The sequence below is a fragment of the Podarcis erhardii genome, assembly GCF_964252035.2.
Source record: "Podarcis erhardii genome assembly, chromosome: 9".
Lineage (NCBI taxonomy): Eukaryota > Metazoa > Chordata > Lepidosauria > Squamata > Lacertidae > Podarcis > Podarcis erhardii.
Window position 1 is genome coordinate 5291827 of NC_138512.1, and position 121896 is coordinate 5413722.

At 45.4% G+C, this 121896-nt stretch overlaps 4 protein-coding genes and 2 long non-coding RNA genes across 9 annotated transcripts in view; 3 read left to right on the forward strand and 3 right to left on the reverse strand.

The window, feature by feature from the left end:
- The window catches only part of CC2D2A (coiled-coil and C2 domain containing 2A), a 51844-nt gene extending 45267 nt beyond the window's left edge, over positions 1 to 6577 (forward strand). Inside the window, exons 32-37 of one of the 2 annotated variants that reach the window (XM_081876190.1) lie at positions 533 to 667; positions 897 to 1019; positions 2241 to 2299; positions 3504 to 3681; positions 4710 to 4894; positions 6170 to 6577. In XM_081876190.1, coding sequence (XP_081732316.1) covers positions 533 to 667; positions 897 to 1019; positions 2241 to 2299; positions 3504 to 3681; positions 4710 to 4894; positions 6170 to 6197 — 708 coding nt within the window. In that variant the 3' untranslated portion in view covers positions 6198 to 6577. Of the gene's footprint in view, positions 1 to 532; positions 668 to 896; positions 1020 to 2240; positions 2300 to 3503; positions 3682 to 4709; positions 5012 to 6169 lie in introns of those variants that run through there. The other variant, XM_081876191.1, reaches the window with a different exon arrangement.
- FBXL5 (F-box and leucine rich repeat protein 5) lies at positions 6366 to 32653 on the reverse strand. 2 transcript variants are annotated; one of them, XM_081876266.1, is made up of 11 exons: positions 32453 to 32653; positions 27541 to 27756; positions 25797 to 25892; positions 23396 to 23591; positions 22115 to 22297; positions 21439 to 21564; positions 19949 to 20097; positions 19672 to 19754; positions 16335 to 17060; positions 14157 to 14305; positions 6366 to 7173 (listed from the first exon to the last, which is right to left on the reverse strand). In XM_081876266.1, exons 1-11 carry the CDS (start codon positions 32534 to 32536, stop codon positions 7097 to 7099), a joined length of 2085 nt encoding a protein of 694 aa, XP_081732392.1. In that variant the 5' UTR covers positions 32537 to 32653; the 3' UTR covers positions 6366 to 7096. The 2 variants fall into 2 exon arrangements, with proteins under 2 accessions (XP_081732392.1, XP_081732393.1); XM_081876267.1 differs by having other exon boundaries at positions 23402 to 23591; positions 32453 to 32651.
- On the reverse strand, positions 10071 to 14094 carry LOC309350008. Its single transcript, XR_014160249.1, has 2 exons — positions 11813 to 14094; positions 10071 to 11555 (listed from the first exon to the last, which is right to left on the reverse strand). It is a non-coding gene; the product is annotated as an uncharacterized lncRNA (long non-coding RNA).
- Positions 32654 to 43520: 10867 nt separating the features above from the next.
- On the forward strand, positions 43521 to 78107 carry LOC309349960 (ADP-ribosyl cyclase/cyclic ADP-ribose hydrolase 1-like). 2 transcript variants are annotated; one of them, XR_014160233.1, is made up of 9 exons: positions 43521 to 43849; positions 64216 to 64345; positions 67419 to 67554; positions 68948 to 69030; positions 69452 to 69528; positions 70066 to 70158; positions 73654 to 74144; positions 75163 to 75233; positions 76973 to 78107. XR_014160233.1 is itself a non-coding variant. In XM_081876446.1 (9 exons), exons 1-8 carry the CDS (start codon positions 43611 to 43613, stop codon positions 75224 to 75226), a joined length of 909 nt encoding a protein of 302 aa, XP_081732572.1. In that variant the 5' UTR covers positions 43523 to 43610; the 3' UTR covers positions 75227 to 75233; positions 76973 to 78107. The 2 variants fall into 2 exon arrangements, 1 of the variants encoding a protein (XP_081732572.1); XM_081876446.1 differs by having other exon boundaries at positions 43523 to 43849; positions 73654 to 73740.
- Positions 78108 to 89458: 11351 nt separating this feature from the next.
- HTRA3 (HtrA serine peptidase 3) lies at positions 89459 to 121211 on the forward strand (the record flags this gene model as incomplete). The annotated part of the gene is made up of 9 exons (XM_081877535.1): positions 89459 to 89864; positions 102951 to 103050; positions 105494 to 105716; positions 107410 to 107604; positions 109069 to 109101; positions 110252 to 110366; positions 116339 to 116387; positions 120043 to 120138; positions 120637 to 121211. The coding sequence occupies 9 exons, from the start codon at positions 89459 to 89461 to the stop codon at positions 120800 to 120802; spliced, it is 1383 nt and encodes a 460-aa protein (XP_081733661.1). The 3' UTR covers positions 120803 to 121211.
- LOC309349790 lies at positions 110478 to 116327 on the reverse strand. Its single transcript, XR_014160191.1, has 2 exons — positions 116054 to 116327; positions 110478 to 115119 (listed from the first exon to the last, which is right to left on the reverse strand). It is a non-coding gene; the product is annotated as an uncharacterized lncRNA (long non-coding RNA).
- Positions 121212 to 121896: the final 685 nt, after the last annotated feature.

The following is a 121896-nucleotide window of genomic DNA, read 5'->3' on the forward strand; positions in this document are numbered from 1 at the left end:
CTTGGAAGTTTGGTGCATACAACCTGTTACAGAAATCCTTACATTGTAGAATCTCCTAGATTTTACTCTGTGCAACATTTAGCAGCCCTGCCAAGGCAGCGTGAAACTGCAAGCCTGTGAGTAATTGGAAAGTCCTGATCTTGCATTGGACAGAATTCATTAATACCAAAGGACTGGATACAAAATATGTAAAATAGTATTGTTTCATTGGACAAACTTCTGTTGGCAGTGGAGTAGACAGGTTTCCAGTTACATGGAATTCTTCACTGTGCAAAATGGGAAAATAGTTCATCCTGTTTAGCAGCTTAGCAAAAATAATATTTTTTCAGCGTATGAATTGCAGATATAATCCCCAAAGTGTGTGCTTGGTAGCCTTCACAGAGGCTACTGCAGAGAAAATGAGGTGAAACTTATATCACCTACATCAGCTGCACCCACTACTAAGTTCTGAGGGGGAGGGCATGCATGTAAAATGTAAATATATCCTGCATTGGAAAAGCAAGGCTTGAAGGAACTTGACAATTATTTCCAGGGACCAACAGCATATGTACTAACTTGGGAGCAGAATCAGTATGTGATCTGGAATCCAAGTTGTGGCCGTTTTTATGGACAGTATGATGCTTTCTGCCCCTTGCAGAGTGTGGGCTGCCTCATTTCCTGTGACAATGTAAGTAATTCACATCTCTCTATCTGCCATCCTTATAGTGAGTCAGACCATTCGATTCATTTAGGCCAGGATTGTTGACTGATGGCAGGTGCTCTGGTCAGCTGTTCAAAGAGCGTGGGGGGAAATTCCACTGGCTCTTCCATGAATCAAAGTTAACTCAAACAGAGGGCAGAAGTAGTACTGATTTGTGCTTAAGATGAAGAAAGTAACTAAAAAAGTTCTCTTTCAGGTTTGGTTCAATATTCAACAATATGATTCTCCACTAAGAATAAACTTTGATGTCAGCAAACCAAAATTCTGGAAACCCTTTTTTTCAAGAAGTTTACCATTTCCTGGTCTCTCCAGTGTGCAGGTATTAGGATTTTTAATTTTATAGGGCTGCATAGAAATAATATCTGCATCCTTTCATCTGTATCTGAAATTGTTTTGACCTTAAGGGAGAGATTACAGGACAGATACGTTAAAGAACTGTAACAAAATGAGAGGTAAAACTTATTTTACTATTTTAGGAAGTGCAATAATGAATTTTGCTTGCTGAAAACATTTGCATGTGGTTTGTTCCACAAACTGGATACCAATTAAGACTGCATTCCTACCTTATTCATAAGCATGGAAAATCAGAATGTTTCAAATAGCATTGCAAAATGCTTATTATAGTATGAAGATGCTTAAGCCTAGGATAACACTGAGATGATTTTGCAACAAGGAGATGAGGTAATATTTTGTAGTGTGGGAATCTTTCTTCTTAAGTATCCAGAGAATAAAACATTAGTTGCTGTATTTGCATTGCCCACTTCTTACTATATACAGATTATTCCAGATAATCAGGGAGTTGGGAATCTCTCTCCTAAGTTTGGAGTCTAATGTCCATCAGAATTTGGGAACATTATCCAGCTAATGGGAGGGAGTAGAGAAACAATCTGAAGTTCAGCTTTTAGCAGAGTACTGAGAATCGGAGAACTGCAAGTTGGATGAAGACAAAAAACTCTGGCTACAGGGACTCTCTGGGGTTCCTGTTTAGGTTTGTAGATTCCCTGCTTGCTGCAAGAGTGCCCACTTTAAGGTGCCTACCACAGGTACAATTCTCCAGTATAAACAGCCTCGGTCCAGTATATCTGAAGGAGTGACTCCACCCCCATTGTTCTACCTGGACACTGAGGTCCAGCACCGAGGGCCTTCTGGCAGTTCCCTCGCTGCGAGAAGCCAAGTTACAGGGAACCAGGCAGAGGGCCTTCTCGGTAGTGGCACCCGCCCTGTGAAATGCCCTCCCACCAGATGTCAACGAGAACAACTACTACCAGACTTTTAGAAGACATCTGAAGCTTTTAATGTTGGATGTATTGCAGTATTTTAATATTTTTTTGGAAGCCGCCCAGAGTGGCTGGGGAAGCCCAGCCAGATGGGCAGGGTATAAATAATAAATTCTTCTTCTCCTTCTCCTTCTCCTCCTCCTCCTCCTGGCAGAGTAGGTGGGTTGAAGTATCAGTATATCCCAGTACATCTTAAAAGCAAGATTGCATATTTCACATTATGTAAATACCGAATTATACCTTACCCCTTCATATTTTGCTAGCCTGACGAACTAGTCTATCAACGGGTGGACAAGACAGCTGCCCTAGAACTGCAGAACAGGTACCCATGTCTATTGAATGTGTTTTGTAACCGCATTTAACCATGGCATGCATCAGATGTCAGGTGTATGGGGTTTTAAGAGGAGAGGCAGTACCTCTGGTCCCTTCTGGGGTAGTTTGTCCACCTTTGGACCACATCAGCGAGGCCGAGGGTGGGGGTCCTTGTTATCTGGGCAGCCCAGCACCTCCATACACACACTCTGAAGAAAAATGAATGCCAGCAATATCAAATGTCAGTTCCAATTGGATATGAAATGCTTGGTAGTTCCGACTGTGAAATTGTTTGATTCATAGCTCTTTTAAGTTCAATACTTTATAAAGGGATCTGGAAAATTCTAGTGACTTGGACTACCGTATTTTTCGCTCTATAATACGCACTATTTCCCTCCTAAAAAGTAGGGGGAAATGTGACTTGGACTACTGTATTTTTCGCTCTATAAGACGCACTATTTTCCTCCTAAAAAGTAGGGGGAAATGTGTGTGCGTCTTATGGAGTGAATGCAGGCTGTGCAGCTATCCCAGCTATCCCAGAAGCCAGAACAGTAAGAGGGATCTGTTCTAGCTTCTGGCTTAGCCACACGACGCCTCTTCAGGGCACGGAGAGCCTTCATCCCGCTGCCCTGAAGAGGCTGCGCAGCTACCCCAGAAGCCAGAACAACGATCCTTCTCACTGTTCTGGCTTCTGAGATTCAGAATATTTTTTTATCTTGTTTTCCTCCTCCAAAAACTAGGTGCGTCTTATGGTCTGGTGCGTCTTATGGAGCGAAAAAATACAGCACTTTATTATGCAGCCATTTTGGTTGCCTTGCAATATATTTAGCTTGGCCCTCTCCAAGTTTGACATTCCATAACATCCTGACTTTGTTCTAACAAATAGCAGAAGAAAACCAGTAAATCAGACGAGCTTAAAACTTTTATCCCAAGAATCTAGTTTTTTAGATATAGGTTATTTTACCAGAGGAGCATTCAATAATGTAAGGCTTGGTCCTCCTCCAGTCTGAAATGCTGCTTGAGAATTAGGTTTGCCACCTCGGTTTCTTACGTAAGCATGTTGTGGAGAAGTCATTGAAATACAGAGTGCCTGTGGCATTTCAAATCTGGCTGTAATTGTGGAATTCTAAAGATCTCTAGTGTGCTTGTGAAGCCACAGTTGCACTGGAGCAGCAAAATTTCAAATGCAACTTTTAAAACATTTTAAAATGCAGACTTGAGAAGATACTGAAAGAAAAGATCATGGGTTGGAGGCCAAGACACTTGACACGTTGGAACAGATACTGTACCTCTACCCTTCGACACTTCTTACCTCTGCTGGAAAAAAATCAGGGCAAAGATGTAGAGGATGACCATCAGGCGGAATTACAGAAGCAACTAGGAGATTACAGGGTAATGTATAGAATAACGGCCCCTAGGGAACTGGGAGTTTAGTAACATTACTGGGATTATAGGATAGTGCTTCCCGTCCTCCCCCCAGGGTGATGTTTGTATTGGGGCTTAGCAGTAATTCACTCCACGTGAATGATGAAATCTCTCCATTCTAGCTTGTGATACAGTGAAAGCATTTTGCTGACTAGTCTAGAAATGTGTCTCTTACGGTAAGTTTTCCAAAGCTGAAAAGTGTTTCTTGCTGGTGAAGAAGGGCATCAACTGGCCAGCAGCATGGGTGGTCCACCTGGGCAGGGGGGAAGTGTGCTACCTGCTATTGTACTACGATGAGAAGCACAGAAGTGTAATGGTGAACAATGCTTCAATCTAAGAGAAAGCTAGCTGTCAAGATACCCCAGTCAACAGAGGTCTTCCCTAGGGCAGGGGAGGGTGGTCGGGAGGAAGGCATGCAGTTGATCTGTTGTTCTCCCAGTCATCTTGAGCCAAGAGATTCAATTTACCTTAAGTCAGACATGGCCAAACTTGGCCCTCCAGATGTTTTTTTTGGGACTACAATTCCCATCATCCCTGACCACTGGTCCTGTTAGCTAGGGATGATGGGAGTTGTAGTCCCAAAACATCTGGAGGGCCAAGTTTGGCCATGCCTGCCTTAAGTGGAAGGGCTGGCCCATAATTGCAGAATGTATATGGCATCATTGCATTCATCATAACATCTACAGTGGAACCTCGGGAGAAAAACAGCTCTAAACTTGAACATTTTGGCTCCCAAGTGATTGTTCCAGTTTTTGAATGGTTTTTGGAAGCTGAACGTCCAGTGCAGCTTCCGATTTGCTGCAGGATGCTCCTGCAACCAATCAGAAGCCACGCCTTGGAAGTCGAACGTTTTGGAAGTTGAACGGACTTCCGGAATGGATTCCATTCGACTTCCAAGGTACGACTGTATTTCATTTTCTTGGTGGCCAACAGAGTCCAGAGGTGGTATTGTGAGTAAATTGACATTTTTTTACATTTTCCCCTCTTACTTGCAGGTGTCAGGATTTCCTATCCACATGGCATTTTCAGAAGTTACACCTTTAGTGGAGGCAGTGTATAGTACTGGAGTTCATAGCATTGATGTTCCAAACATAGAGTTTGCATTAGCTGTGTATGTTCATGCATACCCTAAAAACATTCTTTCAGTGTGGATTTATGTTGCTTCACTGGTTCGTAATAGGTAAGAGTTACTCAGACTTACTTTTTACTTGTAGTATTTAAATTCATTAGTATCATCTTATGATTTTGTATTAAACTCTAGATCATTAAAATGTGCAGATTAAAATGCTGGAAAGAGTCTCTTAATTTGATCAGTTTTCTGCAATGCCCCATTAAAGCTGTATAAAACCTTTCAGCTCCAGCCACACTGGAATCATGTGCTCAAAACCCCTGAAGCCATGCTGTGCTATGTATTCACAATTAGGCCGAGCAGCGTAGCAGGTTATTTTCCATAGCAAAGCCAGGCTGCAGAAAACACTTGCTTACCTCTGCTGAAAGGAAATATGTAAGATATTTAAATTCCTCCTGACTTACTGCCATGTCTGTATGGGTTACTCACTCATCAAGTTGACATGTGAAATGCTCTATGAAGTCAAGGTAGCTATTATGTGGCTCTGGCACCTTATTTTCACTGCTCCCATATGGCAGTATCAGCACAGAAAAGATATTTGCCTAGTCCTGGCAGCAGTCTGAAGTAAAACAAATTCCTGCCCCCTCCCCCATATCATCTTCATATTTTCTACCCAGGGCCTCTGATGCACAAAGTGAATGCTGCTTTTGCTGGAACACAGCTAAAATGTAACAGAGCAGGCATATGATTTCTACATGCAGAATGGTTGATAATAAGGACCATTTAAAGATGCTACACAAGAGGTGGGACCAATCTGTCTATTGGTTTAACACTGTCTGTACTGCAGATACCTTTCCTGTTTATAGGCTAACAATTAAAACTCAGGGTCAAGATACAAAATTAAAGAGATGGGATGAAACGTCTGTTATTGTCCCTAAATTTCATTCCAGTTGTGGCAGAAAGTTTTGTGCAAATTCATCTTTAGCTTAATGCCATACACAGTTGGAGAGCTCTAGTTCACTTGATGTGCAAACACAGCAGTTACTCATACTGCAGCAGTACAGTCTGACCGTGTCTTGTGCGGACGTTCCATTCCTGGGGTAAAACGTCTAGGGGAAAGCATGTATACTCAAACCACTCCCCTGGAATCATTGTGCAAGCATGCTTACCTTTCCGGAGCCATGCACTGAGTAGGCCTTGCCCACCTACCCCCCAAATGCAGGGGACAACTTGGATTGGCCACACACACTGGTTTGTTTTGCTCTTCTCCTGGGATGCTCTCGTGAGAGCACTGCAGAGCCTGATAAGCAAAGCAGAGAGCTTAAAAGCTTTCTGCACCCAAAAAAACTCTGTGCTAAAAGAACTTTGAAGCTGACTTCCTTCCAGGCATTTATGTGATTTTAACCAACCTTGAACTGTGTTAAAGCTGAAACTGCACACATTAAACACATGTAAGTTGTGGCCGTACTGCATTAAAAAGTTTACCAACACATTTAGCTTTCAAGTTGCTGGAACAATATTGTTATTTTGCGATGCAACTGAACTTCCCCTCCATTCAAATGAGCAGATTACCACCAGCAAGTTCCTTAAAGCTGAAAATTTATTTATTTCAGTTGCTCTTACAGCAGAGAAATCACTTCTTGGAAAGTCCCTTTCAGAATTCAGCGTCTTTAATGAATTTCTATAGACAATACAGGGGTCCTGGTTGCTATGCAACTACAGTTAAGCAAATACTTTGTGAAGCCCACAAAAAGATGTGGCAAACAGTCATTGGCTTGCTAACTTATCCAGACTCTAACAAATTCAGATGCTGATGGGAATGTTCCATGTGCTGTTCTTTAAGCTTATAACATACGAAGTCAGTGCTAAGACAAAGTATCTGTAATTCTGCAGTAAGAGAATTCTGGGATCAGAAGTTATGGGAGAAATCACTACTGAACAATATATATTGTTATCCAGATGTATTTAATATTTATATTGAAGCATGAGCTTAAAAAATAATAAGGGCTTAGCACAAAACACAAAATAAAAATATTAAGTGCCAAACGTTAGGGGGAAAGTGTCAAAAACAATCTGAGTAAGTTTCACGGCACAAAGAATTAAACCTCTCACCTTCCGAAATCAAAGTGAAACATTGTGAGAATGGTGTGACCCTACACAGTTTGCTTATAAGATTCTGAATTATGGGGCAGAAAGGACCTACAATTTGCACTTCAGAAGGGAACTGTTAACACAAGATGCGGACTGTAAGTAAAGTGCATGAAAGGAAGTCTGCTGAGCTAATGAAGTAGACTGAAAAGGAAAGTAGTCAGGTCATTCACCAGAGCGGCAGCAGGCTCTGAAACCACACTGCAAGTTCTGGCATCCACTGGCGGTTTCGGCGTGAGGACCTGTGTAAAGACAGAACAAATGTGAAAGGAAGAAAAAGGGATGGTGTTCATCTTGTGCAGTAGCCCTTCATAGCCTTTTTCATCAAGGGATATTTCATATTCATTCAGAGTCTCACATTGCAATTGTAATATCTTACTGGTATACAACTGATTATACCACATTTAAATATATTATTTGCCCAACGGACTTCACAGCAGCGCTGTGGCCTTCCAGGTGCTAGACTACAAAACCCATCATCCTTGGCTGGGGATGATAAGTGCTGGAGTCCAGCAGCATCTGGAGGGTCCAGGTTAGCTTCCTTGGGCTTAACAAATGTAGCTCCTATATGAGCTACCTATTTTACTTGGAAGAAATGATAAAGCACCTAATTTTTTAAAAACCCTCCAGAATAGATGATCTGTTTCCCAAAGGTATACTCTGATGAGTTCTGGCTCGAAGATTATAATTTATTTTTTTAAAGTCCCATACCAAAGTTTTACCAAGTTTCAGCAACCATCACTTACCTTCATTTGCAAGTAATTTTAATAAACAGTGAAATTACTGCACTATTGGCAAAAGCCACATATGCATTTAAAAACAGGTGCCCTACATTATTTCAGGCACAGGACATTCATCTTAATGAGTCATTAATATTCAGGGTATTTTATATAATCAAAACTGGACAGAAAGTATGTGAGGGTGTGTTAACAAATAATAACATGCCTGAAAACAGTTAAGGGGGAAATGAACCTCTTTCATTACTGAAACCAACATTTGTTAGTACAATTCAATATTCTGGAAATACACCGAACACACACTTCTGGCTATTCATCTTGTAGGAGTCATGTGAAGGGCACCTTGACAGCAGAATACTATTATTAATTAATTAACGGCTTATATGTCAAAATGGCTTCTAAGCAGATTACAGCTATAAAATAAATCCATAATTAAAATGCACATTTGTAATTAAAATGCACAACAATTTAAACAGCAACAGTTAAAATAACCAGGTCATAAGATCAGGGAAAGGCTTGCCTAAACAGATGTGTTTTTAGGATCATATGAAGCGATCAGCAGTGCTTTGCCTCCTATAAGGCTGCAAGTAAAATCATTTATTTCATGTACCTGGGTTAAATAGACCAAATTTCATAAAGATATGTTTCTTTCTTTCTTTCTTTCTTTCTTTCTTTCTTTCTTTCTTTTCTTTTCTTTTCTTTTCTTTCTGCATGCCCTATCATAAGGCCAAACTACAGTTTTTATATTGAAGGCAAAGTGTCCTGTTCCAGCGTCACACTTGTTTCCTGCCAAAATTTGATCTCCCAACCTGCTATTTGCTCCTTGTGCTTGTAATAAACAGCATCTCTTTGGGCAAAAGGAGCTGGAGAGGGAGGTATTCTTGGCAAGAAATGAAGGCATCGTCTCATTTCAGACTGGGAGAGTGCAACTGGTTTTCCTCGAAAAGCAAAGCTGAGTATGCTTTTTAAAAGTGTGAGTGACATTAATCAACATACAGTTTGGTTCTTAGATGGATACTCAGTTCCTTAATTTAAGAAGTTTGAAGGTGAAATTTACTGAGACAAAACTAGAGAAATAGCAATTCTGAATTAGGATTTTAAGAAATACATTCAAGTTAGGCTATGTATCATCATCTAATCATGACCATACCTTTCTATGTGTAAGACTAGGGTTTTTTTTTTTACTAAAAAATAATGTTAAAAAGGGGAGATAGTCTTCTACACGGGGGCAATCTCCCTCCATTTTCTTAATCTTGAGTCCCCAAAAATAGGGTGTGTCTTATACACAAAAAAATACAGTATATGCTGGAACTTCAGAAAAACTGTGGTTTTTGCGCCCCAAACTCAGAATTAGAGAATTTCCATGATCAAGAAGAAAACCAGCTAGCTTCTGGAAGGGTTGAATGATTTTATTTTTCTCTGAGAGTCCAACACTAAATATGTATCTTCCCCCACCCCAAAACACAAATCTTAACTAAAAAACCTTTGGTCATGGATGAAAGCCTAGTTGACTGAAGCATTTTTTAAGACCAACCACAAATGCTTTCCCTTTTACCCAACAAATCATATTCAATGTGTTTTATTTGCTAGTTTTCAAAGTACTCTGACAGTGCATTTCTATACATGCCAACTCAGAATTAAGTTTAATTAAATGCAGTAGGATCGTTTTCCAGGTAAGTAATCCCAAATCTTATATTCAAGCTACAAGTTTAGGAAAATATGGTCAGGCAGAATTTAATTATTTACTGCTGCAAAACAATAAACAGGGGAAAACTGAATGATCTCTTTCACCCAATCGATACCAATTCACAAGTGATAAAATGAAATGAAAAAACTAAACAGATGTTTCAAGAAATATGATCTGGAAAAACAGCAAAAAAAACTTGAGTAAGAAGGATCCCTTAGAGGTATAAAATGTTTGGCTTTTAAAAAGCACTTTAAATAGGGAAATAAACTTTTAACAAGAAAGTGACAGAAAAAAATAAGTCTCCCCATTTAAACATAATGGCAATTTAGCTAAAGGAATGAAGTTAAGGGTTGTTTTGTGAAGCTGTTACAATTCAGAGGTCAAAAGATGGAAGTATGCTTTACAGAATATTTTCTATTAAGGAATGGTTTTATCACCACTTTAGTAATAAACGGGAAATTTTAGAATGAATAAATTAAAATAAAGAAGAAATCTCCTGCACCAAACACTTTGTTGAAGTATATTATAAAAACTTTCTAGGAGATACTGGTTCCTGTTTTTGATTCATGTAATTAAGAGTAGCATCCAATTAGTCACTCTCAACTTACAGAACACATCCATTAGGAGAGGGATTTTTTTTGGCACTTACACCTTGTCAGCAAGAATATAGGCAGGTAAGAAGGTAGTGTTACAGATATATATATATATATATATATATATATATATATATATATATTTGGAATGTATCTTTATCTCAATATTTCAAAAAAGAAAAAAGCCATTTAGCAAGCCATTTACTTTGGGAGGGGGAAATGTTAACACTTCACAGAAAAGGATGACATCTGTTTGCCAGTACCTAATTTAAAGGGTGTATTATGAAGCTCATCAGTTCGGCTAGTTAGCTTCACATTTTCACTAATGAGAATGCAAAAGCCCTACACTATAGAGCTGGAATTGTTTTATTTATTTGCAAATGTTTAAACTGCTTTTCAGGCACATTGCCGTCACAAGGCAGCACACAAAGATCCACAACAGTGCACTATATAAGACCATCAGATTAAAACCATATCACATCTCTCTTCAAGTGAGCTGTAATAATAAAACACAGCAAAATTGGTTAACTCAGGTCAAACTATAAATAACAAAAGCTTGTTTAAAAGTCAACAATGACAGCGCGTATTGTACTATCTGGGGGTAGGGCATTCAAAAAATGTGTGGCCAATGAAGACCTGTTCCTGTCACCCGTCAAGTCTAACATCTTTCACTAAAGGGCCAGAGAACAGTAGGGCACTAGCAGTTGGTGTTATTATGGCTTTACAGAAATTTAAGAACTTGGAATAAGTATAGAAAAATTCTTTCTGAAGGTACTGTCACCATTAGTACTGAAACTAGGGTAAAGAGAAAGGAAGGGAAAGGACCCCTGACCGTTAAGTCCAGTCACAGACGACTCTGGGGTTGCAGCACTCATCTCGCTTTACTGGCCGAGGGAGCCAGCATTTGTCCTCAGTTTTCTCGGGTCATGTGGCCAGCAGGACTAAGCCACTTCTGACGAAACCAGAGCAGCACACAGAAACGCCGTTTACCTTCCCGCCGGAGTGCTACCTATTTATCTACTTGCACTTGACGTGCTTTCGAACCGCTAGGGGGGCAGGAGCTGGGATTGAACAACGGGAGCTCACCCCATTGCGGGGATTCGAACCACCGACCTTCCGACCGGCAAGCCCAAGGATCAGTGATTTACACCACAGTGCCACCCATTTAACTTGAATTAATCTGTTAATTATATTTCAACTTTCTGCGCACTACCACATTCACTAGCTAACTTCCTGTTGTATCCAACAACTTGGAGCTCGTTTATGAACTTACTTTCTAATAATGAAACAGATTTCCCAGAAGATCAAGTACATATGATGACCTCTGGTTCCAACACACAGCTAAGAGAGCCCTCCCCCCATTTTGCCATCACCTTGTTCTGCACTCTTGAGAAGAGCATCACACCCACAGCACAGCCTTATTCGTCCTTATCAAAGCAAATTTGGATATCATAGCATTATTTCTTCCCCAGCAGAATCTGCTTTTTCTTGTCTTTCCTTGCCGTAAGTGCAGCATGAGCACACACCGTCAGAGAAAATAAGGAAGGTATGCAGTCAGCGTGGTGCTTTATTTATTTATACAGCAAGAAAAGCAGGTAGGTGAGAAGCTGCAGCGCCCAGTGGCGTAGTGTGGGTTGTCAGCACCCGGGGCAAGGCAAGTAATTTGTTCCCCCTAACCCGCACGCCTGGCACCCCCCCTCCACAGTGAGCGGCGACCTGGCGGCTCGGATCGGATTCGCACAGCCAGCACAGCAGTGAGAGAGAGTGAACCAGGTAGGGGCAGAGAGCTGCGAGTGCGAGCGCCGCCCCCCAGATGTTGCGCCCGGTGCAGCCGGCCCCCCCTGCACCCCCCACGCTACGCCACTGGCAGCATATATGGGCTTTCCAAAAATGAAGGGCAAGGCATAGCTAGAATTGAATACCATAGTTGCCTGGCCTAAAGGCACTGAAGGGCTTTAGCACTTACGACCCCTCCTTAAAAGTGAACAAACCCATATACCCATCCCAAAGGGAAACAACATCCAAACAAGGAAATGTTTGTTAAGGCATGAACCATCCAGTACTTACATTTTGAGAAGAGATATTATGTTAAGAGCTATCCATTATAGCAGTTCTTCACAATCTACTCTTAAAGATGATGCCAGCAAAATAGTTACAGTTTATTCAAACATTAGCCAAGGTGAAATATTTTTCAGTGGCTGACATTTGGTCACTTACACACGTTAAATTAGACTTGTCAGCAAGGCAAAATGCGCTGTTGTACCATGCAAGAGGAACAAAATAAAACAAAACCTGGGCAAGCCCCTCTCAATAGCAGATAAGCCCCAGGATGTTTCCAACTGAGCCAGCTAGGACAAATTAGTCTTATTTTCCTGAAACAGCCAAACAGCATAATCTTTTGGGAGGTAATAAACTGTGCAATGAGGATTTTTTGTTGTTCTTACTGAAAGGGTTGGTGTAAGTCTGCTGCTTAGGCTAATTTCAACTGGCCCCAAACTCCTTTTATTCATTAATTAATTGATTAATTAATAATTTTATTTATACCCCGCCCTCCCCAACCAAGACTGGGCTCAGGGCAGCTAACATCAGGTATAAAAACAGGATTAAAATACAACCTAAAATGCAGCCTCCAATAGCTACCTTAAGACAAACCATTCATGCATCCACTGTTCACTAAGGACAAATTATTAAAAAAAAGAGAACTCTCCATTTATGCTGTGAGAAACTTCAAAGAGGAGCACAAAGCTAACCCTACTGGAAGAGATACGGATACAGACTTGTGAAACGTTCAGAAGTAATAGGATGATTCAGAGTTTGTTCCAATAATCTTATCTGAGGCAGACCTGGGGGGGAGGGATTACGTTGCGGTCTACTAGCTTGAGAGTTGTCTCGTGTCAATAACTAATCCAGTATCACAGCTCCTCTTCTGTGAAACAAACCAGTCAAAGTACCTGTGCCAACAAGATTCCCACAGAACACGGAGGTCTAGGCTAGGCTTAATAGGATTTCAACCTTGTACACTACCATGACTTTTGTCATATTAAAACAAAGGCATTTCAATAGTTAGGAAGTTAGCAGCAAATGTTAAACGGAATCAATCCATTTTCAAGAGCTCAAGATCAGTGTTAGAAACTGAGATATGAAAGATAGGAGCTAAATGGCACCTTAATCCAAGTTACGGGTGCAACAACAGAATGTCTAGGTGTGCTTTTTTCTAACAAGAATCCAAAGCTGAAAATGAATGAAATGCAGCTGAAATACTATGTTCATTTTTCACAAGGTCTGGTCATTCCCCTGCCCACTCCCCTAATATTCTTAAGAGGGTCTCTTCTCCAGTCTTCAGGGAGTAGCTGGAAGTGGGGAGGCAGAAAAAGGTCCTCCTTGCCTTCCACTCTGCAGTTTTAATCTGAAATCTTAGGCGCAGTGCTGTGCCCAGAGCTTGGAAACTGCTCACACTAATGATATTCCCTGTCACAAAATGCGCCTAGAACAATGGGAATTTTGAACACTGCTCAAGATACACAACACTCCATATTAACATTATTCTTTCAACTGATTCAAACTTTTTCAATCCTAATGTAATCACTTTATATCAAAATGAGAGCTATCAAGAGGTGGAGCCAGTTACTTCACTGAAATGGGATTTTAAATGATCCACCACAAGCATGCTTCTCTGTTCTATGTCTAGAATGGTATCAAATCAATCAAGCTTTATTGCAGTCAAAGATCAGACAGCAAAGTTAACAACAGCAACATATGCCACAACTGCATAAAGAAGCAGATGTAATTAAGAATTCCCTATAAACTTATTTACATTAAAAATAACACTCCTTCAGCTAAAACCTGTATTCCAGAGATCATAATCAGTACTCATTCCCCGGCTAACAATGTCACCACTGCCTGTCTTGTCCTATAAAACAGAATTTCGCAACAAGCCTGATGATATCCAAATCTTCATCGGCAAAAGGGTATTTAACGTAAGTTTCCTCTGAACTGCCAGATAAATTCCTCAATAACAGTAAAATTAGCTCTCTTCAGCTAACATGGTACAAAGGGCAGTATAGAAGAACTTGTAATATTTAAATCTATGCCTTTATAGACACATTAAACTTTTAACAATGAAAGGCTAATGTAACTCAGAGGACCTACAACATTCCAAGGGTTAAATATAAATGCTTTTAAAAGGTACTTTATTCAAAAGACATTACCGTTAATGTTATCACAGTAGTAAAAGTGTTCATGATTCAGAGAAGGGCATACAGACACCAAATCCTGCAGGCCTGCACCGGTTACAGTCAGACAACCGGAGAGATTGAGGTGTTCTAGATGAGGGAGCCCACCTCCCAGAGTCAGCATCCTAATGTGGAAAATAAAGGCACATTAAGACCATGCCAGGAACCAAACAGGTAGCAGGAGAATTCTGCTTCTTTAGCAAGATGATATATACATTTAAACCACTCGGGACTTTTGATATTTGAGCATTTCTTTCCTTGACCTTCATTATAGCAGCCATAAAGTTCATTAAACACTACCCTGCTTCATGCAAAATGAATTCAAGACTGCCACTATTAATGTAGAGCCCTGCTGGAATACAGTGGTGCCTCGCAAGACGAAAAGAATCTGTTCCGCGATTCTCTTCGTCTAGCGGGTTTTTTGTCTTGCGAAGCAAGCCCATTGACAACTTAGCGGATTAGCGCTATTAGCGGTCTAGCGGCTTTTAGCGATCAGCTGTTAAGCGGCTCATCAGCGGAACAGCTGATAAGCGGCTTAGCGGCTTAGGAAAGGGGGGGAGCAGAAAAAACCTGCAGGAACTCGCAATATTTTTTCGTCTTGCGAAGCAACCCCATAGAGAAATTCGTTTAGCGAAGCGCCTCCAAAACGGAAAACCCTTTCGTCTAGCGGGTTTTCCGTCTTGCGAGGCGTTCGTCTTGCGGGGCACCACTGTATATGGTTTGTTCAGACTTAAACTAAACTTTCTAAGAATTAGACACCTACTTTGCTCACCCAGCCCTACCATAGATAATACAGTGGATGAAATGCAAGGAACAGAGATGGGCAATGGAGTAAAGTAGGGATACTACAGTCATATAGGATCCCGTTTGACTTTTGTCTGTAACCAAGCTTAAAGTAGAGATTCCATAGTACTGATAGGTAAATAAGCAAACAAATCAGAGTTATATCACACAAAAAATTGACCATGGTAATAACAAAAAAGGAGTAACCTGGCATCAAGAAACTTGATGAGGCTTGAAGTGCATGAGAGTAGACAGCAGTTATTAAGAGTCAGGGGTAAGGCAGCGGATGTCTTCCTATGCCAATCTAGAAAGCCTATTCAAGGTAAATGAACCAATGCTCCCTTCTCAAGTTAGCTTTTGCACATGGATGTCTCCCATGCTATGTCACATCTAACAGTGAATCCCAGCAGAACGAATGTAGCTCTCTAAACTGGTGGCAAGATGTTCTAGAACAGGGGTAGGCAAACTAAGGCCTAGGGGCCGGATGCGGCCCAATCGCCTTCTAAATCCAGCCTGCGGACGGTCTGGGAATCAGCATGTTTTTACATGAATAGAATGCGTCCTTTTATTTTAAATGCATCTCTGGGTTATTTGTGGGGTACAAGAATTCATTCATATCTTTTTTTTTCAAAATATAGTCCGGCCCACCACATGGTCTGAGAGACAGTGGAAAAGGTTGCTGACCCCTGTTCTAGAAAACCCTTCTTTTGAAGACCGCTTGAGTTTGTGTGTGTAGTTCTAACTTGTAATGTCTGGTGAATGTTGACGCACACATCCATCCCAAAGGCTATTTCAATTTCCAAGCCAGAAACTGGTTTCATGTATTATAGAAGATGGTAGTCATGTGGGAGTCTAGTGGGAGCACATATCAGCAACATGATAATGCCCAGATCCAGTTGAGATGGAAGAGCAGTTAAAGTCATCCTGAGTTGTAGGGAGAGATTAGCATCCAGTGTTTGGTTGGGTGCTTTCTTCCCAATGACAAACATGTTTTCTTTTGTTGTCTTCAGATAGACCTACGGGGGGGGGGGGGGCAAGGAGACACCAGAAGGGGGAAAGTGTATGGTTGGGGTTTTTTTTTAAGAAAATAAAGCTCTGCTCCCCACCCCGGATTCTGGAAGAGAAAACTTTACAGAGGATTGTAGTCTAAGAGAAAGAAAAATTCAGAAAAGAGGAATGTGAACTCAAAGGCAGGGAGGAAAGGAATAATCATATCTGCTTTGGGCAAAGCACTTCTCCACCTCCAATCGTCAATGCATTACCACCAGATTCAGTGGCTAAGTAATGATGAGATAACAATATGATTTTGTGCTGTTTGTTTTTTAAATGGCATTAATGGATTTTGGCAGGGGTTTTAAAGAGGCTACATACCTGAGGCCGTGGTCTGTTATCTGGTAACATCCTGACAGACTGAGGAACTGAAGAACTCGCGCTGTCTCATGGTCTGATTTTGCACTCCTGAAGTATGCAAAGTCTTTCCCCTCTGACTGTTTACTAGTCCTTGGTGCATGTTTAGATAGTGCAGAGGATCCTGGGAGTGCCTGAATAGTTCTTAAAGCTGTCCCAGCACAACAGAAAGAGTGACCGCAGTAGGTCAAGGCAGTAGGAGCACAGTGCTGCTGCCAGCAAATACTAGTCCTTAGTCCAAAAATGTCTTTGCTGCAGCATGTTGCAGAACAAGTGAAATTTGATGAAGGTTCTACCACACAAACTCCTTCAATATTTCTGTGTTTCCACTCAGCAGCATCTTCAATATCTGCCAGATCTTCCGCATCTAACATCCAGATATAGGCAGAGTTAAAGCTCTCTGATCTGACAGGTGCAATCCAATGGCTTTCATTTCCTTCTCCTTTAATCAAATTTTCATTTGCAATATCATGCAAACTACAATTCATTTTGCTGGCCTGCATGGCAATGTCTTTGTTTTTCCACACAGTTTTTCCATTCCTGTTTTGACAACTTTTCAGAGATCCTGCTTCATTGGGTGACAAAACTCCCAAGGCTCTGGAAATCTTTTTTACAGCCACATCTGTGATTCTCTCACATCCAGAGAGATCAAGATGCCGGAGATTCTGGCAGCAACCAACCCAAGACCAACTGAAACAAATATTAACATATTTGTTAACCAATATTTTGTTATTGTCCCAACCAGCATATTCAAGCTATTGCAGATAAAGTAGTCATATTCGGATCAATGAATGTTCAACCCTAAATGCATAAAATACTAAAAGAAATCAGTTAAGGATTAATAGCAACTATGCCATGCATACCCAACAAACTAGCTTTTCCCTTCTGAAAAGGGCATATAACTCTCCCTTGTAATGTCATAGATTCTACGACATGCATTCCCCTACTACTGCCCCTCAACATAGTTCAGGTGACCTTCCAGATGTTGCTGAACCACAACTCCCATGATCATTCCTTGCCATTGGGTATGCTAGCCAAGAGCAATAATATTTAAGTCCAACAATACTTGGAGGGGCAGAAGTTGCTTTAAATTATCTGACTGCTGTATTGTAGGACAGGTCAAAGGGTATGAAAACAAGGTTGTAACTCCTGGCACTGTGTGTTGCCACTGTTGTGTTGACTATCTGGCTGCACTGAGAATAAGCAATATAATGCTCCCTTCAACCCTTCCCCCTCCTTTCATGCACAAGAAAGGAAGATTGTGTCCAGTTCTGGATACCGCAGTTTAAGAGGAAAATTGACGAGTGGGATATGTACAGAGGAGGGTGACCAAGAAGATAAAGGATCTGGAAGCCAAGCCTTAGGTGGAACAGTTGAGGGAGTTGGGAATGTTTAGTCTGGATAAAGAGCCCGAGAGGAGATATGGTAGCCATCTTCAAATATCTCAAGGGCTGTCAGATGGAAGAGTTTGCTTTCTCCTACTCTGGAGGATAGGATCCGAACCAATGGCTTTAAGTTACAAGAAAGCAGATTCTGACTCAACATCAGGAAAAACTTTCTAATGTTAAAATCTGTTTGACAGTGGAATCAACTCCCTCGGGAGATTATGGACTCTCCTTTATTAGAGATTTTAAAGCAGATTGACTGAGCAGACATGGACTTGCAACGCTCTGCACTGTCAATAGTTTGTACAGATAATAAAGCCTGGAAAAGACAGGTTGGAGTCTTGCCTGTTTGCTCCTGAGCAACCACATCAGCACCTGACACAGATGTTGGATGGTCCTCTGGCCCTGGTGCTTCAAGTTGAGATTCCTGCATTGCTGGGGGTTGGACTAGATGGCCCTCAGGCCATGGTCCCTTCCAATTCTACAATAAGCTTCCATTACTGGTTTGTTGTCTGCTTCCAGCAAAATAGCAAACCACAAACAGGAGCCTCTGATCTCCTCCCCTCATGAATAGAGACAAAAAGGAAGAGTGTGCATATATCCATGGCTTGTGTCTGTTCATTACCATGCCAAACCATGAGTTAGTGTTGCATTTGAATAGGATCTCTCTCTTTCTAAGACAGACAGGCAGGAAACCCAGCTCAGTCAAAGCTTTGCTACCAACAGAATGTCAGCTGCTGCTTGTGTGTGCATGCTACACTAAACCTTCTTTAAGAATCAAAGCACTGATAGCTAAACGAACCAAATAGTGTGGCCACACAATCATTCTCCATCATTTGCCAGGTCAAATGCAAAGGAAAAGACTGAAGGGGGTACCTCCCTACAGAAACAGAGTGAACAGTCTGCTTTTAGCAAGGAAAATATGTCCCAGCCTATCACCCATGCCAGAAACACTGGAGGGAAATAACAGGGAAGCCCTATTCTGTTTATATAAGCCTGGTACAGACCTGGACAATGCAGAAAACAAAACATTTTAACTAAGTTTTCCACATTCATGGATCACTATGGTTTAATAAGCATTATTATTAGCTAAGAGTGTCAGACTAGATCCTGGGAGACCAAAGTTCACATCCCCACTCAGCAATGAAGCAGACAGGGTGGCCTTGGGCTGGTCACTATTACTCAGCCCAACCTACTTACAGGCTTATGTGAAGATAAAATGGGGAGAGGAAGACCCATGAGTGCCACCTTCAGCTTCTATCTAATAGCAAACTGCAGTTCTTGCAGAACTGGGATTTCTGTTTTAAACCGTTTTGCTGTGTGCAGTTTTAGACTATGTGGACAGTTTTTTCTTTTACCTACTCCTCCCATTTGCCAGGATGCAAGATACATTATCTTTCCCACACAGACAGTATAACAAAGTCATCCATCAAAATGAATTTATGCATCTTGTCCTGCTAAAAAGCACATTTGCTTTTATTCTCTCAGTTTCAGCTTTAACACACATATTTGTGGTTATTATCAGAAGGTTGTAGCATTCTCGATAGGTGCTCCCACACCTTTCCAGTGCAATGTAAATCCCATATGATTATAGAAAATCAATTATTATTAATAATGTGTTGGGTATGCCTAAGTATTGCTGGTCTGTTCTGCAGAAACAATGTGCCGCAGAAGCAAAAGACTTACACTTTATCAGAGACAGGAGCAATGGAATGTAGAGTCTTAGACTGAATAATAACCCTTGTCTAACTCTTTTTCCTCATTCTGCAGGTAGCGTATGATACGTAACAACTTCCAAAACTAACATTTCTCCCTGCCAAAAACAGTTCACATAATCAAGGCTCTAGGAATTACTATACTGTTGGTAATTTACCAATGGCAAAGTAAACAACAGACACCCCCAAAGGATTACCAACCTTTCAAATGCAGAATCAGAAATATCAGTTTGCGTGAGATCAAGATGCTCCAAGTTAGGACAGAGTTCTAAGATCTGTCTGACCTAGGTTTAAAAGAAAATGGAGTATCAGTTTATGGTTGCAATAAAAATTGTGTCAGAGATTATACTGTTAATCCACCTTGAGTACAGAGCAGGCAGAAAAGCAACAAAGAGATTATTTTATTGAAAAACACCCACTTAAGCACCCTTATTATTCTTTACAGATTCCCCAGATGTATTCATTATGTATACTGTACCATTTTGTTAGATATGGCTGAGCTGTATGCGAGCACAATTGTTTTCACTGAGGTGCCTACACGTGGGAGAACATTATGAATTAAGCCCTGAAGAAAGTCCTTTTCTTTTTGAATAATGCTGATAGCCAAGGATTCTTCTGAATTTTCTTCTATAAAAGGGATCAAAGGACAAATTTAAGAATAAAAAACGGACATATATACAAAGTATGCAAATATATTAATTTTTAAAACATCTATATATCAAATGCTAATTAGTATAATAAAAGCTGCAGCCTAAGTACTTTAGTCAAAAAGACAAATTCCAGATGCAGAGCATCTCACTGCATGTTTTGCCAACCACCACAAGAGGTCAGCCTTCAGAGCAATGAAAGTTACCGTCCTTCTCTACGGTGTCAACAGTCTTAATCTGACACTGAGCAAAAGTAGTTTTCTACCCTGAAGCTAACTTACCATATACAGGTGAAACTCGAAAAATTAGAATATCGTGGAAAAGTTCGTTTATTTCAGTAATTCAACTTAAAAGGTGAAACTAATATATGAGATAAGACTCATGACATGCAAAGCGAAATATGTCATGCCTTTATTTGTTATAATTGTGATGATTATGTCGTACAGCTGATGAAAACGCAAAATTAACAATCTCAGAAAATTAGAATATTAAATGAAATCAGCAAAGCAAGGATTGCAAATAGAGCAATATTGGACCTCTGAGAAGTAGAAGCAGGCACATGTACTCAGTACTTGGTTTGGGCCCCTTTTGCATCAATTACTGCCTCAATGTGGCCTGGCATGGATGCTATCAGCCGGTGGCACTGCTGAGGTATTATGGAAGACCAGGATGCTTCAATAGCAGCCTTCAGCTCTTCTGCATTGCTCGGTCTCATGTCTCTCATCTTTCTCTTGGCAATGCCCCATGGATTCTCTATAGGGTTCAGGTCAGGCAAGTTTGCCGGCCAATCAAGCACAGTAATCCCATGGGCACTGAACCAGGTTTTGGTACTTTTGGCAGTGTGGGCAGGTGCCAAGTCCTGCTGGAAAATGAAGTCACTCCTTCCCTGCAGACCTGGCAGCCTCTCACCCTTTTCCGAACACCCTCCCTTGTGGAGTGTTCCCTTAGCCTCCTCTCCCCTCTTGGGAGTCTTCTGGGCAGCCACAGCTGCCACCCCTGGTTTCTGAGCTGCCTCCTCCCACTGCCCCTCAGGGACCTGGGAAGCCCCGCCCCTGACCAGTCCCAGAGACACCATTTGCCTGCGGAGCTTGCAGCCAGGGCTGCTGCAACAGCTGTGCAATCCTTTAGGAGGCAGGGATGCAAGAGGGCATCAGAGGAGAGAGGGAAGAAAAGAGGGACAGAGGCCAGTGTCGCCCATGGCACCTGTGACCATCATTCAAGGCACCCCAGGGTTCCATAGCACACTGGTTGGAAAGCACTGCTCTAGACCACCCAAGACAAAACTGTAAAGGGAAGATATACAGTTCACCCCTTAACTTACCAGACTCATCTATATCAGCATCTTCATCCCATTCCTGAAAAGCACAGCTTTCATCTTTTCTGTTTTTTACCCATTCTTCATCAGGATCTGTATCAAGATCACCAGGTGGGCCACTGGACCAGTCTCCTAAGTAGCCAACAAGAAAGCATTTAATTATGTTACAGCAAACTTTGAATTACCCACGCAGATCAGAAAGAAGTAGGCTTTTTAAGAAGTGTCAGCCAGCAGAAAACACAGACACAAAGATCATGCAAGTTGCTCTCCTTGTCCTTAATCCTTGGAGACTGGGAAAGTAGCACATGTAGAATTTGTATCTCCCCTCTCCTGTTCTGAAAAGGGCCCTCCCTTTTCAGAACATACCAGCGGTTCAGTGCTCGGATGTCGTTCCTGTAATCAGACGTTTATTGCTACAGCTTAGTCACCGAGGTGTCAAAATCAGTTGTAAGAGAATTGCACTGTCTGTCTTGTATGTAGTATATCAGCAGTAACGGGTCAATGTAGGGCTATTCACAAGTGTACACTAGCCAAATAATATAGATATGCCATAAAAAGAGTAATTTACGTTTACAGTGCTTGATCTCAGAAATTATATACCTTCTTCCTTAATGGCTTTTATTTTACACATAAATGGATGGTAATCTAAGCTTCTAAAGAGCTGGGAATTTCAGCCACTTACCTCTGGCCCAGTGCACGGGGTAAAGATGTTTCCAAAGAGATCCAGTTTTAGCCAACTGAGACCATTTGCTATTTACTTGACTGCATCGACACAACTCCTGAGGGCTAAGGTAACTAAAAATAGTCAGCACAACCTCAGAAGGAAGATCAACAATATTGGTGGTTTGCCCTTTTTCTTCGGTTTCTGAAATATATGGGAATACATTCAGTATTTTGGCAGTGGCTTGAAGAGTATTATTCTGTTTAGAATGCAACAATAAAAAAATCATCACTGAAGCTGTGGCAGAAAAGCAAAGCTGACAGCATGTACAGTATAAATGGGGAGAGGAGGCAGAGCCCATCAACTTTTACATCTCTCCCTCAGAGCCATAGCACTGAGTGTTGACATCCTTTCCCAAAAGAATAACAAACATAAATACCCCAAACTCAACTGCTACTAAATTGCATGAACATTAAGCAATTAAACAAGTATAACTAGTGAAAAACCAACAAACATAAGCACACTCAGCTGTCCTGGATTGAAGCCTAAATGTTATTTCCCAAGCTCTCTGGTGTCAATTCAGCCATCACTTTTTAAAGTCTTGATTTCTTTGTTGCCATTTATCTAATGGGCTTTCATATTAGCCACTTCATCCAAAAACAAAGCAGCATGCAGGACAAAATCATTGTGTTTTTATTTATTTTTATTATTTTCTTAAATTTATATACAGCCCTATACCTGCAGGTCTCAGGGCGGTTCACAGGATAAAATCAGAATATTAAACCACCATAGACATAATTCAAAAGAAAAACATAACCAACCCATTTTAGAATATTTCCCAACTTTTTCTTACCATCCTGCAGGTGTTCCTTATTAATCTCTATACCACAAAGTAAAAGATGTACTTGGAAATAAATGCTGCTATTTTCAAGAAAGCTCATCAAAGCACTGCTGCTACTTGTTTTGGCAACCCAGATATTTTCCTGCAGGACTCTACTCTGCAGCATTATTATTATTATTATTATTATTATTCAGCACTACCTTCAATCAGAAAACGAAAGCTAGTCTGGGGTGAAAATGCGCAGTCTAGGATACGAAAAATGTTTCAGTGAGTAAGACTGACCAGACCTGAGCTGAGTATAACAGAGATAAGATCACTAAAGAGACCAAAAGTAACTGTAACCTACATCAAAAGCTCTACAAGTTGCAAGAACATAATTTTAAGTGCCATGGAGTTATGTGACATTATTTTCTAGAAAACCAGCTGAGAAATTCAGAAGATTGCTACAAATAAAAGGTTACCTTCACCTTGATCTGCTTTTTCATCCACAGAATATTTAAAAGCTTTCTGCAGTTCCTCGGCTTGATTCCAGAGACTAATACCTTTACGTATTTCTGCTGCAGCTTCCTTCTGGGAGCAGTGTTGCGCAATTACTTTCTTTTTTATGTCCTTCAATTCCTCATAAGTAAAATATTCCATCAACATTGGCTGGAAAACCTAAGATACACAACAAACGTCACTTTTTGAATAACCCAATTGTTCCAACAGGTCTCTTGTTTTGGAAATACTACATTTAACTTTCTCAGTCCAAGATCATCAAATACATATGATACACATACAAGGATGAGAAACAACATACACATAGGATTAGCTGCAGTAGGGCTGGGCGATATCTGGTTTTTAACATGAAATATCACCAGCAAACCATCGCAATACAGCAATATATCACAATGTCTGAAAGAGGGATGGGTGAGACTGGACTGAGGAGGGAGGGAGCAAGCAGGAAGCACAACCAGGAGAAAGGAGGCAGCCCGCTTGCCCCAGCGAAGGTGTAGGCAGGCAGGTGCCCAGGTTCTTGGGCGCCCTCTGCCACTTTCAACAACTGGACTACAGAGGGAGCGAGCGAGCACTGGGCGCCCAGGGGTGAAATATGCTTTCCTGGTAGCAGCTAGTGAGCAAATGGAGATGTGCAATATATTGCTAGCTCAAAAATTCTGAAGCCATTATCACAATCTGAACTTCCAACCAGTTTCAGACGATGTATTGATATATCACCAAGCTCTGCAGGTTCTTTTGCAGATTAGAACCTGGACAGACAATAACTCATAAAAATTGAGACATAGAATCATAGAATTGTGGAGTTGGAAGGCACCCAAGGGTCATTTGGTCCAACCCCCTACAATGTGTGAAGGCCCTGCCACAGGTCACTGCTAACTCGGCAACCCCCAGTGAGGACACCACCAACAGAGCCTCCCCCTGCTCGTTGTATGGCCTGGGGAAGGTGCTCTTTTAGGTAATTGGGTTCCAAGCCATTTAGGGCACTGTATGCTCAAACTGGAAGTAAAAGCTGGACCATAAATAAGGCTGATTGCCGAAGAATTGGTGCTTTTGAATTATGGCGCTGGAGGAGACTCTTGAGAGCCCCATGGACTGAAAGAAGATCAAACCTCTTAAGGAAATCAGCCCTGAGTGCTCACTGGAAGGACAGATCATGAAGCTGAGGCTCCAATACTTTGGCCACCTCATGAGAAGACTCCCTGGAAAAGACCCTGATGCTGGGAAAGATAGAGGGCACAAGGAGAAGGGGACGACAGAGGATGAGACGGTTGGATAGTGTTCTCGAAGCTACCAGCATGAGTTTGACCAAACTGCAGGAGGCAGTGGAAGACAGAAGTGCCTGGCGTGCTCTGGTCCATGGGGTCACAAAGAGTCGGACACGACTAAACAACTAAACAACAACAAATGCTCAAACTATTCTTGAACTGGGTCTGGCTGCTCAATGACAGTCGTGTAGTGATCCAGGTACTGGTCACATTGGGCTGTCATACTTACCAATCTAACAACTGCATTCTGCACTAGTTGCAGTTTCCAAGGGCAGCTATACATAGAGCATATAACAGTAGCCCAGGTGTGAGGTCACCAGAGCACGAACAACTGAGGCCAGGCAGGCTATCCTGATTCAGGAAAAGCTGATGAAGAAGCCTAGGCTGGGCATAAGAACTCCCAGCCATGGAAGCCATTTGAGACTCCAGTGACAAATTGGAACCCAAGAGTACTACCAGACTATGAACCTATTCATTCACTGGGGTATAACCCTACTGAAAACAGGTTGTACATCTAATTCCTAGACCCGGGAACTACTGGTCCACAACACCTCCATCTTATCAGAATTCCGCCTTAGTTTATTAGTCCCTCTCTATCCCATCACGGCTTCCAGACACTGGTCCACCTTCACAGCCTTTCCCGAAAAAAGTGACAGAATGGAGAGAGAGAGCTGTGTGTCCTCAACATACTGATGGCACTGTGCTCCAAATATCCTTGCAGAAAATGGAAAAGAAGAGAAGTAGACGTGAGCTTGCCATTTTTGGCAGCAGACCAGTTTTGTCTTTTGAGGAGGACACTCAAATCTAAGACTAAAGGCTCTTGACTACTACAGTCAGAATCGAAAGAGTTACTTAGGATAATACAATGAGGCTCCCCCCTTTTTTTTATTTGCTTTGAATAGCAAAATCCGCATACCACCAACTGCTCTTAAAGCTTCAAGCATTTGCCACAAAGTAAATATGCCTCCTGTTCAAAAAGCACATCTAAAGCCTGCTTGGACACATGGCATTCTGAAGCTTAATTAACCATCCAATTCCCATCCATTCACTGGGTACAGTCGAATGTAATGGCCAGAAACCATTTCCTAGTACAGCTCACCTCCTCCTCTTCTTTCATGTGAGGAAGAAAATCCCTGGTAAAAGCTTCAAGCCTCTCCTTTAGCTGTTTCGCATAGTTTAGTTGTTCATATTCATTCTGAGAATGATAAAAAATACCATTACTAAGCATTTGTGCCATTTGAACACTTACGATCAATTGTTAGAAATTGTTAAGTTCTAAATTCCTTAAAATTAAATATGAAGCAATATTGAAATACCAATTGGTTTGTGTCAGTTTCCACAGTAAGTTCAAGCCATCAAAAACAACACACCTCTTCATTAGATGTCTTAAATACCCAGATACCCAGAGACCAACTTATATAAAATATGTTAGCATTTCATTTCTAAAATGCTATTATTTTAGTGCAAATGTAAACACTTGTTGTCAGGATGTCTAATTACAGTAAGGTAGATTTTGAAATAATTCCCCAGACGATGCTTCAGATTAATTTTAAAGAACTTGTAGGTGACCAGATTTTGTGAGTATTTCATTATATCGTTTAAGTACTTAACAGGCATTGAAAACTAGCAGTGGTACCAGTAGAATTCAACAAATGAAAAGATTAAAAGGATTACCGTCCGACATGTCACAAGCATGGAAAAGTAACTACATATGCCACTTTGTAAAGATAACATACAGTGAGTCAGAAGCCTATAAACTCATGGGTCTCTCTGATATACCTATACATTTAAAGGGGTCAGAAACTGGCAGTCCAGGGCCAGATGCAGCCCCTCCTTCTCCTCCCAGACAAGTTTCAGGTTTTTTTTTTAAAAAAAAAACCTTGGTTGGCTTTTCAAGTCTAATTTTGGGAGGGAAGAATCAGGCAGGGATTGCATCTGGGGAGGGAAGTGCTTACCCTCTTTGTGCTGTGAATCCCTCATGCCAGAATAAGGGGGGAAAGCCTTCTACTTGGGGGAAAGCTTGGGGGGGGGAGCCTTCTACTGGTGCTAATGGAGGGCTGTTTTCAATGCTAACTGCCACTTGGGAAAATTGGCTATCTTTAAAGAAAGTACAGCTAGCAAAGGAAGGCTTAAACTTCCCCTTCCTAACTAATACCTATGAAGATCACACACACCCCTCCATGCAGCTATTTTTCCACCCTAGTGTGGTGGAGGGAAGAAAGAGTAAGAATCTGCATACATACATGTGTGAGGAGTGTGCTATATGTGCATTCTGGTGGTGCAGAGGAGAAAGAGCATGGTGTGCCCATGGAAACTTTAATCACATACTCCAGAATTAGCCTCTCCTGCCAATGGCATATGACCCCCAAAAGGGGTGGTCAAGATGGAACATAGCCCTCCAACTGAAAGATTCCCCACCCATCAAATCTTAAAGCTATGATGTTCTTATTCATCCACATCCCATGTGACACCTGTTTTATAAGGTGTGTTATTCAGGCATGTCATACTGCCAGAAGTGTCAGCTGCTGACATCGCCCAAACTGCTCTCAACAAAAAGCAGCTGCTTGCTAGGAAGTAAACCATATTTTTAGAGACCTTCCCTTCTACCTGGAGGAGTCAAGGATGCACAAGAAAGTTATGACTAAGCTGGAAATTCTAAAGCACACTTGCAAGAAATAAGCCTCACTAAGCGTAGCATGGCTTCTTTCTAAGCAAGCATATATACAACCAGCCTTGTGGCACCAGAACTACGCTGAGATTGCACAAATTCACACATGATCTCAGAAATGTGATTTTGCATTGTACCACCCAGAAACCAAACACTCTTCTTTCTGAAAGCTCACCTTCACATTCTTCAACCCTTTCTCAAAGAGGCTAAGCATTTCTGAGAGTTTATTGTCTGAGTGTACATTATACACAGTCCGGCTGCGTTGCTGAAGTAATCCAATTATGTATTCATTTTCAATTTGTTCATGCATTTTGAATTCCTTAAAAGTAGCATATAGGGATTGGAGGAGAGCCCGGAAGTCATTGTTGTTGGAGAAGTTGGTCTTAGAAAGCTGATGGGAAGAAACAAAAAATGATCAGTTTTTTCTGGGCTAATACTCAGTAAATCATGTTATCCTCTAAAAGGGTATTTGACACCATCCCACTTTCCTGGTCAAATGTGTTTCCCCTCCCCACTACAGGTGTTCCTAACTCTGATTAAGAACAAAACAAAACCTGCCTGACAACACATTATTACTACAGGTAAAAAGTCCTGGAAAGTTATTTTAACATATGGCAAATATAGCAAAACCTCATTTTTAACTTCAGTAGTAAATGTAAAGGGCTTTCTCGGTAGTGGCACCCGCCCTGTGGAACGCCCTCCCACCAGATGTCAAAGAGAAAAACAACTACCAGACTTTTAGAAGACATCTGAAGGCAGTCTTGTTTAGGCAAGCTTTTAATGTTTAAGAGACTATTGTATTTTAATATTTTGTTGGAAGCCGCCCAGAGTGGCTGGGGAAACCCAGCCAGAGCAGCGGGGTATAAATAAAATAATTATTATTATTATTATTATTATTATTATTATTATTATTATTATTAACATTATTTTTGTTGTAATTATAGAAAAAAAGGTTTTGCTCATAAATCTGGTAAGAGCACAAGCTTTTAAAGTGCTTTTAGGGTTGTGCTGTCGTTCAGTGCTGAGGTTCAGAGACTCTTCATACATACACACACACTGCTCCCACTAGGCTGAAGTGACCCTCAGCTATGGACTGCAAATTCATTTTGTCACAGACACTCTCCACAACAGATGAAGTGTCTTGGGATACATTGGTGCCTCGCAAGACGAAATTAATCCGTTCCGTGAGTCTCTTCGTCTAGCGGTTTTTTCGTCTTGCGAAGCAAGCCCATTGACAGCTTAGCAGATTAGCGCTATTAGCGGTCTAGCGGCTTTTAGCGATCAGCTGAGAAGCGGCTTATCAGCGGAACAGCTGATAAGCGGCTTAGCGCTTAGGGAAAGGGCGGAAAAAAGCGGGGGGGGGAGTGGGAACTCGCAAGATTTTTTCGTCTTGCGAAGCAACCCCATAGAGAAATTCGTTTAGCGAAGCGTCTCCAAAAACGGAAAACCCTTTCGTCTAGCGGGTTTTTCGTCTTGCGAGGCGTTCGTCTTGCGGGGCACCACTGTATCTAGTTTCTGGCATCCTTTGACTCTCAACAGAGGTCATCCCACAATACAAGGACAGAATACTGGAACAGATGAGGCTGGATGCTTCATCCCTCTCTAGGCATCGCCACACATCCAGGACAGACTCAAATCATTAGCTTAGGAAAGATACCACATTCAGCTCACTCTCTAAGATGTGCCAGTGAGGCTATAATGTTAGCACCAATGAAGGCAGAAAATGAAACGTCTTGAAAAAGAAGTTCAAGGAATTCAGTTCCTACACTCAGGAGTATAGCCCAGGATGATGCTCTTTTACAATAAGTTGGCAACCATCCTTCTACACTAGAAATATGTGACTATGGTCTATTCTGAGGTATCAGTGTTCCCAGCCAGAGTCAAAGGACAAGCCCCAGAACAACCACAGATGCAACATCCAGGCAAACCTCATCACCCAGACCAGGACCATCTGGCCAGACAACAAAGACTTCTTCCCGCCTTGGGACCCCCAAAGTAGGGATCAATGCCAGCTCTGCCACTAGTATCTAGCACTCTTGTTTCTCAAATGGCACCCACACTGGGTGAGGGAGAAAAAGAAGAGAGAGAAATCCTTTCGCAAATTGCAAACAACACAATTAAGGTCAAAGGTTTATTTCAGAGATTATGTAGCATGTTCTGACATAACTGTGTAAGCCCTGCAAAGGCACTAATTAAAGACCAAGAATTTCAGAGGACCTCCTCCTCCTCTCTTCTTTCCACTCCCATATTCCATCAAATGACTCAAAGGAAAACAAAGGAAAATATCAACCCACATTGATAGTGACCTTAGTACTGGCAGCAACAAACGACATAACTTAAAAGGATAGTGCAGGGGCAAGGTGGTGATTTAAAACGACAAGGGGGGGGGAGGCAAATGTAGACCACTAATTTAGATCAAGTTTCCCACAGACACTTTTCATATAATACCAAAATAATAGTGTAAGTATGACCAGTACACCATGTTAACTTCTAACTACAGTATCATAATATTTTGACAGTGACGCCTGTCTACAAACAAAAACAAAATGAAATACCCATGGCTGAAGAAAATGTTTCTACTAGAAGCTTCTGGATCAGGAAGTTCTACCTAAAACGCAGAGGCTGAGTCACAGTCCCTTCAGAGGAAATGTCTGTACTTAGCCTGAGAAAAGCTGATCTATGGAACTTCTTGCCACAAGGAAATGTGACAAAAAAAGCAAATTCAAAAGTTGGATTAAATATCAGTGGGAAATGATGTCCATAACTGCATGTTGATTTTGTTAAACCTCGCTTCCATCTGCCACCATTTGCCCTGCACCACAATCTTGTTGGGCCTCAATATTTCTCAGTCATCTCAAGTGGGCTCTGGGGGTTGAGAGCTGTACTATAGCAACACACACTACACGTGATCATATTCAGTAAATTCTGTGTATTTGACATGCATATGGCCAAGTAAAATGGCCCCTCACCTGAAAAAAAATTAATTAAACTGCAAATGAAGTTTACCCTGAGCTGCTCTTTTCTACAAAGGCTTTCCTGTAGTAGAGCAGGGGCAGGGTGTGGGGAGGTAGATCAGGATATACCTGTATATGTGGGAGTGACCTGAAATAGATCAAGTCTTTCTTACTCCCAGATAATTAGCAATGGCAACAAATATGCTACTGGCATGAAGAAGGGTGGAGAAGAGGCATACACAGAAATGGATATTTGTGTATTGGAAGGTGTGTGAGTTCAAATCAGTTCTGGTTCAAAAAAAACGCTCACGGACTGAGATTTAATTCTAAGTACCTGTATTTTGTACCTTTCTCCACTTTCTAGGCCTCAGGAATCTAGTGAAAAACTAAGTCTTGCAAGCCTGGAATGTGCCCTGCCCTACAGTTTGATAGTACCCACCTGAAACCTACAGTTTATATTGTTTTAAGTTATTCTTTACTGGCAACTTGAAATAAAGGCACATGAACACACTCAATAATCAAAATCTGCATTGCTATGTGGAAAAAACTGCTAACAAAAATTGTATAGTCATACCTCGGGTTGGTTGTGCTTCGGGTTGAGCGCATTCGAGTTGCGCTGCATGGCAACCCGGAAGTAACAGAGCGTGTTACTTCCAGGTTTGGCCGCTTGCACATGCGCAGACGGTCAAAATGACGTCACGCGCATGCGCAAAAGCGGCGAAAAGCGACGCATGCGTGTGCAGATGGGCTGTCGCTAGTTACGTTTGCTTCTAGATGCGAGCGGGGCTCTGGAACAGATCCCGTTCATATCCAGAGGTACCACTGTAGTTGCAAATTACTTTTGAGGGAAGAGGGCTGTGCAGCTGCCAGGTAAATCAGTTATGCTCCCCATTCACAGTGTGTGACTGTGCTAGACCTTGTGCTAGACCACCTTGCTTCAACCTTGAGCCTTTAAAGCTTGTTGGGATTACAACTCCCATAACCTCTGATCACTGGCTAAATTGACTGGGTCAAGCCAAACATGCCATCAGGAAGCTGTAATAACCAAAAGACATTGAGCAATACATTATCTCGGGCCCCTGTGACCTCTGCATTTCCTTGCTCTCCTTTACTTGTTAAGCTGCTAACTTAAAAAGCAAAGACACCTGCTTCAAGGAACGTGTACTCTAAAATGATACAGGGAGAGAAAAATCTGCCTTTAAGTTGCACCTGCTGACACACCAACTCTGCATTGCAAATGTGACATGAAGGCTGGAAACATTAACCTCATCATGTGGGAATCCTTGTTCATCCACAGCAGTGACCGGAAGAGGAAGGACTGCTGGGAGAAGCACAGAGAAAATAAATGCCAATGTCTCTACAGTCACAGCCAGGCACTGTAACTCTAGGAGAGTTCAAGCCCGGAGGTGCACAGAGGGATGCCAATCATCTATGTTTTTTGACATTTGGATTTCTGAACGAGCTTTTCTTTGTCCATATTCGACACGCATGGCTCATGTCACCAAAAGTCCAATAACGTCTTCCACAGAGTTTCTGCCTTGATGTAGCAGCATAGCTGGGAATCGCAGTGGAGGAGGGAAAGTCGGCGCCTAAGGCACTTAGGCCGCGCTTCGTTCGGGGGGGGGGGCTGCCTTTGGAAAAGATTCTTAAGCCCGGGACACACGTGCGTTCGTGCGTGCACACGTGCGGCGAGAAGGCCGCATCCGAGATACAAAACCCCACCACCAGCGGAGAAGCTGCGTCACGTCTCTGCTAAGGCGGGGAAGGAAGCGCAGCCGGCGACAGAGCCCTGCGAGGGAAAGGGCTTCGCAACCAAGCGCAAAAAAACCGCGGAAGAGGGGAAACCTGCAAGCGGGGGGGGGACACGAGTGTGCGGGCGACGGTGGCCGAGAGGAGTCACGGCTCGCGCCAGGCGGTGGCAGCTGCGCATGCGCCCCTCTCCCCTCCGGCTCCCCCGAGGGTGCGCGCGCATCCCCTCTCACGCAGCAAACGACCGCCGGCCGAGCGAGGCCTGAGGGGGGCCGAGGGGCGTGTCCCGGCGCCTCACGTAACGCGCGACCACCTCGCGCCCCCCCCCTCGCGGCTATGGCCGGCGCGTCGCCCCCTCAGAAACCTCCCCCTCCCCCCTCCTACCTTGTCACAATAAAGCCCGACGAGCTGCTTCATCCGCCAGTGCGGGGCCGTGAAAACATCCACCTCCTCAGGGAAGGGAGCCATCTTCTCTCCCCCATATATATAGAGAGAGAGAGACAGAGAGAGGCCAGGCGCTCTCGCTCGGCAGCCGCGGCCGGAGACGCTGCCCCTTCTGCGCGTGCGCCCCGCTTCCACCCGCCGAGTCACGTGCGCGAAGGACAAACCCGAGAGCTGCGGAGGGTAGAGGAGACGCGCGGACTGGATAGGCCGCTTCCGGGTGTGTCATGGAGGAGCCTCCTCTCCCCCCCCCCCCGCCCCTTCGTTTGTTTCAATGTCTCCCAGGGCAGAAGTGGGAAGAAATCAGTCCAGGGATCTACATCCACACCCCAGTTAACAGAGAAGTTCCAGCTCTTCCGAGATCAGTTTTCATTTTGTGGTCAAACATTTAAGTTTGGGGTTTTCTTTTTTTAATATATCATTTTTATTCAATTTTCTGTTTTACAATTTAGAATATTCATTTAAACATCCTTAAGATATCATGGTTCATTTTGCATATCACAAATCCCTACATATTTTATATAAACTATACCATTCAGTATTCCATTATTACCTCCATCAAAACTTATTTACGCTGTTGAATTTATCTTAATGCTGCCAACATTTCCAGGTGTACATAATTCCCCCCATATAGTCCAACATTTTCCAGTCTTCTTTAAACGTATTTTCTTCCTGTTCCCTTATTCTATGTGTTAAGTCTGGAAGCTGTGCATATTCCATCGGCTTAAGTTGCCATTCTTCTTTCCTTGGGACCTCGCTCATTTTCCATTTGGGGGCTTAAGTTTTTCGTCCCTAAACATACTTTTTGAAACAAAAAATTCCTTCCAGTAGCACCTTAAAGACCAACTAAGTTAGTTCTAGGTATGAGCTTTCGTGTGCATGCACACTTCTTCAGATACACAGAGTGAGTGTGTATGCACACGAAAGCTCATACCTAGAACTAACTTAGTTGGTCTTTAAGGTGCTACTGGAAGGAATTTTTTGTTTTGACTATGGCAGACCAACACGGCTACCTATCTGTTACTGATACTTTTTGAAAGATGGCCCTCGGCAAATTCCACCCGCTGTGTAGCTATTGTTTTATTTTTATCTATTAAATTTACATACCACCCCTTCATCGGAAGATCACAAAGCAGTTTATGATATATAAACACGGAATACATAACATAGCAACAAAGTTATCCTCATATTCCAGGTTGGAGGTCTGAGACTTGGAGAGAGAAAAATGGATCACAACATAGTACTGCAAAGTACTCTAGAAGGAGGTCAGAGCAAGGCTGAAATAATAGTGTCTGCAGGGGGTGGCAAACCTATTGCACCCCCACCTCCAGCATCTCCAGTGGTCACTCACGTAGGAAGGACAGCGGCAATCCAGCAACAGCTGGTGGGTCACAGGTTCCCCCAACCCCGCTCTTCAGAACCCCACCAAATGTGGAGAGACACTCCACTCCTCTGTCATCTTATATGGGGAGAACCAGCTTTTATCCAAACTACTGATTCCTCCAACCGCTGCCATCACTTACCTGTACTATACCAAGGCATTAACGATAAAGCCAGTAGCTTTGGGGAGTTTTAGAAATGGTGCCAAACCAGCTTTTCACACATCCATAATTAAACTTTAAATTAAACTATATAATCCTACCTTGCTATGAAATCTAAAGGCGAATGGTTCAAATCTGCTGGACACCACTGTGTAATACGAGGTTCCAGGAGCTTACCCAGGGTTTGTGTTTCCTTTGGAAGGTGTTGTAAACAAAAATTGCCCTTTTCCCTTATGGCGTATCCAATAGCCCATATAGAGTCCTTACATAGGTTCCCTATTGGTAGGAGAGAATAACAGAGGCCAACCAGAGAATATTGAGAAGCAAAGCAGCCTGTAGGCTTGATCTTTATTGATCTGTTGCAACAGGGTGCTCCCCTCACACGCAGGAAAGGAGGAGGACCCAGAAAAATGGTGTGCAAGGCCTTATAAAGATTTCTGAAATTGCCCCCCTGTAGATCAAGATCACCTCCAGAAACATCATATATACATCACAGAAGGGGTGTAATCTAAGACCACCCCTCAGATACATCATACCTACATCACAGAAAAGGCGGCCTAAACAGAAATTTAAATGTTGTTTATCTCTTGTCCTTGTTTATCTCCTGTCTGGCAGGTTACTTGATTGGATTTCCTGGGTAGCCTGGCTAGTCTTTTGTAGTGATAAATACTTAGTTCCTGGGCCAGGTCTCAGGCTCACACCCTATTCAAACACAGACAGGATTTGTGAAAGAAAAGACAATGGGGAGGCTTTTCCATTTTGACCTTACAGAGAGTCAGCTTAGGAATCAAAATGGTTCCAGGTTGGCCTTCCTGTGCTGATCTATGTATGTGCTTGGTTGGTACACTTATGAACATTACCATATATCTAAGACCATTAAATTCCTATTACAAAGGGCAAACAGCAGAGGCGTTTTTATGATACTGTATAGGGTAAAATGTGGGCTGGGCAATGTAACTGTTAGGTGGATTTGAAGCTTCTTGATTGACCAAATCCAAAGAGTGCTGGAAAAAAGCGACTAGGGTGCCACAGAATTTTGTCCTGAAGCCGTTGTAGTTCAACATCTTTATAAAGGACATGGACTGAGGAATTGAGGGGATTACCTTTACCTTTAATCAAATCTGCAGATTATAGCAAAGTGGGAGGGGTAGCCAATGCCACAGAAAACCAGATTGGAGAATTGGGCCCAAACTAACAAAATGAATTTCAGCAGAGACAAATGTAAGGTTCTGTATTTAGCCAAGAAGAACCAGCTGCACAAATATAAGATGGGGAATACCTGGCTTGCCAGTAGTACATGTGAAAAGGATCTAGGAGTCTTAGACCACAAGCTGAACACGAGTCAACAGTGTGGTGCAGCACGGGGGAAACCTACTGCTATTCAAGGCTGCATCAACAGAAGTATATTGTCATCTTCAAATATCTAAAGGACTGTCACATCAAAGAGGGAACAAGGAGATTCTGACTAAGGAAGAACTTTCTAACAGAGCTGTCCAACAGCAGAACAAACTCCAACAAAAGGTGGTTGTTGACATATCAGACAACACAGCGATTCTTCAAACAGCTCTTGTTTATTTACAGGCCAGAACTGAACTGAACTGAAGGGTTCAGCCAGCCTGCTTATATAGAACTCCACTAGAACGCAACAATCCCTTATTTGCATATGTGGACCTGAATGAAAACTATCTACAGTATCCCCCTGCTGGCCCAGGGTGAGAACTTCAGTACATAACAGTGGTGGCCTCTCCCATTTACCCTCTAACACAGAACAACTTCCTTTGTTCAAGAAATACATCAAGAAACTTGCCTGGCTAGTTTAGGGTTGCCATATGCCTGGAATTTCCCGAACATAATTGGAATACTGCAGTTGGAAGCAGTGTCCATGTGGAAATCACACACACACAAAAATGTCCGGGAAAATCCGGATATATACGGCAACTCGTGTCAGCACACTCCCCCCCCCCCAATAGCTCAAAAACTTCAAAAACAAACCACAACCACTTCAAGAGCTCAACAACCTCAGGTATTAAAAGGGACTCAGACATCATGCCGGCTAACCTCACTCCCTGTAAACTCACACCAGTATTTGTATTATTGTTATTAATTTATACTCGTCTTTTTTCCTCAAGGGACTCAAGGTCTGCATGCTGCTCAGCCCTCTGAAAGCTCAAGGGAAACGAGGTTTCCACTCCTTCTACCTTCTGTAAGGCACATTGGGCTGTTCTTGACAGGTGGGAGAAACAACAGCAGCCTTGATGAGATGTCTCAAATGTGGGACCCAGATGTTTCTGGTGGGTGTTGCAGGCTAATGGTAAAGGACCCTTGGACGGTTAAGCCCAGTAAAAGGTGACTATGTGGTGTGGCCCTCATCTCTCTTTTCAGGCTGAGGGAGCCGGTGTTTGTCCACAGACAGTTTTCTGGGTCATGTGGCCAGCATGACTAAACCACTTCTGGCGCAATGGAACACCATGATGGAAACCAGAGTGCACAAAAACACAGTTTACCTTCCTGCCGCAGCGATACCCTATTTATCTACTTGCGCTGGTATGCTTTTGAACTGCTAGGTTGGCAGAAGCTGGGACAGAGCAACGGGAGCTCAGCACATTGCATGGATTTGAACTGCCAACCTTCCGATCAGCAAGCCCAAGAGGCTCAGTGGTTTAGACCTCAGTGCCACCCACATCCCTAGGGACTGTAGGACACAAGATGGAAGCTGATGGTAGAAGCAATGGTGGATGGGCTGGTAGAAGCATCCAGAGGCGGCGGCAGGTGAAACAGAGCCCTCGTGTCCTTATTTTGCAGGCACAGTCCTGGATTTTCAGGAGCCATCCCAGTTTCTGATTTGATCCCAGAATGTCACGCTTTTCCTTAGGACATTACTTTTTTCATTGGAGAAATGTTGGGGGTTATGATCGGGTGTAAAAATGGTAAAGGATCCCTGGACAGTTACGTTCAGTCAAAGGCGACTATGGGGTTGCAGCGCTCATCTCGCTTCAGGCCAAGGAAGCCAGTGTTTGTCCACAGACAGTTTTCTGGGCCATGTGGCCAGCATGACTAAACTGCTTCTGGCACAATGGAACACTGTGATGGAAACCAGAACAGTGCACGGAAACGCCATTTACCTTCCCTCCGCAGTGGTACCTATTTATCTACTTGCACCGGCATGCTTTCGAATTGCTAGGTTGGCAGGAGCTGGGACAGAGCAATGGGAGCTCATCCCATCATGCGGATTCGAGGCTCAGTGGTTTAGACCACAGTGCCACGCGCATATGATAGGGCATACCTATTTTCAAGAGAGAAATGTTGGAGGGTATGGTGAAATGATGGTTGAGGGTGGTTAAAAAAAAAGAAATAGTGGTACTGATAAGTCCCTCCTTCTGATCCTCCAACTGGGACAAGGGTCTATCTCAGCCTTCCCCAACCTTGGCCCTCCAGATGTTTTTGGCCTACAACTCCCATGATCCCTAACTAGCAGGACCAGTGGTCAGGGATGAGGGGAACTGTAGTCTCAAAACATCTGGAGGGCCCGAGGTTGGGGGAGCCTGTTCTATCTCTTCATATCCACTTCTCTCCTTGCTGAGTGCAACAAGGACTGCTGAGTGAATACGCGGTCTATGTCAGGCCACCATAACTTGTGACCTACCAAACTGGATGAAGCAGACAGCAAAATCTGAAGGGTTTGCTGAGTCCCTGCCAACGTATAGCTGGCAGGATCTGCAGATCTCACCTGCGATTTTAAAGTTACCTATTCTGTGGTTGTTGCTGCCATTTGTCAGATTAAATCTATGAAGAGCCATATCCTCTAGATGGCACCTTTGTGTAACAGATACAGTCAAGGGAATGTTCAGTTTGCAGCTTTTTATTAGACATTTGGTGTTGCAGCATTCTCTGTCCTGAGCCAACACCAACAATACAGTACTCCCTAACCGGGGCATTAAAACAGCCTACTTGGATTTAGCAGATCATGAAGCCCACCAACAGTTCCTCAGTCATCCAGCTCAGGAGCAAGGGGGCAACGTGTAAGTACGGTAATCTTGCTTTTTTTTAATTAAAAAAAACAAATTTGTATTGGTTTTTTAAACAAATACAAGTACAATGACTATTAAACACTTGCAGTTTCTAACCCAGCCTTTTCTAGGGCAGGTGTGATGATGAAGAAACCTATTTGCAGTTTCCTTCCAAGACTTTCCCATATTTCCAGCTAACTTGAGGCAAGGTTTGGTTAACCTCTACAAGGAGTCAAAATTGGTCATTTTCCCATGCAAGGAGAGCAATTAGCTGGGCACCCGGTTTAGTTCTCCAGCCTCGTTTCAAGCTGCTTTGTAGACTGGTCATCTCTCACCTTGAGCTCTTGGGAAGAAAACTGGGAGCTCAATGTAATAAATAAAGAAATAGTAGTGCCTGAATCTGTTTTCAGTTCTTGAGCCCTTTGCAGCTGCAGTTTCTTGGAAGACTCCAGAGTGCTCTCCCTGCCCGTCCCTGGCCTGGAACTGTTAAAACAAAGGAAATACATATTTATAGGTCGGGGGAAATCAAAGCAATTAAGCCTTTAAAAAAATATTCAGGGTACTGTTTGCAAGCTTTCAAATTCTCCTGAACTCTTCATCAGACTGGATGGTTTAACAACAACAACAACAACAACAACAACAACCAGCAAAAGGGGAAGATGGCTGCTGGTGAAGCTGCCTGTACATATTGTAAGGCTATGCACACACTAACCCGTTTGTAACACAAACATGCAGTTTTTCTCAATCTGGAATCCTTCCTGTGTGTCCTCAGCAACCTGCTTTCCATCTTGATTCAGGGCTCATCCACACTTCTGCTTCTCCTGTGCCTAGAGGAAGCACAAGTCCAAGTGGTTTTCTACTCGACTTGTACTCTCTAGGCATGGATCCGAGCAGTTTCCCCTTTGCCTTGCTTCTTTGCCAAGGAAAACATGCTCTTTCGTTTTAAATGGGAAACCTGATTGCTGTTAGCTCCGAATGAGCACTAAAGAGCGGCTTTCCAGGTGGCAGGGAAGCAGCGGGACAACATGACAGCACTCCGAAGAGTGTGGGGCAGAGACATGGGGCCAGGAGAGTGACCCAGGAGAAGGGGCCAGTGATGGGGGGGGGTTGATGCCGCCCACAAGGCAGGAACCAGGGGAAGGGGCAGAGTAAGGGCAGTCTGAGACAGAGGAAGAAGAGATGGTTCAGCTGACAGATGGCTCAGTAGACTCCTCGCCTTTCCCTGCCCCACTTGTCTACGAGAACCAGAAGGGGCTTGAAGCGGGAAGAGCAGTGGTGCCTTCCGTGCAGGAGGTCTCAGGTTATGGGTGCACAACCCATCAGGGTCTCTCTGTTGCTGCAACTGCTCCGCACAGCCTAGACCTGTGGACAGCTGCCCAGAGGCTGGAAGATATTAGAAGATAGCTACCAAATCTCCTCTCAGTCTCCTCTTACCCTGGCTAAACATACCCAACCTCCTCAGCCGTTCATCATAAGGCTTGGTTTCCAGACCCTTGATCTTCCTTCTCATCCTCCTCTGCACACATCCCAGCTTCCTTCTCAAATTGTGGCTCCCAGAACTGGACACAGTAGTCTGGGGGGGTCTGACCAAGGCAGAGGTAATACTCCCTTGATCTAGACACTAGGCATCAGCGGCGTAGCGTGGGTTGTCAGCACCCGGGGCAAGGCAAGTAATTTGCGCCCCCTAACCCGGGGCAAGGCAAGTAATTTGCGCCCCTAACCCCTAACCTGCCGCCGCTGCCAGCTTCTTCTTGCTGCTGCCTGGGCTGGTCGGGTGTGGTTCTCTCCCGCGCTCAGCGCTGCACTGGGCGGCCGCTGCACTGTCCCTCCCCGAGATAGTCCCTCCCTCCCTCGCTCTCTCTCCGCTCCGCTCCGCACCGCAATGCACGCCTGGCACCCTCCCCCTCCACAGTGGGTGGTGACCCAGCAGCTCGGATTGGATTCGGACAGCCAGCACTGCAGTGAGAGAGAGTGAGTGAGCCAGGTAGGGGCAGAGAGCTGCGAGTGCGAGCACGCGCCCTCCCAAATGTTGCGCCCGGTGCGGCTGCCCCCCCCTGCACCCCCCACGCTACGCCACTGCTAGGCATCTGCTGATGCAGCCTAGAATCACATTACCTTTTTTTTTTACTGCTGCATCCCACTGTAGATCCTTTCCCCATGTACTACTGGCAACCCAGGTGTTCCCCATCTTATATTTGTGCAGCTGGTTCTTGCTGCCTAAGTGCAGAACCTGACATTCGTCCCTACTGAAATTCATTTTCTTTGTTTGGGCCCAGTCCTCCAATCTGTCAAGGTCGTCTTGACTCTTGATTCTGTCTTCCGTGTAACAGTTCCCATGGTGAGAAAGTTTCAGCCTCTTTTGTTGCTGAGCCTATTGTAAAAGAACAGAATCATAGAATTGTAGAGTTGGCATGGACCCTGAGGGTCTTCTACTCCCCTCCTCTGCAGTGAAAGAATCTCAGTTCCCCATCCAATTGGAAACCATACTGGACCCTGCTTAAGCTGTGCAAATGTGTCGCAGTTTTACTGCTGCACCACTAGGAGAACTCTGCAATGATTGTTATTATGCATTGTTGAGGTTTCGTTATATGGAGGAAGCTGAGGTTACCTGGGAGCGCCTTAGGGGCGTCTTACCCATAGCGGCTAGTGGCGCAGGGTGCCAAGTTCTGGAGGGCGCCAGGGAAGAGGCGGAGGCTGGATACGGTGCCTCCCGGCATCAGCTCACCTCCCTCGCCTGCCTCCGCCATGCCGCGCTGAAGCAGCGTCGCGCCCAGAGCCTCCGTCTGCCGTGGCCACCGCGGCATGAAGCGGCCAGCTGAGCCGGAAGGCACCAAGTCCAGCCTCCACCTGAACTGCCCAGTCAGTTAAGCTTTCACTAGAGGAATATGTAGAAAACCTCTTACTTGGGATAAAGCATCTCCAGCTGCATTTCTTATGGAAACAACCAGGGCTTTATCTTATAAAAGATAAAGAATTCAAAAGCTTGCTTACAATTTTGTGACATTTTGGTTGGGCAAAGAAAGGCCTTGCTTGCTCTAATGTGGATTTTGGAAATTTTCTTGTTCATTTTGCTTTTTGATAATAAATTTATCCTTAGCATTTAATGTGCCACAGGGAAAGTAATTTTTGCTGCAAAATACTAACACGCTACCGCTCTGAAAGTTGTCACAAACTACCTAGTTATTTGGCTTGTTGAGATTGTCTTTTTTTTTTTAAGGAGAATTCCAAAACTATGGTCCCGCCCAGTTTATTTATATCAGCATACTTTGTAACGAAGGTTTGCATTCAATTTAAACATATTGGCAGACCGCCTTGCAAAATGATGGGAATTAGGAAGAGAAGAATAACAACTGTTTAATAGCTGGAAACAGTGCTTTTTTGGGGGGGGGTGCAGGGGTACGCATACCCCAGTGCCGGATTTACATATAAGCTAAGCAAGCTATAGCTTAGGGCCCCACTCTCTTGGGGGGGGGGGCAAAAAAATTAAAGGGGAAAAAACTGGATGTACATTTCCAAAACATAAGATAAAAAAACAAATAAAATAAAACCTACATACAACAACAGTGTTTTGTGTTGTGTAGGCTCCTATTTGTTATGTGCAAATGACTTTAGATACCTATTAGGTCCATAAATTACCATATGGCATATATTCAACACATGAAACAGCAGCAATTTGTTGTTGACAAAGGATAGCTGGACATATAAAGGGCCCCATTACCTTCAGTAGCTTAGGGCCTCATCAAACCTAAATCCGGCCCTGTGCATACTCCTAAACAGTTTGTGAATCATTGCACTTTTGTCCATTTACTGTATTTATTTTTCCTGATTTGAACTATGAAATGGTGATTTTCTTGAGTCAAAATGAGAATACCCCTAAACATTACAGTGGTACCTCGGGTTATGAACTTAATTTGTTCTGGAAGTCCATTCTTAGCCTAAAACTGTTCTTTTTTTCTTTTTTCTTTTTTATAAATTTTTTATTACATTTTCAATTTACAGAAAAGGGAAAAAAGAACAAACAAAAAAGAAGAAAAAGAAAAACAATCCATCTTTCAAAATGCATTTTTACGTTACTAACTGGACTTCCCCACATCTCCCTCACCCTGCGTACTTTACAATAAACATATCAGCAAATTATTACCTTGTTTCGTATCTTTTTTATATCTTTCAAAATATTTTACTTCTAGGTTTAAAGTACCTTTTGTCAATTATTTATACCTTAAAATAATACATAAAATAACTTTAAATTTCAACTTTTTCTTACTTATAACTTAATCTTCTGTTTTCCCAATCTAATTGCAGGAGCTCAAATTTCCAAATCATGCAGATTCTTAACATTCATACAACTTATAATGTTTTTGTAAATAGTCCTTAAATTTCTTCCAGTCCTCTTCCATTGTCTCTTCTCCCAAATCTCGGATTCTGCCAGTCATTTCAGCCAGTTCCATATAATCCATCAACTGCGTCTGCCACTCTTCCAGCATGGGAAGATCTTGTATCTTCCAATATTTTGCAATGAGTATTCTTGCTGCTGTAGTTGCATACATAAAAAATGTTCTATCCTTCTTTAACACCTTTTGGTCCACAATGCCCAGGAGGAAGGCCTCTGGTTTCTTAGGAAAGGTGTACCTAAACACCTTTTTTAACTCATTGTAGATCATTTCCCAGAAGGCCTTCACTTTTGGGCAAGTCCACCAAAGGTGAAAGAATGTCCCTTCAGCCTCCTTACATTTCCAACATTTATTATCGGACCGATGATATATTTTTGCAAGTCCATTCTTAGCCTAAAACTGTTCTTAACCTGAGGTGTGCTTTTGCTAATGGGGCCACCCGGTGCCACCATGCCACCACCGCACCCAGAGCAACTACTTCCAGTTACCTTGGGTCACAGTGGTACCTCGGGTTACAGATGCTTGAGGTTACAGACTCTGCTAACCCAGAAATAGTACCTCGGGTTAAGAACTTTGCTTCAGGATGAGAACGGAAATAGTGCAGCGGCAGTGGGAGGCCCCATTAGCTAAAGTGGTGCCTCAGGTTAAGAACAGTTTCAGGTTAAGAACGGACCTCCAGAGCGAATTAAGTTCGTAACCCAAGGTACCACTGTATTTTATTTTTTTTAGAAAAGAAAACACTGGCTGGAAGGGATTCCTTTCTCTCTGTTTCAGACAGCCCTTGATTTACTTTGCAAAATGTTCCCTCTGCAGTTTTTGACAAGGGTGGGACATGAGTGCCCTCCTTGTGAGAAGCAGATTACAAAGACTGCGTAGCAGACCTAAATACAGACAATGTATTTAAGAACAGGAATGTCTGGTCACTATATCAAATTTGCAGGGTGCTGCAGAGATCTGCCCTGCTTTGGGTGCAGCCTTTTTATCTAAACCAATAGAAATGCAACTCATGCTCCTCTGCTCATTGGTCTTTACGTTGGGGGGGGGGGGAGAGAAACAGAAAGGGAGAGAGGAGGAGGAGGAGATATAAGAAAGTGACTTTTCTGCCAAGGATGAACGAAACAGAAGCGGCAGCTGTTGCTGCTTTTCAGAAACTTCCAGCGAGATGCCCTTTCCAAGCAGCTCTTCCAGGACCCAACGGCACAAACTGATATTGGCAGGGACCATGGTTGTTTTCGTTGCCTTAGTGAGTGCTGTGTTGCTTGCTGTGTTCATACCTGGAAGGAAAGGAACCCCTGGCTCAGAAGTATTGCAGTGGAAAGGCCAAGGGACTACTAAACAGCTGCATGAAATTGTCTTGGGGAGATGTCACAACTACATTGCCATAGTGAATCCGGAGCTCAGGTGAGTGCTAAGAATACACTTTTGAAGAATAAAAGCAGGAGTGCACAGTGTAGACAAAGAAGGAGCAGTAGGGAAACTGGACGGCAGCTATTCTAGAGAAAAATGTATAGGCTGAGAACTGAAGCTGTTCATTTCCTCCCCAAAGTGCTAAAAAGCTGGACTGAAAACTAGCTGAACAGCTCCTGCATTGGAATTGTTCAGGGCTTTTATATCTCTCTTATATGCTTGATAATAAGGAGCTTGGCTTTCTCCAGCATGCAGTGATTTGGGAAAGTTCCACCTTTTGAATTCTGGCCTGTTACACAGCTGCTAAAAGTGTAAGAATTGTACAAGCAAAGATGGTATTTAGAAGTGGGTATTTTAAATGAAAGCAGGGGAGGGTTTCCTGTATGTATGAGTAAGTAGATTGGACGGGTCAGAAATGTTTTTTTTTTTAGCAATACTTACAGTGTTCACAGTTTTTTGAAGTACTTCATGTACATCAGTTCAGAAATCCATACAATGGCATTGTGAGGTAGGTTAATGTTATTGGAGATGGCGTGTCTAAAGAATACTGACTTGATCAAGGCCATTTAGTGATGTTACGACAGAAATGACATTTTAACTTGGGGGCTTCTTGTTCCTGGTTCGAGGCTCCCAAGACAATTCTACCCATATTTCTCCAGAACTTAATCCAACTCCATTTAGTTGAAATAGCTGCCAGGTAAGTATGAACCGAATTACAGCCTGGTAGTACAATTCTATGTGTGGTTTACTCAGAAACAAGGGCTACTAAATTCGATGAAATCAGTACATTGCGTTTAGGGCTGCAGTCTTTGACTTTCAAATAAGGGCCAGGGGGAAAGTGTTGAAATCACCAAATACATGAGAAAAGATGTGGTTGATTGGGACTCAAATCACAATATTTTCATTATCTTACTAGCTTTGGTGCTCAGAGGCATGTTGTAAAAACTTGTCAACAGAAGAACTTATTGAACCTTATCAGTACAGTATCTTGTAATAGCATTTGTTGAACCTTATCACAATGTTGCAATGAGGAAATAATACTGTCTCTGACTAGAGGGAGAGGTTGGTGAGAAGCAGACTTTGGCCATATGAGGAATGTTTGGCATCTGCTACCGAAAGACCTGTTGAGATATTCACCAGAAGGCTCGCTTTTCATCTGCTCAGCCTTTATCTGGGTAAATGTTGGGAGCCAGGCAGAGGGCCTTCTCGGTAGTGGCACCCACCTTGTAGAACGCTCTCCCATCAGATGTCAAGAAAATAAACAACTACCCAACTTTTAGAATACATCTGAAAGCAGCCCTGTTTAGGGAAGTTTTTAATGTTTGATCTTTTATCGTGTTTTTAATATTCTGTTGGGAGCTGCCCATAGTAGCTGAGGAAGCCCAGCCAGATGGGCAGGGTAAAAACAATAAATTGTTGTTGTTGTTGTTGTTGTTGTTGTTGTTGTTGTTGTTGTTGTTGTTGTAGCAGCTTCAAATTTGATAAAATTCCTACATATAATATGTGCAGTGCACTTACATTTGTACATAAAATATACCGTATTTTTTGCTCTATAAGACTCACTTTTTCCCTCCTAAAAAGTAAGGGGAAATGTGTGTGTGTCTTATGGAGCGAATGCAGGCTGCGCAGCTATCCCAGAAGCCAGAACAGCAAGAGGGATCGCTGCTTTCACTGCGCAGCGATCCATCCCTCTTGCTGTTCTGGCTTCTGAGATTCAGAATATTTTTTTTCTTGTTTTCCTCCTTCAAAAACTAGGTGCGTCTTGTGCTCTGGTGTGTCTTATAGAGCGAAAAATACGGTAATGGTTGCTGTGTGTAAATTATGGATTACATTTACACATATACCTCTATACATCAGAAAATTGCCCAAGGCCATATGCAAAGTAGACTTGTATATTGTTGTTGTTTGAAGCAATCCATGTTCAAGTTGCATGCATGTGCATTCAGCCCATGATCATCCACATATAGGATGCACACTCTTTCTACATGGAAATGGTTTGCGAAATGTGTCTCCCCTCCTCCTTTCCTGTGTGGCATCATGTAGACCTCCTTCTCTCCAATTTTAGTATACATGCTGCCTAAGCGAGCCCCCTTCTCCCCAATTTTGAAAAAACCAGTGATTAGCTTTTATTTGCTCAGAAACCAAAACTGCCTAGTCATCATACTTTGGAGTTGAGTAGGTTGGCAAGCTGCCATCTCCTGTGGTATTTTGGCTTTAGTGGTAATTGGCTTCTGTGGTATTTTGACTTCTTTGACCTCTTTAGCATCAGTCAGCTGTCTGGGTTATGTACCTACTCTCTGCTTCTGATATGTTGTGATCTGATCTGAACTGGTCCTTGAATAGGTATTCTGTGGAGCTCTGTAAGCTTTGAGTAGAGTGTTACTTGAGTAGAGTGTCTGTCTGCTCTTTGAGTGGGTGGTCATTTCTCAGAAGAGCACTGTGATACCTCAAAGCATTTCCTCTGATCCCGTAAACTCCCCTCTTTTGTTTTACCACAGGAAGTGGGTCAAATTATTTTAATACAGTTAATCTAGTCTCTGTAGAGATTATGTGTGAGGGTCACATACAATCCCCTTGTCACTATCTTAAAGACACAACTCTTTAGTTGCCTGATTTTAGGCAGCCATGAAACCTCTAATCCCTATTTTTTGAGTGGTGGGGAGAATGAGTCTAAAACATCTTACAAAATAACTCCCTTTTATCTTCCTTAGGAGCATGAACTCCACTGAAGTGTGAGAAGGGCTGAGGAATTTATCCTGTAGGATTGGAAAGTGAAATTGAATGTATTTAAGGAAATTGGAGTTTGCAGGCAGTTAAAGCGAAAGATAATGAAAAGAAAGAAAGAAAATGCAACCTATTATTCTGCTTTCTAACCAGGAGGGAGAAAAATGTAAAAAGAAAAATAGTTCCAGGTTCGTTCTGCTTTCTGGCAGGGAGGAAGTCTGTCTATGACTTCCTGGGCACTGTAGTCCTTCAACCCCTCTAGCTCCACCTGAAGTTGTCTCTCTGGTGCACAGAGAAGAATTCTAAGTCTTCATCACTTCTGTGACTTTATGTAATAACATTTCAATAGGATTTTTTCTTCCTTCTTGTCAACTGAACCTTTTGTGATGTAGAGAGACCTCTATAGTATAATGTGCATTTCAAACCTCCAACGGTACTAAGGTCAAGCAAGCTTACCTTATCTCGAGAGCTATCACATGGAAGATGGAGCAAGGTTGTTTTTTCCTGCTCTGGAGACTAGGACCTGAACCAGTGGATTAAAGTCACAAGACAGGGGATTCCAACTAAGCATCGGGGGACGGGGGGACGGGACTTTCTGACAGTAAGAGCGGTTTGACAGTGGAACGGTCTCAGGAGGTTGTGGACTCTCCTTTGCTGGAGGTTTTTAAGCAGAGATTGGGTGCACTTGTCACGGATTCCTTAGCTGAGATTCTGCATTGTAGGGGTTGGACTAGATGACCCTTGGGATCCCTTCTTACTCAACAATATGGTTCTAGGAAAGAAGTCTCCCTATTGTAGAGCCCTCCAGATGTTGTTAGATTCCAACTCCAGCAGCTCCCCTCATCCATCATTACTGATTAGGCTGTCTGGGACAACAACACTGAAAGGGCTAAAGCTCTAGCATCTTTTTCTGAAGGAAGATAATGATGAAAAGCTGTCTGCCAGAAAAGATAATTTGCCATTTGCTGCTTCTCTTCTCATCAAGGAACCTGATAAGCTTCCACAGCGCCACAGCGCCACCCACTGGGGAGCCAGTGTGGTGTAGTGGTTAAGAGCGGTAGTCTCCTAATCTGGGGAACCGGGTTCGCGTCTCCGCTCCTCCACATGCAGCTGCTGGGTGACCTTGGGCCAGTCACACTTCTGTGAAGTCTCTCAGCCCCACTCACCTCACAGAGTGTTTGTTGTGGGGGAGGAAGGGAAAGGAGAATGTTAGCCGCTTTGAGACTCCTTAAAGGGAGTGAAAGGCGGGATATCAAATCCAAACTCTTCTTCTTCTTCTTCTTCCAGGTATTACCTTACTCATATAGATAGGATTTGCACCCCACCTTGTATCTTGCACCCGAACCTCCCTTTTGCACTATGTTCCTCCCCCTTACCTTGCAAACTGACGAACCTGTGACAAATAAGACCCCCCACAACTGCGACTCTATAAAATTCTGGCCTTACCTTTGGGCGGGGTTCCTCATACCTTTTCTCACCTTTGTGTAGGGAACCCGGTTACAACGGAATAAAGGATTTGTGCTTTTAAAAAGCCACATGATTCTCTCTCTCCGTGGTTGGACATCACCCGTCTTCTCCTCCAACCGTAGCGGACCCCTTTGGGACCCCGAACCCAAATTCTGAGTGTTTTACATCAGAATCAAGAACTGGGACTCTTGCCTCTGCTTTGAAGATGAATTCTTAAGCTCGCCACCCAACACTGCCTCAGCCTTTTCATATGGAGATGATGGCAATACTCACTTATTTCACAGGATTGTTTTCAAGGATTTAAAGAAGGGGGGAATGCATGTGAATTGCTTTGAAAATTTGAAAATAAATGCTAAATTTTGCACACTAACAAGATACCTATTTTTGGAAATTTCTTCAATCCAGCATGATAACTCCTAAAAACAGTCCAGCTTATTCATGTTGGCAGGAAATGGTTTTCTCTAAAGAGCTCTGATCACAAAGTAGGTGCTTCTGAACATCAGTATCATGATTTTGTTCTATTTTTAATGTTTCATTTGGTGCAATCTTCTTCTTTGGTGATCACTCATAGCCATGTAAGATTGTCTTCCATGAACATGAACACGGTCTTAACAGTGAGTCCGTAAGTCACAGTGGAGGCCAATTCTGGATCCACAAGTCCTTCCACAGTGGGGACAGATTTGTGGGCGGGAGTTGATCACGGTGAGGTTTTGCCAAATGTGCCTTCTTCTTAGCTCCTTTCTCCTTTTCGCCCTGAGTTTGTGCTTCCCTGACACCTTTGGTAATGGCTGTTCTCCAACTGGAGCACTCACAGGCCAGTGTTGCCCAGTTATCGGTGCTTATACAGTGGTGCCCCACAAGACGAATGCCTCGCAAGACGAAAAACTTGCTAGACAAAAGAGTTTTCCATTTTTCGAGGTGCTTCGCAAGACGAATTTCCCTATGGGCTTGCTTCACAAGATGAAAACGTCTTGCGGGTTTGCTTCCTTTTTCATAAAACCGTTCATACCCGGGGAATCCGTGCTCCACAAGACGAAGAAATTGCAAGACGAAGCAACTCGTGGAACGAATTAATTTCGTCTTGCGAGGCACCACTGTACTACATTTCTAAAGATTTGCCTTGAGAGTATCTTTTTTCTTTTCTTGAGAGTGTCTTTAAACCCCTTTTGTTGTCCATCAGTATTTCGCTTTCCATTCTTAAGTTCGGAATAGAGAAGTGGTTTGGAAGGTGATAATCAGGGATCCGAACAACATGACCAGTCCAACGAAGTTGATGTTGAAGAATCATTGCTTCCACACTGGTGATCTTTGCTTCTTCCAGTACACTGGCATTAGTTCGCTTCTCTTCCTCATCCCCCAATCCATGGCCTTCATTTCTCATTTTAGGCCTATTATTAATACTTCTAGTCACCAACATTATTTCAGAAGGAATGTCACAGAGCCCGTGGCATCTGTCTTGGTCTTTCTTTCGTTTGCTTGATAAGTTCCTGAGAAGGGCAATTCCTCCTACCCCTTCAGTGATTCAAAGCCTGTGCTTGTGAAGGGGGAGAAAGACTTCTTTGTTCCAAGTTTCTGGCTTTGCTTCAACGACTAAACATTTTAGTGCCACAAATTCTTGCCCAGACTTCCTTTAGTCCTCCATCATGTCTGCATCACCGTTTAATTAAAAACCTTTCTGGGCACTGCAACTGACCCAGTTGTGCTGAAAAATCCTCTGTGAGGTGCTCATCTCCAAAGCTAAATTTATATGTTTGTCATTCTACTCATAATTAATTAGAGCTAAATTCAGCTTAAGGAAGTGTAAGTGCACTTGAAAAATGCATAGTTCCTGCTAGAACAATGTGAGTCACTTAGGGTGTTTCAAGTAAGAGCCAGTTCATACAGAATCAGTTCATAAAACATTTCCGTGCGCAGTACCATTTCAGGCTGCAATTTAGCAGAGGGGCTTGATGGCTCGTGTTCATTTGGATAAATAGTGGTCACTAGCTTTCCTTCAAGCTAAATTGTGGCAGAAGAGGCTGTTGTTTGGGGGTGGGGAGGCACTTTTCTCTATCTCCTCTCCAGCTATGACCACCCCCACTTAAAACACCCCAGCATGCAGCACTTAGGCACAAAAAAGGTCCCCCCACCCATAGTTGCTTTGTGTGCATAGGATGTTCCTAGGAGGGTAAGAGTTCAATCTCTCCCCCTCCACTTCAATCTCTAGGAGTATCACATGTACCCTGCTGGTGCCTATGAAGGAAGGGAGAGTTTAGCTCTGTCGCAATATAGATAGCAATATAGATTGCCTGAGCAGCTTTGGCTTTAGATTCCAATAAAGATTGCTTAAGCAGGTTTGGCTTGTGACACTGGTCAAGTAAAGAATAAGAGAAGCCACGTAGGCCCAAAAGACAGGGAAATGGGTGAGGAACTTGCTTAACGTGATTATCCTTCTAAGGTAAGATGCTAGGTTGGCGATTGGTGATTGGTGGAAGGAAGGTGTACCTATAGGTTGGCAATTGGTGATTGGTGGAGAAAGGTGTACCTACAGTATAAGAATGCCTGCCAAATGCCATGTATTTGCGGCCAGTCTTTGAGAAGTGATTCCACTGGTTGTCTCTGCGCAGATCTCAATAAACTATTTTCTCTGAAGAACTCTGGTCCCTGGTGAGTTGTCTCCTCTGAGGTCCTGGGGAAGCGGGCAAATGAGCCTTGGCTCAGGGTCCTTATAATATAATAAGGCTTCAGATTTGGGGGCTCGTCCGGGATCTGCCCCTCCCCCCAGGACCAGAGGCCAGGCTCAACCGTGGTGAACAGCTCGGTTCGGTGTCTGCGGTTCTGGCGCGCACCCTGCCATTTCGTAGGGGGAACCGGCCACATCGTTCCGGAGTGGAGACACCCGGTTGAGGGAGAAAATAGAACGGCCGTGACAGGAAAACCCGCTGCGGGACAAGGTAAGCCCAGTGGTTTATTAAGGGGCTTGAGGTCTGATCAACCTCACCTGGCCGTGGCAATAAGGTGCCGCTAGGAAAGGAGCTGGCCGTGGCAATAAGGTGCCGCCAGTAGACAAAGGCAGAACAGGAAAAAAGGGAAAGGGGTCGGGCTGTGTTGTATGTGGTGTGTGAAAGTCTCCTCTAGTGAAAGGAAGAATGTATGAGTGATCGGGGCTTAGCGTCCCCATGGTCAAGCGTATGTAGGTCTGTGCATTTTTTGGCAGCGCGAGCTCGACCAAATCACAGTCTGAAGTGTGTGGAACATGACTGATTGTCATTTTTGTACTAGGAGCGGAGGAGACTAAAGACATGGGGTCGGGAGGGAGTAAATGTACCCCTCTACAGTGTTTTCTCAATAATTGAAAGGCTGTCATGAAGGAAAGATTAAGAACTTTGTGTGAGGTCGATTGGCCCACCCAAGGGGCAAAATTGGCCACCAGAAGGCACCTTCGATTTGGCCTTAATCAATCCCTTATGGCAGAACATCCTCAGAATCCACCCCAACCAAATCCCATATATTTCAACTTGGAAGAGAAATGTGGAGAAAAACCCCCCATGGTTACAAGGGTGTCAAGGGAGTATAAGCCAGGAAAAGGTTTGCGCCATTCAAACTATCCGGCCAAAATCCCCAGTCCTGGTTGATAATTCTGAAGATGATGGTCTTCTGAGGCCACCACCATACGCCCCTACAAGAACAGTTCCCAACCCAGAACCCAGAGAAGGGGACCCAGGTGATGTGCCCGCAGGAGGGGGAGGAGCAGTACCTAAGACGCCACGTCTAAGGCCAGAGGATAAGAGGGATAAGGAGAGAGAAAAGGAAGAAGAGGAAGAAGAGGAAGAGTTTTTAGAAAAGTTAAGGAAAGTCAATGTCCAAGGAAGAAAGTGGACTCCTGTAGATGAGGATAGGGTACATAGATATGTGGAACCATTCGCCACAGCAGTAGATGTAAGTCCACATTTGGTGGACATAGCAAGTTGCAAGTCAGAGAAATGGAAGACGAGGCAAAAGAAATGGTTGGACGCGGCTGCCCGCGTGGCCACTCATTATAAAAGGCAGAGACAGGAACCAGAACAATTTAAGTCAGGCGTGGCAATTATGCCACTGCGGAGGGTTTATGACCCACCCGGTCCACCAGGAGCAAATGGAGAGCCAGCACCCTGTACTTATACCATCCAGCACATACCATTCACCACTGCAGATGTGTGCAATTGGAAGAATCAGAACCCTAGTTTTGAGGAAGACCCTGCAAGAATAATCAAGTTATTTGAGGGCATTTTTAAAACCTACAAGCCTACTTATGATGATATACAGTACCTCTTGGACTCCCTTTTAACCACTGAGGAGGTCCGAAAGGTTCACACAGGAGCCAGAGAATATCTGAGAACCCAGGCAAATACTGAAGCACAGATAGAGGGTCTATACCCCCGCACCACCCCTAATTGGGACTACCAAACGGCGGGAGGCATCACCACTTTGGAAACTTACCAAAGGACTGTACTAGAAGGAATAAAAAGAGCAGCCAAGCGCCCCATTAAAATGGCCAAAATAGCAGAGGTTGTTCAGAAGCCCTACTGGAATTGCTGGACGCGGTATGGAAACCCAAGCAGGTGGCAGTCATCCACTGCTATGGACACCGCACAGGGCCAAGTGAGGAAGCATGTGGAAACCGATTGGCTGATCGTATAGCGAAAGAAGCAGCCCAAAGGGGCAGCCTAAACCGGTCACAGTTAGTGGCCCCATTAATACCGGAAGCCATCCTTGAACCCTGTATAAAACCAAGATACACCCCAGCTGAGGAGGACACTATTAATGTAGAAGGGTTGGAGAAATCTGAGGAAGGATGGTACATTACGCCAGACAAGCGTGTGTGGATACCAGCAGCTCTTTCTTCCCATTTTGTCCACAAATACCACGCCACTACCCATGTGGGCCCTGATGCAATGGCCAAACAGCTTGAGAGATGCTTTTATATCGCCAATTTATACCAATTAGCAAGTCAGGCTTGCAGAAGATGCACCTTATGTCAGAAGAACAACCCACGAACTGGTCAATTGGGCCCACCTGGAGTACAACACTCAGGAACCGCGCCTATGGAAGACCTCGTGGTAGATTTCACTGAACTCCCGTGGTGTGGATTATACCATTATTTGTTGGTGGCAGTGTGCACCTACACTGGATGGGTAGAAGCCTGACCCACCAAGACTGAGCGGTCATCTGAGGTTACTAGATGTCTGCTGCGAGAAATCATTCCGCGGTATGGTTTACCTCGCTCCGTAGGATCTGATAATGGGCCAGCCTTTGTACACAAAGTGTTACAGGAATTAGCAAAGATATTGCAGATAAATTGGAAGTTGCATACTGCTTATAGGCCCCAGAGCTCGGGTAAAGTAGAGCGCATGAACAGGACTTTGAAAAATCAGCTAGCTAAACTGACTCAGGAGACAGGCTCAAACTGGGTGGCGATGTTGCCCCTTGCCTTGTTGAGAGTTCGCAGCCTGCCCTCCAAGAGAACTCATTTGTCTCCCTTTGAGCTTATGTTCGGCAGGCCGGTGCCTTATGTGCGTATGATATCCCCTGTTCCTGCTCAGGATGTGGAGATAAATAACTATGTACAGTCACTCTCCAGAGATCTAATTTCTCTCAACAGGTGGACCCAAGCTCGCACCCCTTGTGTGCTAGTCGAGCCTCTACATCGATACGAGCCTGGTGACGAGGTGTGGATAAAGGATTGGTCCCAAGCTCCTTTACAACCAACTTGGAAGGGACCATACACCATTCTGTTGTCTACACCAACTGCAGTTAAAGTAGCAGGCGTCACCCCATGGGTCCACCACACATGTGCCAAGCGAGCTACATCTGAATGGACAACTTCCCTTGATCCTGAGAATCCCCTGCGGTTGACCATCTCCAAGATGTCCAGCAGACGACCGCCCTGCTAATGTCACTCCGGAGGCTGACATTTCTACGCACGGCTGAAGAAGTAAATGGGAGGAGCGCCTGTTGGTAGCGTTCCCAACGTGCCAACCGTCCGGTCTTTGCCCCCTGATAATGTTTTAATCCCTGAAAAAACTTTGGTGTGTATTATTTGGTCCAAAGAAGAGCCCATAGGGATTCTCACACCTAGTATTTGCCATTTGCAAGCTGCACATTATTCCTGTGGGTGTGTGATAGCCACCCCCCCAGACACCATCTCCTTGGGGTCTGTATCTGGCCCCTACCCACCGAGGACATAATCACCCTCCTGGGGACTCAGGAGTTTATTTACACACGATAGGATTTGACGCCTGGAGGTTCCCGCGTTTCCCTCATTATCCTCACCGCCCTGAGCACCCAGATAGGCCCAATCCCGCACCTGACCCCTATCATGACTAAAGAATGGTGGGAAGAACCATGGAACCATTGGGCTTGGTGGATAGGAGTAATGTGTACGGTCCTAATATTATGGATGATCCTGTTCTTTTGCTGGCACGAGCGCCATAGAATTTGCGGGAAAAAGTGTCCCTCCTCTATCCCGCTGACAGTTCTCCTTCTCTTCCTAGTTGGGGAACCCGCCTGCGCTCTGGCCCAGAGGGAAGTAGGGTCCTGGATCTCCCAGGTAAACATTACCCGCCTCATGGTCACGCGGGGCATCCACAACCCTTATAACCGCTGGCTGCAAACGGCAGAAATGGTAGCTAAGGCGGAGAATAGGACCCGTTGCCTTGTTTGTGCCTTGGGACCTCTGGATGCGGCTGGGGGCATGCCCCTGCTTCCGTTGCCTCTTAATCAGACCTGAATCCAGTATACTGGAATCATCCCTATCCCCTCCGGGTTTATCGGATTCCCGGATGGTTCTGTGTCAACCAGACCAAAGATGCCACCCTTGGACACAATATAACTTTTACTGGGCGCTCCTCATGCAAGTGTACGTGTAACCCCACTGATACCTCTGAGTGTGGGGGAGCCTGCACCAATTTAAATCTTTTAGCTTTTAGTTCTATGGGTGACCATACGGCCACCCAGAACAAGGATCCTGTATATTGGATTTGTGGGACAAAGGCTTTCCACCACCTCCCCAACGGTTGGTGGGGCAATTGTTATCTAGCCTTCCTTTTACCCCCCCATGTGGCTGCTCCCTACCACCTCATTTCCCCATCGCAATCACAGATCTGTTGATATCACGAATATAGCCTCAGGGAGCAAGCAGATCTGGGGAAAGGACGAATGGCCACCTGAGCGAATAATTGCCCACTATGATCCGGCCTCCTGGAACCCTGATGAGTTAGTAGCAGGTGCCAGAGAGCCCATTTACAATCTAAACCGCATAATCCGACTCCAGGCAGTAGTAGAGATTGTGGCCAATGCAACGGCCACCGCCCTTCGCCTTGTTGCCACCCAGCTGGATGAGACCCGCACTGCTGTCCTCCAGCTGCGTTTGGGAATGGACTTTATTCTGGCCAAACAAGGAGGATTTTGTGCTGCCCTCAACCTGACTGGTGGAGCATGCTGCTTCAATATTTCAGATCATGGTGAAGCCATCCGTAATCTAGCTGCAAGTATTGAGAAGGTGGCACACGTCCCTGTACAAACGTGGGAAGGATGGAATATGTCTTGGCTGGATAAGTTTTTGCCAAATGGGTGGCTCAGAGGAATGTTTGTTATGCTCTTAGGACCAATTTTATTTTTATTGCTTCTTTGCTTCTGTATTCCCTGCTTGGTGCAATGCTTGCAAAATATGATGCACAAAACAATGTCGCGCATGATGGGTCCCCGAGTGACAGCTTTGATGCGTGAATACCAGCCTATTGCCTTGCACGAGCCAGAAGGCTGTCCAAAAGAAGAGGAGGGAATGAAGGAAGGGAGAGTTTAGCTCTGTCGCAATATAGATAGCAATATAGATTGCCTGAGCAGCTTTGGCTTTAGATTCCAATAAAGATTGCTTAAGCAGGTTTGGCTTGTGACACTGGTCAAGTAAAGAATAAGAGAAGCCACGTAGGCCCAAAAGACAGGGAAATGGGTGAGGAACTTGCTTAACGTGATTATCCTTCTAAGGTAAGATGCTAGGTTGGCGATTGGTGATTGGTGGAAGGAAGGTGTACCTATAGGTTGGCAATTGGTGATTGGTGGAGAAAGGTGTACCTACAGTATAAGAATGCCTGCCAAATGCCATGTATTTGCGGCCAGTCTTTGAGAAGTGATTCCACTGGTTGTCTCTGCGCAGATCTCAATAAACTATTTTCTCCGAAGAACTCTGGTCCCTGGTGAGTTGTCTCCTCTGAAGTCCTGGGGAAGCGGGCAAATGAGCCTTGGCTCAGGGTCCTTATAATATAATAAGGCTTCACCTATGCATGAAAAAATCTATATATAATTTCAGTTGCTGAGAGAGGGTGGAAGTGCCCATGCCTACTTCTGTTTTTAATGTGTGTCACCACCAACAACAACCTAGTCCTAGATTTGAAATATCATTTACTTTCCCATTTTAAAATAAAGGAAAGGGAAAATGGAGAGTTACAGTGAAGTGTCTGAATGCAAGGACCAGTGTTAGAAACCCCCATCGTTCCAGGCACATTTTGCGACGGGGAGTTTCATTAGTGCAAGCAGTTTGTGAGCTCTAGGCACAGTACACCCTTTTTAATAGACATTAATTTCTTGTTTTGAAATATACTCAGAGTCGCAAAGTGATTTCATGCTCTTTATTCAGCTCATAGTGGTGAGGAGGAATGAATGTAAGTCCCCTCAAAGTATCTGCTTTATATACATTATTTACACAATGGGCTGCACATGATTGGCTAATTCTGGAATTCTACTGTAAGGCAATCAGGTTGTGGATTCACTTATATCTGGAGCATGATTGGGTGGTTCCTGCCAACCAATCATACTGCTGCATCGTTCTAGGACCAATCAGACTGCTGCAATTTGGATCCTATTGTTCTAGGACCAATCAGACTGCTGCAGTTTGGATCCTATTCAACTCAGTACATAACATGTTTACTATGTATTTTTATTTCCAGTTTCAAATTCTGTCATAGGTTCTATGTGTGGAATAACCAACCTCAAAAAAACCCAAAATGCTGAAGTTTAATCAATGCATGAAAGGGTTAATACCATACAGTAAGCTGTCCTGCTAGGTTACTATGTCCACTTCCCCTCAGATTGGGAGTTACTAGGTCATCAAGCCTTTGTTCTCCTCCAGTCTACCTGAGAAGCTCAGTGTGTGAAGAGGTTGGAGCTGGTTCCTCCAGCTAAACCATATGGCTCTCATCAGCCACCCGAGTTCCGATTCCAATAATTTAGGGACGATCACCACTTTGTAACTAAGCTAAATATTACTGCCCATGCAACTTTTCTGAAGGACATGAATTTTGTAAGTAAACAATTTTTAAAACTTGTCCAAAGAAACTTTGGAAAGAAACAAGCAGACATTCCGGAACTCACTTAGAAGGACATATATTTTTAAAATCTAACAATCTAACCTATATTTCCACCCTTTACTTTGCTGCATGTTTTGTGATTTTAAATCTCTCCTGGGGTTCTCTCATCAAAGAGCACTTTCATTCAGGAATTCTCCTTTCTTGCTCGTTCTCTATATTGCACCAACACTATGGGTCTGAAAACTTGCAAACTTAACTGCAGTGTTTTTATTACTTCTGAAAGCCACTGAGTTTGGCATGAAAGAATGAAAGTTTTAGGTAATGTTTGCAGGGAGAACTATTTGCACACAGATTTGACATTCTTTGAATAAACATCCCCCACAAAAGAGTGAGCTAAATAGCATTTGGGTCGTCCCTTTCCCCCCTACTTCCTTATTTACACACATTCATAAAGCCATTAAAAATACAGTGGTACCTCAGGTTAAGTACTTAATTCGTTCCGGAGGTCCGTACTTAACCTGAAACTGTTCTTAACCTGAAGCACCACTTTAGCTAATGGGGCCTCCCACTGCTGCTGTGCCACCGGAGCATGATTTCTGTTCTCATCCTGAAGCAAAGTTCTTAACCTGAAGTAATATTTCTGGGTTAGCGGAGTCTGTAACCTGAAGCCTATGTAACCTGAGGTACCACTGTATAATAAATCATGAGTAGTTAGAATGCACTGTGGGGTCATCAAAGTCCTCAACTAGAAAATTTAACCTAAGTTCCATTCAACTCATACATGCATTTTTAACTTTAAGAGAAGTATGATGATAGGACAAAAGGGCAAATATGTCTCATTAAAATTCCACACTTAAAGCAAAAACTCAGAGTGTACTCAGGATTGATGGCTCGTATGTCCCAGTTTTCTTCTTGGTAACCCAGGAAACGCAGCATCTCTGCTCTGGACCAAGAACGGCCGCTTGGTCATTTGCCTGTAAGTTGCCATCTCATTCAGAATGTGGTTTTTAGAAATGTCTGGAGGTCAGTGCCCATTGACGGTTCTTTTGCACTTGGCAAACTGTACAGAGGTAAAATCCTCAACCTTGGATTTCAAAAAGTGCTATTTAACAAAAATGCCAAAGTGAATATTCCCATTTTTAGATGATGGATACCTCCAGGAATACTTGGGTACCCAAAGGTGGATCAAACTGAAATAAAGACAAAATGTGAAAAGTAACTTCCCCTAATTACAACTTCTTGGTTGCTGAAGTTGATTCCATCTTTCCTACAACCATCTAATTGTATACAGTGCACCTTTACCTGCTTGTGATCACAGTAGGACATGCCCTCCCCTAATTCACAACAATAACATCATGGAGCAATGCTCTAGTAGGCCAAGTGTGTCCTTAACTATAGTCAATTTCCCTCTTAGTTTAAAGGTTAAAACTTGAACCAAAAGTCCTCAAAATTCAGACCCCTTGAGATAGTTAGCAGGGTTCAGGGTTCAATTTTATTGAGCAATTTTTACAGGTGTTTGTGTAGCATGGAGTCTGCCCGTAAGTCTTCAGGCTTCAGTCACGTGCACACTGTACTAATCAGGATCACTACTTCAAATGTCAGCATTTTAAAACAAATCTTTACAGCCTGGGATGACCCCTTACCGATATGCATTTATATTGTGACTGAAGCACATGTAAAAAATAATAATGTGAATTTGCTAGCTGTTTATCAGAGTGTGATATTGCCTGGGTGTGTGTTGGTGACCAATTCTGCTTTATTTATGTCATGGACTTTGTATGCAGTAATAAACCAAAGGAAAACAAAGCTTACAAAGAGGCTTTGAAAAGCCTTTTTTTTTCAGGACCTCTGAAATTGGCAAGAACTTTCAGAGGCATGCAAGAAAACCCGAAAGAGCTCTCTTTTTCTGAATTCAGCAAGCATTCAGACTTCTACGACATTTAAAGGGAGAAAGCGGGGGATGACTACTTTTCCCCAAAGCTTGGAAATGAAGTCTCCCCTCTCTTCTACCACCAGTTTAGAGTTGTATTGATGGGATGGTACCCTTCTAAGTCCTATGCAGAGTTGACCCATTGAAATCAATGAACTTATTTGAGTCCATTGACTTCAGTTTTAAATAATGACTAATGTTGGACACCATCCTAGGTTTGTCTTGTTGCCCCCTTGTTTAGCTCACTTACAGTTGAAACAAATGTCCTGTGAACATGGAAGAAAGCAGTTTGGGGAAGTACTTGTGGAAACAGTAGCTATACAGTACAGACAGCCTGGGAATCCTAATATTTATCTTCAGAACTATTTGATTTTTTTGCCTTCTTATTAAAAAGACAGATTTCCTTTTATCGGTAGCTAACTTGGGCTACAGTCTTACTTGCACTTAACACAGTGGGACTTACTTCTGAGCACTGCCTTGCCTTGGTAATGGACTGGGTGAGAGCCAACAAACTGAAGCTCAATCCAGATAAGACCAAGGCACTGTTCATGAGTGGTTCCTTAGACCAGATGGCTGGGAGGTGGCCTGCTCTTGATGGGGTTACACTTCCTCTGAAGGAGCAGGTATGTAGCTTGGGGGTGCTCCTGGATCCTGGCCTTGGTGATGTGGGGTGCTATCCATCAGCTGCAGCTGGCGGCCCAGCTGTGCCCCAGCTGGACAGAGATAACCTAACTTTTGTTGCCTATGCTCTGGTAACTTCTAGGTTAGATTACTGTGGTGCAGTATACACAGGGCTGCTTCTGAAGACGGTGTGGAAATTTCAGCTGGTGTAGAATTCAGTAGCCAGAGCAAGACAGTTTGAGCATATAACATCAATCCTGATCAGACTGCATTGGCTGCCAGTTAGTTTCTGGGCCCAGTTCAAAGCGCTGGGGTTTGCCCTATAACGCCTTAAATGGCTCAGGACCACAATACCTCAAGGACCTCCTTTCCCTGGCCCAGACCATGCAATAATCATTTGTTGATTCCCCCCCCCTCAATTTAATCATGAATTAAGATGATGAAAAATGGCGCAGAATAGCTGATGGCAGTGGCGTAGCATGGGGGTGCAGGGGGGGCCTGGCCGCATGGGGCGCAACATCTGGGGGGGGTGCGCTTGCACTCGCAGCTCTCTGCCCCTACCTGGCTCACTCGCTCTCTCTCACTGCAGTGCTGGCTGTGCGAATCCGATCCGAGCCGCCGGGTCACCGCCCACTGTGGGGGGGGTGCACGCCAGGCGTGTGGTGCAGTGCGGAGAGCGAGGGACTATCTGGGGGAGGGACAGTGCAGCGGCCGCCCAGCGCAGCGCTGAGCACGGGAGAGAACCAGACCAGACCAGACCAGGCAGCAGCAAGAAGAAGCTGGCAGCGGCGGCAGGTTAGGGGTTAGGGGGCGCAAATTACTTGCCTTGCCCCGGGTGCTGACAACCCACGCTACGCCACTGGCTGATGGGAAAGTCTTTGGGAAGGCACACTTGAGAACTGCATTTTGACCACCCCCACTGTTGCACTTTAGCCTCCAGAAGGTGCGCTATGGGTCGATGCAGCCCCCAGCCCAAATTAGGTTAGCGCTCAAGTGCCCAAGGGAGGGGAGAGAGCGCAGAAGCCAAGACTCCTGCTGGTAACAACTGGACCTTCCCTTTTCTCTTTCTGGCCGAAGACGGTTCATTTGTGCAAACAAGCTCCATAGATAAGAGTCCAAACAAGCATAAATGGAAAACAAAGGGAAACATTACAAAAAAACTACAGTATAAGGACCTTTCCCTCAAACATCTGTGATGTGAAAAACATATTGCCACAGGCACTTTAGTAAGAGCCCAGCTTATTGGTGTATCCATCTTTCCATATGAAAGGAAACAGACCCACAATTTTAAACCAAACAAATTTTAAACAAAACCTTTTTCTACCTGCTTTCCTACATGCTCCTCTCCCAGTTAATCCTGCGTTAGGCTAGGCAGAGAGGCTGTATACACAGTACGGGTTTAAAATGCAGAGAGGTTGTCCCACTGCCCTCCACTACACTTCATGTCGTATTTGCCTGTCGTCATGCACATTGGTGTGGTAAGATTTGTTTCCAAGTTGCCCACACCAGAGGTCAGACAGCGGACATGGGCATCTTCATACAGTCTACCTTTTCAAATGGAATCAAGACTGGTTTGTGGGGGGATGCATCCAAACTCAGCATTTCTCAAGAAGCTACAGGACAGAGGGGGATTGTGGCTAGCATCATGTGTACATAGCTTGGGAGTGTGCTGGATGCAGAGTAAATGGGAATGTGTACACAGCCATAGTGACTGGAGAAAAGTCATCCAGTTAACTTCCTGGCTGAGTTGGAATTTGAACCGAGTTCGACACTTTGACCCCTGGCTACATAAAATGCAAAGTAGGGACAGCGGATAAAATAATACAAAGAGGATCCTGACCTATAAATTCAAGCCTGAACAAGCAATAAGCCTACTGGTGCTGATTCAGGAAGCTCTTTAACCAGCAATAGATCTCCATCAGGGGGAAAGTCAGATGAATCTCATGGAGCAGGGAGTTCCACAGCCTCGCACAGCCAGTTGTGAGAATACATAAAAGGCTCTCCTCGCACATCCTGACCTTGGATGATGACTGGATTCAGTAGACTTGCACAATTTGTACACCACCAGTTAGCTATGTTCAGTGGTGGACCTACATTTTGGGGGCTTGAACTGGTTATGGGGGCTGCTTTGCAACCAGCAACGAGGTCTGGGTAACCACTGTTACCTTTTTCAGTGGGGTTGTTCCATGAAGATAACCACACCTTCATTGTCAGGTGGCTGAGGAGGGGCTGTGTTTGTGTTTCCCAGCAAATATTTCTTCTGTACTTCCATCTCTCTCTGGCTGCTTGCATTTCCTTATCTGGAAAAGCTTCATGGGAGAGAATACCTCGTGAGGTCTTTCCTGAAGGTTCAACTGAAGTGTGGAAAGATGGGAGAAATTATTTTGTAAAATTAGCGCAAAGACATCCACAAATGCCACTTGGCCACCTCAAAAGTAAGGTATTCACAACACAACCCCTACACCCCACCCCCATGATAAAGTGTTATTTGATCAAATGCAACTTCTGTTCTTATTAATTGATGGATGATACTTTGCGTGGGGGGAGAGAACACAGTGCTAGTTTTAACTATGCTGCTACAAATGTTGCTTTCGGGGTGTCTCTCTCTCTCTTCCTCTCTCTTCCACATGGTGGCTGTATATATACACTGATATACACTTTCATAGGAAGGTTTGGGGAGTTTTTACGGTTCTTACTTCTCTAACTACAGTGGTACCTCTGGTTACGTACTTAATTCATTCTGGAGGTCCGTTCTTAACCTGAAACTGTTCTTAACCTGAAGCACCACTTTAGCCAATGGGGCCTCCTGCTGCCACCGCGCCGGCAGAGCACGATTTCTGTTCTCATCCTGAAGCAAAGTTCTTAACCCGAGGTAATATTTCTGGGTTAGTGGAGTCTGTAACCTGAAGCCTATGTAACCTGAAGCGTATGTAACCCAAGGTACCACTGTACACAGAAAAAAACAAATAGTTGCTTTTTCCTGTTGCAGTTCCCCAACAATGCAAAAAGCAATAATTCAGCCCTCCCCCAGAAAGATTCTGCCCTGTCAGGCTGCATCTATTTTGGTGATGGTTTTTTATATATAAAAAACTAAACATAATCATCGTCATTAATCTGAATGGTTCTGGGGCAGTAGGAAAGTTTAAACTTCTCCACCCAGCCCAGTACCCTGATAAAGATGCAAATTGTCCTCTCCCTTGTTATCAGATTAACTATTTATCTCTTATCAAGATGCATTACGACCTGGAGTCAGGGTAGAGGAGATGTCCTTTTTGGCTGCTTTGTGCAGAATTGGATCAGCAGATTCCGGGAGGGCCTGTGTGTTGTGTACAAGGAGGCAAAGCCTACTTTTGGCCAAACCCATCACTGTTATGGAGGGTTCGTCAAGGGTGAATATGAGCCTTGGGTCAAAATAGGTAAGCCTAAGTAACTTACCTGGTTAGACACCCCCATCAAATATTATACAGGTGGTGTGGGATTCTCTACAGCAGAGGTTCTCAGACCATAAGGAAGTGCTCCTTCATTATGGAGTCTGCAGGGTACACTCCCCAGCATGTTTTCACAGAAGCCAGGTCTAGTATTTTGAGGGCAAGAGCGTTTCTCATTGACCCCAAGGAGCATCTGTTGCTGCCCACCTTTTCCCAATGATGTCATGTCTCTGCTTGAAATGTTGCCCCACAGCAAGCAAATGTGCCCTATTCTTTCTCTGTTGGTACAGTGTATGTTTCTCACTGTTGCTCTGAATATCAGCCTCCAGATAAAAGTAAAGGGACCCCTGACCATTAGGTCCAGTTGTGGCCTATTTATCTACTTGCACTTTGACGTGCTTTCGAACTGCTAGGTTGGCAGGAGCAGGGACCGAGCAATGGGAGCTCACCCCGTCATGGGGATTCAAACCGCTGACCTTCTGATCGGCAATTCCTAGGCTCTTTGGTTTAGCCCACAGCGCCACCTGCGTCCCAGCCTCCAGATAAAGCAGCATTAATTTCAAAGTAACTTCCACCTCCACAGCTGAAAGAGAAAAGAATGAGACTCAAGCATGTTGGTTAGCCTACTGTTATGCTCATAGTTTACTTCGACTACTGCTTTTAGTCAAAGTAATCCTCTTAATCAGAAGTACATTTCTTGGGCTGTTCAGGAGAGGGAAAGGCAGGTTGTCGGACTTCCATTATGCTTAGGAATTAGGAGTGCTTTCTCACTATCCAAATACTATTTTGTATAATTCACATTTAATAGTGTCAGGCTGAACAGCAGCCATTCTCAAAGACCCCTTTGTTTGTTTGTTTGTTTTACAGAGACAGAGACTGCCTCAAAATTTGGGAGCTATTTCAAAATGCCTTTATGTACAAGCATCCATGCAGGGCAACAGAGGAAGATTTCCAGCCTCTGATGGACCTGGCCAGACAATCCATCCCATGTAACAAGGTACAGATAGGTAGCCGTGTTGGTCTGCCATAGTCAAAACAAAATAAAAAAATTCCTTCCAGTAGCACCTTAAAGACCAGCTAAGTTAGTTCTAGGTATGAGCTTTCGTGTGCATGGTATCTGAAGAAGTGTGCATGCACACGAAAGCTCATACCTAGAACTAACTTAGCTGGTCTTTAAGGTGCTACTGGAAGGAATTTTTTTATTTTGATGTAACAAGGTAGTTATTTTGTGCTTGTTAATTTCTCAAGAAAATTATTAAAGAATATTTTGAATTAAATTGTAATCAAGATGTTGACTTAAAAACTGTTTGGGATGAGGGTAAGGCAGTTATTTTATTCAGAAATGTGCATACCAAGGGAAAGTAAGGGAATGTAAGAAATTGGAACTATCTGACAAATGAATAAAGAAAGAGAAAGAAGTGGTTACAGATGCAGGAAATAAAGAGAAACTTCAAGAGATTAATTTATTACAGATACAATATTCAATGCTTGTAAACCAATAAATAGAAAGGAAAATTAAGTTTGTAAAACAAAGGAATTTTGAATTTGCAAATAAACCAGGAAAGTTACTGGCATGGCAACTTTAAAAAGAGAGTAGACAAAGATTAATTAATGAGCTGGTGAAGGATGGAGTAGACATAAACAATCCAAAAGAAATCAGACAGGAATTTGTGAGGTTTTACATAGATGTGTTGGGACGTGGGTGGCACTGTGGGTTAAACCACAGAGCCTAGGACTTGCCAATCAGAAGGCTGGCGGTTTGAATCCCTATGACGGGGTGAGCTCCCGTTGCTTGGTCCCTGCTCCTGCCAACCTAGCAGTTCGAAAGCACGTCAAAGTGCAAGTAGATAAATAGGTACCACTCTGGCGGGAAGGTAAACGGCATTTCCATGCACTGCTCTGGTTCACCAGAAGCAGCTTAGTCATGCTGGCCACATGACCCGGAAGCTGTACGCCGGCTCCCTTGGCCAGTAAAGCGAGATGAGCGCCGCAACCCCAGAGTCGGCCACGACTGGACCTAATGGTCAGGGGTCCCTTTTCCTTTTACATAGATGTGTATAAAAGAGAGAAAGAAGACTTTAAACTTAAAGAGAATTATATAGAGTGAAGTAAATTGGGTAATATTTTGAGAGAAAGCGCAGAGCTATTAAATACGCCAATCTCCACGATGGAAGTACATCAGGTGATAAGCCAGGGAAAATCTGGGAAAGCCCCGGGACCAGATGGGCTCCTGGTGGAGTACTATAAAAGTTTCAGGATGAGTTAGGCCTATACCTAAAATATATTATGAACAAAGTGTTAGAAACAGGACAAGCACCAGAAACTAGAAAGGAGGCTTATATCACTTTGATACCCAAACAAGATAAAGACATGACAAATCCCCAAAACCTCTGCCCGATATAGCTATTAAACTGCAATTGTAACTTATCTGCAACAATATTAGCAAATAGACTCAAAAAATTATGAGTGACTTAATATGTGAGGACCAAGCAGGCTTTCTCCCCAGCAGACCATTAAAAGATAATGTTAGGAATATTATAAACATAATAGAATACCTAGAAGTGCATAACGAAAAACAGGCAGCATTGATATTTCTGGACATGGAGAAGGCATTTGACAATGTGTCTTGGATATTTATGAAAAGAGTCCTGAAGAAAATGGATTTGGGGAAAATATTTGTAAAGGCTATAGAAACAATATATACTGAACAACGAGCAAATATTATTGTAAATAAAACCATATCTGATGGGTGTACAGTTATGAAAGGAACCAGACAAGGCTGCCCATTGTCCCCATTATTGTTTATTTTGATTTCAGAAGTATTGGCACAAAGATAAGAATGAATGACAAAAGAAGAGGTATAAGAGTGGGTCAGCAAAATTCTAAGTTAAAAGCATATGCAGATGATATTATTTGACCTTAGAAAACCCACTAGAAAGTGTACCAGCAGTACTGGAAGATATAAGGGAATTTGGCAATCTAGCAGGCTTTAAACTGAATAAACAAAAAACAGCAATGTTAGTCAAAAATATGGATTGTCCCCTTACAAAAGACTTAGAAAGAACTAGTGATATAAAGAGTGAAAAGAAAGTGAAATACCTGGGAATTTGGTTAATGGCGAATAATCACAACATCTTTAATGGTAACTATGTAAAGGTTTGGAAAGAAATTAAAAAAGACCTGAAAATCTGAAGTAGAATGCAAAATTTCGGCTATAAAAATGAACATAGTCCCAAAATACTAATCCTATACCAGACAGTACCTAGAGTTAATGACATTTGAAACTTCAAGGAATGACAGAAAGTGCTTTCTAAGTTTATTTGGCAGGGGAGAAAATCCAGGATAAAACATAAAATTATGATTGATACGTGTGGTGCCAGAATCTTAGTCTTAATCTTGAGCTTTTCTTGTGAATGGCTAATGTCTGTCCTTGTGAGCTGTGAACTGTGTTGTATTGCTTGTGGCTTGTACGAGTCCGCTGTTTTATTTGTTTTGTTTTGTTTTGTTTTGTTGTGTTGTGTTGTGTTTCATGATGGGCGTAAAGCCGAATAAACATTTTAATTCTGTGATTGATACCAAAGAGCGAGGCGGTTTTGCTCTCCCTGACTTACAATTATGTTTATGTTGAAAGAATGGGTTTTACTAAAGAATAGCCACTTATTAGATCTAGAAGAGCACAGGAAGGCCTGAAACTGGGAGGGGGAATTGGCAGAAATTAAAATACCCCCCTCTACATGTAAGCATAACTGTATAATGAGCAAAGGGGGGGGGGGAGGGAGGTCACAGGAGTTCATGGAGCAAATATTGCACCAAAAACAAAACAACAGAACCTACCCATTCTTACTACCACGATTTTTTGTTCTTATCTGTACAGATGCCCATATATTTTCTGCCACTACTTCCGGGTCTCTTGCCCCGTAAGACACAAAAAACCCCAAAAACCATCCAAAAGCTTTCAGCCCAAAGCTGAAAACTGTGGAGAGAAATGGAAAGAGGAGGGGTTTATATTACTGTTATAGTTCAGGAAATGTGTCAGAGCTAGGAATTCAATATTGACACTTTACTTACAGTCGCTGTTTTGGAGCAAGACAAAAGACCTTGTACACCGTTACACAAAAACTAATCGTGATTTCCTCACATTGGAAGACACTTTACTAGGCTACATGGCAGATGGGCTCTCATGGTGTGGAGACCCCTCCAGCCCAGGTAAGAAGTGTGTCCTATTCTCTACCCCCCCCCAAAAAAAGAGAGATTTAGGGTTCCCCCCTTCTGGTATGGGGGAGGGTAGGAATTCTATCCTTTAAGAAGGTTTGAAGGAGAAAGGATATAATAATGTATTGTTAACAGTTATCCAGTGATTGAAAGATGCAACTTCAGAATAAAAGAAAAGAAATCAAAGCCATGGAAATAATGTACAGTAGATGCTCTGTATGGTGTGTAGACATCAAATTCACCCTCACCCCTACTTTCCAGTTGTAGCAGAGGCATTGCACTGTTATAAGAAAAACCTGCTCCTTTTCCTTTATGGGGTCTCTAAGAGCCTGTAAAGAGTCCTTAAGTGGGTTTCCTGTTGGTAGGAGAAAGTAGCAGAGGCCAACCAAGGAATATTGAGAAGCAAAGCAGCTAGTCAGAGTGATCTTTATTAATCTGTTGCAACAGGGTGCTCACTACCACATGCAGGAGGGAGGAGGAACCCAGAACAATGGTGTGCAAACCCTTCTATAGACTTTTGAAATTGCCTACCCTGTAGCCCAAGGTAAAGGTAAAGGGACCCCTGACCATTAGGTCCAGTCATGGCCGACTCTGCGGTTGTGGTGCTCATCTCAATTTATTGGCCGAGGAAGCCGGCGTACAGCTTCCGGGTCATGTGGCCAGCATGACTAAGCCACTTCTGGCGAACCAGAGCAGCACACGGAAACGCGTTTACCTTCCCGCCAGAGTGGCACCTATTTATCTACTTGCACTTTGACATGCTTTCGAACTGCTAGGTTGGCAGGAGCAGGGACTGAGCCACGGGAGCTCACCCTGTCATGGGGATCTGAACCGCCGACCTTCTGATCGGCAAGTCCTAGGCTCTGTGGTTTAACCCACAGTGCCCAAGACCAACCCCCAAAACATCAGACATGCTTCACAGGAGGCGGTCTCCAGCAGAAATCCTGTTTGCCAGGATACCTGATAATGGTCACTGATTGCTTTACCTGGGCAGCCTGGCCACTCTTTTGTGATGGTAAATACTTTTAGTTCCTGAATCCAGGTCACGGGCTCACCCTATTCATACACAAATACGCCCTTAAGACAGGATTTCTAAGCAAAAAGACAAAGGGAAGGCTTTCCCCATTTCCTCCCTCCTTGGGGAGAAATATATTGAGGTCAATTTGGGAGAGTCAAAACTATTTCAGACACGTGGTTTATATACTTACGTACCGGTATGTGTTTGCCTTGTACATTTATGAACGTTTATTTTCTACTTGAGACCCTAAAATTCTTACTTTCCAGTTGTAGCAGAGGCATTGCATTAAAACTTAGTTCTTCTTCCCTCCCCTCTGATAGGGCACAATATATCAGTCTTGTATTTATGCTCAAACTGTATTTATTATAGGAGTCAACTATGAATCTTGCCCCGAATGGACTGAGTGTGAGAATAACCCTAGTTCAATGTACTGGAAAATGTCATCCAAGATGGTATGTTCTATGCAACCCAGGTTAGCGATACTGAAATATATATAATGCTTCACTAATACACAATTGAATTAAAATCAATGGCTAATAAAACAGAATCCTATCCCTTAACCCAGGGATAGCCAAGTTGGTGCCGCCAAGATGCTGTTGAATCACAATTCTCTCGCCAGATTCTGCCAGCACAGCAAATGGTCAGGGAAGATGAGAGCTGCAGTCCAACAAAATTTAGAAGGCACTCTATTGGCTCCCTCAATATGGTTGGGCATTTTGAAATTAACACCACTTGCAGAACCTGGGCAATCTTTTCTTCACTTAGGCAAACTCATAAAATTGGTGACGGTTGAAAGGTCAAAACTGTAAGTGCATACAAGGTATTGAGCAGGTTCTCTTGTTACATCAAACTATGTTTTCAAATATGTTTTAGTTTGCAGAAGCAGCCTGTGGTATAACTCAAGTGATGCTTAATGGGTCCATAGAAGCTGGAGCATTCAGAAACGACAGGTATTTTCCCACTTGACTGTAATGTCATTGTGATATGCCTGTGTATATCTTCCTGATGTTCCCAAAGTGAATTGATAGATGTGATATTCTTGTGGATTAAGAAGGCAGCCATACTGCTTCCAGGTAGGTTGTTCTTACTCTTGATTGATGGAAAGGTAAATAAAGACTCATAATAAACAAACTAGCTTTATTGCTGTCAATAAGAGTCAACTTAACATAGCTCATTAGCCTTATCCTGGCCTTTGACAATTTAGACATGTATTTTAAGGACTCGCCCTATGCTTGTGATTTTAAACTGTTTTTAACATTGTAGTTTAAATTGTTGTGATCCACCCTAACACCTCAGAGTGAAGGATGGGTAATTAATCAAAATCATATATACATACATACATACATACATACATACATACATACATATTTATCTTCTGAAATTGCTAGGCAATGGCAATGAATAGCATCTATAAAGATTTTTATCTGATATGTTTTATTGAGGCTGGTAAACATCTGAGCTCTTTTCTTATGCTCATGCTCTTTCAGCATTTTTGGCAGTGTTGAAGTTGTTAACTTAAATCCTAATAAAGTCTCCAAGATGCAGATTTGGCTTATGCAGAACATTGATGGACCACAAAGGTATGTTTTGATAATGCAGAATATAATAACTCTCTATATCTAGGGTTCAGTTAGAAACAGACTACTACAATATGGCATATCCTTATCCAACAGACATGCTGTTTTTCCAAGAATGATTCCTTCTTTGTTAGCAGTACTGTTCTGCTTTCTCAGAAAAAGCTCAGTTTAGGCAGTCATTTTAAAGGTGTTTTTTGGGGGGAGGGGGTTTGGCTGCTGCTGTTGTTAAATTAAGCACATTAAAAAATTATTTATCTGGTACTTTGATATGCAATCCATCCCACATATTAAGTGCATTAAAAAAACCATGCATATTTTCTTTTCTCATAATTTTTGGCACAGCCTTTGTCTTTTGGCTGGAGACAAATTACCGTATTTTTTTGCTCTATAAGACGCACCAGACCACAAGACGCACCTAGTTTTTGGAGCAGGAAAACAAGAAAAAAAATATTCTGAATCTCAGAAGCCAGAACAGCAAGAGGGATCGCTGCACAGTGAAAGCAGCAATCCCTCTTGCTGTTCTGGCTTCTGGGATAGCTGCGCAGCCTGCATTCGCTCCATAAGACGCACACACATTTCCCCTTACTTTTTAGGAGGGAAAAAGTGAGTCTTATAGAGCAAAAAATACGGTAGATACTGAAAACTTCTATCAGTTTAATATCATGAATTTCCATGAAGAACTCAGTGTGAAATGGGTGCTGTGTGACATCCTTAGGCTTCCTCACTCCCAGACCTACAATTTGAAGTGTTACCTGGAGAGACAGAAAGAGCACCTGTTCAAGTCTGTGGGGCACATCTACCCAAAGAGTTGAAAAGGGCACTGTGGGGTCCTCAGCGAACTGAGGACAATGGTCATCTCTGTTCACAGTTTTGTCTGGTGTTTCAAAAACCCATCACTTTTTTCCTGGGGGGTGGGACGCAGGGCTACAGATACCCCTAAACATTTTGTGAATCTAAATTTGGTCTCAGTGTGGGGCAGTATTTCGATATGAGTAGTAAAATGAGAATACCCCTAAACATTTTTTTAAAGGAAAAAAAGCACTGCAAAAGCCTGTTCAGTAAGAGATGAACATGCACAAAAGAAGACAAAGTTGGCTATCAGGAGAAATAACGCCTCTCTTGTCTCTCTGGAATAATTGTCTCTCTCTAATGTTTGCCTGTCTTATCATGTGTTGTACATACTCGGGAGAAGTTAATGGATTTGGTTGCAGGGCTGCCTCTTGCCAGTAGAGGACATCTGCATCACACAAATGGATTTTGCTTTTATGGTACTTCAGGGAGATGGATGAGTTTCTAACTAAGGGTAGATAAAAAGTGTGCATATCAGTGGCCTACATTATTATTATTATTATTATTATTAGTTGTTGTTGTTGTTGTTGTTGTTGTTGTTGTTTAGTTGTTTAGTCGTGTCTGACTCTTCGTGACCCCATGGACCAGAGCACGCCAGGCACTCTTGTCTTCCACTGCCTCCCGCAGTTTGGTCAAACTCATGCTGGTAGCTTCGAGAACACTGCCCAACCATCTTGTCCTCTGTCGTCCCCTTCTCCTTGTGCCCTCCATCTTTCCCAACATCAGGGTCTTTCCCAGGGAGTCTTCTCTTCTCATGAGGTGGCCAAAGTATTGGAGCCTCAGCTTCAGGATCTGTCCTTCCAGTGACCACTCAGGGCTGATTTCTTTAAGGATGGATCAGTTTGATCTTCTTGCAGTCCATGGGACTCTCAAGAGTCTCCTCCAGCACCAGAGTTCAAAAGCATCAATTCTTCGGCAATCAGCCTTCTTTATGGTCCAGCTTTCACTTCCATACATCACTATTGGGAAAACCATAGCTTTAACTATACAGACCTTTGTCGGCAAGGTGATGTCTCTGCTTTCTAAGATGCTGTCTAGGTTTGTCTTTGCCAGTGTGGTGCAGTGGTTAAGAGCGGTAGACTCGTAATCTGGGGAACCTGGTTCGCGTTTCCGCTCCTCCACATGCAGCTGCATGAAGTCTCTCTGCCCCACTCACCTCACAGAGTGTTTGTTGTGGGGGAGGAAGGGAAAGGAGAATGTTAGCCGCTTTGAGACTCCTTCAGGTAGTGATAAAACGGGATATCAAATCCAAACTCTTCTTCTTTTTCTTCTTTTCTCCCAAGGAGCAGGCGTCTTTTAATTTCGTGACTGCTGTCACTATCTGCAGTGATCATGGAGCCCAATAAAGTAAAATCTCTCACTGCCTCCCTTTCTTCCCCTTCTATTATTATTAATATATCACTCATCTGACTGGGTTCTCCCAGCCACTCTGGGTGATATCAAACATTTAAAAGTTCCCTGAACAGGGCTGCCTTCAGATGTCTTCTAAAAGTCAGATAGTTGTTTATTTCCTTGACATCTGACAGGAGGGTGTTTCACAGGGTGGGCGCAACTACCGAAAATGAAGAAGAAGAGGAATGAAGGAAAATTATGAGATTGAGGGGGAAAAGATTAAGAAAGGGACAGCTGAAAAGAGAAAATGCTAGAGGGCAATAGTTGAAAGAGAAAGGAGCAGATAGCAACAGTGTCTCAGTTTAATAATAATTTGAGATTCTTCATACAAGATAATATTGTACCGTTTCATCAACATTTCATTTAGAGAGCTTTGGAGAGCTATGCAGGCAATACTTAGAAATGTTTTGCAAGTGTAGCTCTTACCGTTTGCCCTGCGCTTTTCTGGTCTGTTTCTGAGCGCATTTTTTCTTCCCTGGCGCTTCCCCCAGGAAAACCTGATCTTTACCACTCAATCGGAGCAAGTAGCAATTTGGGTTTCCCCTGGAATGCCGTTTGCTCCGATTCAGCTGTCAATAGTGGGATTTTGCCGGGCAAAAGAGAAGTGTGTTTGTAGTAGCTGTTAGTGCTTACCGTCAACTATCCTTCAGTGTATCGTTGGAATAGTTATTCAAGAATGTTGGGAGATTAAATTATTCTGCTCCCTTCAGAGCAGCAGAAGTTCCTTACAATTCCCAAACTCACTACTTTCCTATGCATTTTTAATTGGTTCAGCACTTTTTAAATAAACAGTTATTCTGGAATCTGGATATTATGGCATACTGAGGGAGAGATTTCGATTTTTATATCCCCTTAGCCCCCTCCCCTGTTGAAGTGTTTCTTGTAATTAACAGCTGCAGGAGGGGGGAAAGCTGGGCTACGCTCTCTGGCTGAACCTGCTGCCGGGATCTCCTGATTGCCTCATTCCTTAGCTGTCCACACACTGGTGGAATATATCTGTCACGGGGAAGACTTCTAAGTGCCCTCAGGCTCTCCTTCTTGTCTAAAATTTTTATTTGTATGAGGAAGAACATGTCAGAGGAAATGAAGACTCTGGAGCTCTCAAGAACTTTTATGGGCCATGCAACAAGGACAGATGTACTTGCCCTCTCTTAAAATGCTTTTACTAGTTCCTTTACAGTTAATTTGTAAACATTACAGGACCGACGGACATACAAATTTCATTCTGAATGGAAATGTGATTGCTTTTATTTCCAGTGAAACTTGCACGGGCCAATCCATTTTAAAGCTGAAAGCTATCCTGGAAAGCCGAAAGATAAGTGTCTCTTGTGAAGATAATTACAGGTAATTTTGTGTACCGGGTTATCAACATGTTTTTAAACAGCCAAGGCAAAATTAGATGTGATGGAGGGGCATAAATCACACATCCCCATTCACTTGGATATAAGGGGAGGGTGGGGAGTCTACCCCCAAAAATGGAGTGATGAGCCTTTCTGCCCTTTACCCTAGTTGTTCCGGGGGGGGGGGTGTGAGAGGTTTTTTTCATCCTTTGCTGAAGGGAAGCGATCAAGGAAGGCAGAAAACTGCTGCAGCAGGTGACTCCATGGAAAGAAAGACTCCGAATGGAGCAGAAGTCTATGCCTGATGCCACTTCCACATGCTAGTTTGACCTTAAATCTGACTGACTTGAATGGTCAAAACAGCTCCCCCAATGATCGGTAAACATTGCTGAATGTTTCCAAAAGAATGTGAGTAGTGTGGGTATCTCCTTTTCAATACGAATTTGAAGGAGAGCCTTAGCTTGTATGGACAACATTTTATTTTTACAGTTTAAGTACTACCAATTTAACTAGGTCCTTAAAGGCTCATTTTCCTTAAACAGCAGCACCCCACCGTGGCACGTGGGAAACAGTTGCTAGAACCAATAGTGTCATAACTGCTTAATTTCTTATAGGAGACGTTTCAGTAGGGTGTTTCAGTTCAGAAAAGCTTTGATTCCTCTATAAGAGCTGAATGTTTGCTCTTGGTGCTTCTGCAGCCCAGCCTGTTTTTTGCTGCAGTAGTGGCACCAAAGTGACCTCCCCAGAGTTCAAGCTGGGGCAGTGTTGATGGAGGTTCTGAGCTGCCATGAGGACCAGACCTCCCTCTCATCCTTGCTGATGTGGCCCAAAGGAAAGCAGAGCAGCACGTTTGGCCCAACCTGTGTAGATAGTTAACTTTCCAGCCTTATAGGGCAATGAAAGCTTTCTGAAACTGTGGTTCAGTTTATTCCAGGGGTCAGCAAAGCTGCAAAGCCTTGGGCCGGTAAACTGTGTCCGAAACCTTGGGGCAGGCCGGAGTAGGCGCATGGGTGCAGGCGGGCGCACATGCGCACATCCCGGTTTCCTTGCTGCCAGAGGTGGCGTGGAGGAGGTGTCCGCAGCTTCCTATTGGTTGCAGGAGCTTCCTGCAGCCAATAGGAAGCCGTGGCTATGTCACGGAAGTCAGTCCCCGCACAGCAAGCCGGCGCCACGTTGCGCCGGTTTAGCTCCGTGCGGGGACTGGCTGAGTGGGCGGGGCTAGTTAAAGACCAACCCCGGGCCAGATGTGGCCCAGGGGCCATAGTTTGCCGACCCCTGGTTTATTCTGTTATATGAAACAATGGAATAGCCCTCATGTTGTGAAGACAGAAAGACAGGGATATCTGAGATTATTTAAGTAATTATTTTATTAAATGGCACTAAATGCAAATGAAGTTGCTAGTGTATTTCTTATGTCTTGTAACAGGCCAGTTCGGTTGCTTCAGTGTACCAGTAATCCTGGCCACTCCAGCTGCGATGTCTGTTCCTGAAAACATGGTAGGTACCCTATGCTGCTTATATTGTTGTTCAACTTTGTATAGTATGGAATGGCGTTTCTAGAGGAAGTCAGATATAAAAGCTCAACTAGCTATCATTGTGAAAGACCTGTGTAGTTTAAACCCAGGCCTGCTACAAACTAGATCCAGACTAATTTAAATTCCACTTTCAAAGGGTCTACTTTAAGCATGAAAATCTTTGGGTCCAGTTCATAGAGAGAAGGGGCTGGAAGGGAAGAATGGAAAACTCTTCTCGTACTGTTTGTCATCCAAGAGAATGGAAAGATTTGATAGCCTGATTTTATTTATTTAGTGCATTTATCTTCTGCCCTTCTTCAAAGGATCTCCAAGTGACAAACATGTTCTCCCCCCTGCCATTTACTTTCACACAAAAAACTGTGAGATAAAAGTTAGACTGAGAGATACCTACTGGCCCAATATTGCCTAGGGAGCTAAGTGGGGATTTGAACATGAGTCCAGATCAACACTCCAACCTCTGCAACAAAAGTGGGGAACCTCTATCCTGTGGGTCAGATTTGATAAGCAGGAACTCTCCATTTTACCGTATTTTTCGCCCTATAGGACGCACTTTTTCCCCTCCAAAAATGAAGGGGAAATGTGTGTGCGTCCTATGGGGCGAATGCAGGCTTTCGCTGAAGCCTGGAGAGCGAGAGGCGTCCGTGCGCACCGACACCTCTCGCTCTCCAGGCTCCAGGAAGCTATCCGCAAGCCTTGCGCGCCCGGGGGAACCCCCCCCCCGGGCCCGCAAGGCTTGCGGGCAGCAGCCTGCAGCGCGCTCCCTCCGGAGGACGCCCCGTGCTTCGCACAGGTGTCACCAAGCCTTGCGCACCCGGGGGATCTCCCCCAGGGCGCGCAAGGCTTGCAGGCGGCAGCCTGCAGCGTGGAGCGTGGGGCGCCCTTTGGAGGACGCCCCGTGCTTCGCGCAGGTGTCGGCAAGCCTTGCGCACGGGGGGGACTCCCCCCCGGCGTGCAAGGCTTGCGGGCGGCAGCCTGCAGCGCGGAGCTTGGGGCGCCCTCCAGAGGACGCCCGTGCTTCGCGCAGGTGTCCGCAGCCTGCCGCCCGGTGGGCAGGGTGCCCTGAACCAGAGTGCCCCGCACGCCGGACAGACATCTGCAGCGTGGGGAGTGCTGCAGGACTTCCCCACAGGGCTCCCCACGCTGCGGATAGCAGCCTGCCGCCCGGCGGGCGGGGTGCCCTGAAGCAGAGCGCCCCTCGCGCCAGGCAGACATCGGCCAGCCCACAAGCTCAGGGGACAGTTGGGAGGCGCAGCGCCGCCATCCCACTGTTCCCCGACCTGGTTTTGTGGGGAAAATAAAGGAAAAATTTTTCCCCTTTATTTCCCCCCCAAAAAAGTAGGTGCGTCCTATGGGATGGAGCGTCCTATGGGACGAAAAATACGGTAACTGCAAGGCTGTATTCTCCAAACCACACCCACCTACCCCACATCTGACATAATCTGTGGTGTTAGATGTGGGGTAGATGTCATGCCCGTGGCTGGAAAGAAGTCCCTATGCATCAGTTCCTTGGTTCACCCACTTGCCAGTCACTTGGCATCATTATGGAGAGATCAAGATTTGGCCTGCCAGGCCAAAACTGTTGCCCAATCCTGCACTACACCACATTAGCTCTCTTGTTTCAGCTACTGATGAGGATAAACAAAGGGCCCATTACAGCCCCTGTAGTTAATGCTAGGCTTTCCCTTGTGCTCATTTCTGCAGAGGACCTCAGCATCGGAGGAAGACAAAGAAGAGAAAATCCACACACTTGAAGCAAGACCCAAAAATGTCACAGCAAATGATCTCTGGACAAAAAGGAGCAAGAAGTTCTCTACAGCTAACAAGACTCTCAAGAGCTAACAAGATTTTTTATATTTTTTTATAATAAAATTTTATAATAAAATTGCTAGGCAACAGAGTTAAACAGGAGGTGGCAAACAAGCCAGTGGATCTAAAGGGAAAGAGGCCAAGGGGTGCTCCAAAATCCCTTGCTGCCTAGCACAGGGGCAAGGGAAGCAGCGGGAAACAGCAGCGAGGAAGCCTCAAGGGGACCAAAGGCAGGCTACTTCTCAAGCCAACCTTGGGGGGGGGGGCGGCGAACAGGGGACCAGGCCTGTTGTTCTTGGCAGGTTGCTCCAAATGGTGGGCCTGGAGTAATTCTGGCCAGATGAGAAGCCAAGGGATAGAGGCCCCTACACCCATAGCCCTCTGGAATCAGATCACAAGATTGCAGAAATGACCAATGTTCCTTCAGCTCTTGAACAGAGGAGGTACCAAGCGCTCCTTCCTCTCAACCCAGAAATGAGTCCGTTGGGCTATGGAGTGGAGCCTGAAAGGAGGAAGAGGTGGGCATCCTGTGGAAGGAGGCTGGCATTGGAAAGGGTGCAGGGAGGGTGGGCGGGGGAGACACGAGCCCAGAGGTTTGGGCCAGAAGATAAAAATAAAACTCCATGAGCCCTTGGGGAAAAGCAAAGCAGCCAAACCACCAAGGTGCCCAACCCCTGACTACTGCCAGTCCAGGACACTCGGCACCAATGTCTTTTGCGGTCAAAAGCAAGGGAGGGGGAGATGCCACCCTCAGGAAATCCAGCTTCTGCGTGTTGTGCAGTCTTTAGCAGGTTGTAGCATCTGGAAGTCAGCAGAGGACAACTCTGGGGCAAAAAGGGGCCCCCAGACACTGGAAACTGATGGACAAATCTCCAGGGAGGGTCAGTCTGAGAGGGTCCTGAGGAAAGAGAGGCACAGCCCCAAACCCAGACAGGGGCATCCCTCCCACCATGGCAGCTGCAGCTGCTGCAGATGAATGGAGGGCATTTGTCCTAACGCCACTTGGAACAGGCAAGTGCATCTCGGGGGCCGGGCCTGCAGGTGGGCCAAGGGACTGGTTGGCAGCATCCTTGGGAGTCTGGAGGCACCAGCTGGTCAGGCAGCATCCACAGGGCCAAGAGGCAGAGCAACATGGTGACGCTAGTCTGGGGGAAGACGCTGGAGGAGCTGTCTTCAGAGGGGGTGCAAAAGGGTCCCAGAAGTCACCTGCAGATGACTTGTCTCCTCTCCTCCTCAATGCTGGCCCTGTCAGAGATAACGATCTTTGGAGCTTGACCGTTGAGCCGTGGCCTCTGATAGCTTTACGATCCCAATCAGTCATTTACAGCGGTCCGGCACGCTTCCTTCTCAGCTGCGCAGCAAAGTCTGCTGTCTCTTTGGCCACGGCTTAGCAGAGTAGCATACAGTGGTGTAAAACAGTCTTTTTCTCCCTTTTCTTCATGCAAGCATACACAGACAGATTCGTCTATTTACAGCACTTTATTGGAACATTTCAGCCCATAAAAGACCAGGGCTCCTTTCAGCCATGTTAAAACATGTCCGTCTCTCTCAAGACACACAGAGAGAACAACAACAGTACAGTCTCCTCCCAGACTCCTCCCAGCTTCCATAGCTGACGTCGGAAAGTGACGCACACCTCAGAACACTTAACCAGTTAAGTTCTGAACTATCACACACCCCCTTGCGTTGCTTTCTGACAAGACCTGTGTAACATCTTCAGCAACACCCTGTGAGATCAATCCCTTCCCCAATGCCTTGCGCCCTACCTTGGCGTACCTGTTGGGCATTTGTGGAATCACCTCACAACTCTCAGAATCGCACTGTGCGAAACTTACCCACGTACCTGTGGCCTGGTACCTCTCAGGTGGAATACCCTTAGTTGTGCGACTGGATCTCCTAGGCACAAACTCAGGTGTTCCCTCTGACTCACTCTGATCAGCAGGTGTGTCCTCTGCATCCCAGGACTCCCCCTCTGACTTAACGCGTCTTCGAATCCTCTCCATTACACTCACAGGAGAACTAGGCTCACTCTTGGGCAATCTCTTAACAGCTTTTGGAGATTCCCTATCCTGCTCCTGACCCTGGTCAGTGACCTGGTCGTCATCAGCAGCCTCAGCCCCTTCTTCCTCTGCCTCATCAGAACTGTCTTCTGGATCAGAGAGACATTCTGAGAGAACATCACGCCTGACAGGAGTCTTTGACTTTATATCCTCCTCACAGAACTCAGCGTGTTTACTGATCAGCACCTTACTCTGATCACCTGACGGGTACGCAAATCGCCATGCACGGGCTTCTGGCTCATACCCACAGAAGATCATTTTCTGGACTTTGGCTCCATCTGGCCCTTGCAAAGCTTTGGGCACAGTAACATACGCAGGAGTCCCAAACGTGCGCAGAAAGTGAACCTGGGGTTTGCGGCCATTTAACAAAGAATACGGTGTGTCACCTACCAGTGAGTTGTAGACACGATTCCAGGTGAATGACACAGCCCTAGTAGCCTCCAGCCAAAACTCAGGAGGTAACCTAGCTTCTTTCAGCATCACCTGTGCAGCTTTAACCAGAGCTCCACTCCGCAGCTCTGCCACCCCCCCTTGCTGGGGAGAAGTAACTGTGTGAAGTATCCCTTTCTGTCGAAAGAACTTTTGCAAAGCAGAACCAGTGTACTTAGCATTTCTGTCACTGATGATCGCTTGAACCCTGGTGGAGAATCTCTGTTCCACCCCCTCAATCCAGCTCTTGATCAGCTGTGCTGCATCCTCCCTGGATTTGAGACCAAGAGTCCAGGAATTCTGTGAGAAATCATCCAAAAAAGTTAGCAGAAACCTGGCCCCTCCCAGACTTGGTTCCTTGACAGGACCTGCCAAATCTATGTGAACCAGCTCAAAAGGTTTAGTGGCAACCCGTTCCACCTTTGGGTAACTGCACCCTCTCACCTTTGCTTTCTTGCAAGTGTCACAGTTAATGGCACTTCTGCAATCTCGAATCTTACAACCTGTGGAAACCTCGGGTAGAACCTGCAAGTCTTCTACAGAACCATGAATGGTTCTCTCATGCCAAACACAAGCACATGACACATGAGCGGGAACTGTAGCACGCTGGTTGGGAACTGTAGCACGCAACGCTTGTGCTTTCTCAACCTTCCCCTCACCCCCAAGAGACGTCTTAAGAATGAAAAGATCATTCTGTCCCTTCCGTACTTTGGCCAGTAACCTCCCTCCTCTGGAGATTGTGCAGACATCATTTTCAAAACAAACTTTGAACCCCTTATTTAACAAATAAGGCACAGATAATAAACAGTGATGAACCTCCGGAACAATACAAAAATCCACCGACTCCTGTAAAACAGAAAGAAATACATTAGTGCTCTTGGAAATTTTAGTTCTCTGTCCATTTGCGAATGTAACAGTCTGTCCCTTCGGAACTGGCGTGCAATTCCACATCCCGCCTGCAGGGGTCTCTGGAACCATGTTGCGGTTAGCTGCAGAGTCGATTACAAAAGCCATTTCGAAATTTTCCATTCGGCCGTCTTCGAACAATGCCATACTCGCAGAGACTTGATAAGCCTCTTCCTGTTGTTTACCACGACCACCTGGCTCAGTTCCACGCCTGCCTGTCTTCCCAGGCCTGTTGCCATGGAAACCCGCTTGATTCCCATGGGAAGTGTCCTTGCAAACATCCTGCATCGGCTCTCTGCTCCGGTGGGGGCAGCTGCCATGCAGACGTTGTATTCCAGTGGAAAAATACTGCCTGGGGCTTCTCCCAGCTGGCCTGGCCATCCTCCTTCTGGAACGGCGCCTCCCACCAGCCTGGCCCCCTCTGAAGACACTCTTAGTGGAAAACTTTTCAAACTTGCCTTTGGAACTCTTCGCCCCCCCGATCTGCCCAACAGTGCTCCTTGAGACTGAAGTACCGGGAACTGGGGCCGCAGCCATCTTGGGGCTCTCCATTTCTTCTCCAGGGCCCTGGCCTCCTGCTGCAGTTTCACACAAACTTCGCAGCACATTCCAGGCAGCCCCTGGTGTCTGTACACCTTCCAAATGGGGTCTCAGTGATGCATCAACGCATGCTCTGAGCATATTCAGCTCTCTTTGCATTTGCTGCTGGCTATCTCCAGCCACACAGCCTGCTCCAGCTGCATGCCAGCTAAGGGGTGTTCCTGTTGGCTCTGTCTGGTTTGCGTCCCAAAGCCCAGTGACTAGGAACCAACCCCTGACTCTTCTGCTCCAGGTTGCCCAATTTTTTAAAGTTAGCTTTGCAAACGGAATGTCCACAAGAGCCTGGCTCTCTGTCATGTTCTCCCGTTCTCCCAAGGTGCCCCTCAAGCTGTACTTACTCAGAACTCAGTACCAGCTCCTCCGGGCTCTCCCTTCTCCGTGGAGAAACGATTTTTCAGCTGCCTTTTAGCTTTTAGCTCTGTCTCTGAGCAGCTCTGCCTTCCAGCATCAGGCAAGACTCACTGAAAGCAGCCTCCGCCTCCGGCCAGCTCTCTGTATCAGAAGCTCTCACTGTCTCTCGGAAGCAGGCAATTAATCATTCTTGCTCACCGGCATCCACGCTGACTTCAAAGCGTTCCAGTGGCTCAAAGCCGACTGTTTTACGAGCGTTTACTGACCTTCCATAACCTGTCAGAGATAACGATCTTTGGAGCTTGACCGTTGAGCCGTGGCCTCTGATAGCTTTACGATCCCAATCAGTCATTTACAGCGGTCCGGCACGCTTCCTTCTCAGCTGCGCAGCAAAATCTGCTGTCTCTTTGGCCACGGCTTAGCAGAGTAGCATACAGTGGTGTAAAACAGTCTTTTTCTCCCTTTTCTTCATGCAAGCATACACAGACAGATTCGTCTATTTACAGCACTTTATTGGAACATTTCAGCCCATAAAAGACCAGGGCTCCTTTCAGCCATGTTAAAACATGTCCGTCTCTCTCAAGACACACAGAGAGAACAACAACAGTACAGTCTCCTCCCAGACTCCTCCCAGCTTCCATAGCTGACGTCGGAAAGTGACGCACACCTCAGAACACTTAACCAGTTAAGTTCTGAACTATCACAGGCCCCGTCCTCGTCACAGGGCCCAGCTGCCTCCTCCGCCTCCTCCTCGCTCAGATCCATGTGCAGCTCATTCCCAGAGGGAACTCGAACCGGGCGTCACCGCCTCAGCCGCCATCGCCTCCTGGGGTGGGGGCCTCTGTCCTTCAGGGGCTACACGCCGTCAAGCAGCGCAGGCCACGGGCGAAACTCAAAGCGGTGGTAGCCACCTCAGCCGCCATTGCCTCAACCGCCGCATCGGCCCGTCTCCGCCAAGCGGCCCTCAGGGGCCCCGCCAACCCTGCCATGGCCCCGCTTGCTTGGCACGACGAGGCCGCTAGTTGAGGGCCCGACTGAGCCGCCCTTCTGGCCTCCTTCCTTCCTTCCTTCCTTCCTTCCTTCCTTCCTTCCTCTTTCTTTCTTTCTTTCTTTCTTTCTTTCTTTCTTTCTTTCTTCCCTCCCTCCCTCCCTTTCTTTCTTTCTTTTTTTCTTTCTTCCCTCCCTCCCTCCCTCCCCCTCTTTCTTTCTTTCTTTCTTTCTTCCCTCCCTCCCTCCCTCTTCCTTCCTTCCTTCCTTCCTTCCTTCCTTCCTTCCTTCCTCTTTCTTTCTTTCTTTCTTTCTTTCTTTCTTTCTTTCTTTCCTCCCTCCCTCCCTTCCTTCCTTCCTTCCTTCCTTCCTTCCTGCCAGGCTTCGAGCAGAGGACCATCCAGGAAATTTTGTCTAGTCATACTCCTGCCAGTGTTCTGGGGTATAGGAGGGCAAGGGTGGAGCTGGGAGGGGGGCAAAAAAGGTCTCTTGCGGGGGGAGGGGACATACTGCAGGATCATTTCCAGGAGGGATTAAGGGGGGAGGGGGCAGCTTCAAAGAGGGATTAAGAGGGGGAGGGGCAGACTCAGGGAGGGATTAAGGGGGGAGGGGCATACAGGGAAGGATTAAGGGGGGCATATTTAGGGAGAGTTTTAGGGGGGGAGGGGACATATTCTGGGAGGGTATCAGGGGTGTTGTAAACAAAAATTGCCCTTTTCCCTTATCCAAGAGCCCATATAGAGTCCTTACATAGATTCCCTATTGGTAGGAGAGAATAACAGAGGCCAACCAGAGAATATTGAGAAGCAAAGCAGCCTGTAGGGTTGATCTTTATTGATCTGTTGCAACAGGGTGCTCCCCTCACATGCAGGAAAGGAGGAGGACCCAGAAAAATGCTGTGCAAGGCCTTATAAAGACTTTTGAAATTCCCATCCTCTAGATCAAGACCACCCCCAGAAACATCATATATACGTCACAGAAAAGGCTGTCTAAAACAGAAATTTGAATATTGTTTTTCTCCTGTTGTTGTTTATCTCCTGTCTGGCAGGTTACTTGATTGGATTTCCTGGGTAGCCTGGCTAGTCTTTTGTAGTGATAAATACTTAGTTCCTGGGCCAGGTCTCAGGCTCACACCCTATTCATATCTTAAATGTGTGAGGATTTGTGAGGAAAGAGACAATGGGGAGGTTTCCCACTTTGACCTTGCAGAGAAAACATTTGGTCAGTTTGGGAATCAAAATGGTTCCAGGTTGGCCTTCCTGTGCTGATCTATATATGTGCTTGGTTGGTACACTTATGAACATTACCATATATCTAAGACCATAAAACTCCTATCACAGGGGCAAGGGGGCATATTTTGGGAAAGTTTCAGGGGGGAAGGGGCATATTTAGGGAGGGTTTCAGGGGACAGGGGGGCATATTCGGGGGTGGGCTGAAGGGAGAGGGAGCAGAGGAGTGGGACAAGGTCTGAGGGGGTCTCAGGGGGAGGGGGGCATATTCAGGAGGGGGGCAGATGTGGGGAGGGTTTCAGAGGGGAAGGAGAGGGGGACAAGGAGGAAGAAAGCAGGATTTGGAGTGGGATCAGAAGGGTAATGCTGGGTTTAAGTGGGAGAGAGGGCTTAATTATAAGGGGTGATTGTCGGGGGGCAGGGGGGTTTTGAGAGGTGTGGAGGGTTGAACTTGTGGGGTATGAATTTGTTACGATATGGATGCAATGCAGCTGCAAACTGCTAGCTTGAAAAGTAAACATGTTGGGACTGTGCGTGGGAATCAGAGGGACAGTCATTTCACAGTGCAAAGCACCGAAATTAGCTCAGAGTGTAATATGAGCTCTTCCGTTTATTCCTATCCAAGAAGTGTTTGTCACTAGACTGCTGGAGCTCGAAGAGAGCAGTCATGTTTTTTGTAATGCTGCAAAGACAGAAATAAAGGCATGTAAATACGTTTCTGTCTATCTCTTTCCCATGCCCGGGGGGGGGGCAGGAAAGAGGGTGTGTGTTCTTCTCACGTTTGAGAAGAATCGCCGATCAAGACCTTGCCTGCGCCTGCTGGGGAATGCAGCCAGGGAGGTCAACAGGGAATCAAGCCGGGTGCCTAGGATTGTTGCCAGTTCCTCCTGATATGGGCTTGAATTTCCCGACAGAATTATGAGTTTTGGCTGGGTGGGAAGAAATATGTTTGGGATGTGGGGGACAGGAATCTGAGAGGTGGGACGGGCAGGAGGTTTGGGGAGAGGCATGGAGGGATAGTTTGGGTTTTGGGGGTAGGTATAAGTGGGACGCGGGTAGCACTGTGGGTTAAATCACAGAGCCTAGGGCTTGCCGATCAGAAGGTTGGCAGTTCAAATCCCTGCAACGAGGTGAGCTCCCGTTGCTTAGTCCCTGCTCCTGCCAACCTAGCGGTTCGAAAGCACCTCAAAGTGCAAGTAGATAAATAGGTACCGCTCCAGCGGGAAGGTAAATGGCGCTAGAATTTAGAAGGTTATGATAATAGATTCGGTTGGCACGTGTATTTATGGTATGATAAAAAAAGAATACATAAAGGGTTTGAGAACCACATCTTTAGAGGATCTTTGATTGGAGTTTGGAATAGGTATAAAAATATATTAGAACCAAAGATTCCACATTGGTTATCACCATTAGAGGTTATGAGTATTAAAAAGATAAATATGAGCGGGAGATGGATAACATATGAGAAACTATTAAAAAAGGAAGGAAATAAGTGGAAATTGAAACCATATGAAGTAAAAGAATATGTTAAGGATTGACTGCATTATTTTCAGTTAAATGAAATGTTTAAAAAAGAGGTTTTAGAGCGGGGATATTCTGAAAAAGAATCTAGATTTCAACAAGAAATCTTAAACAATGAAGTGAAAATTTTATCTAAAATGTGTAAAGTATTGTTGGAATGGAATACTGTGGACGAAGAGGTTAAATCTGTTATGATTAGTTGGGCTAGAGATTTCGGATATAATATTGAATTTGAGAAATGGACTAAATTATGGAAGGATGGGTTAAAGTTTACAGCTTGTACAACGATTAAGGAAAATGTTATGAAGATGTTATATAGATGGTATATAACACCAGTAAAACTGGGTAAAATGTATAAACTGTGTAATAAATGTTGGAAGTGTAAGGAGACAGAAGGAACATTTTACCATATGTGGTGGGAATGTAAGAAGGTAGAAAGCTTCTCGGAGATGATCTATAATGAGTTAAAGAAAATGTTGAAATACACTTTTGTTAAAAAAACCAGAAGCTCTCTTGTTGGGAATACTGGATAATGAAATTAGTAAAAAAGATGTGAAATTAGTTTTGTATGCAGTAACAGCAGCCAGAATTTTGCTGGCACAGAAATGGAAACAGGAAGAGATGCCCACGAAAGAAGAATAGAGGATGAAACTGATGGAATACACAGAAATGGACAGATTGACGGGGAGAATTAGGAACCAACGTGACCAGAGATTCTCCGAGGACTAGAAGAAATTTACAGAGTATATCAAAAATTTCTGTGATGAGCAAATAACGTTCGTTGGCTTCCAAGAAGCTCTGTGAAATTACTGTTAGAAATATTGTTTAAAAAATATGATGTGATTAAGAGTATTTGAGTGCAATATAATATTGGGAAATGTGAGACGAGGATAAAAAATAAACGGAAAATGATCAGACAAGCTGAGGGAAGTTCTGGAAAAAAGGGTTTAAGTTAAAAATGGATATTAATTTTGTAAAAATGGTTTTTTTTATGGAAAATCTAATAAAAATATTTATTTCTAAAAAAGGAAGGTAAATGGCGTTTCCATGCACTGCTCTGGTTCACCAGAAGCGGCTTAGTCATGCTGGCCACATGAGCTGCACGCCGGCTCCCTCAGCCAATAAAGCGAGATGAGCGCCACAACCCCAGAGTCGGCCATGACTGGACCTAATGGTCAGGGGTCCCTTTACCTTGCATTTGTAGTTATAGTATTTCCTAAAGGTCTGTGGTGACAGTACTTCCCCCACCAAAAGCACAAACCTGCTTTCGCACTCTAGCTCTGAACCAGAAGTGTGGGGAAACAGCAGAGAACGAGGGCATGTTTAAGCTCACGAATGCTTGCCTTGGCATCGATATCCTGTCAGTCTCAGAACCATCAATCTGGCCAACAGAGATTAGGGAAATTGCTATGATCCCTGAGGATGTCAGGTCCACTTGACGGAAAGCTGCAAAATCAGCTGCAGAGTCAGGTCCACACAACGGAAAGCTGCAAAATCACTCATTTTTTGCACTGGTGGCTTTTGGGTCTGTGGGAACCTGTCCACAGCACTTTTGGGTTACCCCATTTGCCCACCTAAATAAACATGACTATGTTTGAAACTATGATGTGGCTAAATGCATAAGAATGAATTGATTAATAATATGGATTGTCTTTTTATGGTCCTCCAGATCTTCTGGAGAATTGTTTTGCTAAAAGATGTAAAGACAAGGCATATGCCAAGTGGCATCCTGAGCAGGAAAATGTGCTAGTCACCATCAACCCAATCAAAGCATGACATAGCCTAAGCCTCAGTTTAAGTTGAGCAGGGCGAAGACATGATTCAGAATTATGAGCCTCATAAGTAAATGGCTTGAGCATGCACAGAGTGAGGAATCTCTGTTTGCATTTAATAAGATGATTCCCTAACAGCAACTTCAGTCTGAAATATAATTCCATTGAGTTGTATCCAATACTAAAGGTAAAGAGGACCCCTGACCATTAGGTCCAGTCATGTCCGACTCTGGGGTTGCAGCGCTCGTCTCGCTTTATTGGCCGAGGGAGCCGGCGTACAGCTTCCGGGTCAGGTGGCCAGCATGACTAAGCCGCTTCTGGCGAACCAGAGCAGTGCACGGAAACGCCGTTTACCTTCCCACCGGAGCGGTACCTATTTATCTACTTGCACTTTGACGTGCTTTCAAACTGCTAGGTTGGCAGGAGCAGGAACTGAGCAGCAGGAGCTCACCCCATCGCGGGGATTCAAACCGCTGACCTTCTGATCGGCAAGTCCTAGGCTCTGTGGTTTAACCCACAGCGCCACCCGCATCCCTCTGATCCAATACTAGCCCTACTCAAAACAGACCCATTGAAATGAATAGACATGAATAACTTAGGCCCATTAATTTCAATGGATCTACTCTAAGTAGGGCCAGTATAATCCTTTATTGCTAGTGAGTCACATGATACACAGAATCACTACTGTTCTGTCACCAAAATGTGGAGAAGAAAAAACCCAGAAGTGAGTAACTGTAGTACAGTGGTACCTCAGGTTAAGTACTTAATTCGTTCCAGAGGTCCGTACTTAACCTGAAACTGTTCTTAACCTGAAGCACCACTTTAGCTAATGGGGCCTCCTGCTGCTGCGGCGCCACCGGAGCACGATTTCTGTTCTCATCCTGAAGCAAAGTACTTAACCCGAGGTAATATTTCTGGGTTAGCAGAGTCTGTAACCTGAAGTGTATGTAACCTGAGGTACCACTGTACCAGCAGGGAATAAGGTTAAGAGAAGTAGCCTTCTATTCTGCCTTGGGGAGACCACCTGCTCAAGAGGAGCTGGGGGGCAACTAATAAGCAACAGTCTCCTGCAAGGCAGCGCAGTATAGCAAGAATCATTTCGAGGAGGTTCATTGGTGCTTCAGGCACAGCAGAAACAAGGGCAGCAGCTGCCACAACGGGCAATGAGACATTGGGAACATATTTGAAGATCTTGTTTACACTGTGGTGGCAGACACCCGACCGTCGTATGTTTTTGCATACAGCCGCAGAACTTGCTGTTGTCTCGCCGTCGCCATTTCCAGCCACCTTGTATTGATCTCATCGACGGCGATGCCTTATTCTTTATCACATGCGGGCCTTTGCAAATTTGTACTTCTGAAGGAAGGTGTACACTTCCACCCCGTGCCTTTCTTTCTCTGCATCGTTTTTCTATTTTGTCTCGAACGGCGTCTCCTACTTCGCAGCGCGTTTGCACGGATCTGGATGAAAAGTTGCTCGGCACAAATGATGTTGGATGTAAAGATAATATGGCATCAGCGACATAGTTAAAAGAAATATGCAAAAATGTTTTAAGAAAAAAGTGTGAAAAGACCAGAGTAAAATTATGTCGAAACTAAACAAATGAAATAAGGGATTAAGTTATAAAGAACATGTGATAAATGGATTTAAAAGGAAAGGGAAACCGAAGACATAATAGGTTGAAATGTATAATATTGAATAAGATTTGAAAGAGGGTAAGGAACTGCTGAATTTGATTGTGTAAAGGTGAACACAGAAAAGGGAGATGTGAGGAAGTCAGGAAAGAGGGTTATAAAGACAATAAGCAAAAAACTAGATTTTTATTTTTTCTTTGTTTTTTGTTTCTTATTACTTTTTCTCTTATGTTTTTTATTGTGTTTTATTGTGCTTGTTGGATTGTGCTGTTGATTGTCTTTCTCTTTTGTTTTGTTTGATGGCGACACTTGTTTTACTATGCAAAATCTTAATAAATATCTTATTTAAAAAAAAAAAAGTTGCTCGGCACGGAAACCCCGCCACGCGCTGCAAGTTGTAACTGCGCGGAGGCCGCGTTCTTCGCCGGTTGTCCCGGGCAGCGGCGCCGGGGCTGCTTTCTAAGAAGAGCCGAGGGCGCTCCGGCTTGTGAGGGCGGGGAGGGGCGAGTCCGCGTCCCGCCAGCAGGCCACCCTTCCCGAGCCTCCAGCTGGCGCGGCGCCCCTTGGCAAGCGGGGAAGAGCCGCGTCAGTGTCCCCGCGTAGCCTCGAGGGCGTCCTTCCCACCACCTCCTCCGCGCCTCCTTCGACAGCAGCAGCAGCAGCCGCCAGCCCGGCGAAGCCCCCTCGCTCGCTCGCTCGCTTGTGCTTCGCCTCGGCGGTTCCCGGGGCTCCAGCACCGAGGCGAGAGCCCCGCGCCAGCGCGCACCGCCTTCCCGCCCTTGGCGCGCCGCCCTCGGCCCGACTGGCTGGCGGAGCGCGCGGCGGGCCTCGGCGTCGCGCTGCCGGGACGGCGCCTTGGGCGGCGAGCGAGGCTGGCGCGGGGCTGCCGGCCATGAGGGCGCTGCTGCTGGTGGCGGCGGCGGCGGCGGCGCTGGTGGGGCGCGGCTGGGGCGCGCGGTGCCCGGCGCGCTGCGACGTGTCTCGGTGCCCGAGCCCCGGCTGCCCCAGCGGCTACGTGCCCGACGGCTGCAACTGCTGCTTGGTGTGCGCGGCGGGCGAGGGCGAGGCGTGCGGCCGCGCCGAGGACCCGCCGTGCGGAGACCAGCTCCAGTGCCGCTTCCCGGCCGCCGCCGCGGGCCAGGGCCCCGGCGTGTGCCAGTGCCAGCTCCGCGCGCCCGTGTGCGGCAGCGACGGCAGGACGTACGCCAACGGGTGCCGCCTCAAGAGCGCCGAGCGCCAGGCTCTGCAGCAGGGGCTGCCGCCCGTCGTGCAGGTCCAGAAGGGCGCCTGCCCAGCCGGTAAGAGCCGCGCCGACCCCCGCCAGACCCCTAAGAAGCGAGGGCCAAGCGGAGAGCCCGCCGCCCTCTGGCCCGAAGGGAGAGCAGCCGCTTAGGGGCCGCCTTCTCCTCCGGCCCCCAGCAGTGGCGTAGCGTGGGTTGTCAGCACCCGGGGCAAGGCAAGTAATTTGCGCCCCCTAACCCGTGGATTTGCGCCCCCTAACCCGTGGATTTGCACCCCCTAACCCGTGGATTTGCGCCCCCTAACCCGTGGATTTGCACCCCCTAACCCATGGATTTGCACCCCCTAACCCGTGGATTTGCGCCCCCTAACCCGTGGATTTGCACCCCCTAACCCGTGGATTTGCACCCCCTAACCCGTGGATTTGCACCCCCTAACCCGTGGATTTGCGCCCCCTAACCCGTGGATTTGCACCCCCTAACCCGTGGATTTGCGCCCCCTAACCCGTGGATTTGCGCCCCCTAACCCGTGGATTTGCACCCCCTAACCCGTGGATTTGCACCCCCTAACCCGTGGATTTGCACCCCCTAACCCATGGATTTGCACCCCCTAACCCATGGATTTGTACCCCCTAACCCGTGGATTTGCACCCCCTAACCCGTGGATTTGCGCCCCCTAACCCGTGGATTTGACCCCCTAACCCGTGGATTTGCACCCCCTAACCCATGGATTTGCACCCCCAACCCGTGGATTTGCACCCCCTAACCCGTGGATTTGCGCCCCCTAACCCGTGGATTTGCGCCCCCTAACCCGTGGATTTGCACCCCCTAACCCGTGGATTTGCACCCCCTAACCCGTGGATTTGCGCCCCTAACCCGTGGATTTGCGCCCCCTAACCCGTGGATTTGCGCCCCCTAACCCGTGGATTTGCGCCCCCTAACCCGTGGATTTGCGCCCCCTAACCCGTGGATTTGCACCCCCTAACCCGTGGATTTGCGTCCCCTAACCCGTGGATTTGCGCCCCCTAACCCGTGGATTTGCGCCCCCTAACCCGTGGATTTGCGCCCCCTAACCCGTGGATTTGCGTCCCCTAACCCGTGGATTTGCACCCCCTAACCCGTGGATTTGCACCCCCTAACCCGTGGATTTGCGCCCCCTAACCCGTGGATTTGCGTCCCCTAACCCGTGGATTTGCGCCCCCTAACCCGTGGATTTGCGCCCCCTAACCCGTGGATTTGCGCCCCCTAACCCGTGGATTTGCGCCCCCTAACCCGTGGATTTGCGCCCCCTAACCCGTGGATTTGCGTCCCCTAACCCGTGGATTTGCGTCCCCTAACCCGTGGATTTGCGCCCCCTAACCCGTGGATTTGCGCCCCCTAACCCGTGGATTTGCACCCCCTAACCCGTGGATTTGCACCCCCTAACCCGTGGATTTGCGCCCCCTAACCCTAACCCCCAGATGTTGCGCCCGGTGCGGCCGCACCCCCCACGCTACGCCCCTGGCCCCCAGAGAGCCACAGACCTCCGGGTCCTGCTCCTGATCTGCTTGCTACTGCGAGAGAGAAATACGGAGCGGGATGGGAGCTTTAGACGCAGGACTTTGAAGGCGTCCTGACAGCTGTCACTTCTGCAGCGTGGTGGTCGCTGTGATCTCACTCCGCCCTGCCGAACAGGTTTTGTATGCTTCTGTGGCGCTTCAGAAACCTGCAACACCTGTTCCACCAGAGAGAATAGCAGTGCAAAAGATGAGTGAGCGTATATGCGCGCGATGCACAACTTGCATCGTTCGCCTTCAGCTGTCTTGTTGCTGACAGCTTTCTTGTTGAGCCAAGCACCGTAGGCGAGCTTTTTATGGCAGTGCGCTCTTCCTGACGGGGCATTCTTCTGGTGAAGGCAATGCTTTATTCCATTAAAAGACAAAAAACGTACTGATTTGTGCCACGTGCCAACGTGGCAACAGAACCAATTTGGGAGCAACCTCTCCGTGTAATAACAGCTCAGTAGGGAAATGAGAAGGATTTAATGCGCTGCATTAACTTCTCTCTCCGGTGGGGGAGCATGTACTACTGGCAGCATCTCAAGAATGTTTTGTTCTGACATGGTTCCTTCCATCAGCTGAACCCTTTTCAGTTCCCTTCATAGGGCATCATGCCGAACGAAGCCTAACAGTAAGCCTCTGATCTTCAAAAAGTTATACATTTAGAGGATTATATTTCCACATTGACCTGCATGCAGTGGAAAAGGGACTGGGAGAGGAGGTGGCTCTGCGTCCAAAACAAGAAAAGAAAAACAATCTAGCTAGGGTTAAACCGCATGTTACACTGGGGCACTCAGGGCTGGCCCACCCACCAGGCAAAGTGAGGCAACCAGCTTGGGTGGCAGGATCCACAAGGGCAGCAGATCTGGCCTCCAAGGAATGCCAGTGGCAGTTATGGCACACTTCTCGGAGGCCGAATCTGGCACCTCCTTGGCAGCCCCCCACCCACTGCTGCCTCTACAGTGACCTTTTGGCAAATAGGAGGCGCTGCTGGTCTCCCCCCACTCTTGTTCCTAATGCAGATCCTTATTCCCCACTTGCTCCTGATCTAGATCATCGCTCACTCCTTCCCTGGCAGGGTGACAAACCCACTTTGTGGTTCACTTCAAATGCCTTGGGCCAGCTCTGGCAGTAGCATCAAATCAAAGCTGCAACAACAAACTAAGACGTGCTGTGAACAACTCTTGGCAGTGGCACAAATTGTGGTTCCATGTTCTTGTGGGACCCACTGTGGGTCACAGTGATCTAAAGTGGGTCACATTAAAACAAGCAACACTATCACCATTTTGAGATAGGATAAAACATTAAGAAGTGGGTCTCTAAATACATATTTTGGGTGCTGTGTGTTGGCATCTCTCCTCCCTTGCCTTTGTGTATTGTGCTCCAAAATGGACCAATGTACGGGGACTCCCAACTCCTCCCTGGACAGATGCCTCTAGTATTATGTTGGCGGTGCTTGTGTCACTGGAGCTGATGGCTTGGTGGTGCTGTGATGTGTCCTTCATCAACCTCTCACCATGCATGTGGGTGATTTCACCAGCACACTCTCCAGATCTGCCTTTCTCAACCTTGGGTCCCCAAATGTTCTTGAACTTCAACTACAACTCCCATCATCCCTGACCACCAGCCATGCTGGCTAGGAATTATGGGAGTTGTAGTCCAACAACATCTGGGGCCCCATGGTTGAGAAAGGCTATTCCAGTTGGTGGGCACAGGCAGTGGGCACTAGGGAAGCAAGCCTAGAGACTAGGTTGATGTCCGTTGTTTCCATAACTCTTCTTGTTATGAGACTTTTGTGGGTGACCAGAGAGTTTGTTTGGATCCTGGGTGAGAACTTGGAGGGAGCATGTGTGTCAGAAGGAAAATGAATTGATACTGATTCATATATATTAGTCACTTTGCATTAATGGAACATTTTAATACATAACGGTGTAATTTTGTAATATTTAAATTGTCTGTTGCTTTTTAAGCTTTTAGTACACTGCTTAGAGATGTTTTAAACATATTAAGCAGGATAGAAATTAAATAATCAATGACTTCTCTTCTAAAATGCTATTTTAGTAGGATTTGGCAGGAGCTGTTTTTTTGACATAATAGTCGCTTACCTTCCCCCATATCCTGCATCCTGGTGTAACTAGGGTATAGGATTGCTCTGTAAGTGGAACTGATGGGTTTTTTTCCTGGAATCAGAAACCTCAGTTGAACTATTTTGGGCAATTGGGTAACATTTTCAGATAGTATGTAAAATTTACATGACACACTTTTTAAAGTTTTTGTTTAGCAACTTATGTCAAACATGCTAAATCAGTTCTCCTTGGTTTTAGGACAGTGGGAAGTTTTTTGGGGGGAAACTTTCCATTCAGTTTTTCCCAGAAAACCCACATAATCTGCTAGAAATACAAACGCTCAAACAATAACATTATTTTCTTTTCCGGTTGTTTCCTGCAAGTTTCAGACAGTTTCAAAATGTTTACTTTGGTTTTCTGTGTGTGCAAGTCATACCATTTGAAAATTTTAAAAACAGCATTTCATAGTTCTGTGGCTGAGTCATGAAAACATGTGTACAATGGGCTGTGATCTTTTTGTTTTTGAAGAAGAACTGTTTTACCCTGTAAATTAAAGCCTCTTAGTAATGCAGAGACTCTTAACACAATATTTGGAGGTTGGCAAAGGGAGAAAAAAAGCCATTATCTTAGGCTGCATACACAAAGCAGTTTAAAATGGATTCAGTGTGTGGCATCTTTTTCACACTCCCCTCCATTTAATTTGGATTTCCCTGATCCACAGATAATGTGGTTTGTTGGCGGCGGGGGGGGGGGGAATCAACATATAATTTCATTTTACCCAACTGTGGACATATTGAATAGTATTGTGTGTGAGGGAGGGGGTTTAACCTATGTGCTGATGTTTTGTTGGATATCACGACATTCTTCAGTGGGCTGCTGGTGGGTTGAGAGCAACACATATTTTATGTAAAAAAACAACAACCCACTGTTTTGTGTAAGTGTGCTATATCACAAAACTTGTATCTCAAAAACATTTTTTTAAAATAAAAAAAATGCCCACCCACACGGTTAAACAAATATTCTCACAGCAGACCTCACAACACTTTTATTGTCATCATCATTATTAAATAAATTTATATGCTGCTGTCAGGGGCTCAGGAGCAGAGGCACAGGAGAGGGAGGAAATGGAGAGCGAGGGGGAGGAATCCGAGGGAAGCACAGGAGATGAAAGTGGTCCGAGGGATTCCATGAGCCTCTCCAGCGAATCGGAAGATTCACAGAAGGGAGCGCCGATGGCCAGGGCAAGGGGGGTGCCAAGGGGGAAACCCCAGAAGGAAGGGGCCAGCGGGGACTCCCAGAGCAGCAGTTGGAAATCAGGACCAGCTTCCCCACCAGAGCGCAGTGGGGGGGAGGAGTCCCAGGCATCGGGACCAGTGTTCTCACCACCAGCGAGAGGAGATGAGTCAGGATTGACCACGCCTCCATCGGAGAGCGGGGAAACGGTCAAGAGGAAAGTTACTGGCTGGGCGCGCGCGCCAAGTTCAAATGTACAGGCGAGCGGCACAGCAGGCAGCCCGGATAGGGAGCCAGGTCCTAAAGCCCGCCGGAAGGAGGGGCAAGACTCAGGGGGGTCAGCGTCAGAAGAGTCCAGAAAAGAGGAAACCCCAGGGGGCAGAAGGACCCAGAGGAGGAAAGAACAACGGAAGAGGTGGAGTAAAGCTAGAGTCTTAAACTGGTGTCTAGGAGGCGGAGACTCAGATGGAGCTTCGCCGGTCTAGCTTCTAAGACGTAGAGTTGCACGCTGCGGTTTGGAAATGGAAACTAACCTTCAATAAAGACTTTTATACGTTATTACTGGCTAGCGTTGGTCCTCTGTGAGCTGGGACCTAGAGGCAGCTCTGACAGTAAGCTCCATCTCACAAAATAAAACCTCGCAACGTGAGTGGACGCAGCGAGGGGCGAAGATTGGTGCTTCGCGAGCTCACGAAAGCAAGACAAGATGACTACCGAAGAACACATAACAGCCCTGCAAAACGCAGTGGCACAACTTAACTCGGAAATACTGGCATCCAGGAAGAGGGAAGACCAAGCCGCTGCTGTCTGCAAGGATCTGCAAATCAGGTTGGAAATGTTGACTAAACAGGGGGCGCCGGGAACCAGACCAGAGGGGATTGGGCTGGGAAAGAGAGGAGGCAGCCTTGTGTCGCATTTCGATGGGAATCTGCAGCAGTACCCTAACTTCAGAGCAGACGTGGTTTTCGCCCTAGAATTGCTGGAGAAGGACTTTAGGGATGAGCAGGAGAAAGTAGGCTTCATATTAACGCATCTCCACGGAGACGCTAAAGCGTGGCTGCGGAATCTGTACCGAGACAAAGACCCAGCCCTCAGAGATGCGAAAGCCTTCATTAAGGCGATGGATGCGTGCTTTTTATCAGAGATTGATGTAGATATCGCCAGAAAAGAGATACATGGGTTGAAACAGGGGAGAGCCACTGTAAGACAATATCACTCCTGTTTCTTTGCACTGGTCAACGCGCTGGGATGGGAAAAAGATTCAGCTGCCGTCAGAGACCTGTTCTGGGAGGGGCTGAACGGAGCTGTGAAAGACGAAATTGCGAGGGGGGAAGAGGCCCCAGACCACTAAAGACGTGATCCAGAGAGCGCTGACGATTGGGGTGAGGCTGGAAGAACGTTCCTGGGGCAAAGACGAAGGGCGTTGGGGACGTTGGGCAAGAGCACCGCCTTTCTTTCCCAGGGAAACAGCGCACGCTCAATCCACGCCCCCACTGGGAGGGGGAGAGGAGCCGATGGAGTTAGGTGGTGCCAAGGCTCAGTCAGCAGCCAGAGCCCTAACGCCGGGAGCAGTCAAACCGAAGCCTCCTAGAGGGAACAGGAAGTGTTACATCTGCGACAGTGCTCAGCACATGGCGAAAGAGTGTCCCCAGAGGATTTGCAAGCACACTGCAGCCTCAGCGACAGTTACGGAAATAGTTCAGCAGTGTGAACCACAGCAGGGAAACGACGATGTCTGGCTGGAATCAGAAGCACTGGGGCCCAGCCAGACGAGTCAGTGAAGCAGTCCCCAGGGATCTTACAGCCCACAGACCCCCTCCCACCCAAACCAGTGGTGCAACTCACCGCATCGCTTCAGCTGCCCACTGGACTCACCATGGAAATCCCTATCACCATTGACTCTGGCAGCAATGCAGACTTTATAGGAGTGGATTTCGTCACTCGACATAGCATAGCGCTCCTGCCTGCCACGATGCCGTTGAAAGTGGTGACAGTGGACGGCAGGGAGTTGCTAGGGGGACAAGTGGTGCAGCAAACACCGCCAATGGTGATGCAAATTGGGAATCATCGCGAAATCATCAGCTTCAACGTCACCCAACTGTCGGACACTCCCATAGTGTTGGGCATGAGCTGGCTGGACCGGCACAGTCCGGCATTAGCATGGTACCAGCGCCAATTGACCTTCAGCTCTTCCTACTGCGCAGCAAATTGCATACTGCCTACCCAGGAGGATGAGGGGCAAGAGGATGCTCCACAGCTACAGCTAGGCATGGTGCAAGCAGTACCCAACAAGTACAAGGCGTTTTTGGAGGTCTTCTGCGAGAAGGAGGCGGACAAGCTACCTCCCCACAGGCCCTACGACTGCAAGATTGACCTCCTGCCGGGGGCGACGCTGCCAACTGGAAAACTGTATTCCATGTCTGAGGATGAAATGCAAGAACTCAAGGAGTTCATAGATCACAACTTGCAGCGGGGATTCATCCGGGAATCCAAGGCAGTGGGGGGCAGTCCCGTGTTTTTTGTGAAGAAGCGGGACACGCCCCAAAAGAGGCTGGTAGTTGATTACAGAATCTTGAACTCGAAAACCAAGCCCACAGCCTTCCCCATGCCCAAGATCGATGACCTGCTGGCGACGGTGAGGAAAGGTCGCATCTTTACCAAGTTGGATCTACGCGGAGCGTACAATCTTATACGCGTGCGAGAGGGCGACGAGTGGAAGACGGCCATGTTTATGCCGCTAGGCACCTATGAATATAGAGTTATGCCGTTTGGATTACAAAATGGTTCCCACTGTTTTCAAGCCTTCATGCACCACGTCTTGGCGGGTCTCCTCTACAAGAAGTGTGTCTGCTTCCTGGACGACATCCTGATCTTCTCGGAGTCGCAGGAGGCCCACGAGAGGGATGTCAAGGAAGTCCTGCAGAGACTACGAGAGCACAGGCTTTACGCCAAACTGGAGAAGTGCCAGTTCGACGTGACGGAGGTGGATTTCCTGGGCTACAAGCTGTCAGACAAGGGACTCGCCATGGACAGCGCCAAGGTCCGCTCAGTGCTGGACTGGAAAAGCCCGCGCAATCGGAAGGAGGTCCAGAAGTTTGTCGGCTTTGCCAACTTTTATCGCAAGTTTATCAAGGGTTTCGCTATGCAGACGGCGGCCATCACCGACACCCTGAGCTCCAAGAAGAAGAAATTCATCTGGACGGAGCAGGCGGAGCAGTCCTTTCAGAAACTCAAGCGTCTCTTCGTGTCCGAAGAACAACTACTACATGTAAACCCCAGCAAACCCATGAGGGTTGAGACGGATGCCTCAGACAGAGCCGTGGGGGCAGTCCTGTTGCAGCGAGATCCACAAGGGGACTGGAGGCCGTGCGCTTTCTACTCCAGAAAACTCAGCAAGTCGGAGCAGAACTACACCATCTGGGACAGAGAGTTGCTGGCCATTCATGCCGCGTTCAAGGCGTGGCGGCACTTCCTCATCGGAGCCAAGCACACCGTGCAGGTCCGCACGGACCATAAGAACTTGGAGTACTGGCGCACGGCGAGGTTCCTGAACCAGAGACACATCCACTGGGCGGAGTTCTTTGCAGATTTCGACTTCAGGATAGAATACATCCTGGGAGACAACAACATCATGGCGGATGCGCTATCCAGGAAACCGCAGTATCTCGAGGAAGAGGCACCGGCGGCGGCCAAACACATTTTCGCACCGAAAGCGTGGGCATGCGCCTCAGCCACGGTGGACCTGGACGCAGTACGGCGCGCGCTGCAGACGGACTCCTTCGCACAAGCCAAGATGGAGGAGGTGCGCCGCGGCACAGCGAAGGATGACGAGTTCCAGATCCGCGACGGACTGCTCATCCGCAAAGGGGCCCTCTACGTGCCGGGAGACGACCTCCGCGCGAGAGTACTGCAACAGTTACACGACGCGCCCAGCGCCGGGCACTTCGGCAAAGAGAAGACTGTGGACTTAGTAGCCAGAGACTTTTGGTGGCCCAAGATGAGGGGAGAAGTCGCGGATTACGTCAATAGGTGCGACACCTGTCAAAGGGCCAAGCCAGTACACAGGCCGCCGGCGGGACTGTTGGAACCGCTACAGACCCCGCTCGAACCGTGGGAGAGGGTGGCCCTGGACTTTGTCACTGATCTGCCCAGCTCGAGGGGCAAAACAGCAGTACTCATGGTAGTAGACTTGTTCACCAAGATGGCCCACTTCATTCCTTGCGCAAAGGTGGCCACAGCGGAGCAGACCGCCAAGCTGTTCATAGACCACGTGTTCAAGGTGCACGGTCTACCACGGTCTATCCTGTCCGACCGGGGGCGCCAGTTTATCTCCAGCTTCTGGCAGAAGCTGATGGGCATCCTGAACGTCAAGGTCAGCCTAGCGTAGGCAAGACACCCGCAGACCAACGGGCAAGCGGAGAGGGTCAACGCCATCATGCAGCAGTACCTGAGATGCTACGCGAACCAACAGCCCTCGACCTGGGTGGACTACCTACCACTGGCCGAGTTTGCCTACAACAACACGAAACACATGTCCACGGGGGTGACACCGTTTTTCGCCAACAATGGGCGGCATCCCAGAACCTTCCCGGGTTTAGAGAAAGTGGGGGAGGGGGAGCCGCAGGGAGCAGAGGCCTTGGCAGCAGAGTTACAGGAGGTCCACGAGCAGCTCCGAAGGCAGTTAGAGCTAGCAAAACACGCGTACAAAATGCAGGCAGACAGACACAGGAGAGTTGGGGAGGACATCCAGGTGGGGGACTGGGTCTGGTTGGCAGCCCAGGCAGTGCCGGCCAGATTGTTAGCTAAGAAGAAGCTCGGACACAAGCAGATAGGCCCTTACCAAGTCGAGGCACAGATCAACCCAGTGGCCTTCCGGTTGACACTCCCGGAGGGATCCAGAATGCACCCGGTCTTTCATAGATCGGTGCTCACGCCCTACAAGGCACCTCACAGGTTTCAGGCGCCAGGGACAGCACCAGACCCGCTCAGGGAAGCGCCCACGAAGGGGGGGTCACCGAGAGGGGAGCCACTCAACGAGGCCACAGCGATTTTAGACTCGAGATGGGGGGAGGAAGGGATTGAATATCTCCTTGCCAGGGAAGACACCCCGGTCAGCGCCAACAGGTGGGTACCGGACTATGCCGTGGAGGAGCAATGGCTCAAAGACGAGTTCCACGCACTTTTCCCACACAGGCCCATGCCGGCAGATTATTTCGACGAATATCTTTTCACACCCACACTCTCAGCCAGAACGTTTCAGGGGTTCTCTTCAGCTGAGGACACGACGCTAGAGACTAGCTCTCCAGAGGGATCGCTCTCGGGGTTTGGCACAGGGGGCTCCTATTGGTGGGAGGATCAACCTGACGTGGGGTGGCACAGGGAACTGCCGAGAGGGCCATTGCACGCAGCATCACCCCAGGCGACAGGGGAAGAGGGGGTCATGGGCGAGTTGGGGGAAGATCCCGGGTTCGAACACACTGCCCAGGAGATGGAAGCAGAGGAGATCGCCGTCGACGAGACCATTGAGGACTTCCCGGACTTATCCGGCTGGCTGCACGCCACGGGGGACGAACTGTATCCTGCACTCACTCCCACAACACTGGAGCACCCAGAACCCGCACCTGAAGAGGGGGAAGGGGGGGCTTCGAGGGGGGGATGGATGTCAGGGGCTCAGGAGCAGAGGCACAGGAGAGGGAGGAAATGGAGAGCGAGGGGGAGGAATTCGAGGGAAGCACAGGAGATGAAAGTGGTCCGAGGGATTCCATGAGCCTCTCCAGCGAATCGGAAGATTCACAGAAGGGAGCGCCGATGGCCAGGGCAAGGGGGGTGCCAAGGGGGAAACCCCAGAAGGAAGGGGCCAGCGGGGACTCCCAGAGCAGCAGTTGGAAATCAGGACCAGCTTCCCCACCAGAGCGCAGTGGGGGGGAGGAGTCCCAGGCATCGGGACCAGTGTTCTCACCACCAGCGAGAGGAGATGAGTTAGGATTGACCACGCCTCCATCGGAGAGCGGGGAAACGGTCAAGAGGAAAGTTACCGGCTGGGCGCGCACGCCAAGTTCAAATGTACAGGCGAGCGGCACAGCAGGCAGCCCGGATAGGGAGCCAGGTCCTAAAGCCCACCGGAAGGAGGGGCAAGACTCAGGGGGGTCAGCGTCAGAAGAGTCCAGAAAGGAGGAAACCCCAGGGGGCAGAAGGACCCAGAGGAGGAAAGAACAACGGAAGAGGTGGAGTAAAGCTAGAGTCTTAAACTGGTGTCTAGGAGGCGGAGACTCAGATGGAGCTTCGCCGGTCTAGCTTCTAAGACGTAGAGTTGCACGCTGCGGTTTGGAAATGGAAACTAACCTTCAATAAAGACTTTTATACGTTATTACTGGCTAGCGTTGGTCCTCTGTGAGCTGGGACCTAGAGGCAGCTCTGACAGCTGCCTTTCAACCCAAGATCACAGGGTGGTTGAAATTCTGATGGAAAGCCCACTCACAGGTGGGGAATGCGCTGTTGTGCTCAGGTGCTGCTTTTGGGTGTCTGATTGGTCATGGCAAAAACAGGATGCTGGACTAGACAGGCCATTGGCTCAATCCGGCAGGCTCTTCTTATATTCTTGGGACCTAAGTGCAACCACATTCTCCCCATTTGTGATGCCCAGAAACTGGTACACTGAAGATGGAACATGGTTAAGAGCAAATGATAGGCTTACAGTGGTACCTCTGGATGTGAACAGGTAGACCAAATGAGGATTGTTTTTGCCTGGTGCCTAAAAATATGTAGTGAAGGTGCCAACGAACCTCCCTGGGGAGAGCATTTCACAAACAGGGAGCCACTGCAGAAAAGACCCATTCCCTTGTTGCCACCCTCTGGGCCTCATGTGTTGGAGGCACATGAAGAAGGGCCTCAAATGATTTTCGCCAGGTCTGGATTAGTTCATATGGGGATAGGTGGTCCTTTGTGCAAGTCTGGTATAATGGAAAACTTGTATTTCAAAAATGGAAAAGAATTGGCTGTGTGCACAGTTAAACAAATATGTCCACAATTGACCTCAGGTTTCCAGAAGTTGTGGTGGGTGGGGAAATACCAACTGAGGGGAGAGGACAACACCACAGGGTGCAAATAAATGCAGCTCATCTCACTAGAACCTTGAGAGTTCAATTGAATGCTCATGGTGCACAAAAGCACACCCGGGAAAATCAAAGTTGTGTTGCTCACATGCACTTTAAACCCCTCTGGTGTGCCTGGCAGGGTGTAGAAGTATGAATGGTGGCTGAATGTATAAAAGGCCTTTTTTGTTTGTTTAATGAGGAATAACTTCGATGGAGGATTTGGAATCACAGTAAATATACATAGAAAGGAAATGGGTGTTGGGAAATTAAAAGGTGATGGGAAAACACACATAGGAGCTTGAAGTATATACTTACTGAGAGTCAAAGCCCAAAGCAGGGGGCAGCATATACTTATTAATAAATAAGAAATTTAAATGTTAATATAAATTCTAAAATCGAACTTGAGCAGAAAGTTATAAAGTTGACCTCTGGCAAGTGAAGAAAACTTTTTGAAATGTTGCCAATGGAATTTGTCCATCCCCTTCAGAATCTGCTTCCTTCATTTATTTTCTTTGAAGATATTTTTTTTAAAGCAACTTTCAGCACAACAGGTTCAGCATGGAATAAAATAATAATTATGACTCATGTCGTCTGAGGAAATGAGATGTTAAACTGTTAAAAAAATGAACCACTAGTCCAGAATAAACAATTTTTTTAAAAAAAGCTTAAAACTCCTTCCTAATGTTGGAGTATTTGATGTGCTCCTGTAGAGAAGCAAAACAAAAACATAGCATTTTAAAAGAAAATAATATTCCTCCCCCACCAAGTACTTCTGGGAACTTATTTATTTCTAATTACAATTTTTACATTTCCTGTAATGATGATGTCCTCATGCAGAATGACAAACAAACAAAATACAGGGACAATTTTTGTTTCTCTGAGAAACTAACCAAAAAGCTTCCGGGGGGTGGGGGTGAGGAAAATATCTTTACATTTATATTGCTATTTTGTTTTTTCACACCTTAAATTAAAAATTATTATTTGCTTGATTCTGAAGAGCTGAGACAAAATAAAATACAGGACGTGACCATTTTACACACATCAGATTGATGGCTGACCGCCCACATGCTCATCACCACAGATCTGGAAGTGGCCCAAAAATGGGGCGGGGCTGGGGCAGGGGCGTAATAGGCATTCCTATTATGTAGAAATAAGCAAAATCCCTATTGATTTCTAATTTCTTAATAACACTTCCCTTTATCTTTGCTAGTATAGATCATCAACAGCCAAACAGCCCAAGGTATAAGTTTAACTTCATTGCAGATGTGGTGGAGAAGATTGCACCAGCAGTTGTACATATAGAACTTTTCTTAAGGTAAGCTGCTGGCATTTATGATTAAAAGTAAAAATGCTGTGCAAGTACATACCGTATTTTTCGCTCTATAAGACGCACCAGACCACAAGACGCACCTAGTTTTTGGAGGAGGAAAACAAGAAAAAACTATTCTGAATATCAGAAGCCAGAACAGCAAGAGGGATCGCTGCACAGTGAAAGCAGCAATCCCTCTTGCTGTTCTGGCTTCTGGGATAGCTGCGCAGCCTGCGTTCGCTCCATAAGACGCACACACATTTCCCCTTACTTTTTAGGAGGGAAAAAGTGAGTCTTATAGAGCAAAAAATACGGTACCTAGTTTTGATGACAACAGGAAAGCGCAACACTATTTTGCCACCATTGGGGATTTGACTGCCGGTGGCTGGGGGCAGGGGCGGGCTTATGGTAGATTTCCTAGATTTCTTTTGATTTCCTTCTCTTTACTTTGTGCTCATTCAACCGTTCTGTTGAGGTGGATTTTGCACATGTCCAGGATGTCCGATTTAGAGCAGAATGCTGTCAGCAACACACACACAAATTGTGCTGCATGCTCAGGCCCGGCTAGCCAATTGGATGGAGCTGGAGGCACAGACACTCAGCAGAAGTGGCCGAGGCAGAACCAAGGAGTGGATGAAGAAACATGGGTTTTCTGGAGAAGGTTCCAAGATAAAAATATGTATACAATGTGCACAAGTATGGACTCACAGGTGACAAACAGAATGCTGAAAGCCTGGATTTTACCAGCAAGGGTAGATGGCAACAACAATGGGTGGAGTTGCACAATAAATAGTAACTGAGCATTTTCCATAGAAAATCTTTCCAGTATTGAGTGGTTACTGTTTTAGTGCATTTAATCACCCACCATCTGTTTGTAGTGCCCATTAGATCAACTTACTTGTGGCGACTTTAGCTCTGCCTCTTGTACCTCAGGAAACCTGTTGGCAGAGGAAATGGGGGAACGTTCACTGTACTCACTGTGAGCTTTTACTGTTTAACCTGAGGGTGAATTTACAAAAAGGGAGAATAGCAGAAAAGTGTCTCATTTTAAAATGTGGATGTCAGAGCACTGATATTTTTGTAAAGAAGATTCAAAATCAACCTCAATTTCCTTAGGTAGGAGCTGCCACTAGATATAATTGGTATTAAAATTCATTACACTAAGCGAGCCTGAGGCACAAGAGCAACCCTGGCAATTGTATCCTGTCATCCTACAGCCTTTTTGAGTCCACAGCCTTCTCTCCTTGGGAATCTTCCAGGCAGCCATTTTGCTTCTGCAGTACTCATGAATTTGTCTTAAGTTGCAGGGCCAAACAACACAACGTGACACATGAGTTCTGGGACTGAATCACCCAATTTCTTTTTATTTTCCTGAAAGCGGGCAGATGATCCCACAGAGTTGAGGGTTGTTTAACCCATTTCCCCTCCAAATCAGTTCTCCAATGCAAGTCACTCAACAGCCCCCCCCCCCCCAATGTCGCCTTTAGCCATGGAGGGAAGAAAACCATGCATTTTCTCATTGTACTTGCATGTTTTCTTCTCAGTAGCTAATACCAACCAGAGAGGGTACAGGGGTGAGGAATTAACCAACCTCAACCCCCAGACTTTACCCTCAATTCAAATTGGGAACCCCTTGAAGGTGTTTTTACAAAAGTAAAAGAGCATTGTGAGATCTTCACTCAGATAAAGTGGCTGGTAAAACAAGCATTAACACCCCCCCCCCAATATAATACATAACAATAAAACAGGATCAGGTAAAACCACAGATCTCCCACATCATGTGTACTTTGGCCTTGGGATATGGGCAACTGAGAAGAAAAAGGAATTGGGAATTACCATATTTTTTGCCCTATAGGACACACTTTCCCCCCTCCAAAAATGAAGGGGAAATGTGTGTGCGTCCTATGGGGCGAATGCAGGCTTTCCCTGAAGCCTGGAGAGCGAGAGGGGTTGGTGCGCACCGACCCCTCTCGCTCTCCAGGCTTCAGGAAGCTATCCGCAAGCCTTGGGAGCCCGTGAGAGTTCCCGCTGGGCTCCCTAGGCTTGCAGATAGCAGCCTGTTCTGGGGGCTGGGGTCGGGGGAACCTCGGGCTTCTCCCGCCCCAGCCCCGCGCCTGCGGGGGAATTTTTTTTCTTTTCTTTATCCCCCCCCCAAAAAAACTAGGTACGCCCTATGGGCCGGTGCGCCCTATAGGGCGAAAAATATGGTACCTGATTATGGCTGACTTTTGTTTGGACATATAAGCTGTAGCTGCTGTTGCAGGTAGATGCTTAAAGATGGGTTGCTCCTGAAGGCTGTCTGTAGTGCAGCTCTGTCATCCCAGCCATTTCTCTGGAGAAGAGGCACTGCCCTCTTTTTGTTTCTGGGAAAAGGGTGCAGATCACGGTTGTGGCCGGCTTATTTTTTTCTCGGTGAGGTTCATTGATTAAGAGGTGGCATTTTTTTCAGGCATCCTCTGTTTGGCCGGAATGTTCCTCTTTCCAGTGGATCTGGGTTTATTGTGTCAGATGCAGGTTTAATTGTAACCAATGCCCACGTGGTGTCAAGCAGCTCCACAGTCACCGGGCGACAACAATTGAAAATCCAGCTGCAGAATGGAGACACATATGATGCAACAATCAAAGACATTGATAAGAAATCTGATATAGCGACGATAAAGATTAATCCACGGGTAAGTAGGGCAAAGGAAGTGTGCCCAATATTTGACGAGTGCTCTTTGCATTGAAACCTGAGGCTGCTGACGCTCCATAGTTGCCTTTAGACTCTCACTGTTTTATGGTAAGGATTCAGTCACATACCTGAAATTGCGGTTTTCACGAATACAGTGGATTAAAGTAGTCTGGTGCAACAAATCCTCTTTTAATAAACACCCACACTTTTTGTTAGAGAGTGATGGGGAAAGGCAGGAAAAGTGTCAGATAACCGTTCAAGGACAGGAAACAAATCAGAATAGTTGCTCAGGAAAGAGCTGCGTTTGTGTCTCTTGTGACAACTAGTTTTTCCCTAAGAAGGTAGTGATTTTAGCAGGGTTAAAGTGCATTGAGGTAGAGGGTGCTTCTCCTCTTGGATCTTATCTTAATAGGCATGAAATGCATCACAAGTGAAACATTCCACAACTGGAAATTTCTTACATTTTGCCAAGTTCCTTTCAAGCGATTTAGATTGAGAACAGATTTGTAGATGAATGTGCACTCCGAAACGCCTAAAACATAAATCATAGATGGTACAGTGACTGTATTTCCTGACAAGATGTTGGAAGCAAGAGGAAAAGGGAGACCCGGATTGATTTCTAAACTCCAGTGCTGTTCATTATGAAAGACACAAAGAAGTAATGTTTAAATTCATGATAGATTTACCATCACCGCTTGCCATTACTTCATGAAGCGGCTTGGAAAAAGCTGAGAAACTCCCTTCAAAAGATTGGTAAATAGCATAAATTATTCCAAATGAGTTGGAATTAATTCCCATCCCTGATTGGGAGTACAATGGCATCTGCTCACCCCACCCATAAGCCTCTGTTGAGATGTCAGGAGCACTGCAAACAATATTCCCCAACAGTCTTTGGGATCAACAGAGCAGTGCAGGGAGGAGTACAGGTGTAGTGGAGAAGGAAGAAGAGAGATTTCTCCTCACCTTCATGGTGGGTAAGAGAGTGCAATTGAGTTCTTCCCTGGCTTGATTAAAATCTGAGCCATGGGGAAACTGGGGTGGGGGTTATAATGTTCATCTTGTTTGTGAGGGCAGCAGCCACAATTCATAATATGAACCTGGGAGTTATTATTTTCAGTGGCATTTCTAGTTTAAACGTTGAGAATTGGACTGAAAACAGAACGTTGGTGCGCTGGTGGTCTTTATGCAGTTTTCTTGTGGGGCTGTATGTAAATTTTACTAACATTTCTGCACTGATACATCTCAAGATCTTGGAGTGTTCAAGGCGGGCATAAGGCCAAGTTCCAAAAGCAACGGTTGCTGGGAAAGGAGATCGAGCTTAGCCAAGATGGGGGGGTCCTCTGCAGTGAGCTCAAGCTGGGGCCTGGTGGTTCCTGAGGCCCTGGTCCTTGGGGTCAGTTTACAGAGTTGTCAGTCAGATGTCAGGATTAGTTGAAAAGCAGAGATTGATCTGCAAAGCTTGTGGCAGTCACACAGTATGGGTGGTGCAGAGCATAAGGCCACGGGGCTTGGCTCCTGGGAACCCAGTAGCTTGCCTTGAGTAGTGCAGACTTAGTCCAAAGTCACCCCATGAGCTTCATAGTTCTTCATAGTTCTACCCTGTCGCTAGTTCTGATACATTACTAAAAAAATTTCTGGGAATGCTATGGTTTGCTTTCCTCTGCTCAAATGCAACCACTGTCTTTATCTCCTAGAAAAAGTTGCCTTTCCTCGCCATGGGCCTGTCTGGGGATCTGAGGCCTGGTGAATTTGTTGTGGCCATTGGGAGTCCCTTTGCTTTGCAGAACACAGTGACAACAGGGATTGTCAGTACAGCCCAGCGGGATGGCAAAGAGCTTGGCTTGAAAGATTCTGACATGGATTATGTTCAGACAGATGCTATCATCAATGTAAGTAAATCCTCTGATTTCAGGAAATCTCAAAATCTATGAAGGACCAGAGGTGATGATTTTTAATCAGTCCAACTACTGAGAAAGAACATAGTATTGGAAGGTTTTCCAATAACATCACAGTTTACAGTTTATCCAATTTACAGCAGTCCAGTACATTCAATACATCTTTTGACTACAGGCAACTCCCAATTTACGCAGGAGTTACGTTCCCAGGCATGACATGTTGAAGTGAAATTGCATATATTTGAAACACCACTGGAAAAGCCTGCAAATACCCAGTTCTACTCTTTTTTGTGACATTTTTGTAACTTTTGGGGTGGCTTCGGGTTGGGAACAATGCCTGTGTGCACAGTCATTCACACTGAACATGCCTAAAATGGCAGCTGCCTGTATTTCAAAGAAACTGTGAAAGTGGTCTGTATTTATGAAATAACAAAGGCTGATTAATGTTTTCTATTTTTCTGGTGTTGATGAATCATTGTTTAACCTCTGTCCTTGTTTCTTAAGTAAAAGCAACTTGTAGAACTTAGCAAATTGTTTTGCATTGGCTCATTATTTTAATGTTTCGGCTTATGTTCTTTGCAGAAGGAGGACTCTAGTCCTATTTCCTGATCAGCAGGGCTACCTTAACCTTGACCACTCCCAGCAGCAGCGTGGCATCTCAGACTCAGTCAGAGCCCCTGAAAGGGGTGCTATAGACCAACAGCCGTTAACCTTTTCAGACCTGGAGCCCACCTTTTACCCCAAAATGCACTTGGTGATCCCATAACTTAATTTTTACCACTTATTTGTGTGGTGGTAGCGCTGCTGTTGCGACCTATCTTAGATCAGGCTGTGACCCTGTAGTGCAGAGGTAGGGGGTCTTTTTGGCTATACTGATGGCTTGAGAACCTTCATTTTCTCTGGTTGCTCCTGGTCTTTCCAGTGACTCACACAGCCCATGCGTGACAGGCCAGGCAAGTGTAAGCTCAGAGAAAGATGGGAGTGGGAGAGCTACTCTGTGTCCGCCCACATCAGGCATGTCTGTCATTCTCCAGTGAGGCAAAAAGCTGAGGTGCCTTATAGAGATGTAGATGCAGAAAGCGCTAAGATTGGCCTCACACATTTGTGTTTTCCTAGCTGTCCCAGTAATTTTAGCTGAACTGCCGTCTTACTGAAATTTGCAACTTGTGCAAGGGAATGAACGTGTGTCTTTATGTCTGCATATGGTGCATGCATATTGTTGTTGTTGGCATCTGTCTGTCTCAAGAGACAATGGAGTGCACCCTTTAGCGGTGAAGTTAAACCGCTGCATTAGCAGCACTGAAGTGACCTCCCTGTGAAGAAAATGAGTCTAAGGTGCACACAGCAGCTTTTGTGGGGCAGAAAATACAGAATTGCTGCCTGATAAAGTATGCCTCATTGAAATATGATGTTCACTTCCTGAAAGTAGCCATAACGTTTTCTGATATTGTTTTGCAGTACGGAAACTCAGGAGGACCTCTGGTAAACTTGGTAAGGACAGATTACTTTAAAGGAGCTTGATAAGCATCTGTCGGCTTTCATTTATCAGATTGAATAGTTTTTTCCCCCAAAAAGGGACAGTTACCCAAATTGCCATCTTGATAGTCTCAGTTTGGCCAATAACGTAGGAGTTGTTTCATGTAGTGGCCTGGGAGGCCAGGGTTCCAGTCTCCACTTGACCGTGAAGTTCACTGGGCTATCATGAGTGTGAGAAGAACAGGTCTATCAACGCATTGATGATACCCAGCCTTGTTTCCTCTTCTAATTTAACCTACCGTATTTTTTGCACCATAACACTCACTTTTTTCCTCCTAAAAAGTAAGGGGAAATGTCTGTGCATGTTATGGAGGGAATGCCTACGGGTAGCATGCCTACGGATTTTCCTCCTCTAAAAACTACGTGCGTGTTATGGTCGGGTGCGTGTTATAGAGCGAAAAATACGGGTAATTCCCACAGTCCTTAAGTCTATTGTGAATGGCAGCGACATTCCAAGCTCTCAAGCACAGAAAGGGCTTTTCCAGCCCTGCTCTGCAGGATTCCTTAACCAGAGATACCAGGGACCGAACACGAGGCCCTGGGCATGCAAAGCATAGGCTCCACCACTGAGCTGTGGCAGGTGCCCTGGGTCTATTTTGTGACATCCAAAAATGCTGTGGAAGCCCAGCCCACTGGTCCACTGGGCAAGGCAGAGCTGAATGCTCATAGAGCTGAATGCAGAAGCCAAAGACTCAGTCCAGCATCACAAGCCATGGCGATACATGACAGTTGCAAAAAGCCAAGCGTATACAATCAGACCTTTTTTTGGGTTAAAAATGAAGTGCCGGCACTGATAGCATAGAGCATGAGATTCTTAATGTCAGGGTTCTGGATTGGAGCCCCAGGTTGGCCAAAAGATTCCTGCATTGCAGGGGGTTGGGCTAGATGACCCTCAGGGTCCCTTCCAACTCTATAATTCTACCTTGGTAAAATGATCAAGGGGGTTGTACTCTGTAGCAGTGAGTACCGTGTCAGAAAAAACACTGATTCTCGTTAATTTACTATTGTGATAAAAGCACAAGCTGCCTGTTAGGAATACACTTCTTTTTAAAGGCAAAAGCTTTTAAAATAACAAATGAAATGTGTTGGTATCTTACTTCAACAGGATGGAGAAGTGATTGGCATCAATACATTAAAGGTTGCTGCAGGAATTTCCTTTGCTATTCCTTCCGATCGCATTGCTCGATTCCTCTCGGAGAATTCTGACAAAGAAAGTAAAGGTAAAATTTGAAAGCATTTGTTGGGGATTGGACCAGAGCAGGGGGTGGGGAAAACTTTTCAGAGGCAAAAAATGGGCAGAGCAACAAATGTGAATTTTGCCGCCCCCCCCCCCCCAGTAGGCTATTTTCTATGGACACTCACACACCCCTCTGCACCCTCCTCCCAGGGATGCAAGAATCATTGTCAGAGTTCAGGGGCATGGTCCATGCAGGCAAAAACACCCAAGGAAGGTGCAAAGCAGGGCTGGTAAGGGCCTGGGGAAGGTGTGCTATGGCCTTGGGACGGGCCCCGAGCCTGAGGTTCCCCATCACTGGACTAGGGAAAGATATTGTACTTCCGGTTTAGTGCAACCAAAAGTTTATTTTTGATAGAAATGCCCTAGGCCGCCTTAACAGTTATTCAGGATGATATTATGTGGCAGCCCAATACTCTTACATAACAGTCCTACACATGCCTTAAAAAACAAGTCCTATCAAACTTGGTGGGACTTACTTCCAGGTAAATAGGTTTAGGATTGCTGCTTTAGAGCATAGCCTCTTAGGAAAAGCAAACGTTTAGTTATAACTAAGCGTTTGCCCCAGGCATAGTTTATAGCATTATTAAATAATAATAAATAAAGGAGGCCTCTTATTCAGATGAAAGATGCTTAAACAAAGTCTTTTATATCTACAGGGATAAGATGGATGTTGGCATGACGTTATTGTGCTACTCCTGAAATTGTTTGCACTCACGAAGTTTGTGCATGTACTGCAATATGCATGATTATAATAGCATATTATCACAATTGTGTTATCGAGATCATATATCGTTTTGATACTGGAACTGATTCTCGGTTTTCCTGCCCAAGTGCTTTTCCACATGCATCCCATTGCAAGTGCTATTTGATATAAATATGCTTTTATGTTATGGCTGTATCACCTGTTGGCAGAACAGTTTGGCAGCTCAAATGACATTAAAATGGTCTAATAGTCCATCTGAGCACCACCACTATTTAGGGACCACGAGTGCTGCTACTTCCCCTCTTCAGCCTCTGCTATGTGAAGAGAAAGAAGCTGGGTCCCCTTCCTTTCTCACTAGTGGTCCCTATCCTGTTTTCCGTCCCACTGGACCCTTCCCCTCACTCTTTCAGACTTCACTTTTCCTCCTTCTGTGTTGAGCCTACAATGATGACTATTTTTCCGTGTGTGAATTTGACTAGTACATTACTAGTGCAGCTTAGGGCATGGTAAGGAGCCGAGCTCCTTTCAAATCTTACATATCACTTTTCTGCATTCTGTCCTAGCTGGCTGCCTTAATTTCCTTCCTTTCTAACCCACCCCCCTTCATTTCTTCACACGCTTTTAGTAGCAAGTGCTCCTCCAGGCTGCCAGACAGAAAGCACTGGGGGCTGCTTATCCACAGAACAGGCACAGCACAATAAGCTGTTGCGCCAGCTTTTCCTGTGTTGCTGCCGCTGAACTGAATCGATTCACTTCTCACGTTGGATTGACAATGAAGTGCTAGAACTGTGTGTTGAGGCTCGTAAAGATGTCAGTATTAATTGCTCTTGGAATTGTTATTACTCATATTTCAGTATCTGCCTGTGAGTATGAATTAGATACAAAGTGTGGCATTAAACATAATTGAAGCATTTTTAATTGTTACGTAATTTCTGATATTATTTCCACCAACTCTGGAAAAACTCAGCCTCCAGCTGCAAAAGTAATTATGGTCCCTATCTGGGGCACATTTTAATAATTATAAAATAAAAAATACAATGCACAGATGGTTATAACCAAGTCCCCTTCTCCGCCCCCCCAACCTCAGCATCCAGTTTGTTCCTTCCGCGTGGCCCCAGCTGTTGGATCAGTGGAGGAACAGGTCGCAAAATATCTATTTGCACATACATTTCCTCATCCAGCCGTAGTTACGAGAGTGGAAGCAAGGTTTGTTAGATCATTATTTGAAGCACAAGTCACCAGAGTAATTCTCCACTAATAATAGAAGTCCCTGCTGTTGCAGGAAAGGGGCATGAAAAAATCGCTAAGAAGAATCCCTTTCTGGACTCCTAACACTGGAAAACCACAAAATATCCTCTATTAATTATCCAGCTCCATCTTTGATCCTTGCTGCTTTAACTGTTTCAGAAACATGAATCCATCATTTCCTTTTTCCTACTTACTCATAGATTAAAAGCCTGTTGCTGCTTACTCTAGAAGCAACATGGGAAGTAATTGGGAGCAAGATTATCCACTAATGACTATGGGTCGCATCCAGTGCTGCACTTGCAGAGTCCTTCTTAGCCACCAAGACTTCCTCTCCCTGCCCACCTCCAGATACGCCCCAAAAGGTCCTCCAGGCTTCTGGAGCAGATTTTGAGGGTGCATGGGGGAGTCTGCCAGGGAGAAGAGAGGAGTGGAAAGTTCTGCTGTGCAAGCAGAAGTCTGCTGTGTTAACAGAATAGCTGTTTTGGTTACGGCCACATATGTCTCTCTGTGTGTACATGTATGTACGTACACACATGCTGAAACCAACCCGTTAGAAAACATGAAACCTATTTAAGAACCTATAGGGGCTATTCTCACCCCCAAAAGCCAAGCCCAATTAGAAACAGTAAAAGCTGATGGTTCTTTGGGAAAATACTCAGCCTTGTTCTTTTGCAGACATTAAAGTGAATCAAATTCTGCAGCTGGGTGGTGCTCCCTAAGTGTATATATGAAGTACATATGATAGAATTAGGAAGGAGCCTTGCCAGTCTTATTTTTTATTTTATTTACAATGTTCTACTCTGCTTTTTTGCACAAGTGCCCATTCAAAATGACTTACAATTTAAAAAATGCCTAGAAGGCAACTTGAAAGTTTTCCTCCTACCATACTAATGGGTACAGGGATGCAGGTGTTGCTGTGGTCTAAACCACTGAGCCTCTTGGGCTTGCCAATCAGGTTGGCAGTTCAAATCCCTGCGATGGTGGTGAGCTCCTGTTGCTCTGTCCCAGCTCTTGCCCACCTAGCAGTTCGAAAACACGTCAAAGTGCAAGTCGATGCTGCAGGAGGAAGGTAAATGGCATTTCTGTGCGCTCTGGGTTCCGGCATGGTGTCCTGTTGCACCAGAAGCAGTTTAATCATGCTGGCCACAAGACCCAGAAAGCTGTCTGTGGACCAACACCGGCTCCCTCGACCTGAAAAGTGAGATGAGTGCCTCAGCCCATAGTCGCCTTTGACTGGACTTAACCATCCAGGGGTCCTTTGCCTTTTACCTTTTTCCCCCCCGTAATGGATACAATCCCCCATACCTCTTGTGCTGCTATTGAGCTTTTTACTATTAAACTTAGTAAAAAGCTTAATAGCAGCATGGTGTTGATTCATCAGAGTCTCAGGGGAGAGAATATGAGGACTGGATGTTGGCAGGTGTTAAATATTTGCAAAATGCTTGAGTTATATGCGTCATGAGTTATTTAGAAAGCTGTCGTTTCCATGCCAGGGAAAGGAGGGGGGGAAGCAGGCGGACAAAAGGGGGGTGGGGAGAGAGAATGAGAATTCTTCTGTCTCCCACCCCCATTCACAACCCTTCACCTTGTCCATTATGAAATATCGTGCATTGGTAATGTTCACTCTTGCACACTGTGTGTGTGTGTGTGTGTGTGTGTGTTTAAGTGCATTCATTTTAGGAAAGATGCACCTGTCTGCCCAGTTTAACAAAATGGGAATGGAAGGTGGGCAAGTACTATTTGTGAGGAGAGGACAAGCACTCAGCACATGCATATATCCTCTCAACGCCCACCCACTAGTGTGAATGGGAAACATTGGCTTAGGAATCAAAAGGCAGAAAATTAAATCTGCTTTTTGGTGTGGAACCCTTGCACCAATGTGCATGTGGAAAATTCAGACCTGAGGTACCCACTGTGTGAGAAAACACCTCCACATGGAAACAGCCCTCGTTTTAGGGCCAAACCACATAAAGACATTTGCTCTTCCGTCCATTTCCGTCTCTCTTTAAACAGTGAGTCCCCCATATGGCATTGGCACCAGGGAACAGGAGGCCCTTTTCTCAGTGTAAAGCCTGCTCTATCATGTCACAGGTTTCCTGGTGGGGGAAGTAGCAGCCAGAGAGGGTTCTTGTACCAGAAAAAGGTGGAGAGTATTGACACTCCTCTCAGCACTGTGCTCCCCGCCTAATTTGCAGGGCCCCGTGGCTGTTTTTAAAACAAAGTTTAAACAAAGCCTCACTGCCAGTCATCCCCTTGTGTTGGGGACAGGGCACCTTCCCTGCTCTGAGGTCATACAGAGAAATAAAGGTTTGAGAACTGCTGCAGATATAGAACTGCTTGCCCTTCCAAGAAAGCACTTTGGAGACAGGTTTTACCTTAGGCGAAATAGATCATGTATATAAACTTTGTAAGTCGTAAGGTCTAAAAATAGGAAGCTGCCACATAGTTTAGAAACTTGGCAGATTGTCTGGCCTTTCCGTAAGCTTTCCTAACAACCTGATGTTATGAATTGGCTTGAACTGCTGCCTGTGGAGATTGGTTTGTGCTGCCACACACACATACACACAAACGTGGACTTCTCTGCCCTCCTTCCCTTATGGCAGAGCCCTTAAGATGCTGCCTGAGGGAGGAAATGCCAGCCCTAGGTCTTTTTCTCAGCCCCATTATGTAGCACACCTGAGCCCTGGAAGGGCTGGCACTTGAGCTGAACCAACCCTGGCCATTGGGGACATTTCTGTGAAGACCTTCTTATGTTGACAGGGCATGGCAGCTGTTTCCTTTTAAACTTTTTTTAAATTACAGTGGTGCCTTGCAAGACGAAATTAATCCGTTCTGCGAGTCTCTTCGTCTTGCGTTTTTTTCGTCTTGTGAAGCACAGCTATTAGCGGCTTAGCGGCTATTAGCGGCTTAGTGGCTATTAGCGGCTTAGCGGCTTTAAGAAAAAGGAAACAAACTTGCAAGAACTCGCAAGACATTTCGTCTTGCGAAGCAAGCCCATAGGGAAATTCGTCTTGCGGAACGACTCAAAAAACGGAAAATTCTTTCATCTTGCGCGTTTTTTGTCTTGCGAGGCATTCGTCTTGCGAGGTACCACTGTACCGTATTTTTTGCTCCATATGACACACTTTCCCCCTCCTAAACAGTAAGGGGAAATGTGTGTGCGTCTTACGGAGCAAATGCAGGTGGGAGGCAGGTGGGAAAAGAGCCACACGCATGCTCTGCGCGGCTCTTGGGGGCTATTCCTGAGGAGGGAGAAGGGACTGACTGGCTGTGTCAGTCCCTTCTCCCTCCTCGTAGAAAAGCCCACAGGAGCCGTGCTCCCTTTAAAGAGCGCACGGCTCTTGCTGGCTTTTTTGGGAGATGGGGGAAGGGACAGAGGGCAGCCCCTCAGTCCCTTCCCCCACCTCCCGGAAAAGCCCCCAAGAGCCGCACTCCCTTTCACTAGCCATGTGAAACATGTGTGCGGCTCTTGGGGGCTTTTTCCCTGAGGAGGGAGAAGGGCAGCCTGTCAGTGAGGGCTGCCCTTCTCCCTACTAGGGAAAAGCCTGCAAGCGCCACATACATGCTCCACGCGGCTCGTGAAGGGAGCGCTGAGCAGAGCTTGGGATGCATACAGGCTCTGCTCAGCGCTCCCTTTAAAAATATTTTTTTTCTTGCATTCCCCTTCTAAAAACTAGATGTGTCTTATGGTCAGGTGCATCTTATGGAGAAAAAAATACAGTAGCCGGGCATTTTAATGATTATCTGCATTGGTTTTAATGTTTTGACGGTATACACTGTTCTTTTATTTCATTATACAGCGGCATAGAAATACTTTAAAAAATAAATAAAATTTACAGTATGTTGCTGAGAAACCCAACTGTCTTAAAGAGATGGCCTATGGCACAAACCTTGGTTATTTTATATGCCGTGTAGAGGCTTTTATGTAATTCTGTAGTGTTTTATGTTACTTTGTGCTTTGGAACGTTTTAAAAAAGCTAACTAGGTTTTCATTTTTATTCCAGATATGAAAAAAAGGTTTATTGGAATAAGGATGCTGACAATAACACCTGCGTAAGTCTCTCTTGGTGTACTGAACTACAGAACACCCAGAGCTGCATTCATGTATATAATTCCACTTGATATAAGCCCATCTCCCATGTGCAGAATTGTAACCCCGGGCCCAAATCCAGTCGTAGCCAGGGGCTGCGAATCATGTGTAACAACGGGTGGACCAGATGAGCATTCTCATACACATCAAAAAGAAGCATTGCTGGCATCTGGGGTCAGCATTTTCAGGCAATGACCAATGCCATAATGCCTCAGGAAGGCCCATTGGCGCCACCCCCTGACCTGCTGTGTAGAAAGAGGAGCATCTGGGCAGCTGCCCTCCCTCCCCCAGTGGCACTGCACCCCTGCTGGCACGGATAGCCTCTCTTTTGCAGCTACTGCCCAGAATAGGAAAGCCTGCTGTTGTGTTGTGCCACCAACTGACAGCCTAAGTAGACAGGCAGGAGAGGTGAGTGAGCAGCAGCAGTACCAGGTACTGGGAGATGCTGGCAGCAGTGGGGATTGGACCACAGGTCTCATCCTCACATCTGTCCAGAGGGAGAGGACAGGTAAAGTTCATCTCCTGTACATCTGAGGGTGCAAGTGATGAAGGTGGTAAGGAGGTGCCACAGCAGAGCAAGTATGGACCGCAGCTGCTCCTCTCTGCTCTGCCTAACTGCTCATTTTGGCAAGCAGTGAGGAACATCTGTGTGGGAATGTTCAGGGTGACAGGAGAGGATATATTGTTTATTAATATCCTTCCTAACTTGCGCTAGCAAGTTCCTTTACTTAGCAGAGTTACATTCCCCTTTTTACAAGCAGAACAGATAGCTGGTTGCAGGCTCGTGTGAGCCTCTCACTATTATACAATTCTGTCTGTCTCAGATTGAATTGTACATTCCTAGTTAAGTTCCCTTGAATCCCTTTTAAAAGAATAAAGACACCACAATCTTATTCAAAGTCAATAAAAGAAGTTTACTTACATCAGTTCACAGTTGGATTCCTGAAGGCAGACTTAGTTACAAATATGTACATGTGCATCTACCCCATATGGGGGAATAATCCCAGTGCTTCTGCTAGCTGCGAAGCTAGCAGAGCATTCCTAGCTAAAAGCTGGTCAAACGAAGAAGGAAGTCAAAAAGAGGGAGGTGTGCTGTGTGACTCGTCCCTTTGTTACCTGGACAAGTTACCGTATTTTTCGCCCTATAGGGCGCACTGGCCCATAGGGCGCACCTTGGTTTTTTGGGGGGGGAATAAATTTTAAAAAATTATTTCCCCAGCCCCTAGAACAGGCTGCTATCCGCAAGCCTTGCGAGCCTGGCGGGAATTCCCGCGGGCTCGCAAGGCTTGCGGACATCTGCCTGAAGCCTGGAGAGCGAGGATGCCTCTCGCTCTCCAGGCTTCAGCGAAAGCCTGCATTCGCCCCATTTTTGCAGGGGAAAAAGTGTGTCCTATAGGGCGAAAAATACGGTAGGTCACGCCCACCTTCTATCACATGCAAAAAGAAGGATGCTCCAGCCAGGAGGAACAGGGAGTTTTGACTAGCTGGACCAAACATTCCCTTTTATGTCTTCTCTAGCATTTCAAGGAATGTTGTCCTTGACTGCTTCTCATGGATCACATCTTACAGACTGCAGCAGCAGCTGCTGCCTCCTATCTCAGTCAGGAAGAGGAGAAGCTGCTGCTGCCTTGTTGAAGGGGGTGGCCACAAGAAGCTCACCTGAGGCAAAGCACCTTACCACAGACAATAACCTTGGACTACTTGAACGAGGGTGTGGATGCACATCCACAGTGTCTGCAGAAGGCAGCTTATGCATGTGAATGCCTTACACGTGTGCATGGGTCTTTGTAGCTAGGCTGTGATTTTATGTTTTCTTAGAGACACTCCTAAGTTTATAATGACTAAGGACCGAAGTTCACATGACATGTAGTTTGCCCCCAGTATTTTTCCTTTCCAAAATTAAGGGTGCCATCTCAAGTGGAAGATAAGCGCAGAGGATAAGAGACTTCTTAATCCTTGACCACTCAGGTTTCCCTGATTAAAAACAAAACAATAGTACACACCCCAAAAGCTGCTTGTCTCAGGGCAGAACCAGCTGGGAGGGGAGTGGTTTTTTGGCAGAAAAGAACTGTAGGCTCATAGTCCATTTTAGATCACAGTCTCTGCAACTGCATTTTGTAAAATAAAATTAAAAAAAAAACTGTTGGGAGACAACACATTGGAACAGAGAATTGGGTTCAGCTGATCCAACAGCCAGCTTATTTGTGGAAATAGTTTCTCAGGCAAGATTACGTGTGAGCTGTGTACTGTGATAAGAAGGGCTTGCAGCGATTCCTCCACAAGGAAGCTGTGATCTTCGGTGGTGTAGAGGCTTTGGGGATAACTTTGGGTTGCTAAGAGAAGCAAAACACATTTTTTTTTAAATTAAACAAAATTGGCAAGAAGTTCTTACGCAGCTGCAGGGAGGCATTGGCAGCAGCAGAATCTTTGGAACTCCCCGAACACCCTGTTAGGATGTTCCCCAATTCCCTGAGACTCCTGGGCTCTTCACAGGCCCCTCAAGGCCCAGCAGCTGATGAGAAACAGCTTATAACAGCAGACTCCAAAAAGGAATGCCAGCCAGCAGCACTGCCAAGTCTGAGGGGTCCCTTGGCAAGGTGACCTCTGGGTGCCACCCTGATTTCTCTGCAATACTCTCGCCTCACTGCCCTTCCTCTGCCAGGCAGCAAGAAAGGGCCCCCGTTCCTTGTTTATGTGGGTGGGCAGAGTGAAAAATACATTCTCTGAAGGATGACTTAGGCAGCAGTCTCTTCTTAATGCTGAAGTGGCTTTACCTCTCTGCACACAAGTTGATGCTGCCCAGGCTACACAGTGGGAATCGCTTGAGCAGCACATGCCCGGAAGCCTCATGGCTGGTGGCCTCATTCTGATACAAAACACGAATAAGTCATTTTATTGTCCACCCAGTTTGCTTTAATGGCAGCAGAGAAAGGCTCACTTTCCTCAACCCCAGAGGTTTATAGTCAACAAAGTTGGCCCGTCAGACTTCTGCCTGCACTCCAGGACTTCCTCCCCCTCTCCTCTCCCCATGCATAGTCCCCCAGCCCCCATATCTGTTCAGAGAACTTCCCCCCAACCCTATGATGCAGATTTGAGCATCAGAGGAGAGAAAGTCCCATTGCTCAGCTGGAAGTTCATGCACTAATGGGGCAGCTTTGTTGGATACAACCCAAAATATCCAGAGATGGGAGTGGGGAGGGGTGGGCTCATCCTCATCCTTTCCCACTTTGAGAAGAAATAGTGCTCCTAATCTTTCAGACACCCAGTCAGCTTTTCTCAACCCTTCCTTCCAAAGAACCAGAGGAGCTGTGCAGCACAGCCCGCCTGCCCCTTCCTCCATGAGTTTCCCTCCCCCTGGGGTACTACATCTGTTCCCAGAAGCTGAATGTTACAACCGTTTTTCAGGAAAAACTGCTCATCCACCTTGCCTCTCACCAAGAGGCCACATAAACAGCCTGTGTCTTACAAGTTTCATTTAACACAATACTGCAAAGTTGTTTTAAAATGTTAATTCATGGAGGTAGAAATTCTGAATTCTTCAAAAGCTGCAGCAGCAATACTAATACAATGATTCAATTTTGGTAATATTTGTGCTTCTTTTCTTTTCTTTTTTTATAGACTAGTGGAAGAACTTAAGCTCGATGATCCAGATTTTCCAGATGTCAGTAGTGGAATTTATGTGCATGAAGTTGTTCCAAATTCTCCATCTCAGAGGTATATTGGTCACAATCCAGAAGCAGTTGCTTAAAACATGCTAAATCCAGCATAAACTCAGAGGCACAATTAGATTCAAGGTTCAACTTGTGTTGACTGATTTTTATTTTTTAACCGACTAAAAAAACTTGTAATGAGAGCCCTACTTTCCTTTTCTGGAGTTGTATATCCAGTGATATTTCATTTTTAAGTATTTTTCTTAAAGTCTCAGCTGTATTAGATTTCAAATCATGTAGGAGAATTCTGTAATATCTGTGCTTATTTTTGTTTTTTGTTCTGTTTTTTGTTCTAATAATTGTTTTTAATGCTGTAACCCACCCTGGGACCTTAGGCTGAAGGGTGGGTTATTGTTAACAACAACAACAATAACAACACATTGTAAGCTGCTTTGGGAGCGTTTAGGGGAGGTCAAAATGTTTTAATAAATAAATCTGTGTTTTTAAAAAAAAAATTAAGGATAGACTTTATCTTATAACTGTTTCTCTTTTGCCATCACAGAGGTGGGATTAAGGATGGAGATATCGTTGTTAAGGTGAATGGGCGTCCATTGGAGACTTCTGCTGACCTGCAAGATGCAGTAATGAATGAATCACCTCTACTACTTGAAGTTAGAAGGGGAAACGATGACTTGTTGTTTAACATAGAACCTGAAGTGCTTATGTAAAACAAACTGAGGAAGATCATTGCAACACAATTAAACTCATTTATTCTGGAATATCCGATACCTCCTTTACAATGATTGACATAACTGCCTGAGCCGGGGCTGTACCTGACAGTCAACAACCTCACTACTACAAGAAAAGTTCCTTTTGGTAGTTCTGCATATTGAATTTCATATAGTGTACGACTGTTGTATATGAAAGCAGTGAAATGTAGAAAAATGATTCTTATAGAATTATTGCCTGATATAAAAGCAAAACAATGCTAAAACTTTGAGAAAGTGCACAATTTTCCAGGGTTTTTAAAATGATTTTTTTTCATTGTATTAAAAAAGCATTATTGTACAAATTGTATACTTATGACAAGTACTGTATGTTCTACTGTACAAAGATTAAAGTTTACACAACTGAAAAGTTTTCTCTTTAATTCTGTTTAGCTATTATTTCCTAGTACTATTGCTTTGAACAGAAGCACTATACAACAGCCCACCTGAGCCCTCAATAGAAGTGCTGTGCTATGACAACTAGGGCTATATCACTCACTGTCAGAGCTGCCCAAGGTCCCAGCTCACAGAGGACCAACGCCAGGTCGTTGTTATATACAAAAGTCTTTATTGAAGTTCAGTCTCTATTTCAAAGCCGTGGCGCGCAGCTCTACGTCTTAAACCCTAGACCGCCGTGGCTCCGTCTGAATCTCCTCCCCTCTGACACCAGTTTAAGACTCTAGCCCTGCTCCACCTCTTCCTCTGCTCTTTCCTCCTCTGGGTCCTCCTGTCCGCTGGGGCATTCCCCTTTCTGGACTCTTCTGACGCTGAGTCCCCTGACTCCTCCCCCTGCCTCTGGCGGGCTTTAGGACCTGGTTCCCAATCCGGGTTCTCTGCTGTCCCGCGCACCTGTACATTTGAACTTGGCGCTCGCGCCAACCCAGTGACCTTCCTCCTGACCGTTACACTGCTTCTGTCACTGCTTCCCTCTTCCGGGAGGCTAGCTGGACCTGGCCTCCCCTCCGTTCCCTGACTCTCCGATGGAGGCGTGGTCAGCCCTGACTCATCTTCTCTCCCTGCTGGGGGAGACGCTGGCCCCGATACCTGGGACTCTT

Excerpts from the sequence above, each read along its gene's own strand:
- FBXL5 (XM_081876266.1), bottom strand. The coding sequence starts at position 32,536 with ATGGCTCCCTTCCCTGAGGAGGTGGATGTTTTCACGGCCCCGCACTGG. Across the intron at positions 23,592-25,796 it reads ACATGAAAGAAGAGGAGGAG|GTTTTCCAGCCAATGTTGAT; the intron begins GTGAGCTGTACT and ends TGTGTATCTTAG. Across the intron at positions 21,565-22,114 it reads CCCCGTGCACTGGGCCAGAG|GAGACTGGTCCAGTGGCCCA; the intron begins GTAAGTGGCTGA and ends TTGGCTACTTAG.
- LOC309349960 (XM_081876446.1), top strand. The coding sequence starts at position 43,611 with ATGCCCTTTCCAAGCAGCTCTTCCAGGACCCAACGGCACAAACTGATA. Across the intron at positions 43,850-64,215 it reads ATAGTGAATCCGGAGCTCAG|AGACAGAGACTGCCTCAAAA; the intron begins GTGAGTGCTAAG and ends TTTGTTTTACAG. Across the intron at positions 69,031-69,451 it reads GGAAAATGTCATCCAAGATG|TTTGCAGAAGCAGCCTGTGG; the intron begins GTATGTTCTATG and ends AATATGTTTTAG.